The sequence below is a fragment of the Gossypium hirsutum genome, chromosome D03 (assembly GCF_007990345.1).
Source record: "Gossypium hirsutum isolate 1008001.06 chromosome D03, Gossypium_hirsutum_v2.1, whole genome shotgun sequence".
Classification (NCBI taxonomy): domain Eukaryota; kingdom Viridiplantae; phylum Streptophyta; class Magnoliopsida; order Malvales; family Malvaceae; genus Gossypium; species Gossypium hirsutum.
In genome coordinates, this window is record NC_053439.1 from 10,499,094 (window position 1) to 10,643,272 (window position 144,179).

At 31.6% G+C, this 144,179-nt stretch overlaps 3 protein-coding genes, 1 non-coding gene and 1 pseudogene across 4 annotated transcripts; 1 reads left to right on the forward strand and 4 right to left on the reverse strand.

Annotated features, from left to right (window-relative positions):
- Positions 1 to 24,497: 24,497 nt before the first annotated feature.
- Positions 24,498 to 24,578, reverse strand: TRNAL-AAG (transfer RNA leucine (anticodon AAG)). The gene has a single exon. It is a non-coding gene; the product is annotated as a tRNA-Leu (tRNA).
- Positions 24,579 to 62,957: 38,379 nt separating this feature from the next.
- Positions 62,958 to 63,314, reverse strand: LOC107950056 (uncharacterized). The gene has a single exon (XM_016884802.2). It carries the CDS (start codon positions 63,312 to 63,314, stop codon positions 62,958 to 62,960), a length of 357 nt encoding a protein of 118 aa, XP_016740291.2.
- Positions 63,315 to 93,672: 30,358 nt separating this feature from the next.
- LOC121215354 (beta-fructofuranosidase, insoluble isoenzyme CWINV1) lies at positions 93,673 to 96,372 on the forward strand. Its single transcript, XM_041089739.1, has 7 exons — positions 93,673 to 93,884; positions 94,028 to 94,036; positions 94,123 to 94,985; positions 95,063 to 95,221; positions 95,308 to 95,546; positions 95,641 to 95,731; positions 96,026 to 96,372. The coding sequence occupies exons 1-7, from the start codon at positions 93,704 to 93,706 to the stop codon at positions 96,203 to 96,205; spliced, it is 1,722 nt and encodes a 573-aa protein (XP_040945673.1). The 5' UTR covers positions 93,673 to 93,703; the 3' UTR covers positions 96,206 to 96,372.
- Positions 96,373 to 131,035: 34,663 nt separating this feature from the next.
- Positions 131,036 to 134,932, reverse strand: LOC121215355 (nucleosome assembly protein 1;4-like; annotated as a pseudogene).
- A 455-nt stretch (positions 134,933 to 135,387) lies between these two features.
- LOC121215356 (uncharacterized) lies at positions 135,388 to 139,628 on the reverse strand. The gene is made up of 7 exons (XM_041089740.1): positions 138,781 to 139,628; positions 136,894 to 136,946; positions 136,694 to 136,781; positions 136,517 to 136,615; positions 135,917 to 136,044; positions 135,738 to 135,825; positions 135,388 to 135,647 (listed from the first exon to the last, which is right to left on the reverse strand). Exons 1-6 carry the CDS (start codon positions 139,357 to 139,359, stop codon positions 135,789 to 135,791), a joined length of 984 nt encoding a protein of 327 aa, XP_040945674.1. The 5' UTR covers positions 139,360 to 139,628; the 3' UTR covers positions 135,388 to 135,647; positions 135,738 to 135,788.
- Between the last annotated feature and the right edge of the window lie 4,551 nt (positions 139,629 to 144,179).

Consider the following 144,179-nt stretch of genomic DNA (forward strand, 5'->3'; position numbering starts at 1 on the left):
TATTCATTCATGTTCCACTCATAATTCAAGTCTATTTAAGGTTATTTAATGTTCTTGTACCATCTCTAAACTTTCCTTATAACTTGGTTTCGATTGGAGGTCATTCAAGGTCTTTTTTTAAGCAAAACGAGAAAATTTCTAATCACATGTCTGTATGTCTCAAGACAAGAATCTATATGTCCCCAGACATTAATCTAGTATTGCAGCAATTTTAGTTCAAATTTGCTTGTCTCGAGACAAAAGTGCATATGTCTTGAGACATGACCCTGGGATCGTAGTATTTTAGGTTCAAAGTTGACTTGTCTCGAGACCTAGAATATGGGATCCACAAATCAAGTTATAAGCATTTATTAAACAATATCTACATATCCTTCTGTCATTTTCATACATTATTGGTCATTTTTCAAGCTTAAAATTACATTAAAGGTCATTCAAATCTTCACAAGTTCATTTTAACTTCTCTTACATATTAGTAATTTTATCACTTATAATAACTTCTTAGCATTACAACTCTTCTACTATTTTCCTTCTCCTTCTCTCCATTTCACAACCTATACGCACATGTATATATATACGAGAATATTTGAATTTTAGTTAACATGTCTATATGTAATATGAATTATTCTTTCACTAATTACACATATACTCTTAACAAGGTTGTCTTCTTAAGTAGCAGTTACTAAACTATTTTCATCTTGGACTACAATAATCGGAATTAAGATCTGCTTGTTTTTGAAACTAGACTCAGTGGACTTTTTCCATAAAAATTCCTGAATTTTTACGTAAGCTAATTAATACAGTTTTTTTCTTCATTTCTTCCCCTGTTTTGCTGTTAGGCAACTTTAACCCTTCTCTACTAAAAATTATTTATCTTTTAGTACAAAATTTGTATATGTTTTCATTTGTTTTTATTGAAAATAGACTCAATAAGCTTTTATCCATATATATTTCATCTCTTAAATATTTTTGTACAATTTTTAATGATTTTTCAAAGTCAGAACAAGGAATCCCAAAATTCATCTGACCTTGTCTTACTAAAATGCATGTATCTCATTCAATATAATCTCAATGCTTACACCATTTCTTCTATACAAAATACATTCATTAAGATCAAATTTCATACTTTTTTCATAATTTAAATCATCTACAATTTTTGATGAAATTTCAAAGTTAAGCTACTATTGCTGTCTAAAAACTGTTTTAGTGATAATATTTACTTTTCCATGGTTCTTTGCATTAAATTTCGTTTAAACATGCATAATCATTACACTTTTGATTACTATTCAATTTAGTAATTTAGATTTATATGTTGACAAAATTTTCATTTCTTTACCTTAAAACTTCTCATAATACAAATCATATTTTTGTCTTTCACTTGAAAACTTGATGTCTTTACATATCATAGTTCATCAAATAATTTCTCTCTCTAGTATGTCAATTAAAATTCACATATTGTACATTTCATTCATAAAATATTTAACTTAAATTACAGGATGTAAAGTTAATATGAAAACTTACCTCTTTTGACAAGAATTTCTTCTTTTTTGCTTCTCTTTAATTTCTTTCTTAACTTCATCACTATCTTTCTCTTTTCTTCTAGTATTTTTCACTTCCATTTACTAATTTCTGACTTTTAAATTTTTTATCATACTCTTTAGAACTTATACTTCATTTTTACTCTTGGGCGCATTTGGAAATTCTCAAGAATTTGGAGTGGAATAGGAGAATGGTATGACAAAGGACCAAATTGTAACAAAATGATAACTTCCTCTTTATATTTATAGGCTAATGTGAGAAGGGTGGAAAGATTTGAGAATTCTCTAAATTTTTACATGAAAATATCTCATTATTTTAATTAATTAAAAATATTAAAATATAATATAAAATATCTTATAATAATACAATATTCCACCCATCACATTTCAACAAAAAATATTCATCAATTATTATCATGATATTTCATGATAATTATCTTGATTGAGAAATGACCATTTTACCCTTGTAATATATCAATTTTACTTTTATTTCACTTATCATTTTTGGTAAAATTACACTTTAGTCCCTTTTATTTTTCTACTTATTCAATTTGGTCCTCATTCACCAATTTATTTTACTCTTTAGTCCTTTCCTCCTTTGAGGTATTTGCACTTTTAGTCGTTAAACTTTTCTATATATATTTTGACCTCATAAAATTTTAAATATTTACTTTAGGGCCACAATACTTTTCACATTTTTACATTCTAGTCCCTACCATAAATTAATACGTCATGTCACACTTTTTGGTTCAACCTCCTTTGGTATCCTACTACCTTCACTTTCATCATTCTTATACTTTATTTCACTAAGAATCTATAACATATTTTTCATGACCAATGGGGTTTTGGAGATGTTACAATAACTCTAAAGGAGATGGGCTCTGCAAATGAATGGTAGGCTCTGAACCACATTTCAATGCTTAAATTTTGAACCATCTTCATGAATTGATTTCAAGGCTAAAGTCAATTCTAAAAATGCATCATAATGGAAATGTAAACACCTAGAAGAAGATTCATCAGAATGAGTGTATGAGAACAAATATATCTAATGCAATAGCAACTCTAAAGCACTCCTCGCCCGTTGTTGAATCTTCATAAGAATGGAAATGTAAACACTTTCTCTAATCTTCATCAGAATCACAATTTTAGTAGAATGAGGCCTATCAAAATACTTTTTTTCCTAAAGTATCTAGTGCAAATTTGGCTGATCTTTTGAAGGATTGCATTAGACATAAGAAATGGCCTACACCAATAAGCTTGAATATTGAAAATTACATTTTATCTTAATTTTAATTTTCTTAACAAAATGATCATGTCAATCGAAGTCAGCTTCCTTGTTTCAAGTGGCACTTCCAAATACCTCACAAAAAGTTGTCATAGCTTAAAATTAGTGATACTTTATACAATTCCAATTCTTCATCAAGAACATCAGAAACAAAGATCTCACTCTTGGAAGCATTGAGCTACAAACAAAAATAAGAATAAAACTCTTTTTGTAACACCCTACACCCGACTCAGAAGTCGATTAGATGTAAGAAACCACATCCATTGTCGAAGCAAACAAACATTCAAAATAATCATTGAAGCTAGAAGTAAAACAACCGTAGTGTAACACCCAAATTTCCTTAAACCTGAAAATTTAGAACTTTAGGGGTTAAATTTAAAAAGACCAAAAGTTGGCGGTCTCTATTGGAAAATCAAGAAAAAAGTTTGAAATAGAATTTGGACAAGGTTGAAATCCAAATCTAGTTTGGTTTGGTTAGATTAGAACCAACGAATTCCTTAGTGGAAGACAAAATGGTTATGGATGAATGATTGTTATGGTTGGAAGACCACGTATGAAGGGCTATATATAGTTGGGGAATGATTTCTTAGGAGGATTCAACTCCATTATGTTTCATTTTCCTTTTTTCTTTGTCTTCCATGGTTGCTCTGAAAAAGCAATAGTATTGGAAAGCTCTACACAGAGCGATGATCGCGAGGTTTAAGTCAGAAAAGTAGAGAAACTAGTAAGCTGTTGCCAAGAGAATGGAAGCTCTGGCGTTTGGAAAAGCTAAGCCGGTGAGACAAGGGTGTACCAGGTGAGTTTTTGTACTAAAACCCAAAACTGCAAAATACGATGCATGCTTTTATGAGTATCTGCCATTTTAGTTCAGTAGGCATGATCCATGATGTTCTTTTATGATATGCATACATTACATATGGAATACTGAAAGAGGATTAACGTCGAGTTAAATGAAGTTAGGAATGAGATAAGGGGTGATCCTGTTAGATACCACTATACGGTGTTGCTATGTGCACTCATGATGTGCAAAGATTTAGGCCTTGTAGAGGGACATTACGGTGTTCCAACATCAAGGTATAGGATGGCGAAAAGAGGAATGAATGAGTTGTAATGGGAAAGTAGATAAAATATCATGGCTAGGCCATGGGACCAATTAAAGACTATATGCCTAAAATGAGTAAGACCATAGCTGAAAGATGCTATGACATTATGGTTAAAATGAGTAAGATCGTAGCTAAAAGATGCTATGGCATTATGGTTAAGATAAGTAAAACCATAACTAAAAGAAACTATGGCATCATGATAGAAATAAGTAAAACCATGGCTGAAAGATGCTATGTCATCATATGAAAGCATGCCAAAATGACTAAATAGGATTAAGACCATGGCTGAAAAATGTTATGGCATCTTTTGATAGTTCGTCGGGACAATAAACATGGGAATTATAAAGTGTAAGACTATAGTTGGACTAAGGCAACCTAGATCGTGCATTGGGCAATAAACACGGGATAGTCCGACGGGACGTTAAACACAAGTTAGTCTATTAGGACATGAAATATAGGTCCGTAAAGTGCAAGACCCTGGCTCGACCAAGATAGCACAGAAAGTTCGCTAATACACTAATTGTGGGGACATGTAAAGCAAGACTATAACTCAATTAAGGCAATGCATGACAAACCACCAGAACTATAAATACAAGGTAATCTGCCGAGATAGTAAACATGGGAATTGCGAGGAGTAAGACAATAGCTTGGCTATGGCAACCGATACAGTCCACAAGGACATCAAACATGAGACCAGAGTAATATCATAACATGACTACGACAACTTGTAGAGTCTATCGAGACACCAAACACAGAGTAGTTCGCCGAGACAATAAACACGGGTGGTCATTCAGATTGGTAATAGTGGGAAAATATTGCTAGAATAGTAGTTGTGAAAGTAGGTAGGGCATATAGGTGGTAACCCAACAAGTAGTAATGAGAGTTGGAGCATAAGTGGTGCCTGTTTTACAGGCGAACAAAAGATGGTTTAATGGAGGATCACAATAAGGATCCCGCTGTTATAAATCACTAGGAAATGCTCAGTGAAACTGGTAGAGATAAAGTGAAGTTCATAAGCACCCCGACTTGGAATAGAAAGGTTAGTTGAGGACCTATGATAGAAAAGTATTAAATGAAATGATACATGTGACAGGTATGTCTACCAAGACTATTCATTTTAAGGGGAAATTTAGCAAGGTAGTGTCTGCCAAAAAGGCTAGTTAGGTGGGAACACTGTAAGAAAGAGAACTTGGGAATCCAAATGGACACTTAATGAACTTGTTTTCGGCATAATTTAGTGCTATTTTGATTACATTTCAGCATTTAATGTTTAATTTTGGTAATAATAAGCGTTTTTACACATTTTTAGGTATTTCGAAGACCCATTAGGCCAATTCGGGCCTAGGGAATGACTAATGGGCTACTTAAGTGTGCAGGACGTCGTTTCAAGCCAAGGAACATAAAGGACGACTGCAGTGTTGTGACACCAGCATTAGGGGTGAGTATTCGATCGAGTCGAGTCGAATTGAGTAAAAAAATTTCGAGTTAGTCGAGTTGAAAAATCCTATTTTAGCAACCAAACTTAATTTGAATTTTGTTTGAATCGAATCGAATCAAGTCAAAAAATTTCGAGTCAAGTCGAGTCGAGTTAACGAATCCTATTATTTGTACTCAATGTTGCGTTTACATGGACTGATTATTTAACTAGTAGACGAAGTACAAGGTTATTTAACTAAATAAACAATATAATGATTTTGTCTTTTAACTTAATAGGTAAACATTTATCAAAACGATGTAGTTTTTCCTTTTAACTTAATGATTTTGACTTTTAACTTTAAAAAAAGTAAACATTTATCAAAACAACGTAGTTTTGCCTTTTTTTTATTTGGATTTTCGGATAACTCGAATTGTGTAATTCATATTCAAGTTAAACCAAAAAACTTAATTTTTTATTCTAGTTGATCCAAATTACTTGATTAACTCAAATAACTCAAACTATTTAATTCAAAATTTGAATTTTTTATCGAATTTTTTGAATCAAATCAGATTTTGCTCACCCCTAACCAGCATGAAGTGTCACAACACCAAACATCGAAACTACCAAGGATAAACAAAGGCAACGTCATGACGAGGGGCACATTGATGTCACGACGACACGACGAAAACTTGGATAAGGGCGGTTGCATTTTGACAGCCAATTAGGGTTTCTTTGTCCCGTCAAACCCTACGTGCTTCAAGGGTATTTTAGGCACCTAGTACCTTGAAGTTAATCTATATAAGTCACATTATAACCATATTAGAGGGTGGACCGAGACAAACAGATTTCTTTACACAGTTTTATTTAGGTTTTAGTTTAGTTTTCCTTCATATTCGCTTAATCGGAATATCCTACTTTGAAGGTAGACAATCGTGAGAAGAGGATGTTCTAGAATCGCACTATTTCATCAATTATTTAATGAGCAATCTCTTATCCTTATTCTTCTATTTATATTTTGTTCATTAAATCTTTTAATTGAATGTTTGTATGAATATTTGAATATATTTTGCGCTTCGTACTTTTCTTGCATGAACAGGTTGTTTCGTTAATTAATTAATTAAGAAAAATTAATCTGAAATTCAATATTTATTCAAGAGACTTAGTAAACTAGGATGTGACGCACTTAGTAGAAAATCTAGATAGGTGAGACGAAGAGGGTATTTGTCATATGCCTAGGTGAGACTGAAAGGGTATTCGTCATATGTCTAGGTGAGATCGAGAGGGTATTCTTATCTAAGGGTTATAAATACTTAATTAATAATTAGGGTTACAGTTGATTCTAGGCTAAAGGGGCTCGCGTAGTCGAAACGAGGAATAGGTGAAACTGATAGTTAACTTAAGGTTAATTTTAGTTTAGGTTAAATCAATTAATTAATTTTATTATTTTTATTTTAGTTTCATTTAATTAGATAATTATTATTGTTTTAGATTCGCATTACAAATTCGTAACTCGACTAGATTAATACTTATTTTCTATAATTAATTTAATAGTGAGATTTTCAAATATGCAATCCCTTGGATAAGATCCTCGGAATACTAACAAAGTGTTTTGTTGTAAACAAACTATATTACAATTTGACATGTTCGCTTGCAGATACCGCACTTAACTTTATATCTTTTATTTGTATGATTTATACTCTTGACGTTCGCACGTCGGGAGGTAGTTAGGTACTAACATGGCAACTCGCATGATAGTTCATATGTACTTTATAAAAAGTTAAAAAAAATATTATTTTTTTTTAAAAACCCAACAAATTTTAAACAAGTTCATAACATTTTTTTCATTTTGAAAAATGATCTACATTAGCAATGAAGTACATGTATACTTCCAAGAAAATTGTCACGTCAATACCGTTAAAATTTTAATTGTTTAGTCAACTTTTCCATTTAAAACAGAGCAATTTGATTAAAATTTGAAAGTCTAGAGCCAATGTAATTAAAAAAATTAAGACCAAAATAATAAAATGGGTAAACATTAGGGATAAATTTTAATCCACATGGCAAATTAACTCCTTACATGTAGAAGATAAGATATGTTTATATGATCTTAATTTAATCAGCAGTTGTGATGTATTTGACAATAAATATCCAAAGGGGGAAAAACAAAATTATATGTAATACTGATTTGTTTTTCTTTTGTTTATATTTATATTACAGTGATGAGGATATACTTTGTTTATGGTTATTTAAATCAATTTCAGTCTCTCATGCAAAAATTATATCTAAAAACTAATTTCATGAATACCCAAAAACATAAATTCTTCAAGAAATTCAACTAATATCTTTAATCCTTAAAAAAACCTATTTAACTCCTGCCTTATTAAGGGATAGATACAATCTAGACTTGATTCATCACATAAGTCAAGAATCCACCTACAAAAAAAAAAAAGATTTTGGCATACTCTCTATCATGGAGTTCCCAAATAATAATAATAATAATAATTACAGCATGAATGGGAAAAAGATTATACATTTAGTAATTTACAAAAAAAAAAAAAAAGTTCAAGCCTTCATGATCTATTATTGTCTTTTGTTAATTCATGTCCTTGAGGTTGGTCTTCCATGATACTCTCCAATGAAGGTCTCCAAGAACTATATATTTCGAGTACTTTGCTTTGCATCATTACTTTTATAAAATTTTTTAATATTTTATATATTTTTTAAATTTTTATGTATTTTTTTGTTTTAATTTATATTTTTTTGTTTTTTAGAATCATGATCAAATTAGTATAATGTGTAAATATTAATGATTAAATTTATTTTTCTTCCCAAAACCAGGATTAAATTAAAGCTTATTGGATTAAAAGGCCCTTGAACTTTTTCAAAAAAATCAATCTAGTCCCTATGACTTTTTTGCATCCAATTGAGCCCTTGAACTAACAAAATTGGCCAATAAGCCCCTTGACTAACATTGATCGTTACAATATCGATGTGGTTGTTAACGACGATGACATGACACTCCATGTCAAAAACAATTGTTAGCTGTCACGTTAACAGAAAAATTCAAATTTTTTAAAAAATAAAAAATTAAAGGAATATTTAATTTTTCTTACTGAAATGAACCTAGACAAATGGTTGTCTAGGTTCATTTGTTTCAAAGCTTAACTTCTTTTTAAAAAGTTAAAAATATTTTTTAAAATTATTATTTTTTAAAAAAATTATAAATTTTTAAAACATTATTATAATTTATAAAAAATTTTAAAAAAATTCCAAAACATAAATTTCATTTAAAAGTTAAGTCCAGAATGAATCTAGACAATAATATATCCAGATTCATTTGGATTGTTTTTCTAAATTATATAAAGTGTAAAAAATATTAAAATTAATTTTCTTTAAAAATTTGAAAAGTGTACCAATATTTTAATTCTATTGGTATCTTTTAGGATGAATAAAAAATAAAAAATATTTTATAAAATAAATATAAATAATTTTAATTTTATTAATCGTATGTTTAAAGTTTTTTTAAATGTATGAATATATTCATTTATTTAAAAAATTTAGGCTATAAAATAATTGATACAATTTATAAATTGGATATATTCATACATTTTATAAAAACTTTACATGTACGATTAATAAAATTAAAATTATGTATATTTATTTATAAAAAAAAATTATTTTTTATGCATCCTAAAAAATACCAATAGAATTAGAACATCGATACACATATTAAATTTTTTTAATATAATTTTTAATATTTTTTAAACATTAAATAACTTAAAAAATTCATCTTAAATGAATCTGGACATATGGTTGTCTAGATTCACATTAAATCTGGACAACACTATGTTTAGGTTCATTCCAATAAAAAAAATATTCCCTTTAATTTGTTTTTGTTTTTTTTTTAATTTTTATTTTTTGTTGATGTGGTAACTGACTTGACACTACCACATTAACAACTGTCTCGGACATGGAGCACCATGTCAACGCCGTTAACGGCCACGCCAGCGTTGAACAGTCAATATTAGTAAAAGGGCCTATTTGGTCAAATTTGTTGGTTCCGAGGCTCAATTGGGTGCAAAATGGTCACGAGGGCTTAATTGATTTTTTTTCAAAAAATTTTGAGGGCCTTTTAAACCATTGAGTCTTAAATTAATAAAATGGATAAGGAATAATGCCAAAAAATAGCCCTTAACATTTGACTGTTTGGTCACTTTGGCCCTTTATCTTTTTTTTTAAAGCACTTTAACCCCTAACGTTTATTTTTTTTGTCAAATTGGTCTATTTTTAATGGACATGTTGACATGGCCGTTAAATGTTTAACGGCGCTAATGTGGAAAAAAAATTTATTCCACCTAGGTACCAAAGTATTTCACATGTAATTAAAATAAAAATAATAATTCAAAAAAACTTTTATTCATTAAAAAACAATTAAAAATAAAAAAGGTAAAACACACAGACACTAAATCGTTTCAGAAATGAGAAGGTCGATCCTAAAAAAAATACTTGAATTAGAAAATCTAAAAAAAGTGCAGAAATTGAACCCTAACTCAAGAAAGTAAAAGAAAATATATGCGAAAGAAGATTACCCGAAGCTTGTTGCAGAATTGCATTTTGATTTTCAATGATATTATGTAGGATTTCTATTTTGGGGTATGTTTTTAAAAGTTTTCACATTGAAAACGTTTTATATGTTATTTCAATTTTGGTTTAGGGTTTTAAAATGTAAGGGTTTTGGTTTAGGGTTGTTAAATTTGGGGGTTTTGGTTTAAGGTTTCAGATTTTGGAGATTCTAGTTTAAGGTTTTTGATTTTTTTAGATATTGGTTTAGGGTTCTTGATTTGGCTATTAATTAAAAGAGGAATTTTGGGTATTTTAGTTTTTTTGTTTAGGCTTTTCGCTTGTGTTACTGAAAAGAAAATGACTTTTTGGTTTTGGAGTTTTTTAGTTTAGGGTTTTCGATTTCATTAGTGATAGTAGCCAACTCCAAAATTTGAAAAAATTGCATGTTTCATTATACTTTTTGGTTCAGTGCTTGATTTTTATCTGGGGGTCATAATGTTGGTTGGTGGAGGCATTAGTTCTAGGTAGAGTTCAGTAGGTGAAATTATTGAAGCGGTCCTTCCATCTTTTTTTGTTGTTCTATTATATATATAAACTTTATAAGATTTGATTATATAATTATTAAATCATCTAGAATTATATACATTTTGTATTATTTATATTATTTAATATTTTGTTTGTCTGTTAGTATGAAATCTTACTATTTTCTAACTTTTGTAATATGTTTTTTTTTTATTTTTTAAACTACATGTAACAACCTGATTTTCAGTGGTGTTGGAAATAGTGGTTCGAGACCACCAAATCTGATGAGTAAGCTCGTAAATTTTATTATTTAGTATTTACGAGTCAAATGTGATTTTAGAAAGATTTTTGCATTAGTAATTAGTATTTTATAAGGATTTATAAGGTCAAGCGGTTTAGAAAATGAGGTATCGAGACCTCGATTCTATAAACAGAGCCGTAAATATTTTTATAAATATTTACAGAGTGTCATTAAGGTAGAATTAAAATTTCGTTAGAAAATTTTAACGTTTTGATAGTTAATTAATTAAAAAGGACTAAATTAAAAAAGGTGCAAAACTTGCTAATTAAAGGAAATAGTGATTAAATGGCTTGATAAATAAATAAGGGAGGAATTAAAAAACAATTAAGCCTAAAATAAAAGAGTTGGACGGCATGCAATTGGGAAATAATAAAATAAAACAAATGGAGGGCAAAATTGTAAATTACATAAAATTAAACAAACAAATAGAAATTGAAATTTGTTGGTTCCGAGGCTCAATTGGGTGCAAAATGGTCATGAGGGCTTAATTGATTTTTTTCAAAAAATTTTGAGGGCCTTTTAAACCATTGAGTCTTAAATTAATAAAATAGATAAGGAATAATGCCAAAAAATGGCCCCTAACATTTGACTGTTTGGTCACTTTGGCCCTTTATCTTTTTTTTAAGCACTTTAGCCCCTAACGTTTATTTTTTTTGTCAAATTGGTCTATTTTTAATGGACATGTTGACGTGGCCGCTAAATGTTTAATGGCGCTAATGTGGAAAAAAAATTTATTCCACCTAGGTGTCAACGCATTTCACACGTAATTAAAATAAAAAAATAATTCAAAAAAACTTTTATTCATTAAAAAATAATTAAAAACAAAAAAGGTAAAACACGCAGACACTAAATCGTTTCAGAAATGAGAAGGTCGATCCTAAAAAAAATACTTGAATTAGAAAATCTAAAAAATATTGCAGAAATTGAACCTTAACTCAAGAAAGTAAAAAAAATATGCGAAAGAAGATTACCCGAAGCCTATTGCAGAATTGCATTTTGATTTTCAATGATATTATGTAGGATTTCTATTTTGGGGTATGTTTTTAAAAGTTTTCACATTGAAAACATTTTATATGTTATTTCAATTTTGGTTTAGGGTTTTAAAATTTAAGGGTTTTGGTTTAGGGTTGTTAAATTTGGGGGTTTTGGTTTAAGGTTTCAGATTTTGGAGATTCTAGTTTAAGGTTTTTGATTCTTTTAGATATTGGTTTAGGGTTCTTGATTTGGCTATTAATTAAAAGAGGAATTTTGGGTATTTTAGTTTTTTTGTTTAGGCTTTTCGCTTGTGTTACTGAAAAGAAAATGACTTTTTGGTTTTGGGGTTTTTTAGTTTAGGGTTCTCGATTTCGTTAGTGATAGTAGCCAACCCAAAATTTGAAAATTTTGCATGTTTTATTATACTTTTCAGTTCAGTGCATGATTTTTATTTTACTATTTTCTAACTTTTGTAATATGTTTTTTTTTTTATTTTTTAAACTACATGTAACAACCTAATTTTCAGTGGTGTTGGAAATAGTGGTTCGAGACCACCAAATCTGATGAGTAAGCTCGTAAATTTTATTATTTAGTATTTACGAGTCAAATGTGATTTTAGAAAGATTTTTGCATTAGTAATTAGTATTTTATAAGGATTTATAAGGTCAAGCGGTTTAGAAAATGAGGTATCAAGATCTCAATTATATAAACCATGTCGTAAATATTTTTATAAATATTTACAGAGTGTCATTAAGGTAGAATTAAAATTTCGTTAGAAAATTTTAATGTTTTGATAGTTAATTAATTAAAAAGGACTAAATTGAAAAAGGTGCAAAACTTGCTAATTAAAAGAAATAGTGATTAAATGGCTTGATAAATAAATAAGGGAGGACTTAAAAAACAATTAAGCCTAAAATAAAAGAGTTGGACGGCATGCAATTGTGAAATAATAAAATAAAACAAATGGAGGGCAAAATTGTAAATTATATAAAATTAAACAAACAAATAGAAATTGAAAGAGATTTCTAGACAATTTCTTCATCAATTCTAAGCTAAAAACACCATAGGAGAGCTCCTTAAGTTGGTTTTTCATATTTTAGCTTCATGTGAGTTTAATTCTTGCCTTTCTCTTGTAATTTTTGTGTTTTTAAGACTTTTAGAATTAGGTACAACTAGCTAATACCTTAGTTTTTTTATTTTATTGAGAATTTTGAAAGTTATCATTGATGAATACTGGATATTTTTGATGAAATAACATGGATTTAGAGCTTTAATTTTGTTGTATGATGATTTTATATAGTAATTTTGTTAGATGTTGATTTTAGGATCAAATTGTGAAAAGGTCAAATATTAGGGTTTGGTATTAAATTCTGTTTAGTAAGGGTTGTATGATGACCTAGAATATTTAAACAAATTATCAATTTAGAAAGATTAGTTCATTTAGTGGACTAACTAGTTAAGGGATTAAATTGTAAAAGTTGTAAAAGTTAGGGTAATTGTGTAATTTTTAAAAATTAAGGGGTATTAATTGTGAAGTGAATTAGAATTTAAATATATGCTAATGAATGAGTAATTTTATATTTTAGATCAAGAGCCAGTAGATATTCGTGAAAAAATAAAATTAGCAAAATAGTCCTTAAACTTCTACAAACATTACAATTCAACCCAGGTAAGTTCGTACGGTTAAAATCTAATGTACATATATATATTTGAATGGTATTATGTATTTATTCATACCTATTGTTGAAAAAGAAATATCGCTAAAGTTATGAAATTAAATTGAATGTTCGAAATGAGTAGAACGCGGGAATGAGTACATTCAATAATCGATGAAACGACGGCATTGGAAGAAAGTGACAGCAAATTACCCAATTAAATCGAGGTTCAACATTTGTTGCGAACTTTCGTGTTTCCTTTCCGTTTAGCTCTCACGAGCTTCTGTTTAACTCATATGAGTTTCTGTTCATCTCTTTTGAGCTCTTGTTTAACCTTTACGGGTTTCTGTTCAGCTCTTATGAGTTTCCATTTAACCCTTATGGGTTTCTGTTTAGCACTTATGTGCTTCTGTTCAGCCTTCGGGCTTTTGAAAATGATGTACTCTTATCTGTAAGCCATTCTTCGATTTGGTAAGATTTGGTAAGTGACTTATATAATTGAAATTGGAAGATTTGTTATTTAATGTTGGAATTGATTTGAAATAAGTGTATTCATCAATTGGGGTTGTGATTGGCAGGAAGTTGTAACACGCAGGTTTGTGCAAGTGTACACAGTCGTTATCAAGTAATAAGTAAGTATCAAGCTATCGTTTCCACAGGGATTGTATTTGTGCTAAGTCACTTAATATGTAAAATTGTATTAACAATTTGGTAAATAAAAACACAATATAGTTGAGAAGTGGTGATTAAAATATATTAAACTAAATGCAATGATCCCTAATGCAAATTATCCTAAGCATGCAAACTATATGAATGAAATAGATTTTAGTAAAATTAAACACAATTTGCAAAAATTATAACATAAATAAACTAGGATAATTACTTTAATCAAACTCAATTTATTATCAACATGCTTAATAACATTCGGAAAAGCATTCCAATGCAACTCGATCTTTCATGAGTTTGGAAACCACATTAGGTCCTTTCGAAATCCTTTACTTAGTAAATACGCATTTTACTGATCCTTATTTACTAAGGGTTTCTTAGCATTCGTGTGAGGTAACAAGGATGTGTCAGGTTTGAAACAATTTAATCACACAAATCTAAAAACTATGCAGATAACAGAGCGTGGTCAGAGTTGTTATGCAACCTCCAATTTAATCGAGTCAGGATCTAAATTGAGCATGCACATTTCAATTATGTGTCCATTAGCTGTCGTTTAGTCAGGATCACTCTGCTAATTCAGGTGTATTTCAATCACGTATGAGCAAAATACAGGCTTGGTTTTAATTGAAAATATGATCGATTGAGGCACAAACATTATAAGCATGAACCAAATAAATATTATTTAATCAAAGCAATCATCCTAACTTAAACAAAATTAAGCTAACATTGTTGTAAAAAAGAACAAAGAACACATAGAAAACATCTTTATATTAAATTAAAGAAAAGGAAGGTTAAACCCAATTCAGAGTGGCTGTCACCCAAGACTCTGACTGACGAAGCTCCTTCGTTCCTTTGCTTTGCTCTTTTGCTGATGGCTCTCCAAGGTGGCCAACCAAGGGTTCTTTAAGAGGCTTAATTGCTAAAATCTCTATAAAGAGATGATGCTAGGCGTGGGAATGGAAAAGGTTAAGAGAATTTGGAAAAAGAGAGAATGATGCTTGAGGGATGATGAATGAAGGAATGAGAGGGTCTTATTTATAGGTGAGGAGAGGGGGATAGTTTGCTAAAAATAGGAGTTTTCATCTTTTGAAGCATCTCCCATGGGTGGCTGGCCATAAATTGAGAAAGTTAAGCTGATTTTTCCTTGATTTTTGGTCAATTTGAGTGCCGCAACAACTCAGGACTGAGACTCGATCAAGTGCAAATCTGCAGGTAAATCTCTAATTTCTTCAACTCTTCAAGGACCTTATGCAATTAAACCAAAGAGTGGTTTATGGACAGCCATGTGCAGCCAAATTTTAAGGTTGACTTGGTCTCCAATTTGGACAGTTTTGTAATCCAACAAAGCTATCAGACCTGTCCAGAATAAATCAACAAGTTAGAGGACCAAAGAATAAAATTTATCCAATTTAATTAATTAATTAAAAACCCAAATTATTAATAAAATATTTTAAAATAAATTATTAAATATAATTTTATATTTTATTATTTAATTTAATCATGCATGGCCCATTTTATGTCTTAAAAAATATAATATATTCAAATTAATATAAAATAAGTCATTTATTACATGAAAACTATATCATAAAGCATAAAATCACATTTTAATAATTTCTATGTCTTAATTTCATATTTTCACATATTTCATTAATTTATTAAATAATTAGTTAGTTTTAACAACGGATTTAAGTAAAAATGTGATAAATTACATAGGAAAAATCCTATATATTTTTCCGTTTACAGAAGTGTACATTGAATGATTACTTAATTGATTTGTTATAGTAGGTTCGGTAAGATTTATGTTTAACCTATTGAACTTACTAAGCTTCATTAAGCTTGCTTGTGTTGTTTAATGTCTTTGTAGATTATCGTGAGGTCAGGAGATCGGATCAACACAACAAGTCACACTATCACTACACCAAAACAGGCTTTTAGAGGCGTTTTCAGTGGTGTTTGGATAAAAAACGCCGCTAAAGATCGACCATTAGCGGCGCTTTACGGAAAACGCCGCTAAAAATAATCATTAGCGGCGTTTTTGAGAAAGCGCCGCAAAAAACCTAAGCCCAACGACGTCGTTTCCCGAGCTTTCGGGGAATTAGCGGCGTTTCTGAGAAAGCGCCGCACAAAAACATAAGCCCAACGACGACGTTTTGTGAGCTTTCGGGGATTTAGCGGCGTTTTTAAGAAAGCGCCGCTAATGCTCAGGCCTTTAGTGGCGCTTTCTCAAAAGCGCCGCAAAAAAACCTAAGCCCAACGACGCCGTTTTGTGAGCTTTCAGGGATTTAGCGGCGTTTTTAAGAAAGCGCCGCAAATGCTTTGGGCTTTAGCGGCGTTTTTGGGAAAGCGCCGCAAAAAAACCTAAGCCCAACGACGTCGTTTTCTGAGCTTTCGGGTATTTAGCGGCGTTTTTAAGAAAGCGCCGCTAATGTTCAGGGCTTTAGCGACGTTTTTGAGAAAGCGCCGCAAAAATTATAAGCCCAACGACGCAGTTTTCTGAGCTTTCGGGGATTTAGCGGCCAAAAATGCTGGGGGCTTTGGCGGCGTTTTTGGAAAAGGGCCGCTAAAAATATTTTACCTTAATTGGTTTATTCATATTAAATAAAATTCAATTTATTTCTAATTGAATATTTAAAATCTTCAAAAAAAATAATGACACGTAGAAATAATTTGAAATAAAACACATGGAAAAATTAAAATACTATTATTTAAAATAATTGTAAAAGAGATAATAATAAATTTGTTTAGGGTTTTTGGTTTAGGGTATATGATTTATTTAAGATTTAAGGCCGGTTTAGGAGTTCATATTTTAAGGTTTAGGGAAGTATGGGTTTAGGGATTATGGATTAGGGGTTGGGATTTAAGGTTTAGGGGTTAGAGGGTTAGAGGTTTAGGGGTTAGACGTGTTAGGGGTTAAAAGTTAGGGATTCAGGGGTCGAGTTAGGGTTTTGGGTTTAGATTAATTATTTTTTAATTTATATTTTAAATATGTTCTTATATAATTGTAAAAGAGATAATAATAAATTTGTTTAGGGTTTTTAGTTTAGGGTATATGATTAATTTAAGATTTAAGGCTGGTTTAGGAGTTCATATTTTAAGGTTTAGGGAGTATGGATTTAGGAATTATGAATTAGGGATTATGGTTTAAGGGTTGGGATCTAAGGTTTAGGGGTTAGGAGTTTAGGGGTTAGATGTTAGGGGTTAAGAGTTAAGGATTTAAGGTTTACGAATTCAGGGGTCGAGTTAAGGTTTTGAGTTTAGATTAATTATTTTTTAATTTATATTTTAAATATGTTCTTATATAATTGTAAAATAGGTAATAATAAATCAAATATATTGATTTATAAAAAACACCGCAAAAAATAAATCAATTTATAAAAAAATAAAATAAAAAATTTTTAGCATAGCAAAACGGCGTCATTTTGTTCAAAATGAAATAGCGGCGTTTTTTATAAAAACGCTGCAAAAATAAATCAATTTATAAAAAACAAAATAAAATTTTTTTAGAATAGCAAAACGGCGTCATTTTGTTCAAAATGAAAAAAATTTGCGGCGTTTTTATGAAAAACGCCGCTAAAGGTAAGCAATAGCGGCGATTTTATAAAAAACGCCGCAAAAATAAATCAATTTATAAAAAAAATAAAATAAAAAATTTTTAGCAGAGCAAAACGGCGTCATTTTGTTCGAAAAAAATTTTGCGGCGTTTTTATGAAAAGCGCCGCTAAAGGTAAGCAATAGCGGCGTTTTTTATAAAAACGCCGCAAAAAATAAATCAATTTATAAAACAAATAAAATAAAAAATTTTAGCATAGCAAAACGGCGTCATTTTGATGAAAATGAAATAGCGGCGTTTTTTATAAAAACGCCGTAAAAATAAATTAATTTATAAAACAAATAAAATTATAAAATTTTTAAATATAAAATTATAAAAAAATCAATCATTAGCGGCGTTTATGATAAAAACGCCGTAAAAGGTGAGCAATAGCGGCGTTTGGACTATAAACGCCGCAAATATGTATTGAATTTTTTCAAAACGTGCCGTTTCATTACAAAAATTTATTTTTTAGAAAAAAAGGCCGCAAAATCCATAATCAATTGTAAAGAAAAGAGGGGAAAGATATTTCAACAAAAATAATTAAAATTAAAACAACCAAAGAAATCCCTAGAAGCCTAAAGAAAAGGGGGGAAAGAAATCCCTAGAAGCCAATGGAATTCGTGACGGACCCAGACGACCAAGGTTCAGCCATGGAAGTCGACGTTGTTGACACACCGGAGATCTTCGGCGAAGGCGTCATCGTTCCTTTGACGTTTAAAATCAATGCTTGGAATTCAACCTTTCTTTCCTGCTTCGAATTTGATATTATTAGTAAGGCAAATGAATAAATAAATAAAAAACTTTTGCTCCTAAATCGTCTCTTTTGAATCTGTGCTTCGTTTTCGTTGTTTCTCCGTCTGCTTATCCACGTCCGAGAAGTGAGCCACCTCTTCTCTTTCTACAAGATTTCAGTTCCTTTTTCTGTATATATATACATTTTTTTTTCATTTTTGCTGCCATTGAAAAATTTGGCTACCGTAAGTGTATAAATCTGTATCTGGGCTTGTCCAAGTTTCTCCTAGAACCGTTAGTTCTGTTTCAACTATTATCTGAATTTTTATTTTTTGCATTATTTTGCTCATGGGCCTTGTCATTCCCTATCTTGCTCATTCAGTTTGTTTTTCTTTACTTGTATATGTTTAAAAAGCACTATTGGCTGAATGGCGGAGACCTTTTAAGCACTATTCAGTTTGTTTCAACTATTATCTGAATTGTTTGTTCTTTTCTTTATTGCTGAAACCTTTTAAGATCTGTATACTGGAAGGAGCCAATGTCTTCCAAAATAACAGCTAACCTTGCGTATTTAATCGATTTTTGGGGGAAGAATATAACATGGATTTGTTGGCATGAAACTGTTAATAAAAGTTCTTGTGTCCATGTGCCTAGAGACAATTTGTGCATTTTGTTGGAAACCGGTCACTCTCAATTGTAGTTTGCTGTTTGTACACTTTGAAATATGAAGTTAAATGGGATAATATTTGTAGACCGAGAAATGTGGAGAGGGCATTGTAGCTGATGAAGATATCAAGCATGGAGAGTTTGTAGCTGAAGTTTTAAATCGACCCTTTACCATATAAAATGCTGAAGCCACTGGTATTCGTTCCTTTGACATTTGTAGTCTTAGTACAATCTAACAAATTTAGCCTTTGACATTTAAAATCAATGCTTGCTGATTTTATTTATTGATCTTCCACCCCTTGTACCTGGATCTGACCTGACCTGGATTGTTCCTTGTGTTCTTTTTCTGCTTTCTCAGCAGGGAGATCCCATTATGGAGACAAAGAAGAACACAAAAGATCAAAGGTAATTTTATTTCAATTTGATCCGTTTTTCTTGGTTAAATTTTCTGTGTTTTTTTATTTGTAATTTGTTATGTTTTCTGGGTTTTGCTTATAATGTCTGCATTAATATTCATTTCACATTTTTGTTTTTCCCCCTTTGTAAAGATATTTGCTTTTGTTTCTTTTTCCCATCACATTCAAAGTTCTAAACTAATTTTTCCCCTGTAATTACATTTTTAGATTCAAAGTTTCTTTTTTTTTAATTTTTTATTAACAGCATTGGCTTTTAATATTTATTTTGATAGTTTTTTTGGGGGAGGTGTTGGGGGCGGGGGGGCGGGTAAGCACATTTGCTTTTGAACATAAGATTGATTCTGCCTGTGTTATGTATTTGCCAAATTCCAATTTTGGATTCAAAGTTTGTATGTGTTTCTTACCATTTTCTACGAAATAAAAAATATGTTATTAATATTGTCTTTGTTAAGTCTTTTTCACATAATCTTCTTTGAAGTTTGAACATTGTTTTGCTCCTTTTCATTATGGAAAAACAAATCTTTTTTCCAATTTAGTCTTTGTTTTTAATTATTTTATATAATTAAATTACTCAAAGTTTATTTCCCTTTTTTTGATCCAAACTTTTCTTTTGTACAAAATTACTCTCTTTCTTAACTTTTTATATTATATATATGTTTTATAAGATTAGCTTTAGGTCTTAGTTTTCACTTTCACATTGAGTTATTTGAGCATTTTTCATATTTCTTTCTAATGTGGGACAGATTTCATTTTCGTAAAAAGAAAAAATTATATTGTTTTTATTGGCTCAATCCTCTTTATTTGTCTCTTTAACCTCATTGGATATGGAGTCTATGTTGTCTTTTCTTTTCAGTTTTTCCATTTTAGATTTATAGTTAAACTTCAAAGTGGTTCTGCTTCAAGTTAAAACAGTGGGGTTTTTTACATTGATCATCTTAAGTTTTCAGAAAATATTTTTCCTGTTGATTTGGATTTTTTAAGGTTACTTTTGTTTTTCCTTCCTAAAATGTTTTTCATCTATGGCCAGATTCTCAGTTGTGACTGATAAGGTCTCAATGGAGGTTGTTGAAGAATTCATTCTAGAACAGTTGAATCTGACAAAAGGCACAATATCTGAAATTAAGGTACCTAATTCTTTTTTTTTTCCTTCTTAGCCATTAATCATTATTGAGTGTTGACATGGGGGATCTATGCTACTATATCTATGTTACTCTTAACTCATCATTTTTTCTGAAGTGCTCATGTTTGACACTTGTGTTTGATGCATATTTGGACATGGATACATGAACATGATCCTCCAAATATATTAAAATCCTTAAAAAAGTTGAGCATACCTATGTGGGATATATACCTTATCTGAAAATAAAGGTTATGCCTTTTTAAAAACTTGTTTAATACATTATATAAATGTCTTCTTAAAAGTTTGTTAGGGCTGAAGCATGCATTAGTCTACTATAATTTGCTGCACAAATGGAAATTAGCTAGGTGTCCACTGCACAACCTTCAATTAGACTTTACATAAAAAAAATTAATTATTGAAGGCAAACTGCCTGGCTTGCTGCAAAATGATTAGTTACAAACTGCCTTCATTTCTCCCATAAAGATCTGCCGAAATATGTTTCATCTAACAAGATTTTGATTGACAGCACATTCATTTGACAGGATAATTTGGAAACCCTGTTGCAAGAGGACATCCAGGCTGATCTAGTCTGTTGCAGCATTTGTAGGTATTTTGTGTAGTTTAAGTTGTGAACATTGGGTTTTGATTTGTCATGTGAACAAATATGATGAATCTGAAATGCATTTCTATTCTTCTATTTGCAGTTAAGATTTGAAACTAAAGACAAAGCAAGGAGACTTCTAAGTAATGTGTCATTTTTGTTTAAACCAGGGGGTTATTTTTTCGGTATTACTCCTGAAAAAGTGATTGCCAAAAACTGTTGTTTCTGGATTTGTGTATTTTCCTTCTTTTTTTCTTGTGGTTACTGCTGCAACTGTTTCTGGGAGTTGATTGTGTAAACATTTTAGTGTGCTTTAGTTACTGTAAGAATATTTTTAACATTGTTAATTTTAATATTATTGTAAGAATATTTTGAATTATAATTCAGTTATCAATTTATATCATATATATTTCATTGAATTTGAAGTATCATTTAAATTTGCCCTTTTTGGTTGGATTTTATGTTGAAAGGATTTGTATATGGATGAAAATCGGATGTTACAAATTTGCTACAATTAGTGGCGTTTTTTTATAAACGCCGCTAAAGAACGTACTTTTAGCGGCGTTTGTGATAAAAGTGCCGCTAAAGGTCATATTCTTTAGCGGCATTTGCAGGTAAAGCGTCGCTAAAGTTCATGTTCTTTAGCGACGTTTGTGGGTAAAGCGCTGCTAAAGATCATGTTCTTTAGCGGCGTTTGTGGGTAAAGCGCCGCTAAAGATCATGTTCTTTAGCGGCGTTTTTCACATAAACGCCGCAAAAGTTAGCGACGTTATCAATAGCGGCATTTTTTGCGGCGCTAGTGAAAGCGCCACAAATACTTTTAACGGCGCTAAAAAGCGCCGCTAAAGGCCTAAAAAAACGCCGCTAAAAGCCTGTTTTGGTGTAGTGTATCTAGCTCATTCTGGTAGTCTTTGAAACATATGCTATGGTTTATATGACATGTATACGGTTGGTGTGTATTTGATCAAAGTTAGCTTGTATAAATGTTATGAATGATGTTTTGTTCACATAAACAACTTAAATATGTATGTGTAGTCTTATCATGCTTGATATATGGTTGGGTGTGGTTAATTGATGGATAAATTATGGGCATGTTGGTGAATGAGTTGGTAAAATATGGTTGATATAAGTAATCAAATGTGTGAATTGATTAATGTGGTAGTTAGAATGTTAGGATATATGTGATAAAATGACATTTTTAGAGCTAAGAATTGGTTGTATTAAAGGTCTTGTTATGGCCTATGAGTATGAAAATTGAGGTTCTTAGGTTTAAAACAAGAATGGGTGAGAAATGTGGCCTTAAAATGACCTATTTTTGTCCACACGGGCAAAGACACGCGTATGTATGTATGTATGTATGTATGTATGTATGTATGCTCGATTCGATTAGGAAATTACGAAAATATCTTTTTGTAATTTAAAAAAAAGTTATATCATTCGAGGGTATTTTTGTTTTTTCATTTTAACAAAAATAAATTAAAATATGCATAGGGTAGGATTTGAACCCACACCAATTAAATTATTAAAATTTTAAAATTACCACTCAACCAAAACTTCATTTTAAAATATTTAATATTTTTATTTTAATACACAAATTATTATCTACACCAATTGTATCTATACTTACTATTTATTAAGTGTTTTACTGAGTTGGTGTCACCCTCAACTAGGTCACCAACTTAGTTAGGAAAATTATAAAAATGACGTTCCGTAATTAAAATAAGTTATATTATTAGAGGGTAATCTAATCTTTTTATTTAAAAACCCAATAAAAATGTGCATGGTGGGATTTGAACTAATTAGGTTAGTGAATATTTTAATTTACCATCCAACTAAAACTTTATTTTAATAAAATTGTACATTTTAACTTTAATATGCACACTTTATTACCTCCGTCAATTGTATATCTATATTAATGTATTTGATTGAGTTGGTGTCAAAATTGATGACAACACAAAGATAAATAAATTTAATCTAATTTTTCTTCTTCCATTTTACCATTATACATATTTCATGTGTATTATTAACTAGTTTCAAACTGTACATTTCATTATTTATTATATGTTATTTTTATACATATATTTGTGTTTTAAATTTATAAATTTCATACACATACTTACGTGATAGGATTTCTAATATATATAATGTTGTTACAATTTTTTTTAAATGAAGAATTTCTTTAAATATATAACATAGAAACTGAATTTCATTTAAAAAAAACAATCAAACTGATGGGCATCAGCAGTATCATTAGAAAATCATTTTAAAGCAAAGAATTTAATTCATGGATGTTTGTTGTAATATATTTTCAAATAGAAAATACCAAATATAATAAAAAAGAGTGAGTTGAATTCTGTTATGATACTTGTTATCATCGGTTCAAAACTCAAATGGGTTTGGGTCGGATTCTATTGAGCCCGCGCAATGAGCTTGCAGACTGAGCTCACATAATAATATATGTTTGTAGGATGGATACTTATATTCTCCTACGTAGTCACACATGAGATCGCACATAAGACCATATAAACATGTGTGAAATTTAGAATAATATACGTGTTGACATGCATGAAACCTACCTAATATGTTATATCAGTAAACAGTATCTGTGCCACATAAAAAGATAAGCCTCACCATTTAAAATAGACCAAAAAAAATACTCAACAAATTTCAGTTCAACCGACAATCGAATCTTCCCAATATTTTGTTGGATGAATATATGTATGTCCTATGAGAGTGAAAGTAATAGTTTCCGGAATTTGAACCCACCATGGTACCTGCGTCATTTGAGTCATTATAACCTGTTTTTTTCCCATAGTTTTACGTGAAAAGAATATTCAAGTAGAATTGGGACGATACCAAATTATTTTTATAACATCTAAATTGGTCTTAATTTTAAGTATTTTGTGTTTTCCAAATGAATGGCGAGGGCAGTGATATCAGTTTTTAGATTTCATTTCAAATTATGTGTAGTTTCTTGTTTTGACAGTATATTATCTATAGTTCTGATCTTTAAATATATATATATATATTCGCATGTAAATTTATACGTAAAAGCACTCGTATCATATATAAAATCAGAAAGGAAAACGGATGAATTGAAGCCAAAGATTGGAATAGAGGATGACCTGTTTGATGAAATGTGTGAAGGAGTTACCTGTGAAGTTGATCTGTGTTTTCTGGGACAGCAAAATTGGAATGGAGAGGATAAAGGAAATGGGATAGATTTCATCGGCATGGTAAGAGAGAATGTGTCGAGGACAAAGCTTGCTCTCCTTCTCCGCTCCAATTACCAGTTCAAACCCATTGCTTTGGTTTTTGTTTAATGGCCCAAAAATCAATGAAAATTAATGTTGAGAGTGGGATTTGAACCCACGCCCTTTCGGACCAGAACCTTAATCTGGCGCCTTAGACCAACTCGGCCATCTCAACATCTGGTCTTGTAACCAAAAAGGTCTAAATAATTTTATACATCAAATTTGATTTTGTACAATCATATACATGAAATTTTGGTTTGATCTAATGCTCATAAATTATTATTACACTTATGGATATAACATCATTTTATGGTTATATATTGTATATAAAAATAATTATATTTATCTAATATGAAAATAAAATGATATATTTATTTCTTTAAATGTGTATAATTGAATCAAGATTAAAGTTTTATGTATATTTTTGAACCACAATCAAAGTTTCCTGCGTATAATAGCACTAAATTATAATTCATATATCAAATTACACATTAAATCAAAGTTTATATATCCTTTTTAATAATATTAAGAATGAGATTGATAAATTATCACATACTACTATACTAGTATAGTTCACCTACACTTTGCAGTAGGTTATTTATATTTTTGGTTCAAATAATGGAGTAAAATTTTAATATTAAAATATGCTTCAAATCCATGTACTTATTGTTCATTTGAAATTTGGCCTCCATACTTTTATTGTTAGAAATTTAGTCCCTCTATTTTTTGAATTCAAAAATTCAGATACAATTGTTAACACTATTAATTTTTCTTAAAAAGATATAAACCTTTTTATTAAATCAAATGACAAATGATTGTGTGAAGCATAGATTGTTATGGGTCAAATTATATTTATGATTCCACTACTATGTTTAAATTTAGGATTTAGTATGTGTACTTTAATTTGACAAAATTTAGTTTTCGTACTTTTATAATGTCATTAGTTAATTCAAATAATTGAAATCCTTAATCATTTAGGTTAAAATGTTGAGGTCAAATTTTTCTTAAAAATACCAATTCCAATTCGAATTTATCATGTTGAAATAGTTTTTTTTTGTTAAAAATGTGCTCTTGTTTTGTTGTAAAAAAAGTCACATTAGAATTTTAACTAGAACTACTAAAGATGTTAACAATTTGGACTAATAATGTTATTGTAAAAGGAAATGACTAAATTATATCATTTAAATATAAAGATTAAATCTCAAATATGAGTATAGTAAAGGAATCATAACTGTAATTTGACCATTATTTTATAATGACTAAAAAGAGATGAATTTATGTACACGTGCAATGGAGAGAAGCGTGAGGACATTATTTATTTTACATACATACATATATTTTTTCTTAAAAAATACTTTTTTAGCACAATTTTTTTTATCGATAAGTTAGAATATATATTTTTATGGAAAAATTTCGCATCAACACTTTAATTAAATATGTTATCATAATAAAGGGATCATAATTGAAATTTAGGGTTTTTTTAAAATAATAGTAAAAAATAATTAAATATAAAAATAGAGTTTTTTACAGTAACTTTGGATGTCAACTGACACATTGGCGACATCGATGAATTTAAAAAAAAAGTTTAATAGGAAAGAAGCAAGAGCTGAAAGTTGTGGTTTCAACACCAAAAAATTAATGTCTCACTTTTTCCATAGCCAATGGCAACTTGACAACACATTCTTAAAATACCACTCACTTCACTTTCCCTAAAACCACTTCTACGTTCAAGCTTTTAATGCTTTATCCTTGCATTTCCAATCATTGCTGTCATCAATTTATCAAGTGGCACTTAAAATTATTGTAAAAAACATATATATTTTTTATTATTTTTTAATAATATTTTCAGATAAAAAAACCCTCAAATTTAACAATTAGATAATGACAGAAAAAACACTTACGCGTGTCCCTAAAACCTTTTTATATTATTGGTTTAAACATTAGTATAAATGCATATTATTTCAAAGAAAAAAAGTATAAATGTATATTTAATATAGTTATTTCGAGGCCCGTAAATTATAACAGTTCTTTTTGGTATATAAACATAAGTACGAATTTGGCACAGAAAAAGGGGAGGAAAATATAACCTAAGCTTTGGTGTTTTGACTAATACGAAAATATAACCTTGCTCCTTTAGATTGTTAATCAATATATATATTTGAATCCTGGTGTTAATATCCTAACCATTAAATTTTAATATATATCAAATATATATTGATTAAATAAGGAGAGAAAAAAAACGAATTGAGATGTAATATTCAACAAGTAAGATATAGATACAAACATACACATTTAGCTCTAAACCAAAAAAGAAATGCATGCATAGCCTGAAAGGGTGATTATATATGTATATATTGTTTATGTCTATTTTACGGTTCATATTTGGGGTTTATAATTGTCCCTCTTAAAAATGTTGTTTTCAATGTTTGAACTTTATGGGTGTTGAATCCACCAATATAAACCTACGCCTAGTTTGCAATTTAAGCAGTATAGGGAGTAGGGTCGATCCCTCAGAGACTGGGTTTACTTCAAATTGTTGCTCTCTTGACCAGATTTATGTCGGAGCAGTTGTCCTGCCCAAGATATTAGGGGGAGAATAAAATCGAAAACCTGGAACCTGGAATAAATAAATAAAACGCGTAAAAAGTAAAAGTTGAAAATGAAATAATAAAATGCAGTTAAATAAGTTTGAAGAAAAATTAATTAGAATAAGCTCAGCCTTAGGCACGGATTTTTCCTCGTCTTTGAACTGATCCTCGAAATTAGATGAACTCCTCCTATCCAATAAGCTAGTTATAGCTACCAAGGACGCCTCAGACACCAACTATTCCTTGTGTAAATTAGTTATGGAACGTCCAATAACTAACCATTACCGATCAAACAACCACGAAACGTTCGTGATTTAGAACTCCATCAGCTTGGCGTTCTAGAAGAGCCTAGCTCGAACCAATGTCCTCAACCGCGTGGGACATTTAAATCCGGTTACTACTTCTCTTGACGGAACCAAACAGCTATCTCCACTTGGCACGCCAATGTGTTCATAGAAAACCGATTAGAAACGTTCCTTTCGAAATTCCAACTGTACGTCTAATCACACTAACTCAAACGACGTCTTTTTGACTTAGTGTTGATCTGACTTTATGAGCTGACAAAATCATACTCTTAATCCGGAGAAATAATAAGTACTGGAATTTAGGAGTTAAATCGCTCGGGTTCGTAACTCACGGGTTTTGACAAGGTTAAATCCGACCTAAAGCTAAAAATAGGTTTAGTTGGCTAAGGTTTGGGGCATGTTGGTATTTGATAAATTAAATAAGGTAAATGGGTGAAAAGATGCGTGACGTGATTGATTATGGGGGTTGGAAAAATATATTAAAATGGGGTGGTTCACTATTGGGAATGAAAAGAGAATTTGAAAAAGAAATTGTAAGTTATGAGTGGTAACAAGCTAAAAATTTTTAGGAATTGAAAGTAAAGGTAAATGGGTGGTTGGCTACTGGAAATTAATAATTTGAAGGAAATGAAATTAAAGAAACAATAATGCTACGTGAGAAAGGAGAGAATGAATTGAAAGATAAAAACTTAATACTTTTTGATTGATGAATAAATGAACAATACAGACTCTATTTATACTAGTGGATTTACTAAATTAGGAGCCAACTAGTCATAGGAATTTAAGGAAAAAAATATTCCATGACAAAAAATATCCCAAAATAATCTCCCACTAAGTCAACAATTTCAGCTAATTATTCTTGGAAAAATTCTGCTCTGACCCTCCTTTGCTTTTTTTTTTCAATCTAGCCCAATTGTTTCCTTTTTCTTCTATTTAGCCCCAAATTGCATTCCTGCACAAAATTCAATAAATATGGCAAAATTAGTGGTGCATTCTTATAAATTAACCAATTTAATTACATAAAATATGTAACTTTAGCATTTAATCAAATCCCCCCTACTTAGCTTATGCTAGTCCTCGAACATTTTGTATGTATCTACAAAAGGAAAAATTTTCTCCAAAATAGGACTTGACCCCCATGGTTTGCACAATTCAACAATTTAATCCTAGCACATTAACATCTCAAATAGTCTAGCCTAAGAAGTAAGTAAATATATTTTGGAATTTATTAGAGCTTGATAGGCCTACCCGTAAATTTATTTTTTATTTGTTTATTTTTGTACTTAGGACATTATCGAATTTTTTGACGCGAGACATGATGACAACCCAAGCACCATGTTCCGGTTACTCAATTCAGACATCTCTAAGCGGGTTATTTCGCCCTACTCATGATAACTTGTTAGCGGAGTGAGTGCAAAGGAATTGGGCAGCCACACGAACCTTTTTACGCGAGATGTGATGACAACCCAAGCACTACGTTCCAATTACTCAACCCGATGCACAACCCAAATTTTTCACTCTTAACATTCGTATCAAAGGAGTATTATTATTTTTTCTTCTTCTTCTTCTTTTTTTGTTCTTTTTTTTTTCATTATTATTATTATTACTATTTTATTTAATTTTTGTTTTATTTCTATTTTTGCAGAAAAACATTCCAATACAAAATTAAAATCTCATATGCCAACTCACAAATTCTTTTTATTTTTCAGCCAAGGCCCACACTACATGTCCACCATTTTAAAATCAATCTAAGCTAGCCCATAAACCCAAAATTTCCCATCCCAACCGTCCATCCATTTCCCAATTAAAAAAAACACAAAAACCTTTACACCCATCAAATCAAACTTTTCACCTAGAAAAACAAACCCCACTACCCCATATTAACTCACCAAATTTCCCCCAACAGACCACTCATTTTAAATAAAAACAAAAAACCTTACACCATCAAATCCTAGTCTTTCACCTATCACATCCTAGCTTTCTTTTCACCTTAAAATAAAAAATCATACACAATTCATTACCTCCCATTTGACCGGTCAAAGAAACATAAAAACACAAATTCAAAATCTTTTTCAAACTCTTCTTTCTTTTATTTCCCTTCACCTTCAACATTGCCACTTCTTTTACAATCTTTAAACAGACCTCCAAGAAAGCCATTGCACCACCCCACCATGGTACGCACCCGCGACCGCGCAGCACAAGAACCACCCTTAGTGGTAAACCGTCGTCAACATCATTTTTCCGCTCCAACCTTTGTCGCCATCGACTCTGACGAGTCCCCTCCATCTCTACCGCCGCAACCGCGCCGTCCTAGAAGAAACCGCAGCCCAACTCCAATCGCCATAGTCTACCCGCCCCATGAGCCACCCGTTTCGATCGATCACCCTTCGAACAGCCCTGTCGAACAACCTCACTCATCCGACAGCCAAAACCGCTCATCTCCCCGACCAAACGTCCATGCATGTCAATCATCACAACCGAGACTATCGAGAAGAACGCCGCGATCCCCAAACAATGGTGCTGAACCACATTCAACGCAAAGACAAACCCGAGGCCGCCAACAGCCACCTTTGGCTGGTTCATCAACTCCAACGGTAGACGATGCCGAAAATTACGAAAATGAAATAGAAAATCAGGACATTGAGTATCATCCATGTGAGCGAGGTTAATTTTGACAAGGAAGAAGATTCATGCCCCCGGAGAATAGATTTCATGGGAATCTAACATTTACGAATCCGGCACATCAAGCGCAATTCGAACAAATTCAACATCGCCCTCTTTTAGTATGTAAGCACGTCGACTTATTCTCATTATATTTTTTAGATATTGAAGAATCTGTTAATCAATATTTTGATGCTATTGGGTGGACTGATTTTGCTGCTATTAATGAACTTGCATATTATGAATTGGTTTTTGAATTTTATTCTACATTTTACTTCAATCGTTCTGCCAACACCATAGGTACACCTCATGCTGTCAATTTTTGCTTGCTAGGTGTACATTATAATCTGTCTATTTCTGAGTTTAATGTTGCTTTGGGATTTGTTAATGAGGACTATTTAGCAACTGATGACTATTATGACTCATTTCTCGACATACCACTTGACTTTGATGCTAATGAAGCTTTGGCATTGTTAACTGAAATGAGACAGATTTCGTACGATCCGAAATGTTGCAAAGACATAGGAATTCATAGTCTTGCACTTCGATATATACATCGATTCCTTACTTTCAATTTTTCGAGACATAATGATGCGTCTGCTTCTTTAACTAGGACTGAATTATTTTTTCTATGATGCATGCATTAGGGAAAAAAGGTGATTTAGGATATTGGTTTGCTATACAGTTTCAGCATGTTTTGCGATCGAATCGACCACTTATTTTAGGTACTTACATCAAACGTTTAGCCTCTAATTTGAATCCATCAGCTGTCAATTTTAGTTCTTTGAATTTGGCATACAAAACGGACTCTTTAGATACATACTGTTTGGATTCTATGGGGTTACATGCCGGTATCCCTTCTTCCTTTTATTTTGTTCCTCCAGGTACAAGAACAGGTCGGTCGCATAGAGTGTTCAGACGAAGACACCAGCACGGACCAGAGCCTCTAAATTCTGTCGATTCTTGGTTAACTCGAATCGAAGAAGGACTCGACTCTTTACGTACCTTAGTGACAGACGTTCTCACACATCTATGAGACCATCCTCCGCGATGTTGAAATACATGGGAAGTTTATTTTTCTTCTTTTGTCTACTTACTTTTACTTTATATCCTTTAATATTACATTGGGACAATGTAAAATAAGTAGGGGGAGGGAAACATAAATTGGTTCTAATTTGCTTATCTGTCATCGCTATTTTTGCATGTTTTTGGTAAAAGGTAAATTTTTCTTTTAATTAGGATGGTACACTTATGGTTTGACCGATTTAGCTATTTAATTCTTTACACATGAAACTTTTCAATAACCTAGACTTAGTGGGTAAGAAATTTTTGGGAATTATGAGTTTGCTTGATTGCCTACCTTTTTATCATATGTTTTATTTTTCAAAAAAAAAAAGAAGAAGAAGAAGAAGAAATAATAATACTCCTCTGATACGAATGTTAAGAGTGAAAAAATTAGACTGTGCATTGGGCTGAGTAACCGGAATGTGGTGCTTGGGTTGTCATCACATCTCGCGTAAAAAGGTTCGTGTGGCTGCCCAATTTCTTTGCACTCACTCCGCTAACAAGTTATCATGAGTAGGGCGAAATAACCCGCTTAGAGACATCCGAATTGAGTAACCGGAACATGGTGCTTGGGTTGTCATCATGTCTCGCGTCAAAAAATTCGATAATGTCCTAAGTACAAAAATAAACAAATAAAAAATAAATTAGGGGTAGGCCTATCAAGCTCTAATAAATTCTAAAATATATTTACTTACTTCTTAGGCTAGGCTATTTGAGATGTTAATGTGCTAGGATTAAATTGTTGAATTGTGCAAACCATGGGGGTCAAGTCCTATTTTGGAGAAAAATTTTCCTTTTGCAGATACATACAAAATGCTCGAGGACTAGTATAAGCAAATTAGAACCAATTTATGTTTCCCTCCCCCTACTTATTTTACATTGTCTCAATGTAACATTAAAGGATATAAAGTAAAAGTAAGTAGACAAAAGAAGAAAAATAAACTTCCCATGTATTTCAACATCGCGGAGGATGGTCTCATAGATGTGTGAGAACGTCTGTCACTAAGGTACGTAAAGAGTTGAGTCCTTCTTCGATTCGGGTTAACCAAGAATCGACAGAATTTAGAGGCTCTGGTCCGTGCTGGTGTCTTCGTCTGAACACTCTATGCGACCGACCTGTTCTTGTACCTGGAGGAACAAAATAAAAGGAAGAAGGGATACCGGCATATAACCCCATAGAATCCAAACAGTATGTATCTAAAGAGTCCGTTTTGTATGCCAAATTCAAAGAACTAAAATTGACAGCTGATGGATTCAAATTAGAGGCTAAACGTTTGATGTAAGTACCTAAAATAAGTGGTCGATTCGATCGCAAAACATGCTGAAACTGTATAGCAAACCAATATCCTAAATCACCTTTTTTCCCTAATGCATGCATCATAGAAAAAATAATTCAGTCCTAGTTAAAGAAGCAGACGCATCATTATGTCTCGAAAAATTGAAAGTAAGTAATCAATGTATATATCGAAGTGCAGGACTATGAATTCCTATGTCTTTGCAACATTTCGGATCGTACGAAATCTGTCTCATTTCAGTTAACAATGCCAAAGCTTCATTAGCATCAAAGTCAAGTGGTATGTCGAGAAATGAGTCATAATAGTCATCAGTTGCTAAATAGTCCTCATTAACAAATCCCAAAGCAACATTAAACTCAGAAATAGACAGATTATAATGTACACCTAGCAAGCAAAAATTGACAGCATGAGGTGTACCTATGGTGTTGGCAGAACGATTGAAGTAAAATGTAGAATAAAATTCAAAAACCAATTCATAATATGCAAGTTTATTAATAGCAGCAAAATCAGTCCACCCAATAGCATCAAAATATTGATTAATAGATTCTTCAATATCTAAAAAATATAATGAGAATAAGTCGACGTGCTTACATACTGGAAGAGGGCGATGTTGAATTTGTTCGAATTGCGCTTGATGTGCCGGATTCGTAAATGTTAGATTCCCGTGAAATCTATTCTCCGGGGGCATGAATCTTCTTCCTTGTCAAAATTAGCCTCGCTCACATGGATGATACTCAATGTCCTGATTTTCTATTTCATTTTCGTAATTTTCGGCATCGTCCGCCGTTGGAGTTGACGAATCGGCCAAAGGTGGCTGTTGGCGGCCTCGGGTTTGTCTTTGTGTTGAATGTGGTTCAGCACCATTGTTTAGAGATCGCAGCGTTCTTCTCGATGGTCTCGGTTGTGATGATTGACGTGCATGGACGTTTGGTCGGGGAGATGAGCGGTCTTGGCTGTCGGATGAGTGAGGTGGTTCGACAGGGCTGTTCGAAGGGTGATCGGTGGAAACGGGTGGCTCATGGGGTGGGTAGACTATGGCGATCGAAGTTGGGCTGCGGTTTCTTCTAGGGCAGCGCGGTTGCGGCGGCGGAGATGGAAGGGACTCGTCGGAGTCGATGGCGACAAAGGTTGAAGCGGAAAAACGATGTTGACGATGGTTTACCACTAAGAGTGGTTCTTGCGCTGCGCGGTCGTGGGTGCGTACTATGGTAGGGTGGTGCAATGGCTTTCTTGGAGGTCTGTTTAAGGATGGTAAAAGAAGTGGCAGTGTTGAAGGTGAAGGGAAATAAAAGAAAGAAAGAAGAGTTTGAAAAAGATTTTGAATTTGTATTTTTATGTTTCTTTGGCCGGTCAAATAGGGGGTAATGGGTTGTGTGTGATTTTTTATTTTAGGGTGAAAAGAAAGCTAGGATGTGATAGGTGAAAGGCTAGGATTTGATGGGTGTAAGGGTTTTTGTTTTTATTTGAAAGGAGTGGTCAGGGGGGAATTTGGTGAGTTAATATGGGGTAGTGGGGTTTGTTTTTCTAGGTGAAAAGTTTGATTTGATGGGTGTAAGGGTTTTTATTTTTAATTGGGAAAGGGATGGACGGTTGGGGTGGGAAATTTTGGGTTTATGGGCTAGCTTAGATTGATTTTAAAATGGTGGACATGTAGTGTGGGCCTTGGCTGAAAAATAAAAAGAATTTGTGAGTTGACATGTGGGATTTTAATTTTGTCTTAGAATGTTTCCTTGCAAAATAGAAATAAAACAAAAATTAAATAAAATAGTAAAAAATAATTATAATAGAAAAATAAAAATGTTCTTTTTTTCAAATTTATTGGCTAAGCTATAAACTCGAGAAATAAATTATTAAAAACCAAGATTACGAGATTTGGTAAAACAGTCGTGATAAATGCACCAAGTAAGTTCCCAGGAAAGAGAGGTGAGTCACAATGGACATTCTTAAGTACCAAGTCTTTCCTTAGACAGAACTAATCCTTGACATGCATTTTAATTTTCCATTTTACCAAAAATTTTATTTGCATAAAGGGAAAAATTTGGGTTACCTCCCAACAGCGCTTTGTTTAACGTCGTTAGCTCGACGACCTGTTATTCAAATTCAGGGCTCCTCGAGAACAATTGTAAGTGTTGCCAGTCCTCGAGAACGACGCCAAAACTGATGGGTGTTGAGTCCACCAATATAAACCTACGCCTAGTTTGCAATTTGAGCAGTATAGGGAGTAGGGCCGATCCCTCAGAGACTGGGTTTACTTCAAATTGTTGCTCTCTTGACCAGATTTATGTCGGGGCAGTTGTCCTGCCCAAGATATTAGGGGGAGAATAAAATCGAAAACCTGGAACCTGAAATAAATAAATAAAACGCGTAAAAAGTAAAAGTTGAAAAGGAAATAATAAAATGCAGTTAAATAAGTTTGAAGAAAAATTAATTAGAATAAGCACAGCCTTAGGCACGGATTTTTCCTCGTCTTTGAACTGATCCTCGAAATTAGATGAACTCCTCTTATCCAATAAGCTAGTTATAGCTACCAAGGACGCCTCGGACACCGACTCTTCTTTGTGTAAATTAGTTATGGAATGTCCAATAACTAACCCTTACTGATCGAACAACCACGAAACGTTCGTGATTTAGAACTCCGGCAGCTTTGCATTCTAGAAGAGCCTAGCTCGAACCAATGTCCTCAACCGCGTTGGACATTTAAATCCGGTTACTACTTCCCTTGACGGAACCAAACAACTATCTCCACTTGGCACGCCAATGTGTTTACAGAAAACCGATTAGAAACGTTCCCTTCGGAATTCCAACTGTACGTCTAATCACACTAACTCAAACAACGTCTTTTTGACTTAGTGTTGATCTGACTTTATGAGCTGACAAAATCATACTCTTAATCCGGAGAAATAATAAGTACTGGAATTTAGGAGTTAAATCGCTCGGGTTCGTAACTCACGGGTTTTGACAAGGTTAAATCCGACCTAAAGCTAAAAATGGGTTTAGTTGGCTAAGGTTTAGGGCATGTTGGTATTTGATAAATTAAATAAGGTAAATGGGTGAAAAGATGGGTGACGTGATTGATTATGGGGGTTGGGAAAATATATTAAAGTGGGGTGGTTGACTATTGGGGATGAAAAGAGGATTTGAAAAAGAAATTGTAAGTTATGAGTGGTAACAAGCTGGAAATTTTTAGGAATTGAAAGTAAAGGTAAATGGGTGGTTGGCTACTGGAAATTAATAATTTGAAGGAAAGGAAACTAAAGAAACAACAATGCTACGTGAGAAAGGAGAGAATGAATTGAAAGATGAAAACTTAATATTTTTTGATTGATGAATAAATGAACAATACATGCTCTATTTATACTAGTGGATTTACTAAATTAGGAGCCAACTAGTCATAGGAATTTAAGGAAAAAAATATTCCATGACAAAAAATATCCCAAAATAATCTCCCACTAAGTCAACAATTTCAGCTAATTATTCTTGGAAAAATTTTGCTCTAACCCTCCTTCTTTGCTTCTTTCTTCAATCTAGTCCAATTGTTTCCTTTTTCTTCTATTTAGCCCCAAATTGTATTCCTGCACGAAATTCAATAAATATGGCAAAATTAGTGGTGCATTCTCATAAATTAACCAATTTAATTACATAAAATATGTAACTTTAGCATTTAATCAGAACTACATTTTCTCCAAGATTTGAATCTATGTTCTCTTTTTGTGACTGTAACATGCTTTTCCACTGCACACAACCCTTATTGGTGATTATATATGTAAATGCCATAACATGCCAAATGCAAATCCGACATACTAGACACAGAAATAAAAATTAAGGTTACCATAAATTTATTTTAGGCCAGATATGGTTAGTCACCTATAAATTTACTCGTTTTAGAATTAACCTAAGGAAATTTAAGGAAAATCCGAAAAGAACAAGCGCGATTTATGTACCAGAGATCTAGATTTAGAAATACGATTACGCGTAGGGAAGGATCAACACCCTACCACACCTATCCTAAGATAGTACCATCTTAGCTTATGACATTTTTATTAGGGTTTTTATGCTTTCAAATTAACCAAATTATTTTACGCCTAATGACTCCCTTATTACAAATTATCAAAAATAATGATAAAATCCTAAAAATATTAAAATATTAACAATCAACCAAAATTGTAATAAAAATAAAAAAACAATAACCGCGAACCAATCAATCAAAAATAATAGGAAAAATGATACAAAATTAAAATTAAAATTAAATAAAACAATCATACAACCAAAATAATTAAAAATCCTCGTAGCAAAATTTCCTACAAAAGATAAAATAAAAAATGAATCCCAAAAATAATTAAATTAATAATAAATCACTTTGTTCTAAAAAGAAAACTTAAGAGTCTTAATTATCAAATCAAATTAAAATTAAAAAACAAATTAAATTAAAAATTAATAAAAATTTGAAATTTGAAAACAATGTGAAATCAAAGGGACTAATTGAGCAATTTCCTAGACTGAATTTCTAAAATTGAATCATATTGAAAACGCGTGTGTCCTTATGAAAACTAAACAGATTAATATTGCAATTAAAACAAGTAGAATCCCTAAAAAATAAATGGAAAACGCGTGGGTCCTTATGTTGCAAATTTCCCAATAATTCACCCTATTTAAATCCTTAAAATCCCACTTTCCTTCCAAATTTTCCAATTTCCCAAAAAAACACGTTCTCTCCTCTCTAATGTTTTTTAAATCTGACATATGATAAAACTGATCTGATTATTAATTATCAATTCGACTGATTCAATCAATTTAATTAAAAAATTATTAAAAATTATCAACGAGGACATGTGTTCGAGTTCGCTAAAGCGCATTATCCTCTTATTTATGGATTGAGGAAGGGCTATGGGTAGGTATTGTGTTAAAAAGAACAAATATCATCATAACGTATAATGAGATTGTTCAAAAAAATTATGAAAGATTAAAAAATCTCTATTTAACCGGTTTTTAACCGATCCAATTAAATTTTTAACTGGTTCAATCGGTTCTCATCAATTCTTAATTTAATCGATTCAAAGCAACTTGTCGGACCGATCCAATTGGCCAATCGGATTCGATTCAAACAACACTCTTCCTCCTTTCTTTCTCCTCCATCCTTTGCTTTTTGTTCTCTTTTCTGGCGAGCTTCTATAACTAGAGAACCCAATATTCTCTGGTTTCTAATGAGGATGCACGGTGGCCAGCAAAAATACTCTCTCTCTCTTTAAAATCTTTATTCTCTTTTCCTTAAAAACGAAAAAAATAAATAAAAATCTTCTTTTTGTTCTCTTTCAAAGGAATTTTGAAACCTAAAAAGCCAAAATTCTCTTCTTTTAGGGCTCGCCAAATCTATGAAGATAGTGGTCTCCTCACGGCTTAAGGGCTAAACCTAGGTGAGGCTGCTATCATCGGAACCTCCTTCCTTTGTCATTCAAAAATCGAGCCTAAAATCTCCCAAACCCCAAAAGCTCAACATGCATGCTTTGGAAACTCAAAAAAAGAAAAGGAAAACTCGAAATATACCTTTGGTTGTTCTAAGATTGTGTAGCTGATTGGTATTCTGATATTAGTTTCTTTTTTTTTTGTTAATTTTTCGATCAGTTCTTTTGCTCTAGTTTGCAAGTTTTTGTAATGTTTGAAAAAAATTTCAAAGAATTTATTTTAAACTTTGATTGTATCTCGAGGTTCAAGATTTTCCATAAACATGTTGTTGATCACACATAAAAAATTTCAATCTTACGTTCTTGATCAGGTAGAAGCTCTGATGATTTTCTGATGTTTTTTATTTGTATTTTTGCTTCTTTTACATTTTTAATTTTTTAAAAATATAAAATATAATAAAATATGACATAATAATAACAATAAGTGGTTTTCAATGCATTCAATGCTCCTTTTGACCTTCCCTTTACCACGTGCGGCGCCAATACCTTAAACTGAAATTTCATAAATAGTAGGCCTGTGGGCCTCCAAACCGATTGGGCTTGATGTGAACTTTGACTCACTTGAGCCCAATTTGGACTTTAAACTGAAAATTGGGCTTGAACTTAATTTGGATTTAATCTAAAACTCGGGCATAAATCCGAGCTTGAACTCTTAAATTTTAAAAACTAAAAATGGGGGCTCACCATTAAATTTACTTTACAACAAAGCATGGAATATTTTTTATTATTTTCCATCAAGTCTAAAAATAAAATCATGATTTTTTTTTAAAATTTTCATATTTTCTAAAAGCCCATTATATCCATCCCATTCCAAATTTCCAAAAACAAAAAATGAAGTTAAATTAGGATTAATTAAAATTTAATCTCAAACTAATGGAGGCCAATTTAAATAAAATTCCAACTTAATTTGATTTTTTTCTAAGAAAAACAAAATCTAATTCAAGCCCTTTAAAACTTGTGAAGGTAATTCAATCTAATCTTTGTTATAAATTCAAATTTTAATTTCAACTTCAAAGTTAACTTGACTCAACTTTAAAAATAAAAATTAATTTTGTTCAAATATATCGCATAGCCCTAGTTATGATGAATTCAAAGCTCAATAAATTTAGAATCACAAACCTGAATAAAATTAGTTGTCTATGGTTGCCCCTATTAGTGTCTTGCTTGTGTAATAAGGAACACACAAAGATGTAGACATCAAGTCACTTTCAATTCTATTTTTTGTTGAAAAAAAAAAACAAAAAGAGAAAAAAATCAAAATAATTAAATCAAATCAGCAAAAAGAATGAACAAACTTGGAGAACCTCTTAACTAGGTTTCCAAACCTAAATGGGAATAGAGCTTTCAACCTCTTTTGAACTTAAACATATCTCACTACTAGATCACTAAATCATAAAGGAACCTCAAAACTAAGCTTTTAAATCGCACATGATCCTCTTGATCTGCCATAAATTGATATGACAAATTAAACCTTTTTTATAGTTAATGAGCTTGTACTTGAGCATTTTATGACTTTATTTCATACTTTTTAGTATTTATTAGATTTTACTTTAGAATTCAACTTTATACATTTTTCAGTGTGTTTTAAAACCAAAATGGAAAAATCATGTATTTGGGAGTTTAACAATTAATTTGAGCTTGTGCAGGAGGTGACCAAGGCAAAAACTTGAAGCAGCCTTGCCATTGTGTTCCAAGTCGCAACACTAAACCTTTGGTACCGTGAGAACTTGAAGTTTAACAAAAAAAAACACTACAAGTGAACTTGTGGTGGGGTCACAACATTAAACGGCGTGAGTCACGATATTGAGCTCTACGATCACGATATTTAGCTCCTAAGGTTGTGACATCGAGGGCAGTCACCAAGGTTGAGAAATCCCAACCATCTAAGGGTTAGAGTCGTGTCACCAAGGACTAGTGTCGCGACACAGAAGCTTCAAAACATCTCTAAGAGTAAGCAGTTTGGGATGTCAAGACACCAAGGTTTGGGTGTTGCGACACCAAGGTTTAGGTGTTGTAACACCGAAGCTGTAACACCCCTATACTCTATCCAATTGCTGGTTCAAGGTATCGTAATGCTACATTTGTTGCCAGAGTAAAAAAAATCATATTCTAATAAATTGAGCCCAATATTTTGATATTACAAACATAATGTTTTAAAGACAACCTGATTTTGATTAAAAACCATTTAAATTTTCGAGTAAAGAAAAAAATTGTTTCAACCACTTTCAAGTATAAAATATGGTCAAGTATCAGTATCTTGGCTTTAGTACTGATACCTCTACCCCATATCGATACCAAATTTAAGTTCGAAGTTTTAGAAAAATTTAGCAAAAGTCAAAGTATTGATGCCCTTGTCAAAGTACCTATACTTTCCTCATAGTATCGATACTCTGTACAAGGTATCAATACCATTTTAAGGTTCAATATTGAAAGTTAAGGGAAATTTTTCTTAAGTACCAAACTTATAACACTTAAGCCCTTGCACTATAAACCTCGAAACACAACCAATCCAATTCACAATTCAGCCAAATGAACTTAATTTCAATTTCAATTTCAATAATCACATAACTTATCTCAAACTCATTTAATTAAAACTAAGTTTATAGACTAACAAAGTATTCAAGTTCTACAATTTATTCCATTAAACATTTCATTTTCTCCCAACATAACTTATGTACATGACAAAACTAAACCAAAATGTTTAAACATACTCTCTTCCAAGCTTGGATATGTGATGAGATGAGTCAACCATGACCTCTGTCCTAGCTTATCGATTCTAGCTCCTACCTACGCGTTAAAAAGAAACTTGTTAAGCTGATGACAATTTAGTAAGTAATACAATAATTTAAACCTTTATATAACAACTATAATTTCTTAATATATATATATATATATAGACATGTAAATATATATGTCATTTATCTTATTGGCTCTAATGAACAAATATTCATTTCGTGGAACTTACCACCATTTACCATATCACATTAACAGTTTCCTTGCTCATATTGCAATTTATAGCCCATTTTAGACTGAACAGAACACTTAGGATATACGAAACAAATATAGAGTGTATCACCTTATACCCTACCTGATTTATTAGATGCTAATATAGAATGCCACCAGACTTAAACATTTAACGAAAATTTAAAAAAATTGGGCGAAGGCTTTGTTGAACATATTTCTTACCTATTTGTTATCATTCTAAGTCATAGATTCTGAAGATAAATGTTTATTTCATTACAACAGATTCTCAATGATAGTGTAAGTCAATACCACTTAAAATTTATTAAATTAGACCCAAATGTGGTGTATAATACTATTCGCCATTTGAAAACATTTTCTTAAAGTGTCCCTCTACATGTATAATATCTCTCTACAATCACTACTTGGCGCATTCCTAGCTTGGTTCTCTCTGGTGAACCGGTTCAAACCTAATAACCTGTATTTCAAATAAACACCCATAAGTTCAATGAAACTTAGTGAGGTATAATCGGTATTACTTTTTTACATTACTGTCGAAATCCTTGACTTTAAGATTTTGGACTTTTTTCAACTTTGGTGGATAACCATGTGTCAATCTCTACACTTAACTACCTTATAGACACTTCACCCAATTGGTGGATCATAGACTTCACACCATATTTCGAATCCCATTACACAATTTCTTTACAGATAATAGTTGGTTATACTTTTTGGAATGATACTCAATAGATGCTACTCCTGACGGATTCCTTTACAGGATCCAGCGATTATCAAAACACTAGTTACATTGTATCTTCAAATCAATCCAGAGAAGTAGACTTACTTAAGAGAATATAAAATTTTAATTCAAGTAATAGAATCCTAAATATCTCTAATACAGGACCTAAGAAATTTCAAGTTTGGCGGACACTTGCACTACCCAATATTCCAAATATATAAAGTTTTCTATCATGGCTGATCACTATGGTATATTCCCCAGTCTATCACACTGTTTTGAGAATTCATTCAGAGAATGCTTCAAAGGCATACCATACTTCACCATACGATTGACTAATAACTTATCAGTTACGCTCGCATGCTAGAATTCAATACAAAAGTTTTCCAGATGGCTTGTCACCAAGGCTCTCCATGTAAGACCTCGCATAAGATTTACATAATTCGCCATACAAGATCTTTAGATAATTCATCACTCAAGATTTCCAGATTGTTATGCCATTAAGGCTTTCCTCGTACAACACCACAAAGGCTTTTCAGGTAATCCGTGTTTACGGTCCTAGCAAACCATCTCTGTGGATGCCATGGGGCCTCTCCCATATGGTCTTATACCTTTACACCCTCTTGGAATATTATCATATGATGCCATGGGTATGAACTTTCAACATATTTATTCCGTGATCTACCAGTTCGATCAGCATTATAGCTGCCTTACCGGAGGCTACAAGATAAATCTCTATTTTCACAATGTTCTGCTTGTCCAGTTAGCAATATATCCGCCCTACTAGAGGCTACACAATATATCTTCTCTTCACATTTAAACATATCACAAACTCGCTTGTACTAGACTCGTACCACAAGAAAGGTCTTTTTATTTAGATTTTGACCACACACACATGTAACACTTATTATTATTCCCCATGCATTTCAAAGATGATGTACCAACTCTCTAGCATCAAAGATACTCATCATGCAACTTCATATTCAAACAACTATCAATACCCTTCTTTTATGTCTATACAGATATTTTCACAAGGAGACATACTTTTCTACATAGGCATTAAACATTTATCGAAATAAAATGATGTACAAAAGTAGGTACCAGGGACTTACCCGAGACTCACGTTTACCTTGGCATAGAACTTCTATTAGAATCCCCATTATAGTTAGTTTAATAACATTTCAACTACATGCCACCCTCATACAGGGCCTTTCACTCACACCCTACTGTTCTTACACCTTTTCTCATCCCCACTTATCAACAATCATAGCATACAGAGTTGCAAGACTTAACAGAATGTTGAATCATTCATTAATTAAACGAGGTCTTAGCCCTATTTTATCGAAGAAGAAGAGAACATTTTAGCAACAAGGAAGGATCAAAACATAGAGTAGAAAGAAAAGTCATTCGAACTGCCTACTCCCTCACTAGATATATACTCCTTGCCCCATACTGTGGGCTTTGACAAGTGACGATGCTTACCTAACCCAATCTCCTAACTTTTCCACAAAAATCTAAAAGAAAGTAAAGAAAATTTGGTAAAGATATTCGTTACTATTTTGTCTAGTCACAGAGAGGGTTTAATCAATTCAACTAACTCTCAACTAATCTCGTTACGAGAACTAACATTAACAGTGCTCAATTGAACCAAATGTACTATACTTTGGCAGTAACTCGTGTATGGCATGGCCTATAAGACAAATAAGTTTCTTGTAGCATTCTCACAAACTTGGTAGGCTCTTGTGCCCAACCAAAACTATAAGGTGTACTCGTCCTTAGGCATACCCGTTCTTGAGTGAAGTCTTTCTTCACTTGAAGATACCCTAAATTTAAATCCTTAAATATCGTCATCAAGTGGATTCTTTGTTCATATACGCCAATAGTTTGACTCGCCATTAGGCCAACAGGGTGGCAGATTATACTATCACAACGCGCCAATAGTTTACATACATACTTACTCATCTTTCTGAATTCACCAATTTTTGGGGTGTGACATAGAGGTGCACTGGAGTGCATTATTAGAATAGAACAACACCAATGTGCTTAATCAGAACAGAAAAACACCATAGTGCTTATCAGAACAGAACAACACCGTAGTGCAATCAAAACAGAAAGTGCACTAATTTTTACTTAATGGCATGCCATCTATATCCTAATATTTCTTATCTCATCTACATGGGATTCAACACAATTAGTCTATAACATTTATTCAATCAGAGATAAATAAGACAACTTTTCACCTTTCTACAATTTGATCCAAATATTCTTAAATTCAATATAACTTATAGTTTCACTAATCATTCAACATTCATATCATCAATATTTAAACACTCTTTTTTATGATCTCTTTTCAACATTCAAGACTTCATGTCATATTTTTTTTACTTTACAATTTAGTCCTTTTTTACCACTACAACATACCATTTCAATTTCACAACATAGATAAAATCTAATCTATTTTTATTTATAAAAAATACCAATTCCTACTTGTAATACTAAAAAAAACACAATTAAACTAACTATTCAACATAATTTGTGTATAAATATAAGTCACAACAAGATAAAATTCTTGAAGTACTTACTGCAAAAGCTTGGATGATATGTTTTCCTTTCTTTTCACTCTTTAACCACTTCTTTTCCTTTATCTCCAATTTGATCTTCACTCCTCTTCTCTTTTTCTTAATCACTTTATATCAACACCAAATTCTTATTTTCTCTCCTCAAAGATAACTATTGGTTCTCTTTTCATGAAAATAAGGTGACTAATAGGTTTCTTTATTGATTTTACTAAGAAATCATCAAGAAAGTTTGAAGAATTGAGCTCAGAAAGGGTGGAAAGACCTATGATTGTAATAAAAGCAAAAGTTGATATGGTGGTTTGTTGAAGATAGCGTGGGAATTATGGAATATGAAAGTTGTTTCTTCATCTTTTCTACACAATTCAACCAAAATATCCATCTAATTTAATTTTTAAATATGATAATGACCAAATTACCATCACAAATTTACACAATTTAGTCCTTAATCATGACATCTTCCATAATGATCTAAATTAAGTAATTACCATTCTACCCTTCAACTTTCTGTACAATATGATGCATGATTCATACTTTATTTTGGAAAATTCTACTTCTAATCATTCCTCCTTTTCCTCCAATTCAATGTAATTATCTCAAACTTTTGATTTTCCTACTTTTGCCCTATCGCTTTCCATTCTCCTACCCTTGAATTAATTTTTCTCATCTTGAAAATATTTCTAATTTTCTATCGACTCTAACTACTTCCTACACTAATACTCAAAATTCCTATTTATTTATTTTCTAAAATTCTTTAATATTCCTAACACAACTCAGTACTGTTACTAACTCCAAGGCATAACGAGGATGTTATAAAAGCTCGACGAGACAAATTCTGCAATGGTATTTCTCAGTCAAAATAATCCAAATCAACTGTTAAATAAGGGCATATTTGTCAATATTAGGTCAAATTTTTTCATAACTATATGTATCACTTTTAAAACATTTTTTAGGGAACTTTATCATTAGGTTAATTCTTAGGTTTTAGTGGCTGCTGTGTATTTAGATTTTCTCTGCAATTTTTGTCTTTTACACTCAAAGGTACAGGGACCTTTCTGTAGATTTGAGTTTTCCATAATGCTTTAATATATTTTTAGTAGCTTTCTTAATCCAATTTGCAATTGAATAATGTAGTCATGGATTCTTGTGTTTACGCACCATTTCAACAATCAAACTAGAGACTTCATCGGAAATTTTGAACATTTCTTAACTCTATCGATTTTTGTGTGATTTAGTTATTTAAATGAATATAAAATGATTGAGAATATTTGAAATAAATTAGATTGCTTATGATCAGTATGCAATTTGGAATATTTTTTTAAGTTGTGTATATGAATTTATGATGAATTAATGAGAATAATTAAAAATAAATCTTAAGATCATGAAATAAGTTCAGATGATGCATATATGTATAAATTTTGACATCAAACACAAAAATGAATTTCAAAGGTTTAAATTGAGTCCAATTATAGTGTATTAAGAGTCTGAATGTTATAAAAAGTTTTAAAAATTTTTAATGTGATATCCCTAGATTTGTTATTAGATTGAGTAAAAAGTGTTACATACGTGATTAAATTGACATCTATAAAAACTTTATATTTCGATTATTTTGATGACCAACAAATTATATATATCACATAAACATGAACCTAAAATATTCAATTTTGGAGGATAAAAACTTGAAAGCTCATTATTCACTTTAAATTATAATAAACAATAAAATATATTAATGCCACTCACGATTAGATTCATCATGACACAATAATATGATTAAATGGTGATTTTATACCAATAATAATTCAAGTTGACATTTCTTATCCCACCATTCACAACATTAGTTTATCTACCCATCCAATTTAGAAGATGATTTTCAGGTTTGTAAGACCATATCAAAATCATAACATAATAATATATACAGGAAGAAGTACAAACACATAATCCAACATTTGCCAAAACACCCTTAGCGATGAAGGCTATAATTTTTATATGTATTTTATTTTTAATTCTAACAAGTAGAGAAAGGATCAATTTATAATGACTAACCTTTAATCTAGTACGTCCATTAAATAATCGAATGAATAGATATGATTTACCTTATACTACAATTAAAATCTTATTTCCTTTAAATTGAGCCACATCATTTTAGACTTAATTGAGTTCACATAATTAGGGCTGTGCATTATTCGGTTAAAACCGAAATTTTTTGATTAACCGACCGAGTTCGGTTAATCGGTCGGTGAACCAAAAAAATTCGATCGGGGATCGGTTAAGTTTTTTTGGTTTGTTTGGTTAACGGTTAAATCGGTTCGAAACGGACCGATTAACCGAAAAAAATTCGGGTAAACCGAAATTTTCCCAGCCCAATTTAAACCCAGCCCAATTTACCCAGCACCGAATAAGACAGCCCAATTTAAACACCGAATAACCCAGCACCGAAATGTCCAATGTCCATTTCTCACTTTCTCAGCAGCAGCCCGACTCTCTACCCTCAAATCCCACCCACACTTCACAGTCAGAATCACAACTCACAAGTAACCAAAACACCCAACCCCCCGTTGCCCTAAATCCCACCCTAATATTCTCAATCTCAGTTGACAGTCGAACCAGGAAAACAAAAAACCCACAATTTCTCTTCCGCCGGAGTCGCCGAGTCGGAGTTTCGGACCACCAGGGCCAGGTTTGCTTTCTTCTAATTTCCCTTTCTTTTTTTTTCCAATTTCTTGAATGGGTCTTTATTGAATCTGTAGTTGACTGATATAGTATTCGATTTTCTGGAGAAAATGATCCAGATTTCGTGGAGGATAAAAATAGTTTCTGGATTTTGAATTTTTTTCCCTTTAGGATTGAATTAAAGGTTGATAAACACAGGGGAGGAGGACTCTCTCGTCTCTCCACTGAATTTCTATTGACTTTAATAATGAAAGGAATTTTTTTTAATTTTTTTTCCTTTCTTTTATTTTATTTGCATACTTTTCCCTTTACTTATATGTCGTCATTAATCGTCAATGTTAAGCCTAATTCTGATGGGTTTAATCATCCTATATTCATTCATTTCCTTTTTGAAGATTTTTAATTGGTACGCATTCGGCAATTCCATTTTCTTTTTCTTTGAAACCCTAGAATTTCACCTAAATCTTTCATTAACTGTATATGTATATATATCGAGGATATTCAAGCAATCCTCTTTTGAATTTATTATAAGATAAAATACGATTTTCTTCTTTTGCTGACACCCGAAAATATAGTTTTTATTTTTGACCAAGAAGATTCCCTCACTTTTGATTCATTTTCTCTATGTGAAACATCTTGGTTAAAGAATTCAAACAAAACTTTGACTAGTGTAATTCATCATTATATGTTTATAGTTGACCATCTGATAAGTAAAAAAATAATTATAATAGAAGGTGGATTAATTTGATTAGGCCCCTAAAATAGAAGGACCTTTCAAGTATATTTACCTATCTGTATCTACTATTTTATGATTATATATGTATATGTATGCAATCTTATTTTTGTTTGAATTATTTCCTTTTGGTCATAAAAGCAGGCCATGAGATCACTGCTGAAGAATGCACCGGCGTAGACGCATAGTTTGTTTATTGTGTATTTTAGTGACGGAATCAAGTGTTGACAATTCCATGCATTTGTTATGTTTTTGGCTGTTTTAATTTTTAACTTAAGAAAACCACAGATATTGGATGTTTCAACAATACATAATAAAGTTTTGTTTCTTTCTTTCTTGCATTAATTGCATGCACCACAGCAGTCGAACTTGGTAAATTTATGATATAAAAATACTGTAGCAGTCTAATATTATAGATTCGTATGCATTGTAAATTTGTAATAGAGAAATCAGGATATGGTTTTGTCTTTTTTCTTACAAATTACTCTTGAAAATTTGGGCCCTTCCAAGTTGAAATAATTGCTTATTCATTTCATAATACTATTCTCCTTTTTCGTTGGCCATATGTAATTCACTGCTGGGCACCTTTCTTGAAGTTTAACTAATCTTTTACTTGTCCCGTGGGATCATTATATTACCAAATTATAATCAAACTCTCGAATATAATTCATTTTGGACTTAATCATTAACTTCATTTAAAAAAAACTTTATATCATTTTGGACTTAATCATTTAAATATTTTTTTTATTTTGCATCAATTTAATTAAGTGTTGAGTATAGTACGTGGATGAAAATCAAAATTCGAAAGTATTCCTCCTATTTACTTCTAATGGAATACCAATTCTTAACTGATGATGCTAGGTTTTCGACAAGTTATTAGACCAAACTCTTGATATTTATTTATTTATACATACGTATGTATTTATTCAATCCCACAGCACCACTTAACTAAGACTAAGAGAGATAAAGTTTTTTTTTAAAGTCTTGATATAAATGATCTAAATAATATTGCATCAATTTAATTAAGTTTTTGGATTTTGTAAATAATATTGTCCTTGACAGTTGACCCCAAGTTTGTCGTATTATTTTAATTTATTATATACTTTTTTTTCTTGCAGAATGTCAACCGAACCAACATCTATTGAGGGTAGTGTTACACCTCCTACTTCGATAGATTCTGAAAATTCGGGGGTTGGAGCTTCAATCCAAACAAAGGAGACTACGCCCGGGAAAAGAAAAGCCCCTCCTCAAAGGTCAGAAGTTTGGTCTCACTTCACTAAGTTTATTAATAGTGAGGGTGAAAGTAAGGCTAAATGTAATTATTGTGATAAGAAATTTTGTTGTGATATGAAAAAAAAAAATGGCATAGGTTCATTGAAATTTCATAGTGGTTCATGTAAGAAAAATCCTAGTAATGTTTTTGACACTAGTCAAGGACAACTAGTTTTACCTAGAAAGGGAGTTGAAGGGGGGGGGAAGGGAATCTTTCAACTTGGAGATTTGATCAAGAAGCATGTAGGAAAGGATTAGCACAAATGATTCTGATTGATGAATTACCTTTCAAGTTTGTTGAAATTGAAGGTTTTAAGAAATTTATGTTTGTGGCATGTCCTAGGTTTCATATTCCTTCACGAACTACTATGACTAGGGATGTTTATCAATTGCATTTAGATGAAAGGGTCAAGATAAAACAACTTTTGAGAAGTTCTTGTTCTAGAGTTTGCTTAACTACTGACACATGGACTTCTTTGCAAAGAGTTAATTATTTGTGTATCACTGCTCACTTTATTGATAACGATTGGAAATTGAATAAAAAGATTTTAAACTTTTGTCCAATTTCTAGTCATAAGGGTGAGTCTATTGGGATGGTGATTGAGAAATGCTTGTTGAATTGGGGGATTGATAAGTTGTTTACTGTTACTGTTGATAATGCAAGTTCAAATGATGTTGCTATTGGTTATTTGAGAAAGAAATTTAACCCTCGAGGGGGTTTAGTTCAAAATGGTAAATATCTTCATATGAGATGCATGACACACATTGTGAATTTGATTGTTGTTGAAGGCTTAAAGGAAATGAATAAATCTGTTGAACGTGTTAGGGGGGCTGTTAGATATGTGAGACAATCTCCAGCTAGATTACAAAAGTTTAAGGAGTGTGTTGTGGTGGAAAAGATAGAGTGCAAGAAGATGTTGTGTCTTGATGTTTGTACTAGGTGGAACTCGACCTACTTAATGTTAGACACTGCTCAGAACTTTGAGAGAGCTTTTGAGAGATTTGAGGAGCAAGGTACAAACTTTAGGGCTGAACTTGAAAGGGGAGAGGGTTGGCCTAGTGTGGATGATTGGGATAATGTTAGAAACTTGAGGGATTTCTTGGAACACTTTTATGAAGTCACTTTGCGTATATCTGGCACTTCATATGCCACGTCCAATAATTTTTTTGATGAGCTTTCCGAAATTGATATTCTTTTACGAGATGCTCAGTTAAATAGTAATATTGATTTCAATGTTATGGCCATCAAGATGAAAGAGAAGTATGATAAGTATTGAGGTGATATTGATAAGATGAATTTGCTTATGTTTGTTGCTTGTATTTTAGATCCTAGACAAAAACTAAAGTATCTTGAATTTGCACTTAGTGAAATGTCTAGTTCTGAAAAAGCTTGTGAAATGATGCAAAAGTTGAAGAAATCTTTGTATGAATTGTTTGATGAGTATAAGCCTCCACTTCATAGTAGTCGTAGCCAATCGAGTGTGTCAACACATGTTTCTATTGGTGAACCACAACAAAAAATGAAAAGGCAAATGCAAGCTTTGTATAAAAAGCGTGAGTTGGAAATTTGTGGCGAGGATAAAACATCTGAGTTGGATAAATATCTAGCCGAGGCTAATGAAGAATTTGTTGAAGATTTTGATATTTTATTGTGGTGGAAAGTGAACAGCCCTAGATTTCCCACTCTTTCAAAAATTACCAGAGATGTGTTAGCTATACCGGTTTCTAATGTTGCTTCAGAGTCTGCGTTTAGCATCGGGGGACGTGTGCTTGATCAATATAGGAGTTCTTTAACTCCTAAAATTATACAAGCTCTTGTGTGTACTCAAGATTGGATTCGAAGATCATCATCACAAGAAGACATAAAAAAGATTGAAGAACAAATCCAAGAGCTTGACAAGATTGAAAATGGTATGTTTATTGTTTTATTTTAATAGTTTCAATTTTTTTTACCATATCACTCTTACTTATTTAATTAATTCAATGTTTAGACATTTCTTGGAATGCATTAGAGCCTACCCTAGATTCATGAGCTTTTGTGAGTTGAAGGGTATGCTTACTACTATCTTATTCTTGTTAATTTATAATCTGTTCGTTTGTTTATATTATTTGTTTTTTTTAAATGCGTATATTTCTATTATATGCTAAATTTTTGCTCATTTTTTTTAGGTTTAATGCAAATGGAGATATTTTGGAGAGATGAAATAGATATAAATGGAGAATATTAAAAACTTACATGTCAATTATGTGTTAATTCAAGACTTATGTAATGTTTTTAATTATGTAGTGACTCAAAGACTTATGTAATATTTTTAATTATGTAGTGATTTAAAGATTTATGTAATGCTTTTAATTATGTAGTGATTTAATTCGGGTAATTCGGGTAATTTTTAACCAAAAATGAACAACACATATTTTTCGGTTAATTCGGTTAACCGACCTTATTAACCGAAAAAAATTTCGGTTCGGTTAATTATTTCAAAAAAAATTCGGTTCAGTTAACGGTTAAAAAATTTGGGAGGTCGGTTAATTCGGTTTTAACAATTTCGGGTCGGTTAACCGATTGAACACCCCTACACATAATTGGGCTAAAAATCTTATAATTTTATTTCCCATAATATATATATATAGGGAATGATTCACTTATACCGATGTAAACCTATTGTGTAAAACTAAAGTAGTTTTACACCATTTCATATATTTTTGTACGATTAATATTTTAACGATCTAACCTCATATTTCATATTCAATTCATATAGATTATGCATGTCAAATTTGACATAAATTAAAATTCTCTAGCTATTTGATTTATATAAAAAAACTTTCAATGGTTCAATTAATATATACAATATTTTAAATTAATATGATAAATATATCAGGTCAGATCGAAATTTTACATGTATGATAAGTACAATTATATTGATAAATTTACATATAAAAAACTTTTAACTATTCAATAAATATTAATATATTCAATATTTTAAATTGATATAATAGAGTTATCAGAACGATTTAAAATTTTACATGTATGATAAGTAGAATTATATTGATAGGTTCAATAGGTCGTTAAAACATTAATTGTACAAAAATATACAAAAATAGTATATAACTACATTAGTTTTACATCAATAAAACTAATTCCTCCCCATATAGTGTACAAGTGCGAGTAGGGGTGAGCAAAATTCAATTCGACTAGAAAAAATCTAAAAAAAATTCGAATTTCGAGTTAAACGAATCAAGTTATTCGAGTTAATCGAGTTATTCGAATCAACTCGAATTTTTTTTTTCAAATTTCGAGTTCTAATCGAGTTGAATTTTCGAATTCGAATAACTCGAATAATTCAAATATCAAACTATAATATTTTACATTTTTACCCCAAACTCCCAAACCTTTTTACTTTTCCCCAATCTACCCAAAATTCATTTCCCACCAAAATTTTACCCTTCCATTTACTTTTTCTCAAAATTTTGCTCCCAAAAACCCTCAAAACTTTTTATTTTTCCCCAAAATTTTTACTCCCTCCCACTTTTTCCCTAAAACTTTTACTCCCTTCCCATCCCACCTCTCATCTACCCCAAACCCTCCCCCTCCAATTTTTTTTAATATTTTCCCTCCAAAATTTTACCCCCTATTTACTTTCCCTCAAACTTTTATTCCCCAAAACTTTTTATTTTCCCCCTAAACTTTTACTTCTCACCCTTTACTCTCAAATAAAAAATCAAAATTATCCAAAAAATTTCACATTTTATATTATTTATATTATTGAATTGTTTAGTCATATTGAATATTTATATTAAAATTGAATTATTAATTATGCCATAAAATATTCGTGTTAAAATTTTATATTGGTATCAATTTCACATTTTATTTTTAAAATAACTTTTATTAAAAAAAATCATATTTTTACATTTAATATATTTTTTAATTCCAAAATACATAGTGACAAGAATCTGAAGATAATTAAAACAACTAAGCAAGCAAAGAAGCTAACCAGTATATAAAAAATTAATAGATAAATTATGAGGTGATGAAAGTTAATAAAAAATTTGATTAAGGTGGACAAATTTTTATTACGAAGGGTGACAGTGGTTATAAGGACCCAAAATTATTTTTTAAAATTTAACTCGAACAAATATATTTGATTCGATTCGATTCGAATTCCATCTCACTCGACTCGATTCGAGAAAACTTCAAATAAAGTTAGGATGATAAAATGAGATTCGAAAACTCGATTAACTCGAAAATTTTCGATTCGATTCGATTCAATCGAATGCTCACCCCTACGTGCGAGTGTGGGTGTATGTGCGTGGGTGTGATAATTATGTTACAAATTTTATATAATATATATGAAATGCACACCAATTTTAAGATAATAATTTATATAATTTTCATATTTTTTTTAGGGAATAAATTTCATATAGTCAACTTGCAAAATTATATGTTGCCAGATGTCAAGATTCTAGACCCTTCATATAAGAATTTTTTAGAGACTTTAATTTTAAAATATAATAAATATTTTTCTCATATTATAAAATTATCTTTCACATCTGAAATGAAAAAAAATATATTTATTAAATACCCATTCGGTCCCATCCTTTAATTTAATATTGTATAAAGATCTAAAGAAGTTCATTGTTACTTATTTATTGAAAATCACTCATTTAATTTATTCACTGCTTATTACATGTTTTAAAAATTAAGTTATTTATCGATCCAAATCTTTCTTTTCCTTATTGATATTTTTTGGTGAATTACAATAATAAGGGTAAAGCCCGAACAACAAACGCGACTAACATGACTCAAACCCAGGTTACATCTGAGGTGATGAATACCCTTGACCATATGGCCATCACATGGGGTTCTTCCTCATCAATTTTTAATCCCATAACTTTCATTAAAGATGAATAAAATTTTAAAAGGTTGGTTAATTTATAAAAAAAATTGGTAAATTATACTTAAGGTCACTAAAATACTAGTAAGTTTATATTTTGAATACTTTAACTGTAAAAGGTTACAAAAGTTAGAACTGTAAATAATATCTAATATAAAATTAGAACTGTAAACCAAGATTTGTCATGTCAAATCATCAAGAATAAATCAAGAACAAAATTAGATGCGGAAATGTACCTGAATTCATCGATTTCTTGAAAATCTTCCAAATTAGCACACAAGTAATCTAGAGAAGGTGACTCTCTCTCTTCTAAAGATGGGATATTAGAAAAGTTAGCTTGTGTGTAATTTGGGGACTATAACCCTATTATATATAACTTTGGCACATTAGCCCTAATTTCTAATCAGCCTATCATCAATTGGAAATTAGTTACCAGAGTATCTATACATATTTGACCCATACTTTATTTAATAATTAAAGCCCAATAAATCATAACCAAATTATATCACTTTTAATTTGGGCTAACCTGTAACACCCCTAACCCATATCCGTCGCTGGAATAGGGTTTCAGAGTATTACCGAAGTTTACCGATCAAATAGACATAAATTTCAAATATTTCATAACATATAATATTAAGGTCAGAAATTAATTAAACTCATACATACTGTCCCTTATTCGAGCCCTCGAGGCCTAAAATACACGTTAGAAATAAATTGGGACTAATTCGGAAACTCAAAAATTTTTTCAAAGTTGTAGGGTTCACACAGCTGTGTGGCCAGGCCGTATGACTCACACGGCCAAGAGATACATCTATGTCGTAGATCGTGTGGACATTCGAAATAGGGTCACATGGCCGTGCGGCCAGCCCGTGTCCGTGCTTATGTAACTTTCTGACTTGGGTCACACAGCCAATCCACACTTCCGTATGCCAGGCAGTGTATCCATTCGAAATGGCCTCGCACGCCCGTGTGCTAGCCATGTGTCTCACACGGCCTAGTCACACGCCCGTGTGTCTGGCAGTGTGGACTTAGAATGTACCTTAAACAACAAGTTTACCATTCCCTGCAAGCTTGGATACTAAGCAATTCAGAAATCATTCATTTAACTAGTTCAAAACACAATCAAACACATTCAAATCACGTCAAAACAAATCATCCTAGGTGCCTAACAAATGTACCCTCATTGGTACCACAATTATATCATCATATTATATTATCAAAACACCATTCAATTCCAAATTATAAACATACCTAATTTAATCTATTTTGCCTAGTTTATGAACACTTAAACATCAACGTAACATGCCATAATAAAGCTTCAAAAACAAACACATGTTTATATGTATATACTATACCAATATTAAATTTATAACCTCACTTACATTTAATCCAAAAACTAACTATTATTTAGATACCCTATGTAACAACCTGATTTTTAGTGGTGTCAGAAATGTGGTTCGAGACCACTAAATCTGATGAGTGAGTTCATAAATTTTATTATTTAGTACTTACAAACCAAATGTGATTTTAGGAGAATTTTTGAAACAGTACTTAGTGTGTTATAAGAAATTATTAAGTTAAGTGATTTAGAAAATGAGGTATCGAGACCTCGATTTTATAAACAGAGCCGTAAATATTTATAAAAATATTTACAGAGTGTCATTAAGGTAGTATTAAAGTTTTGTTAGAAAATTTTAACGTTTTGATAGTTAATTAAATGAAAAGGACTAAATTGAAAAAGGTGCAAAACTTATTAATTAAAGAAATAGTGATCAAATGGATTACATGTTAAATAGGGAGGACTTAATGAGTAATTAGGCCCAAGTGAAGAAGCTGAAACGACATAAGCACAAAAAAATGACAAAATGATGTGATTAAAAGGGCAAAATTGGAAATAAGGAAATTTAAAATATCAAACAGAAAAATCTAAAGGTTTCTAGGCAATTCTTCTTCAATTTTCAGCCAAAAACAGCCATAGGAGAGCTCCCTAAGCTGGTTTTTCATATTTTTACTTCAAGTGAGTTCAATTCTTGCTTATTTCTTGTAAATTTTATGTCAATTATCTATTTCATTAGTTTTTGAGTAATCTTGAAAGTTACCCTTGATGAATATTGGATTTTTTTTAATGAATTAACATGAATTTAGAGTTTTAATTTTGTTGTATGATGATTTTATCAAGTGATTTTGATAGATATTGATTTTAGGACCAAATTGTGAAAAGATTAAATATTAGGATTTGGTATTAAATTCTATTGATCAAGGGTTGTATTATAGCTTAGAAAATTTAGATAAATTTAAAATTGAGAAAAAATAGTTCATTTGATGGACTAATTAGTAAAGGACTAAAATGAAAAAGTTGTAAAAATTAGGGCAATTGTGTAATTTCAAAAATTAAGGGGTATTAATTGTGAAGTAAATTGAAATTTAAATATGTTCTAATGAATGGATAATTTTATAATTTAGATCAAGAGCTCGTAGACAATTGTGAAAAAGGGAAATTAACAGAATAGTCCCTGAACTACTACAAATTTTACAATTTAACCCAGGTAAGTTTGTATGGTTAAACTTTAATATTTATATTAAATTCATGAATGATATTATGTATTTAATATATTGTTGAAAAATGGAGTGTTGTTAAATTGATTATGTATTTAGCATATTGTTGAAAAATGAAATGTAGTTAAATTATTAATTGAAATGAATATCCGGTTAAAGTAGAACATGGGATTGAGTTGTAAGAGCCTGATTTTAGTGAAATCAGAATAGTGGTTTCGGGACCACAAGTCCGAGTCAGAAAGAAATTTATTTTAATATTATTGTATGGTCTGCATTATGATAGGAATGACATATGAAAATTTCGTTAAGAAAATTTTACCGATTTCATGTTTAATTATAGAGAAGACGAAATTGCATAAAATGGAAAAGTTGAGTTCTAGTAGCTATAGGTAGTAAATAGCTATGAAATTCAAACTTGAGGTCCTTATATGGTAATTAGACCATTAAATGGAGTTAGTAGATATTTATGATGAATCATCCATGGCAAATTAAAAAAAGAAAATGACTAAATTGGAAATTGAAATAATTAAAGATGATAATAAATGAATGTCATCTATTTCATCTTCATCCCAAAATTAAAAATACATGGAAACCCTAGCTAAGAGAAAAGAGTTCAAGGAAACTAAATTGGCTTAATTGGGTAAGGATTCTTGTCTCGTTTTTAGTAATTTTTATATTTCCGAGATCGTAGTAACATAATCTACCTATTTTGGGGATTAATTTGTAAAGTTATCAAAGTATTAAAATTTTTCCATGGATGAGTATACTGAAATTTTGAAATTTATGGTAGAAAATGAAAGGTTGTTGATAAATAAACAACTTTTGTAAATGAAATTTTCATGAAATTATAATTTAGGGACTAAATTGTGAATATGTAAAATTCATGGAAAATTTCTAAATTTTATGAATTTCATGGGTTGTAAATGTTATATGAAAAATTCGGTTAGGCTTGGAATAAGGATTAAATTGTATGAATTTTATTTTCCGAGCCTAGGGACGAAATTAAAATTAATTAAAAGTATAAGGGCAAAATGGTAATTTTTCCTAGGATGTGAATTGGATGGAATTGAATGTGAATTGTATTAAATTGATTTAAAGTTACTCGTATAGATCCAGATAGATCTAGTTCAGAATTGGATCGAGGAAAAAAAAGTATCGGATTAGTAACCAACGAACACGAACAATTATCGAGGTGAGCTCGTGTGACTAAATTGTGTACATTTATTATATGTTTGAATTAAATGTTGTATATGTGAAATGTGTAATTGTTATGTATATGAAATTGATTGAATATCCGATAAAGCCCGATAAATATTAAGTCTCGTTTGAATGGATGAAATTCGATTGGATACAGGGTTCTCGTATTAGTTGTGGTCATGCATATGTTGCGGACACATCATAGCTCGAAAGATCGTCCCATTATAAGCCCTCTCGAGCTTCCCGTTACATGGTTCCTGCGAGCATCCTGATCGGTATTGATCCTGCATGTGTTGCGGATAAATCGCAGCTCTTTGTAAGCGTTCTGTTATATGATCGGTATAGATCCTGCATATAATGCAGACATACCGCAACTCTTTATGAGCGTCCTGATATAGGCTTTTTTTGAGCTTCCTGATTTGGCTCGCTTGAACTTCCTGTTATATGGCTATCCGGAGCTCCCTAATAATAACTTTTCGGAGTTACCTGTTAAGCTCAATGAGCGTCCTATTTTAAACTCTTATGAGTTTCCTGTTATATCCCAAATAAGCTTCCTGTTACATGGCTCACATGAGCATCCTGTTAAATGGCTCGAGAGAGTGCTTCCTAATTATGTGCCCGAATGGGTACCCCTGAATATGAGTTGACGGATTACAGTTTTGTACACTTCGAGTGTACTACATGTGTATCCATCGATATTTCAAATAAATTCAACTGATAAAGTTCTGACATGGTTAAACTGAACTTAAGATGATTTGTTATGGAAATGCACATGTTATATGAAAATATGATATGAAAAGCATATGTTTATGAAAGTTATTACATGATGAGCTCATCCTTGATTCTTGATGTTTATATGTAATATCTGACTAATAAGTTTCTTGAGATTATATGTGTTTAGGCAAATTGCCAAATTTCTTTGGATAAATTTTGTATGCTTATCTTAAATATAAATGATTGGTAAGTTGATTTTCCGTTATATGAACTTACTAAGCATAATATGCTTACTCTGTTTCATTTCCTCTATTTTATAGTACTCGGAAGCTCGTAAAGGTTAGAAGCGGGTCGGAGCAAGATCACACTATCCTTCATCTTATTTTGGTATAATTAGTAAAATTTCTCTTTGTATAATGGCATGTATAGGTTAAATGACCAAATGATGGCATATTAATATTTGGTTGTAATTAGCCATTAGAATGACTAGTGATGATATGTTTTGATGTATATGTGTATGAGACCATATTATGTTGATATATGTTGTGTACTTGAATTGATATACATATTAGGTATAAATATGCTTAAATGAATATTTGACCAATTTGTTAAGTTGGTCACTTGAAAATATGTGATGATATGTCATGCATAAGAATTGGTTTTAGCTTGATTTAAATGTTTTGAACTGGTTTGGGAATGTGTTAAAATGTTAATGTAGGTGCAAGGAAAATTTGGGTGAGAAATAAGGCTTGGAAATGACCTTATTTTGTCCATACGAGCAGAGACACGGGCGTGTGTCTCAGCCGTGTGTGACACGCGGCCATGCGCATGGGCATGTGGTTTGGCCGTGTTTCCTTTGCATCTTAAATTTTAAGAAACAGAATACTTTGAATTGCTCACATGGGCAGAGACACGGGCGTGTGTCTCAGTCCTGTCTATTACACAGTGTAGCACAAGGGCGTGTGACTTGGCTGTGTGACCCCTACACCTAATTTTTGAAAATTAAATTATCCACACGGCCTAGAACACGAGCATATGGCTGGCTGGGTGACCTAAGTGAAAGAGTTACGCAAGTATGGACACGGGCTGGGACACGGCTGTGTGCCTTACATCGAATGCACACACGGTCTTAGACACAGGTATGTCACTTGGCCACACGAGTGTGTGTCCCCTGCTCCAAAGAAAAATTTTGAAATTTTGCGAAAAATTCTCTAAGTTCCTGATTTAGTCCCGATTTGTTTCAAATGCATAAATTGGCTTCGAGGGTCCATTTAAGGGACAATATGATTAAATATGATTGGTTTCTGATATGAATAGTAATTGACATGAATTAAATGTAATTATTCTGTAGACTCCGGTAATGCTTTTTAACCCTGTTTTGGCGACAGATATGGCTTAGAGGTGTTACATGAGTACCATCATTGTGTGTCGAATAGCAAAGGATGAATTGACGGCAATTTACCTAAGTAAATCGAGGTTCAGCCTTTGTTGTGAACTTTCGTGTGAACTTTCCATTTAGCTCACGCAAGCTTGTGTTAACTCATATGAGTTTCCGTTTAACCCTAATAGGTTTCCATTCAGCTCTTTTGAGCTTCAGTTTAACCCTTATGGGTTTTCGTTTAGCTCCTATGAGCTTTCGTTCAACCCTTAAAGGTTTCTGTTTAGCACTTATGTGCTTTTGTGCAGTCTTCGGGCTTCCGAATACAAGATACTCATATCCGTAAGCCATTTTCTGATTTGGTAAGGGTTGGTAAGTGAAATTGTGAAATTAATATTGGAAGAATTATTGTTATTGTTGGTATTGATCTGAAATAAGTGTATTCATCGATGGAAGTTGTGATTGACAGGGAAAGTACATCGAATGAATTTATTTTAGTTGATGTGTTATAGTAATTTCGGTAAGATTTATATTTAAAACCATCAAACTTACTAAGCTTCATTAAGCTTACTTGTGTAGTTTAATGTTCTTGTAGATTAACATGAGGCCGGGAGATCGGATCAACACATCAAGCCACACTATCCAACTTAATTCGGTAGCTTTTGTAATGAATACTTTGGTTTATATGGCATGTATAGGATTGGTGTGGACATAATGTACTTAGAAATATGGTTATGAATGATATATGCTTGTATGTATGTAAATAGTAGTAGATGTTGATAAATCAATGAGATGGATTAAATAGGTAAGTTTAAGTAATTGATTATTTGTGATATTATGTCATGATTAAAACATGATTTTGGCTTGTATTGATTACTTGATTGGGAAGCATTGATGTATTGAAATGTTGTTATAGGTTGATATCAAAATGGGTGAGAAAAGTGGCCTTAAAATTACCTATTTTCGTTCACACGAGCAGAGACACGGGCGTATGGCCTGGATGTGTGTCCCCTACATCATAAAATTTGGATACAGAATGCCCATGTTTTTGCACACGGCCTAGCACACGGGCGTGTGGCTTGGCCATGTGACCCCTGCACCTTACACACGGCCTAGCACACGAGCGTGTAGCTTGACTGTGTGACCCAAGTCAAAAAGTTACATAGGCATGGACACGAGCTGGGACACGGCCGTGTGCCTTACATCTTATGCCCACACGGCCTAAAACGCGGGTGTCTCACATGGCCTGACCACATGGGCATGTGTCCCCTGCACTTAAGGAAATTATTGAAATTTTGCGAAATATTCTTTGAGTTTCCGGTTTAGTCTCGATTTATTTCTAACTCATATTTCGGGCCTCGAGGGCTCATACAAGGGACACTATGAGTGTTTTGTGAATGGTTCCTAATATGTATATTAAATGTTGTGAAATGTTCATATTTAATCCGTAAAGTCTGGTAATGCTCTGTAACCCTATTTCGATGATGGATAAGGGTTAAGGGTGTTACACCCTAAGTACATGCCGACACAAAAGGTAAACATTACCACATTTGAGTACAGGATCGTTGTTGGGTGCTGAATCAGCGATCAAAAGTTAAGTACCTAACCTGCGTATGGAAAACAAAACTGTACGCTGAGTGAAACTCAGTGGTATTTCTATAATCTGAATATTTAAAGACAAAACAATATAATAGACACAATTGAATATTTAAAATCACATTTATTTATACAATAACATTAATCATTCAATACTCAAAACATAAATACATCATTTTATAACATATTCTTATTCAATTCTCATCACTTTCTATATAATAGCTTTTCACAATTTGATCCACATATCATTTGAAACAATAACAATATCCAATTCATGAATACATAATTCATGCATCTCATTTTCACTTTACAATTCACTATCCCATTTTCAATTCATGTACAATATCATCCAATATCAATTATAGTAACATTTTAATTAATTACCCCTATTAACATGACTCGGACTCGGACGGATACACGGATCCAACCAACACACCAGTTTGGCACCCTGTGCTTCATCGGATAAATCCGAAGTAATAACTACGCCTTGCGCTATATAAATTTGACACCCATTGCCTCATCGGTTAAACCAAAGTAAATTGGCACCTAGTGCCTCATCGAGTCAAAGTCGAAGAAATCCCTAAACTCTTCCAATCCTATGACATGCCATCTATATCCGACTCAGCCCGATACAATTAATAGGGTTTAATTTCAGTTTCCAAATACAACCAATATTCAATTATCATATTTGCACATATATATTCATTTCAATTCAAATAATCAATATATTCATAATATATATATCAATTCAATCCATTCAATCAACTTTTAATTCAATTCAATGTCAAAGTGCCAAATACTCACCTCAACACTTACCATATGCATTAAATAAAAAATACAAGAATTAATAACTAGTCTTGGATTATAGAAATACAAACCAGAAATTTCGAGCTATTCGATGTCGACTTTATCTTTCCCTTTTTTAGTCGAGGATTCCGGTACGACGTTAGCTACGGAATTAAAACAATTAAAATACAACACAATTCAATTTCATATTGAATATTTCAATTTTTACTTAATATTTGTTGAAATTCTAATTTAGTCCCTAAATTGAGACTAATTTTTATTCTTCACATTTAATTCTTTATTTTCATGCAAATTCCACTTTAAACCTAAATTTAACTCCCTATTTTCACTTAAATCCCTAAATTTCAAAATTTTCACAATTTAGTCCCTATTACTCAAAATTTTCAATTTATTCTACAATTTAATCCTTTTTCATTTCTAACTTAAAAATCTATCAATTTAATCCCTAATACTAAAATTATTCAACATTAACAACACTTAAAAACTCAATAATTGCTAAAATTTTGACATAGGTCGGGCAGTATTTAATACCGAGATTCCAAAAACATAAAAATTACAAGAAAAATAGACTAAATTGATTAATCAAATAAACTTGGAAAATTTGAAGCCCCTAAGGCCGTGAGTTCTTCTTTCTTTCTTTCTCTCTTTTTTATTTTATTTTCTTTCTTTCCTTTCTATTTCATTTTGCTTTCTCTCTTTCTTTATTTCATTTTGTTTTATTATATTTACTTTATTATTATATTATATATATTTACTTAAATATTAAGTAAAACATATTATAATATATATTAACTTTAATTTATTAATAATAATAAATATAATAATTTTATACTTATGCCGCCTCATTAAAGAGAGTTGACATAATTGCTTCTTTAGTCCCTTTAATTTTTCTTTAATCTATAATTCAACATTCACCCTATATGCAATTTAGTCATTATACCTATTTACTCTTAATTCATGCAAATTCACTTAACCAAAACCTAATTAACTACACAACTAGCTTCGTAAATATTTTTAATAAATATTTACGAGTCCGATTTACGGGAACAGAGTCTCGGGAATGCACTTTCCGACACCCCTGACTATCGGGTCGTTATAATTCTCCCCTAATTAAATTTCGTCCTCGAAATTTCCCTGAAAAGAGGTAGGGGTACTGAGATCTCATAGCCTCTTCTGGTTCCCAAGTCGCTTCTTCAACACTATGACTATGCCACAATATTTTCACTAATGGAACTCGCTTATTACGCAATTCTTTCATCTCACGTGCCAAAATCTCAACCAGTTCTTCTTCACATGACATATCAGGTTGAATTTCAATATCTTCCATTGAAATAACATGAGATGGATCCGATTGATATATTCTAAGCATTGAAACATGAAAAACATCATGAATTTTTTGTAGTTCCGTAGGCAAAGCTAAATGATACGCAACTGGTCCCACTCTTTCCATGATCTCATACGGTCCAATAAAACGAAGACTCAGTTTCCCTTTTCGGCCAAATCTCAAAATTTTCTTCTAAGGCGAAACCTTAAGAAATACTTTATCACCAACAGAATATTCAATATCTCGATGTTTCAAATCTGCATATGATTTTTGTCTGTCAAAATTTTTCTTCAATCTATCTCAAATTTTCTTAACAATGTCTTCTGTTTCTTGAATTAATTTTGGCTCGATCATTCTTCTTTCACTCAATTTCAGCCAACAAACAGGTGATCGACACCTACGACAATATAAGGCTTCATATGGATCCATTTGAATACTCGATTGAAAACCATTGTTGTATACAAATTCGACCAAAGGTAAGTAATGGTCCCAACCTGATTCAAAATCAATAACACAAGTACGAAGCATGTCTTCCAAAATCTGAATAACACGCTTAGATTGTCTGTCAGTCTGCGGGTGAAAAGTTGTGTTAAAATTAAGTCTCGTACCAAGAGATTCGTGCAACTGTTTCCAAAATCTCAAAGTGAACCGTGAATCTCGATCAGAAATTATCGACATAGGGACACTGTGCAATCTCACGATTTCTTGAATATAAACTTCAGCAAGCTTTTGAAGTGACCAATCAGTCCTGATAGTAATGAAATGAGCCGATTTCGTAAGTCGATCAAAAATCACCCAAATAGCATTTTTCTTACTTGCTGATAAAGGTAACCCCGTTACAAAATCTATCGTGATACAATCCCATTTCCATTCAGGAATAGAAATAGGCTGAATTTTGCCTTAACTCGCTGACAAGTTAAACATTTAGCCACATATTCAACCACATATCTTTTCATTCCTGGCCACTAATAAGATTCTCGCAGATCGCGATACATTTTTGTTCCTCTAGATGCAAAGCAAAAGGACTATCATGAGCTTCACGAAGTATCAACTCTTTTAATTCAAAAACATCCGGAACACAAATTCAGCTATGAAATCTCAAGCAACCACAATCATCAATGCTGAAATTTTTTAATATACCATTCTAAACCATTTCTCTTTTCTTTTTCAACTTGTTATCATCTAACTGCGCTGATTTGATCTGATCAAACATCACCAGTTTAATATTTAATTCAGCCAATAGGTTTCCATCGTCATTGATACTGAGCTGAGCAAATATTGCTCGCAATTCAATTGCTGCTTTCCTACTCAACGCATCAACTACAACATTAGCTTTACCAGGGTGGTAATTAATAACACAATCAAAATCTTTCAGAAGCTCTACCCAACGACGCTGTCTCAAATTCAACTCCTTTTGAGATAAAAGGTATTTGAGACTTTTATGATTGGTATAAATATAACATTTTTCACTGTACAGATACTGTCTTCATATCTTTAGAGCAAAACCCACAACAACTAGCTCTAAATCATGCGTCAGATAATTGCGTTCATGCATTTTTAGCTAACGACACCCCTTACTATCGGGTCGTTACATAACCTATTATGATAGTAAATAATAACATGTAATTACCCTTATTATATATGTGATGTTCATATTTTCCAACAATCTCCCACTTGGACCACATATATATACTAATTACTCTATCATTACATGTTATTATATAACCTTATGAGATCAAAATTTTACTATCATATCCAAAATGTATTCTGAACAATCTTGTCTATTAATTATGCTAACACAGAACCAAGGTGACTTTCGTTACATATATCGTAACTAAATCCATCCCTGATTATGTATATTAAAACAACCAAATGACATAGATCAAGTATGAATGTGTAGCATGAAAATTACATGCAATATGATCTAAACACGTCTATTTCCAACTGGTCCTCCTTAAACCTTAGTGAGATCAAACCTTACCAAAACCAAAGTGTGAATAAACCAAATGAACTTTATTTTTGCAGAAAATAAACTTAATATCCATAAACTGAAATAACTGAAAATGTGTCTGTACAGCCCAATTTCGCTCGGCCCATACCAGCAAAACCAAAATAGCACATTTACAAAATTTTAACCCAATACCTAAACAGACCCAACCCAAACTCCCAATACCCAAACCATTCCCAAATAACCCACATGCCCAATAACCTAACCCAAGCCCAAACACCGAATACCCATTTTTAGAAAAAACAAAAGAAAACTCTAGCCCCCTAAGCCTAACCGCCGCACCTAGCCCACTTGCCCTGCCACCGCCGCCTTTGACTAGCACCACTACGGTCACGTCGCCGGATCGCCACTTGCGCCTGCAAAATCAGAAAGAAGCGACAGAAAGAAAAAAAAAGAGAATAAAAAATATGTAAAAAAATGGCTATATAAAAGCCATTCGAAAATGTAAAAAGGAGGGGGATCTCTTTTTGTAACCTTTTTTACAAGATTTGAAGAAAAAGAAATAAAAACAAAGAAAGGTGGTTGCATATTTTTTTCTTTTTTATTTATTTTTGATTTTATTTTCTTATTTTTGAAACAAAATAAAGTAAAAAATGAGGTCTTTTCTTACCTTTTCACCGTCGTCGGAGTGCTCGGGGTCAGAAGGTTGCATCAGATCGAAAATGGGGAAACTTTTGGTCTCCTTGCCGTCGTGCACGGCGGCGCCGGCGCTGGCGACCGGCGGCCGGTACGGTGGCTCTTGGTCGGACCGCTGGCCGGATTCTGGGGAGAAGAAGAGGAGAAGAGAGAGCATTTCCAGATTTTTTCTGAAAAGAGGGTGAAGAATGAAAATTTTGAAAAAAAAAATTAGCTTAAATAGGCTTCCAAAACGATGTCGTTTTGGGCAGCCTTCTCAGGCACCAAAACGGCGCCATTTTGACCTGACCCGTTGGCCGACCCGACCAGTTCCAGGGGGATCCGCGTTTTCAAGGGATGGGCTAATTGCACTTTTAGCCCTTCCACTTTTTAATGGTTTTATAATCAAGTCTTTTAGTTTTTTGAATTTTTCCCTATGATTTTTTTCTTTTTTCAATTTAATCCCTACTGGAACTCTACGCTTTGCAAGAATGGGATCATTTCCCATTTGCCCCCTCCTAGTTTTTCAGCGCGTTCAATTTGGTCCTTTCTCTTTTATTTATTTGTGATTTAACCCCGAATTTCGTTTTAAATTTTTAATTTAGTCCTTTTGTTATTTTGTTTATTTTCTTAATAAATTTCATATTATTACTATTATTATTATTGATCATTATTAGTTTTATTTTTCTTTTATTTATTCATTATTATTGTGATAATATATTAACTAGTTTTATATTATTTTTAGTTTTATTTTTATTTCATATATATATGCATACATATGCATTATGCCCGTACATATATATATTTTTAATATTTACACATACCTACATATATGTTATATATATATATATATATTTCATTTTCATAAATATACATATATATATACACTTACGTAAACTTTATATTTAATAACTTTAAAACATATATATATTTTTCATATTTTTATAATTTTATGTATATACATACATATATATTTCCCTTATATGTACAAACATATTTTCATATTTTATGATTTTTTTCTATTTTCCTTTATTGTTATTATTATTATTATTATTATTTTACTTTATGTTCATTTATTTATTTATTTATTTATTTATTTATATGTCCATTTTTTTATGTTTTAGTTTATTTATTTATTTATTTGTTATTGTATACACATGATTGATTTGTTCTTTTTTTTTGCTCATATTATTTTCATTCATATTATCATATTTATTATTCCATTATGCATATTAACACCATACTTCAAAAAGGAAAATTTTTCAAAGTAAGGCAATATTTTACGTTTGGAAATTTGAGAAAACGTGTCCTAATGTGCTGGGTTTCGATTTTTTTCGTTCGACTAAATAGCTAAATATCCTTTTAAATTTTCAAAGTAAGGTAATATTTTACGTTTGGAGATTTGAGAAAACGTGCCCTAATGTGCTGGGTTTCGATTTTTTTCGTTCGACCAAATAGCTAAATATCCTTTTAAAATTTCAAAGGTAATATTTTGCGTTTGGAGATTCGAGGAAACGTGCCATAATGTGCTGGGTTTCGATTTTCTCGCTCGACAAATAGCCGAATATCCTTTTAAAAATTTCAAAATAAGGCAATGTTTTGCGTTTGGTAATTCGAGGAAACGTGCTCTAATGTACTGGGTTTCGATTTCTCGTTGGACCAAATAGCCAAATATCCTTTTATATCTTAATCCATGTCTTTCGAGTTTTTTAAGGTTCGTACTTTAAATTTCTTTAAAGTTTTCAATTTTTGACATTAAGACATTAACTAATCAACTAGGTACCAATTTTTGGGCGTTACGAGGGTGCTAATCCTTCCTCGTACATAACCGACTCCTGAACCTACTTTTCTGAATTTCGTGGACCAAAATCGTTGTTTTAATAAAATCAAATTGTTTATTAAAAACAACCACTTTTCGAGGTGATCCAATCACACCTTATTAAAAAGGATTGGTGGCGACTCCCATTTTTTGTTTTCGTTTTAAAATCCAAGTCGACCCCGTTTTATTCAAAAAATGGTGTCAACAGTGTCTATAACATAAAAGCATTTAAAAGTACAAACTCTCACTAAAACCAAATATCCTTAAATGATATTACACCCATATGAGCAATGTGCTCATAAAAAAACCTTTGGTGTAATCCCTTAGTAAGTGGATCCACAATTATGGAGTTTGTCCCAATTATGGAGTTTGTCCCAAATGCATGAATTACAAAAACATATAATTATCTTAATATTTTAAATAAACTAATCTACACAAAAGAGGTCACTTTGGTGGCATTTTGTTTCAATTAATCTATTTAAAATATTAGACATCCTTAATGAAAACCTAAAGCCTTACTCACATGTAAAACCGAATAATCATCACATTTTTGTTACCATAGTTGCACATGTAATATTATTAACCTTCATTTAGGCCGATCAATATTAACATAACTTAAGTTACATGTGGACGACCTTTTATATTTTAAAACAAAATAATTTATACAAAAAGATCACTTTGGCTACTTATTGCTTCAATTAAGTTATTTAAAAAAATATATAATTATACCAATATTCAAATTTAAAATTTACCCAATAGTCAAAGGTCAAAACTAAAATTTCTGATTGTACTACAGTTTCCGAAATAACCCAAAATAAGGTTGTCTAAATAGCACAATAAAAAATCGAAAACCTTAATCTTTAACTCATTTTTTTTCTTAAAATCATATATGTCAAAACCAAACAAAAATAATGTAGTGGTTCAAGGTCAAATAATTAACAAGCACATATATTCATAATTTTGGCATAGACAAAAACACCAAATCAATTCACACATATATGTGTATTCAAAATCAAATAGAAAAACTTACCTTGCATATGCCATGTAAATCCGAAATAGTATTAATGATTAAACAGATATTTGCATAAATACTTGAAAAATACATTCAAGCTAATAAATCTCAAAAACAAAATCATAATAGTTAGCATATCCCACAACTCATACAATAAGCCATATCATAATAATTTAACCAAAGATTTGGAACCATAAGATACCAAAACCTATATTATAGAGCCAAATTTAAAACCAAATTCTTTAAAATTGACATAAATTTGCAACAAGCACCCAAAAAAACAAATCCTGTAAAATTTTCTAATAAATTTAATATTACTTGTAATCTATTAAAAACAATGAAATGTCACTAGAAACTCATGCCTTTCGTGTGAGCAGACAAAAGTAAATCAAAGAGACAAACACTATAACCTTTTGAAAAGAAAACAAATAATAATGCCTTCAATACAATTACACAAGCTTCATCTCAATGCACAAAATCAACATAAATCAAACATGAAAACTTTTGGATTCAAAAGTTAAAGAAAACTTTATTTTGCTTTACATAAATTCAAAAGATTTAACATGTATGATTAAAAACATTTAGTTCATGTACCAAATCTATAAAATATTCATAACGAATTAATCCAAAAATAATAGAAAATCAATTTTTTTCAATGATTTGATATGACGAGGTTTGGATGCTACTTGTTAGAACTGTAAATAATATCTAATATAAAATTAGAACTATAAACCAGGATCTGTCAAGTCAAAACATAAAGAATAAATCAAGAACAAAATTAGATGCGGAAGCATACCTGAATTCATCGATTTCTTGAAATCTATGGATCTTGGAATTTTGATCTTCCAAATTAGCACACAAGTAATCTAGAGAAGGTGAGAGCTCTTTTCTAAAGTTAGCTTGTGTGTAATTTGGGCTAACCTATTATGATAGTAAATAATAACATGTAATTACCCTTATTATATATGTGATGTCCATATTTTCCAACAACAAAATGATTACTGAATCATTCTGAAGCTTTCATTTAAGTCGTTGAGCTGTCAAAAATCGTTATTTTATGGCTTTCTCTGTTCACACTGCTTATACCAATTGAATACTCTTCTTCTCCTTTTCTACAATTCAATTTTTTCTAACGAATTAGTTTTAAATGTCACGAATCTGTGAACCAAAATTCAAACAGTTTCCTTCTTTGATCTCTAACACTAACCGTCAGATCAACTTGGATCTAAGGTATGTTCTTATACTTGTTGAAGGGTACCGATCCACCATTCTGATTTTCGAATCATCACTTGGAGCTTGCTAGCCAGACTTTAAAAAAAAACTTAATAGCCCAATGACTTAAATAAAAAAACTCGAATAGTTCAATGATTATTTTGTAACTTTTGAAGTTGTTTAACTAAAGCGTAAACTTACTAATAATTCAATGAAATTGTATATAATATCAATTTATTAAAAACTCTATGGAAAGATTATATGCTAATTAGACCTTATCATGGGTCGGGTCACCCGCTTAGGCCCGAAGGCCCGTCCGAAAAGTAAGAGGATTTGGGTAAAATTATAGGGCCGAAAAAAGGGTTTGGACAAAAAATAAGGTCCGTTTTCTAAAAGGGTTGGAACGGATAGGATTTTTTGGCTCACTCGGCCCGAATTAGTCTAATCTTTCTTTTTTGTTGCCATTTGTTGTTGTTTGCTACTATTTTGTTGTTATTGTTTGGATATTGTATAACTCTTGTTTTATTGTTAATTTTACTATTATTTTAGAAGCATTTTCTTTATAAGTTGTAGTTATCTTAATATTATTTAACTATAAATACTTTTTTAATGTATTTGAAATTTGTTGGGAAACATTTATTTTAATATTATTAGTTTTTTTGATATATTATATTTTTTAAATTTATTTTTATATAAAAAATAATCTAAAAAATATTGATACGGTTGGGTCGAGATCGAGTTAAACATTTGTAATCTAGATCGAGCTTGGATAAAATTTTAAACTTATTTTCCGAGCCGAGCTAGGCTTAAGCTTAAAAAACATGCTGAAATTTTTACATCGACCCGACTCGAACCCGATCCATGATTAATTCTAATGCTAATATATACAATTAAACGAAAAGGAATTGAGATGTAAGATTGAACACGTAAGATGTAGATACAACCACACGCATAGCACGAAAAGGTAGTTTAATATATATTTATATATTAAAGAAAATATTTTATACAAAATTGGAATGGATTTGGCTGACCTTTATGGGTTCATAGATTAGAAATTATGCAAGACATTTGACTTGTTGGTAAAGGAAACAAAAGTCAACTTTTTAAATATAGATATGGATATGTTGAAATCCAGTCGTATCTCCTTTTTTGCTGCATTCTCATCCCTTTTCACCTTTTCTTTAATTAAATGCCCAACACGTGAGTGAAATTATTCAATAAGCTTAAATTATTTTATTTTCAAATTTATATTATAACCCTATCTGAAATCTTCGTCAACATTTTTTTAATAATATAATATTTACTCACATTACCTACAATAATTTATATCCATAAATAAAAGAATAATGCACTTAAGCGCACTCGAACCCACGTCCTTATGCATTGGCAACAATGCGAGTTAAGACCCAATCAAGATGAAAGTTTTATTTTTAAAAAATATGGGATTTGTTGATGAATTTGGATGCTATTGAATTATGAAAGTAATTATTATAAATTTTTATTTTATTTAAAATTTTTAACATTTAATTTTTATATGTGTACGATAATTTTACTAATTTTTAATGAATATGAAATCTTCACCGTGGAGTAAGATAAATAAATAGATAACTACTTATCAATTAGGAGTTGAAAAGTTCAAATAAAAGATTTGATAAACAAGCTACTTTTCAAATCAAACATTGGGTTCAAGTTTGGGTTTTAGCACAAGTCAAAAAAAACCAAAATTTCTAATTTTGGCTCCTAGAAAAGTATTTTTCAATTAAATTATCTTTTTATCCCCAATTAAATTTTCTACTTCACAATATTTTATCTAAAATAGATCTTTTATATTTTTAAAAGTATTTTTTGACAGTAATAGTAAATCGTATTAAACTTTTCAAAAGTAATTTTCAACCTTGATGGTAAATTAACTAATATTTAATGTTGAAAATGTTAAGTTAATTTTATTTTTTTAATTATTTATTTTACAATTTTTTAATATAAATTCAATACATTTAAAATTTAGCACTGAAAATTCAAAAATTAACTACTCAATACTTAATTTTTTCAATTTACCAAACAAGAACTAAATTAAAACTAGTGCTTCAAGAGATTCTTCAATGATGAATTGAGTCTTAGATCTTTGTAATGGAGATAGGTATGCATGGGTGAATTTAGGAGGGCTATCCCTTTGAGCTTTCATAAAATTTTATTTAAATCTTATAATTAAAATCTAAAAATATGATAATTTATATCTGCCCCACCAAATTGTTTTCTAGCTTGGTTTTTCTATAGAATTTATAGAGTTTAACTTGGTAAATTAATATAAAGTAGTATCTAAAAATTAATTTAGTAAAGAAAATAAGGTTAAATAATTGTAGTATCTAAGTATAATTTTGATAAAAAATAAACTTAAATAATTGCAATATCTTATATAAATTAAATATTTAATTTATTTTGTTTTTCATTATATTTTTTAAGGGAGTCAAAATGTCATTATCATTGTATTAGCTTATATTTTTATAGTTTTTAAAAAACCAAATTAAAAACTTTTTATCAAATTTAAAGGTTTATCATAAGTTAATTTATAATTTTATAAAATTTAAGAGATCCAAAACATAATTTTCTCAATTTAGAGGGATTAGGGCCCTGCCTATTCCTTCTTTCACCTTCGCTCATTTCTAGCTTCGCCCCTAAAAGTATAAATAATGAAGATAATATGAAAAATATGAGATGAGATATCCTTTGGGGGATTAATATTTAATTAGTACCTCCATTGGTGACCAAAGTATTTCCTTTATTGGCCGGTTGCAAGGTGGCTTGATCATTTTGAAACCATCGAATTGATAACCACGTTACTTATGTGAATCATCAAATCTCCTCATACCCATACTAATCACTTCAGAGATGAATTTAGAATAAATTAGTTAATTATTATATGTTTTGATACGTGTAAATTAATTTATTCGTTAATTTATTTATTAAATAATAATATGGAATATGCTAAAAATTAATTTTATGGGTAAATTATAAAAATGGTCATCTAATTATACTTTTTGTTCTATTTTGGTTATCCAATTAGTTTTTCGGTTTAGTCACTAAAATTTTCGAAATTAAATATTTTAGTCACTCTGAACGGATGTGGGCTTTTTTTATTGGTCATGTAACAAAATTAGCTCTCTAATGTTTAACCTGTCTATAAATTTTATCCTAAATATAAGAAATTTAACAAATTTAGCCCTCAATGTTCACAAAATTTGTCATTTTCGTTCTAATTCTAAAAAATAATAAATTTAGCCCTCAATATTTACAAAATCTATCAATTTAGTCCTAACTCTAACCTTTTATAACTCATTGACTAATTCATATGAGATATTAAAATAAAAAAAATTACCCAATTTCAAATCACTTGCAACAATTTTTTTTACTATAATTTAGGCTTCACAATGGATCAAACCAATTGACTTAGAACCTATGTGGAATAATCGGCTGCATTACTACCCAATTAGATAACATTGATTTTAATTTTTTTTGTGTGTTTTATCCTAACTTTTTAGAGTTCTTTTTGCAAGTGAATTGAAAGAGAGTTTTTTTCTTATTTTAATATCTTACATGGGTTAACAGTGGGGATGGCAAAAAACCTAGAACCTAATGGGTTCTAAGCCAATCCAACCCCATAGGGTTGATATTTTTTTTATTAAAGTTGAGGGACAAGGCGGGTTAATTTTTAAAAATAGTCGGGTTCAGAATAAAATTGCCCCACCCTGTCCTAAGATATTTACAAAGTTACTCTTTATGCATATTTAATATTAATTAAATTAAAAAATCCTTAAAATTTATCACTACTAGTCTCATTTTACCGCCTCTATACTAATCCCCTTTCACCCCTGTAAGGTTATATTTCCCATTTTCTATCTTCCTAATTTAATAATTTATTATAGGAACCTTTGCTCTTTTTTTTCTTCTTCTTTGTTGTAATCACAACAATGTGTGTAAATATACATTAGCACACAACTCTACAGATAAATCATTAAGAAATCCTAATAAGCAATGGTGCCAAAACCTTTCATTTAAAAAAATTAATTAATCACAATTTTACAAAAAAAATTAAACTCAAGTTGGGTCGAGTCGGATCAGAGTCGAGTATATTATAAATATTCAGGTTTGGTTTGGAGTGGGTTGAACTTTTTTAAAGTCAGGGTCGAGACGGGCTCGAGGCATGGCGATAGAGCATTTGATCGGGGTTGGGGCGAGCAAAAAATCGTCCAGCTCCATTGCCATCACTAGTTAGTCGATGGTTTATAAAGGGCTAATATTTTTTTAAAATTTAGAATTAGGACTAAATTGACAAATTTTGTAAATATTGAGAACCAAGTTTATTGACTTTTTTGGAATTAGAACTAAAATGACAAATTTTGTAAACATGAGGGTTACATTTGTTGAACTTTTTATATTTAAGATCAAATTAATAGAATGTGTACCCATTAGAGGGCTAATTTTGTTACCAGACCAATAAAAAAGGCCTACATCAATTGAGAGCGACTAAAATATTTAATTTTGAAAAGTTTAATGACTAAATCGAAAAAATTAATAATTGAATGACCAAAATAGAATAAAAGGCATAGTCGGATGTACCCATAAAGAAAACAATTTTCAGCATGATAGAAGTGATTATTTAAGAGAAAGACTAATTTGTTGGATTTTAGAATAGAAAAGTAAAACAACAAGAGTGACAGTTTTAGCGACAATACATTTCAATATCAAAATCTGGAGGCGTTGAATTCCTTTCAAAAGCCCTTAGATTTAGACTTTCTTTAAATTTAATTAATCCTACGAAACCCAAATTCTTTACCATTTTTTATTATCTGATGGCACCTTCGATTGATAATAAATATAATAATAAAAATTCACTAGCCACCATTAAAGAAATCAACTAACTTTTTCTTGCCAGGAAAAAGATTAAATAATTTTTTAAAATTTAAAGTTTAATTACCACAAAAGAAACTCAAGTAACATTTAGGTGAGTTTGGTTTAAAGAATATAAATTTGTATTAAGATTTATCCATTATTGGTATATATGATTATTTAATACGTTATTTTTATTTGGTTAGAATGTAAAATTTTAGTGTTTAGTTAACGAAAAATAAGATTACTTAGAGAATTTTACTAAATTATTTTTATTATAGAATTTTACTTTAACAAATTTCATTATTTTAATATTTTTAGTTTCCATTTTCCATAAAATTATAATAATTCTTGTCTTTTTCTACAATTTATATACTAATAAGTAAATATATGATGTTTAAAATGAATTTATAAATTATAATTATAATTATAATTGTAACCTCCTAAACTCGGCCCAGACGTCACGGTCGAATTTAGAAGTTTACATTGAGGATCGGGGTGGCCGCAAAGTCCAAATGGGCAAAAAGCCGCTATACATATTGTTTTGGAAAGACTTTGGGGGAAAAGAGTTGTAATTTGTAAAACTTCGTTTTTAGTTCAAATAATTAATTATGCTAGGTTACGCATTTGTAGCGTCGCTTTGAAAACGTTGAGTTTAGTTTTGAAGGCTCATGTGCGCAGCAGAAAATGGAACACTGTATATATTTACTAAACTTATCGTATTGTATTTTAAGCTAAGTTTACATTTAATCCAGTTGCATGCATATTGGGCACATTAACAATTTCAGAAAAATTCATGTTTATAACATAGTGCAAAACCAAATAAGAGGTCCGAGTTTAAAACAATTTTAATGGTTCAAGTTTAGAAATATATAAAACAAACTAACACATCAATTAGAAGTTAAACCAAGTAAAACACACTAACCCGAAACGCCTCAAGTTGAACCCAACCCTAGGTCCGCGAGTTACCTGAAAATGACATCAAGAGGGTGAGTTTATAAAGCCTAGTGTAAGACTAAAGCAAACACACCGTGACAATAAAACAAACATATAGCACATTATAGATGCAATTAAATATGATGCCTGTCATGATTAGGTAGATGATGCAAGTCCTACCCATACCATCCGTTACACACCACGAGTTTCCATATCTCGTCCACCAAAAACCAAAACAGTGAAAATATATAAGCCGCAGTCGAGCTGCCAAATATTGCGGTTTAACCGCCATTAATAAATCATAAAGCAGACAAGCTGCCAATATTGTGGACAAGCCGTCAGAACTCCAATAGAACTTCAGGGTGTAGTATCACTACCAGAACTTCAGAATTTATAATGCGGATAGAGTCGCGAGAACTTCGTGAAACTCCTCCGACAACCAAAAATAACCCAACCCCATGAACATGCAAATGTCATACATACAAAGTAACATATCATGCTATACATTCGTGCTTTCAAAATACTGGGATGAAAAGCCCGGGAAGTACTCGTAATTGAACCTGATATGAGAGAGACCCAAAATCTCCTGATGGAATATGAAAGGGTGGCAACCCTAGTAGGAATACTAAGGGCGTGCTGTCCACCCTAATCCTACTCTAAGTAGGAAGTGTTTTTCTATTTGAAATAAACTTCTCTAATTCAACAATGGTTCTACCTTCTTTCCCCATAAATAGATGGCAGCGATAGGTCTATTTACACACAACTTTTAGATATCATTATTCTTTCCGAAAATAAAGACTTTTATTCTCTAAGAATTAAATATATTTTCCTAAATAACGATTTTTCCAGTTTTTATTTGAATAGAGAATTTTTGTTTTCATGCCAAAAGAAAAAGAAACTATTTCTAGTTTCTATGTTTGATTCGTTTTATTTGAGCCCACACTCGAAGCAATTCGTTGTATGAAAATAGCAGAGAAGATTGTTTGGTTGAAAGCCAAGAACGACAATGACTCGTCTATCCCAAAAAACAAGTACGGTTTCAGTCTGAGGTTTATTGCTATAGATATCACAAAATGAATAAAAAAGATCCTTTTATTTTTCGCTGTTCAAGAAAATTTTCTAACTAAAATTTTCCAACAGCAACATCGGTATCATCAGTGGGCAGAAAAAAGAGAGAATCATCAACAAATAGTAAGTGTGATAAAATAGGGCATTTTGGACCTAATTTGATCCCACAGAGATCCTTTGACTCAATTGCACACTTAACTAATCTAGAAAACACATTAGCAATGAACAAAAACATGTAGGGAGATAAAAGAATTCCTTGTCTAAAACCTTTAGAAGGAAAAATTGGATTAGAAAAATTACCATTGACTATTAACTATAGATGACAGAAGGAACACACTCCATTGTCCATAGAACCCATTTTGAATCAAAATCCATTTTCTCCATTACTGGTTTTAAAAAAAAAAAGTCCTATTTCACACAGTCATAAGCTTTGTTCATATCCATCTTCAACACTATAAGATATATTTTTTCCTTTACTTCCTTACTCGCAAGTGGCAGAACACCTCATTTGTCATTATAGTATTGTCCTGGATCTGTCTTTTTTCAATGAATACATTTTGCTTTTAGGTAATTAGCCTCTCCAAAATTTTGTTTAGCCTATTAGTCATAATTTTGGATATGATTTTATATCTAAAATTCCAGCAATTAATCGGTCTAAAATGAGAAACCTCCTCTTGGTTTTTACCCTTGGTTACCCAAACAATATTGATACAATTGAGTTCTCTCTCCAAATACCCCTTTTGGAAAAACTCTCTAATAGTATCCATCACTCCATCCCTACTGATCTCCCTAAATTTTTGGTAAAAGAATCCACAATGCCCTTCATATCCTAGAGCTTTTAAAACTTCCAAATGATTAACAAGTTAAATGATTTCACTATCCTTCACTTCATTAACAAGTGTTTTCTTCATATAATCACTTATAACTCTAAGATCAACTTTCAAAATCCCTTGCTAGTCCGCACTACCAACTGTTTTAAACAAGTCACGGTAAAAAAACTATGAAAATTTCCCATAATAATGTTTTCATCCTCAATCCACTAACCATTCACATCATTGATTCTGAAAATCTTATTTCTCCTTTTTTTTTGCATAGTAGACAAGTGAAAACATTTAGTGTTTTATCACCTCATTTTAGCCAGTTTACCCGAGATCTTTGCATTCAATACTTATCTTTTAAATCATTTATCAATATATTAACCTTATCAATTCCTTCCCGCCCAACATTATCCCCTGCTCGCAATTCTTCTATTTTCTACATTAAGTTGTTAATAATCTTTCTATTATTAGGGAACACTTTTTTACTCTAACTCAGAAGTTTCCTGCTATAAACCTTGAACTTTTGCACCATTTAAAACCCATTTGATCCATTAAATCTAGCATCCCATCCCTCCTTAATCACCTATTTACATTCCTCATTTTCAACCCAAACTGTAACACCTCTAACCAGCATTACCGAACAAACAGAACAATAAATCATTCAATCCAAACATTAATGCAATCATAATCTAATTCTATTCAAGTACATTCATAATGTTCCTTAACTGGGCCCTCGAGGCCCTAAAAATACTATAGAAACAATTCGAGACTAAATTGAAAAAATTTGGAAAGTTTAAGAAAACATTGAAAAATTTAAACTATAGGGGTCACACAGTTGAGACACACGCTCATGTCTCAGGCCATGTGACTTTTGAAATAGGGACACACATCTATCTCTTGAAATACCCGTGTCTCAGGTCGTGTGGACCTAAAATGATTTTTAAAACACAAGTTTACCATTTCAAGTTTGCTTGAACCTTAAGAAACTCAAATACCAACCAAAATACCTATTCAAAATGACCTTGATCAAGCTAAAAGCGCACCAAAATCAACCTATTAAGTGCCTAACCAATTTACCCTCATTGGTACCACAAGTATATATAATTATGCACCAAAATAATCCTCAATTCATTCAAGCTAATACCTATCCAATATACCTATCTAAGGTACCTCAATCACAACATTTCCTTAATACATATCATTCATATTAGCATAGAAACTATACTTCATTCTCATGTATTATATAAGTTGACCATTTACACAAAAGATCATCCATAATATTTACATAAACCAAAACATTAAAGATAGCCATACAAGAGCCTATACATGCCATATAATCTGAAATAAACGTTCCAAAAACTACCGAATTGAGTTGGATAGTGTGACTTGAGTGCCAATCCGATCGTCCAACCTTTCGAGTATCTATAATGACATTTAACAACACATGTAAGCTTAATGAAGCTTAATAAGTTTGACGCATTAAACCATAAATCTTATCAAAGTAAATACAACAATTCAAACAATAATAATCAACCATGAAAATTCTCTGTCATCCACAATTTCAACTGATGAATTCATCTTTGTTCAGATCAATATTCAATAAATAACAAATCTTTAAAAATTCATTAAACAAATTACCTTACCGAGATTTTTCATTCGAAGAACGACTTACGGATAAGAGTACATCGTCAGATCAACCGAACACATTAGACAGAAGCTCATAAGAGCTAATCCAACCGAAACACACCAGACAGAGAGTATAACACGAGAGTTTGCAACAAATGCTGAACTTTAATTTATCGGGTGATATACAGATATCTCCCTCCAATACCATCTCCACTTCAAACCCCCATAACACACTGATACGAGCCAAGGAGGTGACACTCAAGGGGTTATTTTTCCTAGTGGTTCAATCACTCGAAGCAAGGCACGACAATTAAAATCAAAGATGAATGCTTTTGTCCAAGACTTTGTTGCTACAAATTTAAGTCATCATGTTCGTGACATTGACAAATACGGGAATGCAATTCACTAGACCAATCTTGGAATAGTGAAAGCACATGAATTGGTGGATTAATCTTTTATGTATCTTATTATTATTTACTTAATTCTCATTGGTTGGACACATCACTTATGAGTTAAGAAATTTTATTGGATAGTTTATTATTTATTTATTTTCTTAGATAATTTTAAAGAGTTTTATTAGGATTCAATTACTCTTGAAAGAGTTTTATTAGGATTCAATTACTCTTGTAATTTGCCTATAAATAGGCTTGCTTTCTACACATTGGGGGTGGATAAAAAAGAGAGTATTTTGTTTTCTTCCAAATTTATGTGAGGCAAATTTTTTAGAGTAGAGTGATTCTTCTCTTGCTATTTAGTTTGGAGTTTGTTACTTTCGAGGGTATTTCGGAGTTACAAATATTCAAATTTCTTTCCCGTTCATCGGTGTTTCTAGAGGTTCTTCTTCTAGGGGTTTCGTAGGGAGCTGTTCAATCATTGGCGTTTTTTGGTTACAAGTTAACCAAGGGTTCCATAGGGCAAATCTATCATTTTATTATTATTATTATTATTATTATTATTATTTAACTAATTTTATTTATTCTCATTTTATTTCTAATTTGTGTTTCTCTTGTGTCTAGATCCGAGATTTCTGCATCAGTTGGTATCAGTTTCAGGCCATTCAGTGTTATTTTTGAAGCTAAAATCATACCCGAAACGAGTTAAAATACCAAAAACACTTCTAATCGGTTTCGTCAATTTTTTTCTCCTCTTATTCTTTAAAAAAAGCAAAAAGCGCAAAAAAAACCGTAAAAAAAAAGAAAAAAGAAAAAGCAAAAAGTGCAAAAAAATCGCAAAAAAAAAGTTGTCTACCTTTCATACGTAGGTTTCTTCTTTTCCTATTATTGTTATTATTTTTATTTTATTTTTCCCAAAATTGAATTTCTTTTCCTTCTTCTTTTCTTGACTCAAGTATAATTAAAGCTTCAATTTTTTAAAATCTTAAGACACCAAACGTTTCCGATTTTTTTTTTTAAAAATTTGGGTTGAGTTTTCTTAAGTGTTCTTCTTATTAAAGCTTTTCTTTGACTCTAGAGTTAGGGATCGTTGCGGGTCTATGTTTTTTGTTTTTCTTACGCTTTCTAACACTTTGTTTCTTCTTGTGTTAGCAGATATTAAAGGCACGCACAATTCGTTCATCCGTGTAGCCTCCATTACAAATTGCCTCGTCAAGTTTATTGGCCTCTTAGAGCAATTAGGGTCTTCATTGTTTCTTTGAAGTTTGCACCTCCGTTATTTGATCTTGATTAGTAACCCTCTCCAAACATATTTACAAGTTTTGAATCATTCAGAGAATTATTCTTTTGAGAGCTAACGAGTGAGGTTATTATTATTTTTTCTTTCTTGTTCCTGTTTGTTTGATCTTTCACAGATACCATGCCACTCACTAGATCCCAAACTAGTAAAAATGAAGAGGATGAGCAAAAAAGAGAGAACGATCCTTTGGTCGAGTTGTTACAAAAAGAGATGAAAAAGTTGCAAACTCAATTCGAACATCGCATGACCCAGATGTTACAAGAGCAAAGGGAGTATCTTGATAAAAAACTTACAACTCAAGAGAGATACATTGCCGATAATTACAAGAAGTTGAACGAAGCCTTTATAAGCCGATCAAATTCGCGAGATCGAAATTTTAAACGAAGGGAGGACCATGTTTTTGATGATGATTTTGAGTCCGAGTATGTACCTAGAGAAAGGTTGGAACGAAACAATGACACCCCCAAACCAAAATTTCCTTCTTTCTCAGGGAAGAATGATCCTGATGCTTACCTTGACTGGGAGGAAAAGATGGAAGCAATCTTTGCTTGTTACAATTACTCTGATGAGAAAAAGGTAACATACACTGTCGCTGAGTTCATTAATTATGCACTAACATGGTGGAATCAATTATGTAAAAGCAGGATTCTTTATAGAGAGCAACCTGTTACTACTTGGGTTGAAATGAAGCGCATCTTGCTAAAACGGTTTGTTCCACCATACTATTATCGAGAACTCCATCAAAGACTCCAACATCTTGTTCAAGGAGATAGATCTGTGGATGACTACTACAAAGAGATGGAAACTATTCAGATTAGAGCCAATCTTGTTGAAGAGGCTGAGGTGACTATGGCTAGATTCCTTGCCGGCCTAAAGCCCGAGATTGCAAATCGAGTTGAGTTACAACACTACATAGATGTTGAAGAGATGCTTCAAACAGCACTCACCATTGAAAACCAATTACGAAAGAAAGGGACAACGAGGGGTGTTAGTTCAGTTTCTAATCTTGCTTGGAGAGGAAATTGGCAAAAACAAGATGATAGATTGTGGAATGGGAGAGATGCACAGTTCAAGCCAAATGAGCCTAGAACTTACTCCAAAGATAGATGTATGCCTAATTCACTTAAAGGTTCTACTTCTACTAATCGAGCTCCATCTTCTTCTTCTACTTCTCCTAGTGCCATTAAGCAGCCAAAAGATATTACCTGCTTCAAATGCCAAGGAAGGGGTCACTATGCTCAAGAATGCCCTAATAAAAAGTCATTGGTGATTCGAGAAGATGGCGAGGTTGATTTTGAGTCTGATAACGAAGATGAGATGCCTCCTTTGGAAGATGCTGATGATGTGCATACTCATGATGAGTATGAAGAATACTTGGAGTATGGTGAGAAAGCACTTGTTGCTCGAAGGGCTTTAAATGTCCAGTTTAAAGAGGAAGGGCGCGAACAAAGAGATAACATTTTCCACACGAGATGTTTGATTAGTGGACAACCTAGTTCATTGATCATCGATAGTGGAAGTTGCACCAATGTGGTAAGTTCTTCCCTTGTTGAGAAACTTGGCCTACCTTGTGTAAAGCATCCAAGGCCATACCGCTTGTAATGGCTGAATGATAGTGGGGAGGTAAAAGTATCTAAATAATGCTTAGTTTAATTTTCCATTGGTAGATACTCTGATAAAGTTTTGTGTGATGTTGTTCCAATGCAAGCTGGGCACATATTACTTGGACGACCATGGCAGTTTGATCGATGAGTAAATCATGATGGTTTCCTTAACCAATATACCTTTGTGTTCCTTGGAAAGAAGTTTACTTTGGCTCCACTTCCTCCTCAAGAAGTCTACAATGATCAACTCAAACTTACTAGTGAGATGGGTAAGCGAAGTGAGGTAAAATCATTAAAAAAGGCTGAGAGTAAAGAGGCCCTTAGTGTTAAAAGCCAACTTAAAGGCCCAACATTGGTGAGTGATTGCACACACAAGTCACGAGACGAGAAAGTGAGTTTATTCGCTAGGTTTCGAGATATCAAATTTGCTCTTTGTACAAAACAAACATTTGTAATTATTAGGTTTAGGGAAAACTTTGTTTTGACTAACCCTAATACACATTTACCTAGTTGTTTTGTTGATCTTTTGCAGGATTTTGAGGATGTATTTCCTTCTGAAATGCCTAAGGGATTACCTCATTTACGAGGGATTGAACATCAAATTGACTTTGTGCTTGGTTCGAGTATTTCGAATCGACCAGTCTATCGAAGCAATCCTGAAGAAACTAAGGAGTTGCAAAGGCAAGTTGAAGATCTCTTAGAGAAAGGGTTGATTCGTGAGAGTCTAAGCCCTTGTGCGGTCCCTGCACTTCTCGTCCCAAAAAAAGATGGTTCTTGGAGAATGTGTGTTGATTGTCGTGCTGTCAACAAGATTACGGTAAAGTATCGATATCCAATTCCTCGATTAGATGATATATTGGATGAGCTTAATGGTGCATGCATTTTCTCTAAAATTGACTTAAAAAGTGGTTACCATCAAATAAGAATGAAACAAGGTGATGAATGGAAAACTGCTTTTAAAACTAAGTATGGTCTGTATGAGTGGTTAGTCATGCTATTTGGCTTAACTAATGCTCCTAGCACATTCATGAGATTAATGAACCACATACTTAGACCTTTTTTAGGAAAATTTGTCGTTGTGCATTTTGATGACATACTGATTTATAGCAAAACTTTGAATGATCATGTTGGGCATGTTAAATTAGTATTGGATGTGTTAAGGCATGAACGACTCTTTGCTAATCTTGAAAAATGCACCTTTTGTATGGATAAGCTTGTTTTTTTGGGTTTTGTGATAAGTTCTACAAGAATCCATGTGGATGAGGAGAAGGTAAAGGGAATTAAAGAATGGCCTATCCCTAAAACTGTTTCTGAGGTAAGGTCTTTCCTTGGGTTAGCCGGTTTCTACCGCAGGTTTGTTCGTAACTTTTCCACAATTGCTTCGCCTTTGACTGCACTTATTAAAAAGTATGTATCTTTTCATTAGACAGATAAGCAAGAATTAACATTTAATGAACTTAAAGATAAATTGTGTAATGCTCCTATTCTTGTTTTACCTAATTTTGAAAAGACCTTTGAGATTGAATGTGATGCTTCTGGTGTAGGTATAGGTGCCGTCCTCATGCAAGATAGTAAACCACTAGCCTACTTTAGTGAGAAACTTGGTGGAGCACATTTGAACTATTCGACCTATGATAAAGAGTTGTATGCCTTGGTAAGGGCATTAGAATTTTGGCAACATTACCTTTTACCAAAGGAGTTTGTGATTCACACTGACGATGAATCACTTAAGCACTTAAAGGGACAAGGTAAGTTGAACAAGTGACATGCGAGGTGGGTTGAATTCATTGAATCTTTTCCTTATGTTATAAGGTATAAGAAAGGTAAAGATAATATTGTGGCTGATGCTCTATCAAGGAGGTACACTTTACTTAGTAATTTGCATACTAAGTTATTAGGTTTTGAGTATCTCAAAGATTTATATGCCACTGATTCTGATTTTGCAAGCATTTATGACGCATGTGAACATGGTGCATTTCACAAATGTTATAAGCATGATGGCTATCTTTTTCGAAATAATAGACTATGCTTACCAAAGTGTTCAATGCGAGAATTGTTGGTTCGAGAGGCTCATAGTGGTGGTTTATGGGTCATTTTGGAGTCACTAAGACTTATGATGTTTTACATGAGCATTTTTATTGGCCTAACATGCGAAAACTTGTTGAGAAAATTTGCTCTACTTACATTACTTGTAAACAAGCTAAATCCACTGTGATGCCTCATGGTCTATATACTCCTCTTTCTGTTCCTAGTTCACATTGGACTGACATTTTAATGGATTTTGTAATAGGTTTACCAAGGACAAAGCGTGGACGAGATAGCATCTTTGTGGTTGTGGATCGATTTTCTAAAATGGCTCATTTCATTCCATGCCATAAGACTGATGATGCAACCCATGTTGCCGATCTCGAAGTTGTGAGATTACATGGAATCCCAAGGACTATCGTTTCCGATAGAGATGCAAAATTTCTTAGTCACTTTTGGAAGGTGTTATGGGGTAAGTTAGGTACAAAACTACTTTACTCTACTACATGCCACCCTCAAACTGATGGTCAAACCGAGGTGGTAAATCGAGTTTTGGGATATTTGCTTAGAGCCATAATAGGTAAGAATGTTAAATCTTGGGAAGAATGGATACCCTATGTTGAGTTTGCTTATAATCGTTCTGTTCATTCTTCCACAGGTTTTACTCCTTTTGAGATTGTATATGGCTTTAATCCACTTACTGTTTTAGATTTGCTTCCTTTACCTTTGAATGAGATTGCTAATTTAGATGGTGAAAGGAAAACTGATTTAGTGAAAGAGATCCATGAGAAGGTTAGTAAAGCCATTGAGAAAAAGAATGAGTCCAATGCACATCGAGCTAATAAAGGGCGAAAGCAAGTCTTGTTTGAACCTGGAGATTGGGTATCGGTACATATGAGGAAGGAACGATTTCCTTCTAAGAGAAAGAATAAACTTGATGCACGAGGGGATGGACCATTCCAAGTACTCGAGAAAATAAATGACAATGCTTATCGCATTGATCTTCCTGGTTAGTATAGTGTTAGTGCTACTTTCAATGTTTTTGATCTTTCTCCTTTTGAATTTGATGTAGGTTCAGATTCGAGGATGAATCTTCTTGAAGAGGGGGAGAATGATACGAGCCAAGGAGGTGACACTCAAGGGGTTGTTTTTCCTAGTGGTCCAATCACTCGAAGCAAGGCACGACAATTAAAATCAAAGATGAATGCTTTTGTCCAAGACTTTGTTGCTACAAATTTAAGTCATCATGTTTGTGACATTGACAAATACAGGAATGCAATTCACTAGACCAATCTTGGAATAGTGAAAGCCCATGAATTGGTGGATTAATCTTTTATGTATCTTATTGTTATTATTTACTTAATTCTCATTGGTTGGACACATCACTTATGAGTTAAGTAATTTTATTGGTTAGTTTATTATTTATTTATTTTCTTAGATAATTTTAAAGAGTTTTATTAGGATTCAATTACTCTTGAAAGAGTTTTATTAGGATTCAATTACTCTTGTAATTTGCCTATAAATAGGCTTGCTTTTTACACATTGGGGGTGGATAAAAAAGAGAGTATTTTGTTTTCTTCCAAATTTGTGTGAGGCAAATTTTTTAGAGTAGAGTGATTCTTCTCTTGCTATTTAGTTTGAAGTTTGTTACTTTCGAGGGTATTTCGGAGTTACAAATATTCAAATTTCTTTCCCGTTCATCGGTGTTTCTAGAGGTTCTTCTTCTAGGGGTTTCGTAAGGAGCCGCTCAATCATTGGCGTTTTTTGGTTACAAGTTAACCAAGGGTTCCATAGGACAAATCTATCCTTTTATTATTATTATTATTATTATTTAACTAATTTTATTTATTTTCGTTTTATTTCTAATTTGTGTTTCTTTTGTGTCTAGATCCGGGATTTCCGCATCACACACCAAATCACGATTGTACTCTATCCTGCGTTCAATCCAAATCGAACATCAAATTCAATATTATATCTCAAATTACCATTCATTATCAACAATTAATAATAAATATAAGTTGTAAATGTTAATCTACTCAACAATTCATATTGATGTTAAATTCTAAACTGTACGAACTTACCTGGGCTGAATTGTAGTAGTTACAGAAGTTCAGGGACTATTCCGCTATTTTTCCTTTTCCACGAGTATCTACAGGATCTTGATCTAAAAATATAAAATTTGTTATTATCAGCTTTGTAACACCCCTAACCCACGTCCGTCACCGGAATAGAGTTCCGGAGTATTACCGATCAAACAGACATAATTTCAAAACATTTCATATCATTATAATATTCAAGTCAAAATCAATCAAACTCATACATATTGTCCTTTATTGGAGCCTACGAGGTCCAAAATACGTGACAGAAACATGTTGGGATTAATTCAGAAACTCAAAAAAATTTTCGCAAAATATTAAAAATTTTAAAGCTGCAGGGTTCACACGGGTAAGAGACATACCCGTGTGGGCATTCGAAATAGGGACACACGGCCGTGTCCCAGCCCGTGTCTATACTCGTGTAACTCTCTGACTTGGGTCACATGGCCAAGCCACATGCCCGTGTGCTAGACCATGCGCCCTTTCGAAATGGCCTCGCACGCCTGTGTGCTAGCCGTGTCTCTCACACGGTCCAGTCACACGCCCGTGTGTCTAGCCGTGTGGACTCAAAATTCACCTTAAATAACAAGTTTACCATCCCTGCAAGCTTGGACAATAAGCAACTCAAAATTCATTCATTTAACCAATTCAAAACAAGATCAAATACATCCAAAACATGTCAAAACAATCTTCCTATGTGTCTAACCAATGTACCCTTATTGGTACAATAATTATATCATCAAAACATATCATCAAAATATCATTCAAGTCCAATTTATAAACATACCTAATTTAATTCATTTTACTTAGCTTATGAACACTTAAACATCCAATTAACATGCCAAAATAAAACTTCAAACACAAACACATGTATATATATATCAAATCAATATTAACCTTATTTACATTCAATCCATAAAATAACTATTAATTAGACAACCTAGGTACATGCCGATACATTTCAAAAGGATAAACATCACCACGTTTGAGTTCAGGATCGTTGTTGGATGCTGAACCGGCAATCAAAATTATTACCTAACCTGCACACGGAAAACAAAACCGTACGTTGAGTAAAAACTCAGTGGTATTTCTATAATCCGAATATCAAAAGATATGAAATCACAAATATACAATCTAAATATTACAATAATCACATCACATTTCATTTGTTTCATAACATCTCAATTCTCATACTTGCTATATAAATAGCCTTTCCATATTCATTTCATGAGTATATAACTCATATATTCCATATATTTGTAATATATTTCACATTATATTTTCAATTCACTATTTCACTTCCATTTCTCATATCATACTATTTCAGAATCAATCATAAAACCTTATTATTCATTTACCCCTATTAACACAACTCGGGCTCGGACGGATACACAGATAATTCATCACATACTAAATCAAATTATTTCAATTGCAAAACACAATAATTCTCACCTCAACACTTACTATATACATTAAATTAAATTATAACAATTAACAACTAAATTTGGATTATAGAAATACAAACTAGAAATTTCGAGCTATTCCTCATCGACTTTATCTTTCCCCTTTTTAGTCAAGGGTTCCAGTACGATGTTAGCTACGGAATTAAAATAATTAAAAATTATCAATATAACACAATACAATTTCATATTAAATATTTCAATTTTTACTCAATATTTACCTAAATTTCAATTTAATCTCTAAACCGAGACTAACTTTATTTCTTCACAGTTAATCTTATATTTTCATGCAAATTCCAATTTAGACTAATTTCAACTGCTTATTTTCACATAAATTCCTAAATTTTGAATTTTTCACAATTTAGTCCCTATTACACAAAATTTACTATTTTTTCTACAATTTAATCCCTAATACTAAAATTATTCAACATAAACAACACATAAAAAATCAATAATTTCTAAAATTTTGACATGGGTCGGGTAGTATTTAACACTAAGATTCCAAAAAGAATGAAATTACAAGAAAAAGGGACTAAATTGACTAACCAATTGAACTTGGAACTTTGTAACCCTAGTCCTTTCTCCTTCTTCCTTTCCTTTCTTTCCTTTCTTTCTCTTTTTCCTTGTGTTTCGTTTCTATCTTTGTTCTTTTTCTTTCATTTATTTGTTTTATTATAATATAATATAATATAATATAATATAATATAATATAATATAATATAATATATATACTTAAATCTTAAGGTAATACATTATAATATATATTTTAACTTAAAATTTAGGATGTTTCATCCTTATGCCGCCTCATTTAAGAAAATGGTATAATTGCTTATTTAGTCCCTTTAATTTTTCTTTAATCTATAATTCAACTTTCACCCTTTATGCAATTTAGTATTTATACCTAATTACTCTTAATTCATGCAAATTCACCTAACCATAACCTAATTAACCACACAACTAACTTCGTAAATATTTTACGAGTCTAATTTTTAGAAACGGAGTCTCGAAAATGCATTTTTCGACACCCGTGACCATTGGGTCGTTACAAGTTTACATTTCACATTACAATCCATTTTACAATTAATACCCTTTCATTTTTTGAATTTACATGATTACCCAAAACTTTTACAATTTCTGCAATTTAGTCCATTAACTCGAAATTCATCAAATTGACCATTTTTCTCAAATAAATATTCCATCTAAATATACTAGGCCCTAAAAAGTCCCTAATAATTATTAAATTCACTATCAAACCCTAATATTTTTACATTTTCACAATTTAATCCTAAATCAAAATTTAACAAAAATCTCTTTACAAAATCATCAAACAAAAAAATCAAAACTAAAAATACATGATATTCATAAAAAAAACTAATATTCAACAATGGAAACTTCCAAAATTTTTAACAGAATAAAAAATGAAGGTACGGGATAGTTGGACCTAGTTGTAACGATTTCAAAAACATAAAAATTACAAGAAACGATTAAGAGAATCACTCACATGCAAGGAGATTGGTTTGGCCGATCTTCCTAGCTTAGAAAACCATAGACATTCGGTTAACAAGAAGAAAAATGAAGAACACTAATTAATTCTATTTGTTTTATTTTAATTTTAACCTAATCACAATTTTGCCGTTAAAATCACATTAATTTATCATTTTAATTCCTTTTTGTAGTCCAACACTATCCGTTAGGGACTAATTGTTATATTTGTCCCTCCTCATGTAGTTAATAAGCTATTTAATCATTTAATTGAACTAATTACTAACTTTTTCACCTTTTTCAATTTAATCCTTTTATTTAATTAACTATCAAAACGTTAATATTTCCGAACCAAATATTAATACGACTCTAATGACATCATAAATACTCTAAAAACAATATTTACGAGTCTACACGACGAAAATTTGTGGCTCGAACCACTGTCCCGTCACTACTGAAAATCAGGCTGTTACATAAACAATATCTAATGTAAACAATTTAGGACTCCTTTTATCCCTAACTTCAATATCAACCAGGATAAGGGAGTGATTAGGCCCAACCATAGGTAAATTTTGAACTAAAGAACTAGGAAAACTCTCGATCCATTGTAAGTTCAATAAATGACTGTCAATTCTTTCTTTAATAATCCCATCATCCCCTTTATTAAACTAGGAAAATCTTAATCCTTTATACCCCAAATAAAAAAAATTAAACCTCTTCATCATCTCCCTAAAACACCTAATATTCTTATCATCCCTAATTTTTCTACCTTTTTTCATGATGATATAGTATATCATTGAAGTCACCCACACATATCCAAGGACCCATAATACCATGAGATTGCTCTTCTATTAGCCTCCAAACAACACTCATTTCTCCAAAATCAGTTGGCCCATAAATCCAAAGCACTCTAAACCCATACCCTTGTTCTCTATCCACATATTTATCAAAATTTTATCCATTCCCAAGCACTTGACCAGAAAATCTCTCTACCACCACACAACCAATCCACCACTCAAACACACAAGATTAACATATTCAACATTCTTTATATGACATTGTTTCCTAACCTCTTCTAACTTCTTATTTTTTGTCTCCATCAGAAAAATAAAATAGGGATCATACTTCCTACACATCTCCTTTAAGCTCTAAACTACCAAGGGCGACGTCATCCCTTGATAATTCCAAGATAAGAGCTTCATAACTCCCTAGTGACTATTAAAGACACTCACTAAAACCATCAAAATGCATTGTAACAACGATCTCCCACAACCAAATATTAGAATTTAGCATTTTAAGCTTGTTTCTCCTAATATTCCCTTTCTTTTTAACCCTTTTTACATGTTTGCAAACCATACTACCATCCTCAATTCCCCTAGTAAACTCTGACTTAATTATAGCCCCACAATTTTCTTTATTATCTTCATAGTTAACCCAATTTCTAGCTTCAATTTTTCTCAATTTCTTCAAAGGCAACTCCTCATTACCCACTATTTTAGAAACATCTCTCTTCAAATATGTCTCCCAAAGCCCCTTAGCTAACACTTCATCAGCCACTCTTATCTCTTCCCCTCAAAGAACCTCATAATTTTCTTTAATTCCCATTTCCTTACAAGAATCATCTGAAGGTAGTTCCACATGATATTCTTTACCATTTTGCACACCCACTCCTTCCACAACTGTATGTTTCCATAGAAATTTCTCCTTTACACAAAAAGCAATATCAATACTTATCTCCTGAACATAAATGTCATAGACATTAATAACCATCACACTCCCCTTGGTTAAGATACTATCCAATCCACCACTTTCCTTTCCTACAACCTACCCCCCATCCTTCAACCCATCAATATAGTTACTAGACATACTTGTCCCAAACTTACCCCTAAAACCCATGAATTCATCACTACTCATCCTCCTTTTACCCCCACATACCTATACTCTCCTATTTGTTTTTATCCCTAAACAAAACCCTTCTTTGAATCTCACTTCCCTCCCCTAAACCTAATTACCCCATCAAACCATCCTTACTATCCTTATTACCCATCATATCCTCCCAATCCTCACCAATATTACCCACCCTTCCACTCTCCCTACTAACCCTAATACTAGAAAAGTTGTCTCCCTTTAGTGGAGTCATTTTCAACTAAGGACCAAACGTCCTTACATGACCTTCCTCTCTATTTTTATCCTTGTCATCTTCACAAAACTTTTGAATATGTCCCAACCTTTCGCAATCAAAGCAAAAATAAACAATATCATACTTTATAGTCGCCAAACCTTTGCCATCCCATCTCTTGGAACCAAAAACCCAAGCACCAATGGATCATTCACATTCAACTCAACCTTGAAACAAAGAAAACTTCTACCTAACCTTTTTTTCCCACATATTATCAGAGTCAATCTTAATAACCGAACTAATTTTACTTTTAAAAGTATTAGCATTGCCCATAGTCAACATTTCTAAGGGAAGAGCGTGTAGTTGTACCCAAATATTAACCTTAGAGAAATCAATCTCCTGAATCACCTTTTCAACCTCCCATTTTCGAAGAATCAAGTAGTACGCCATAACAGTCCAAGGGCCATTCTCAATAGTCGCCTCCATGACTCGTTGATTTGTGATTTGAGAAAAAAAAACTTACAAATTGCCCATTTCATCCCTAAAAACTCTAGAAAACAATAAAAACCCCAAGAAAAAAAAAACTTACACAGTGACCATTTCTCTATAAACGAGAAACAAAGACTCAAGAAAAAAGGAGAGAAAACAACATGCAAAAAAAATGGAGAAACTTTTAAATTACAGATTTCAGCGACAAAACTGAATTGAGAAAGTAAATTTATCCAAAATTTCAAATTGGATTTAGATTTTGGAATTAGCCTGTATTTTGATATCTTAATACTACTTGAAAATGTGAGATTATAAAATAACATAACTGTTTGAAATCCAAAGAATATAATTTTAGTTTAAAATATGAAATTACGGGAAACTCAAGCCCAATTAAAAATTATGCAGTCGTGTTTTCCATGCACCAAGGCAAAGATATCAAATTTAAGAAAAGAAAGAAAGACAAATATAAAAAGTATTTATGTTAATTGGAAAGTTGATGGGTTGTCGATGTTATTTATCACGTGGAATACCCAGGCACCAAGGCAAGTGGCATTTATTTCATACACAATCACGAGAAATAAATAGCCTTATCCCATAGAATTTTATGCAACCAAAAAAGCTGAAATTAAACAAACATTAACATAGTTTTATACTTCAATTCTATATTTACTTTTTAGATTGGAATTCTTTTCTTATTTGGGGTTAAGTTAATGTAAGAAATAAAATGAAAATAATAGGGAGTGCTATTCTTCTCTATATAAATCTTTTTTAGAAATTCTATCCGTAAAATTTTTAAAAATAACGTCCAATAAATAATGAATATATAGTATAGCTTGAAACTAATTAATCATAATAATACATGAAATATTTACAATATTAAAATTTAAAAAATAGATTAAATTGTGAGTAAACCAGATTAATAATACAAAATGTACTACAATTATTTATCATGGTGTTGTCATGAATCGTGAGTTAGTGTCACGATATGGGTGAACGAAAATATTTTATATTTACAATTGAGTTAGATTTGTAAATCTTGTAATAGAATAAACTTGTCTCAATACTTTAAGGTATGCACCTCTTATTGTAGGAAGATTTGAAATGTGGGGTTTTGGCATTGGTATTTTTCTCAGCTGACCAAGACCAAAGATTGAACTAAATCTCCCACCATTGGTTTAGAGTTTAGACTTACACAAATTGATAATGTAATTGATTTTTTATCAAAATATGGATGCAATCTTTGAATCATATAGTCAACCGATGAAACAGTGAGTAGTGTAGAATGAGAATATTAAACGGAAATAAATTTCCACAATAATATTAGTCACAACTTGATGTCCTTTTTCTTATTTCCACATGAAATATAGTGTGGAAATGTCAGCAACTTCTTTCTTATTTCTCCCAACAAACCTTTTTGATGGAAGCTTTGAATTTTCTTTCTTTTATTATATTAAAAAAATATTAAAACTTATCCAAATTATGCATTTTCTCCTTCTATAAATATACCTTTGATAATTGAAGGCTTTAGTTCTCATCCACTTTTGTACAACATGGCTAACTCTTGTGTTGGGTTGTTTTTGTTCTTTGCTCTCTTTCTTAGCCATGGGATTGTGGAACTTGAAGCTTCACATCATGTTTACAGAAACCTTCAAACTGTTCAATCTGCCGCATCTACAGATCAACCTTACAGAACTGGCTTTCATTTTCAACCTCCCAAGAACTGGATAAATGGTATATACATACATGTCTAACTTTATTATATCATGTTCAAGTTTTGTCTTCTTTTTTTTTTCTTTTTTTTTTATAAATTGTATGTCTAACTTTGTGTCTTCCGGTTCCATGTCATTTGGAAATGGCTGCCTCTTGATGAACAGATCCTAATGGTTAGTGCCTTATTCCTAGATTCATATGATATTTTTAGATAATATATTAAAAATGCCTAAATTACTGCTCTGCTAATTTTTTACAGGGGTTATGGTTTACAAGGGACTTTATCATCTATTCTACCAATACAATCCAAAAGGTGCAGTGTGGGGCAACATTGTCTGGGCTCACTCTACATCAAAAGATCTTGTGAATTGGACCCCTCATGAGCCAGCTATCTTTCCCTCCCAACCATCTGATATTAATGGTTGTTGGTCCGGTTCATCCACAATCCTCCCCGGGGGCAAACCAGCCATGCTTTACACCGGAATTGACACCAAAAACAGCCAAGTCCAGAATCTTGCCGTCCCCAAGAATCTATCCGATCCTTACCTCAGAGAATGGGTGAAGTCACCAAAGAACCCTTTGATGCAACCCACTGCCCAAAACCAGATTAATGCAAGTTCTTTCAGAGATCCCACCACTGCTTGGTTAGGCCCTGACAAGAAATGGAGGGTAATCATTGGAAGCAAGATTGACCGCCAGGGCTTAGCCATCCTTTACAAAAGCAAAGACTTTGTGAATTGGGTCCAAGCCCCTATGCCTTTGCATTCAGCTAAAGACACCGGGATGTGGGAATGCCCTGACTTTTACCCCGTTCCTGTCAGTGGCAAAAACGGTGTCGACACTTCTCTTAATGGTCCATATGTCAAGCATGTCCTTAAGATCAGCTTAGATGACACAAAGCATGATCTTTACACTATTGGCTCATATGATAGCTTGAAGGACATCTATATACCAGACAAGGGATCCGTAGAGAATGATTCAGGCTTGAGATATGATTATGGAAAATATTATGCTTCCAAGACATTCTTAGACAGTATCAAAAACAGGAGAATCTTATGCGGTTGGTTGAACGAATCATCCAGCGTCGCTGATGATATCAAGAAAGGATGGGCGGGAGTTCACGTAAGTTTTTTTTTTTTTCTTTAACTTGATTTGCTGATAAATCTTGTATAAGATGTGATGAGACGTTGACTTTGCAGGCAATTCCTAGGCAAGTTTGGCTGGATAAATCTGGAAAACAATTGATACAGTGGCCGGTAGTAGAAATACAAAAGCTACGTACAAACCACGTAAGCTTACCCAGCAGATTGCTCAAGGGAGGATCGGTTGTTGAAGTTTCTGGGGTTACTGCTTCACAGGTAAAAGATATAAATGCTAAAGTCAACATGTAAATTTCCTCCACAAACCCAATGTTTAATACTCTTTGAATTTCGTGTTGATACAGGCAGATGTTGACATTTCATTCAAGATATCTGACTTTGAGAAAGCTGAAGTGTTAAACCCAAGCTGGACCAACCCACAGCTACTATGCAGCCAAAAGGGTGCATCAGTGAAAGGCGGTGTTGGTCCATTTGGGTTGCTAGTTTTAGCTTCAAAAGGCTTAACTGAGAACACGGCGGTCTTCTTTAGAATATTCAAAGGCCAAAACAAATACGTGGTGCTCATGTGCAGTGACCAAAGCAGGTCGGTCCCACCTACACACTCAACCATTTTCAAACCTTTTCAAATTGCACCCATGCTTGCCAAAACCTCAACTTCTCTGTTTTTGTGTCGACAGATCCTCCCTAAACCAAGCCAATGACAAGACCACCTATGGGGCTTTCTTGGATGTGGACCCTCTTCATCAAAGCTTGTCATTGAGGAGTTTGGTGAGTTCATTTATATTACTTATGTATATAGCAAACACTAAAGTACTTGAGCACTTTGTACTCTATCCGTAATTACACTTGTTCATGTCTGTTTCATTTAACAAATATGTATACGGCTATGGTGAAAGAGGTATGACAAATATGGCACTAGGCCCCCTATCATCATCAAGTGGAAAACTTGGGGACACCATTGTTGAAAAAAGGGATTGGACTTTTGCAGAACCCCAAACTTTCCGGGTTTGGAAAATGGGATCAGTTTTAGAAAATCAAATCACTTTTTTTTTTTTTTTACAGATTGATCATTCAATAGTGGAGAGCTTTGGTGGGGGTGGCAAAGCATGTATGTCAGCTAGAGTTTATCCCACATTGGCAATTAATAACGCAGCCCACCTGTATGTTTTCAACAATGGAAGTGAAGCCGTGGAGATTTCAAAGTTGAACGCTTGGAGCATGAAGAAAGCCATAATCAATTGAATTTCTTGGTTCCAGAAACTTATAGAGAGGATGATTTTATCTGAGACTACCCATCTATCACTTTTTTATGGATTTATTATTACAATAATTTCATATGCAGAAACTCATTCATGTTAACCCAAATCATTTTTACTTCAATTCTATATGCTTTTCTTTTTTCTTTACAATCATTGTTTTGAGTATGTTTATGAAACAAAAACCAACATGAAATAAATTTAAAAAAAAATAAACGATTACATATTATTTTTTTATATTTATGAGGTGTAATTTACATATTTTACCATAATGGACCTTTCAAAAAAAAAAAGAAAAACATAATGCAACATTAAAAAAAGCCTTAATTCAGATGTATTGGTCGATTATTCAATTGCCAAACAAATTTTTGTCGGGTTATTCATGTCAATTTAAATTATTCAATTCAAACTAGGCCCTCCAAAGATTCTTAAATCATAAAAATAACAAATTAATCCTAATCCATCTTCTTCAAATGAGGGCTAATTAACCTTTTCAAGGACCCATCTAAGAAATAAAAATATTTATACATTAATAATTTAAACCTATAATCACTCAACTTGGTCACCTAATTATGAAAAATTATAATTTAATCACTTAATTATTAGAAATTGATTTTTTAAGTTACTCGTCTATTAACTTATTAAGGAAACATCAATGTAGGCCGTTAAGTTACTATTTCTCAAATATATTTGAGTAAATTATAACACTGCTCACTCAATTATTACTAAATTTTCATTTTGGACATCCATCTATTAGAAGTTACAAAATCACTAACGGACCGATGACATGACACATTAACTCATTGGCTTAATAGCTATTCAGTCCCTAAACTTTAACTAAAATATCATTTTTGGTGCTATTAGATTTTTAACAGTAAATCAAAAAAATTTAAGAAATTATCAAAAAATTCTAAAAACAAATGTAAAAATATTCATCATTTATTTATTTTTTGAAATTATAAAAATATTTTTAAAAATATAATTTTGTGAAAATAATTTTAAATTTTGACAAAATTCTAAAAAGTTCTTTTCTTATTCTTTTTTTTTTAAATGCCTCACATTGTCTTGCTGCACAACTTTATATTATATTATTATCATTTCTTTTTCTTTTCTTGATTTTCTACTCTTTTTTTGTTGTTGTTGGTTCTCATTTTTTTCAAGATATTTAATCTAAAATGAATAATTAATCTAAAATTGTAAAATATTTTAATTATATTATTTAATTATCGATGTAATATTTATAAGGTCTTTTTATTATTAAAATTGTTAATTTAACTGTTAATTGAGACACCACATCTTATATGATATAATTTAAAATGAAAATTTTAAAGAAAAAATATTGTAAAAACGAATATTATATTTTAAAAAAAACTTGATTTTGATATTTTTGAAACTTTTACAGAAACTATCATTCACTCTCTCTTCTTCTTCTTTTTTTTACTTTATTTTTAGTTTTTAATTTTAAAAGTTATGCGATAGTATTTTTTTATTTTCGTTTTAAATCATATGACATAAGGGTTTAAGTGTCATTTCATGGTTAAATTAAGGGTTCCAATAATGGAAGGAATTAGAATATTTTAAGGTTAAAGGGATCAATTTAGGGATGTATAGTGCAATTAACTCACTTTAATATATATTCTTTAGTCATTAGTGAAGAAATGATAGGCGATTGAATAGGAAAATGATTGATGTCATTAGTCAATTTAGAATTATATTTACCTTCGCATGAGAACATTTCAAGTTCCAGCATCTTCTGAATTTAATAAACTTGTAATTGTAACTCATGTCCAAAGATTTAAAAAAATATTATTAATTTTTAAAATAAAAATTTTAAATTATAATCTAAATAAATACATTGAAAATTAGCTTATGAAATAATATTTAGTAGATTCCACACAAGCACAGTGTAGAGATTGACAAGTGTCCTATAAATATATTCAATCAAATAATATATGAGAAAATTACCGGGGAAAATGGAACTTGTTAGCAATAATAAGTTAAAATTATAGAGCATTAAAGAAAAGATTTTGGAATAATAATGGTTATAAAAAGAGATAAAATATTATTCTAATTAATGATGAGTTACTGAATTGAGAAAAGTGTGTGTGAAATCAACTTGTTTCTTTTTCTTTAGAAACTTTTATAAATGAACTAATTAATTTAAATTTCTATTTTATATGAATTTTGTAAAAATAATAATAATTAGAAATATAATATAAAGTTGATTAATAAACAATTCATACGTTGCATTTTTAATAAAAAAAATTTCCAAATTCATATTCAATTTTATTATTTGCAAATTGTTATTTTGGTTTTAAATTTACATAAGCAATATTTAGAGGTAATTTACAAGTATAAAATATATTTTTTATCTTATGTCATCTTTTATTAATAAAGTAAAATTTTGTTTGGATTCTAAAATTCCCATTTTTTTTATGAAGTTTTATAATAAAATAACTAACATTAATAAATAATTAATCTTAAATATCTAATCTTTTCCCAACCGTCTTTAAAACTATATGCCACGATTGAAGTTGGGGTAAAACCCAAATTTAACTATTAATACTTAATTCATTTTTAATCAATTTATTTGTTTATTAAAATTAAATGTGTAAAATCAATTGCAAGATATGTAAAATTTAAAAAATTAATATATGTGTATATATATAAAAGCATAATATGGAAAAAAAATTTAAAACTGATATGGATACCTTTTTTTTCATCGTATTATTAAATTTACATTTAAAAATAACTATATTATTTAATTTAGAATTGTTAGTTAAAAAACTGAAATAAAGTAGAAGTTGTGATAATTACACGTTAACAATAATTAGAATGTAAATCACAAATATTAGATAGAAAAAATTCTACTAATTTTACAATAGAGTTATTGTTTGAATAAAACTTTAAGCATAAAATATAGGTGAAAGCACTAAAAAGTAAACAATAGATGAAAGCAAAAGAGAACTTTCTCGTATCATTTAATGCAATACAAATAAATGAAGCTTACTTATGTGCTTCATTAACAAATATATTGCATATTTATTTTCATAAATAAATGGAGGTTTTATCTCATAAATAAAAAAAAAGGGTTAAAGTATGGACATCTACATTCATAGATTTGTAACACTCCCCTTAGATGTCCATTAAAGAAAAATGTAGCTCATTAAAACCTTTATTAGGAAAAAAAATATGTGGGATAAAAACCTGATGAAGAAAAAAAAGTACACAATCTTCTATTGCAAGTTGCCTCATTAAAAATCTTTAGTAGGAAAACTCAATGGGACAAAACCTTGGTTAAAGGAAAAGAGTACACCATGTCTTGAACTTCTCTTGATGACAATGCCACTTAACATCTTTCAACTTCTCTTCACATTTTTTTGTTTGAGGATCTAAATGAGATAATAATTGATCATCCCATGGAATTTCTTTTACCAGCTGTTTATTTTCTTCCAGTAATGTTGAGAACATTGTTTCATCAAAATAACAATCAACAAATCATGCTACAAAGAAATTCCGCGTCATTGGTTCAAGATAATTATAGAAGGAGATTCGTACCTAACATATACTCCCAACCATTTTTGAGGACCCATTTTTGTTCGTTGTAGTGGACCAATTAGAATATATATCGCACAACAAAAAATTCCAACATGAGAAATATTTTACTCCTAACCAAAAGCCAATTGTAATGGGGAGTATTTATGATAACTTGTTGACATAATGCGTGTAAGTGCTACAGTATATAAAACAACACATCCCTATGTTGAAACAAGAAGCTTTGTTCCCATTAGTAACAGTCTAGCAATTAATAGGAGGCATTTAATAAATGATTTTACTAAATCATTTTGTTTATGAACATGAGCAACAAGACATTCAATTGTTATTCCAATATAATACAATAGTCATTGAAAGCTTGAAATCTAAACTCACCAACATTATCAAAACAAATTATCTTAATTGCATAATTTGAATATTGTGCCCTGAATTTAATTACTTGCGCAAGTAATCTTGACAACTTTAGGTTACGAGTTGACAATAAGCACACACGAGACCGTTTTGTAGATACATCTAAATGGTCTACATGGTGGGTGAATGAGCTTGTATATATCACCTTGAATACATTCCAAAAATGCAAGGGGTTCTATCCCAATCTTAACTGGTGATGCTCTCGTAATGAATTTTTCTTGGAAACAAGCAACACATGAGAACTCATTAAATTAAAGAATCTTCTATTTTTTCAATAGATGACCATGTGAATTCTCAATTATTTTTTGCATTGTCGACAACCTAGGATAGTCTAACTGGTCATGTCAAATAGTAAATATATTTGGATCTGTAAACTTTTGGTTTACTAAAACATGTGTATCAATTGTACTAATAATCATATAGTACAATCTTGAAGACAAGGCAAATAAATTTTCTAAAACACATTTCTTTTCAAATACAACTTTTGTGATCTACATATGCTCAATATTTTTCTCATTTGTAGTCTCGATATGATATCCATTTTGACGAATATCTTTAAAGCTTGATAAATTTCTTTGAGACTTTGATAAAACTAGTGCATCATCTACAATAAAATTTGTCCCTTGGGGTAATAATATTGTAGCTTTTCCGGAGCCTTCAATGGGTTTTGCACTACCATATATGGTGTTGAAATTTTTGTCATTTCCAATCAAATGAGAAAATATTTTCTATCTTTAAGTATAGTATGTTTGGTGGCAATGTCTACGAGACATGTGTCTTCATTCTTAATCTTTGATTCAACTAAGGAAATTCATATTCTTCAACTAAAGAAAACATATAATAAGAGATATTGTAAATACTAAAAAAATAACAAAACATGCTAGAAGCATACTAAAGTAACACAAACATGAATAAAAAGAACTATAAAATCATCAGAGAAATATGACATTAACTATATATTTTTAAAATTCTCGATTTCTAGCCTCAAATAAATCATCTATATCAAGATGTGTTATATTAGCAAGGTCTTTAAAATCATCATTCTAAGAAAAAGTAGCTTGTACATTATCATTTTGGCAAGCCAAATTTGTTTCAATATGCTTCCATTTCCTTTTCATATAGAGGCTTGAAAATGCTTTACAAAATGTTTAGGCGTACGATAGGCACGAGACCAATGCCCACTCATACCACATCGATGGCACAAACTTTTAGTGTCTTTTGAAGGATTGATTGTATCATCATCTTTTTTTTATTTCTTTTCTCTTTTATTTTTCTTTTGGTGGTAATAATAATTGTTACCACCATAATAGCAGTAATTATAATGTCCTTGACCACATCCATAACCATGACCATGGTCACGACTGTGACCATAATTTCTTTCATTTCTATTATTATTATGTATTGTTGCATTCACTTATGGGAGTTAAGTAGAACCAATAGGAATACTTTCATAATAATTTTTCATTAATAGCTCATTATTTTGCTCAACCACCAAAAGGCATGAGATTATTCGGAGTATTTCTTAAAACCCTTGTATGATATTGTTGATACATGAGCACATTATATGCGTGAAAAGTTTAGAAAGTTTTCTCCAATAAGTTCTCATCATTTAGTTTTTTCTCCACATAATTTTAATTGAGAATCATTTTAAAAATTGCAAAATCATACCCACTATTTAATAATCTTGCAATCTCAAGCGCATCCAATCATAACCATTTTTTTTATAGAATTGTCGTTTTTCGATGGTCGTATCTTTCTTTTAGACTATTCCGCAATTCAACTGGATCTTTTATAGTTAAATATTATTTTTTAAATCTTTATGAAGATGATGACGGAGGAAAATCATATCTTAAGCTTTATCCTATTAGATGCCTCAGAAGCTTGCATTCCCAAAACCTTCAGTGTCTAGGTGGATTTCGACATCTAACACCCATAACAAACAATTCTTGCTCGATATATCAAGGGCAATCAAATTCAAGTTTTACAAGGTTTGATACAATGATGACCATTAGGTTATAAAATGAATCGATAGTAAAAAAAAAATCTAAAGTAGCAAATATATCATTTTTTTATTTATATAAGATTTCATGAATGGGTACTATTAGATAACTTTTTTTATTCAAAAAAAGATTACAAATGTAATGAATTCATTATATAATGTTATCAAATTTGTTAGGTTACTCGCATTCTATTAGTATATATTTAATTAATTAATCTTTTTTAAACCATTTGATTAATTGCTTTAATAGTGTATACTTTAATTACCAACATTGTTAATATCATATTAATGATGTGTAGGTTACATGAAATTAAAACATAAAGATGAGAAATTATTAAGCATGTATTTCAATTATATTTATGATATTCACATAAAAAATAATTGGAACCTTTAATTAATCATCCAAAAAAAATAAATGAAAATATGTAGAATAAGGACAAGTAACAACCAAATATTAATTTTATGTTTTTACAAGAAACATGTACTTTTACCTTAGAGTTGCTTTTTCAACAAAGATGTTGCACGATTGAACTATTCTACCTTCAACAAGACGAATTATTATTGAGAAAATCATGTTGATAACATATTACAAAATTATCAAATAAAAGGAACATTAAAAAGCAAACAATAGATGAAAGCAAAGAGACTTTTTGTTTTCCCGGTATCTCTTTTTTTTTGGTGAAAAAAAAACAAATACAACCAATTTAAACTAATATAAAAGGGTTTTTTGTAAACAAATGCAACCCTTCTCCCCTATTAAAGGCTATTTTAGCCATTCGATCAGCTTCTTCGTTATCTTCTTTAGAGATATACTGAATTGCCCATCTTTCGACGTTTTTCAGAAAGTGGTGTATGCGCCTGATTATCGTCGAATTCGAAGACGCTGACTTCAAAATTTGGATAGCTTTAATAGCCTCCAAGCTGTCTGTTTGAATCCACACTTCTTTTCCTTGTTTTTCCTACAGTAGTGACAGACCATCCAAAATACCCCATAACTTAGCATCAAGAATTCATCATTTCCCCAACTGCCGACAAAAGCCAATAATCCAATCCCCATGGTAATTTCTTAAGACCCCCCCGACAACAGCATAGCTTGAATCTATTTTTATTGAACCATCAGATCTTAGTCTCAGACATCCATCTATCAAACTTGATTCTACTCTCGTCTTTTGTCTCGCAATAGGGTTTCTTATAGAAAGGGATACATACTATTTTGCCCAGTTGTATGATGTTTTGATGATCTCCTCTACACTTCATGCTAGTCGCTGAAAAATAAAAAGATTCTTACTTTTCCAAATGCGCCACATGAAAAGTCCAAAAAGAGTTGGCCAAGCGACCTCCCCAAAAGTGAAGCTCCGGTTATTATGCAAATTAGATAAGAGTTACTCCTATAAATTCTCGATAAAAAAACTAGGTTTGCTTTTCTACCGGAACAATCTGCGACCAAACCTCTTTTGCTACCCTACAATCTCTGGTGGCATGGATAACTTCCTCGAAAGCTACTCCACAGATCATACAATGGTCACCTTTTGCAATACCACGCTTTAATCTCTTCACTTGCGTAAGTAATCGCTGTTTGAAAGCTAACTAAAAGAGCATACGAACCCTCTAAGGCTCTTGATAAACATTTCAAATTTCATCTTTCAAGTTCCATGAGCTTTCTTTGATCATCTTATACGTACTTTTGATAGTGAAAGAGTTGGTTGAAGTGCCCATCTAAGTAACTTTATCCACTCCAACATATGTACTAGGGGGAGGAATGCTAACAATCCGATTTAACACCTCATTCGACAACCAGACACGGAATAGTTCTAAATTCCACGAGCCTTTTTCAGCTATCATGTCCCGAATGAGACATTCTTCATCAAGGTTATTTCAGGATGTGATATGATTTAACAAAGGTCCGATTCCAAGAATCCAATTTTCCTTCAAAAACTTTATGGTATTACCAGTACCTACTAACTAGATAATATTCTCATAGAGGAGAGGCCAAATCTTCGAAAGAACTCTCCAAAGAAAGAAACAGTTACCTCCATTAATATTAGCGGGTAAGCCTTCCCTCGCCATATTCTTAGACTTGAGAAATCAGTTCCATAAAGCATCAGCATTAGTCAAAATGTTATACCCCAGTTTTAACATATCAATTGTCGAATCCCCAACCCTCTAGATGTCTTGGATTAACAAACATACTAACAATTAACAAGGGCCATCTTCCTATTGCCCTTAACATTCCCCGAGATGAACTGTCTAACAGTACGTTCAATATCCTCACATATACCTTGTGGGTTCCTCATGGTCTGCATAAAATTGTTGGGCATTATGAGGAAAATTGATTGAGGTAACATGAATCTACCAGCAAGAGACAGCTTCCTTGCATCCCATTGCTGAAGTCTAGTTTTAACCTTTCTATCACAAATCTCAAAGAGCTGTTGGTGATTCTCTCGTGAAAGAGTGGAACTCCTAGGTAAGGTTCCATATTATGTACCTTCCAGAAGTTGAGAGTATCACATAAAAGCCTCACATAGTCTTCGTCAAATCTTTTTGAAAAATAAATTGTCGTCTTATTCACATTAAACCAGTGTCCGAAGAAACCACATAAATTATCTAGAATCTCCCTGATTAAAGACGACTATTCCATGTCAACTTTGTCAAAAATCACCAGGTCATCTACAAAAAACAAATGTGAGAGTGCAGGTTTTGTCTTAGATAGACGAATGGACTTCCACTTATCTATATTCATTGAGGTATGAATGTACTAACCAAGACATTCCATGCACAGGACAAAAAGATAAGGTGATCAGGGACAACCTTGTCTGATACCCCTAGTCAAATTGAATTTCTGAGTCAGGACTCCATTCCTCAATATCTACATAGATGTATTTGTGGTAGTCGACATAATAACCTTCTTAAGGAATTCAGGAATACCTACCGCTCAAATTGATGCTTCAATAAAATCCCAACAAACTCTATGATAAGTCTTCTCCAAGTCTATCTTGATTGTTACCCATCTCTTATCTTGTGTTTACTCCTCAAGGAATATATTACTTCCTAAACCAAAATGATGTTATCCATGATATTCCTCCCAGCAATGAAACCAGCTTGCTCCTGTCCAATAATTTTAGGAAAATCACTTTGAAACAGTTAGCAATAACTTTCATGACAAATTTATAAAGAACCAAACAAAAACTAATAGGGCGAAAATGTGCAAAATGTTCAGGATTTGGAATCTTAAGGACTGGAATGTCCAAGGTATTCTTAAGTTCCTATTCTATAGATTGACCAAGAAAGATGATGCGTCATGAAACTAACTAAAGTTTTTACTATGGCAAGTGCACCTATCAATTAATTGTATAGCTATGGTGAGCAAAGATATTGTTCCCATGAAGACTAAAAGTACTAACAATTTCTATCTTTATATTATTTAACCAAATAAATCGAGTGATTGATTAAAAACTAAAATTAACTAGATTAATTAACTGACGAACATGACAAATAACAAAACTTGAAAATAATTGAGTAACAATCAAAAAGTGAAACAATACCTAGGAAAAAAATGTACCTAGATTTCATTTGTCACTATCAATCGAAATTACGCAATTTCTTTACTTAGTATCTTGATTTGTGGAAATTCCTAAATTATGATAATATCTCTTTTGAGATTAAGAACAATTGACACTAGGTTGATTAATTGAAATTTCTTTCTAATTAAAACCCATATTATCGCATTAACTCGTGCTATGGATTCCCCTATTAGATTTGACTCTAATCTGGTAGATTTATGTCGTCCTATTTCTAGGATTGCATGCAACTCCACTCAATTACGTAAGACCTACTCTTAAAAAAAGTCTATTCCTCCTCTGATTTAAGCACATCAAACATGGATCAATAATCTAGAAATATAAAATCAAGAATTAAGCACACATAATTGAGAATAAGATCTAAGTATTTATTGGGTAAAATAAAAATCAAATGACATAATTCATCATAGGGATTATCTCCCCTAAGTATTTAGAAAATTAGTTCATACTTGAGAATAAAAACATCCTAAATACAGTATAACCGAAAGGAATAAAGAAACTCATGATAATCTCCTAAGAAATCAACTGGGAATCTTCAATCTTGACCGAAATCTACATCAGAATCGGTTTCAATGGTGTTTTTCGAGTTTTTTTTAATATTCTATAACAGCTCACTCTTGTCTTCTTATTTTTGTCATATATACGTCTTAGAATGCCCGAAAAACCTAAGAATCATGTTTTTCTGCTGTTTAGTGTGCAAATTCGCTCAATCGACATGGCCTTTTGCACACACAATTGTGTGGAATGGGTCAATCCGTGTGGCTCTTGTAGTTTACTCCTATTTTTTTATTTTCACTCCTTTTGCTCCCAAATGCTCTATTGAGCATAAGAACTTAAATTTAAAGGATTGAGAGCATAAAATTCAGAATTAACATTGAATAATCACCCAAAAACGCATTAAGAATGAGATTATAATATATTACTTTTAGCACTTTTCAATAGACTTTCTAGAACCAATCACATATGGCTCCCCTAATTTGATCCCACTGACTTTGGAAAAAGAGAGCATGAAAACCATCACTCCTTAGGCTTTCAAAGGCACCATATCGAAAAGAATATCCTTAATTTCTTCCATTGGAACCTCTTTAATAAAGATTAGGAAAAGAGTTAGTAGGGAGCTTTAGCAAGTTAACATGTTGACCACTATACAAATTCTGAAAAAAATCAAGAGCCTTAAATCGAAGTTTCTCATCGTCATAAATCCATTCACCTCTATCATTTTTTAGGGTAGAAAACTAGTTATGTTTCCCTCTCTAAATCGTGCTATAATGAACTAATTTAGTATTTCAGTCCCTAAACTGCAACCAATCACAACGAGCTTTCTGTTCCCAAAGCAGCTAGTCATGGTGTAAAATATTTTCCGACTTTTCCCTAACTTTTAATTCAAACTGGCTTAAGGCGTTGGAACCTGATCTATCCATTTCCTTTTGAATCTTCACAAGTTTCTTCATCAACTACCTCTTATGGGTGCCAATATTACTATAAACAAATTTATTCCACTCATTTATATTTTAAGTAGACTACTGGATAGCCTCTGCCATATTACCCTTGAAAACCCAATTTTCTTTGACAAAATTTGAAAAGTTAGGGTGTTCCACCTAACCAATCAAGAATCTGAAGGGTCGTCCTTTAGGTAAGTTGACTTCTGAATTGAAAGAAAAGAGCAATGGTCTATGGTCAGAGTTGATCCTAGGAAGATAGGTGACTGAGCAACTAGGGAAAGTATTAATCCAAATATCATTTCTGATCGCTTTATCCAACCTCTTAAATATTCCTCCTCAATACCATGTGAATTGTGGTCCCTTAAATCCTAAATCCTGCAAATTATTCACATTAAGAAAATCTCCAAAAAGAGAACATCCAATTCCATCTCTTTTACCCCCTCTTTTATTTCTAGATGAAAGTAAAGCATTAAAATCACTGATAGCAGCCCAATGCACTCCTCTAGGATGTATAACCATACTAAGACCCTCCCAAATTTTCCTCATTTTTTGTTTGTCAGGACTCCCATAAACAAAAACAATACTAATAGCTTAGGATTGATCTCTCTTTAAAATCTGAACAACAATAAATTAAGGGTGATTACGAATTACCTCAACTGAAATATCATCTTTCCAGCCAAGCTAGATACCCCTCGAATAACTAGTAGCCTTTACTCTGTGAATTCTAAAAACCCAAATTGGCAATGATTTGATATGCTTTGTATCCACTTACTCTTGTCTCAATGAGACTAACAATATCGGGTTTATATTCCCTACTGTATTCTCAAACACGAGAAGATCTTTTGTCGGCACATCCTTGGCAATTCCAAGAAAACACAGATTAATCCATTAAAATTAATTTAAAGAAGTAAAAAAACAATCTTACTGCTTAGGAGGCCCCAGATCCTCCTCTTTATCAGAGGTTGAGTCTCTATCAACCTCCTTGCTAGATTGAGCATTAATTAGCTCAATTATAAAGCTCATCGAATCTATCAAGGATACACAAGCGATTCCAGTTTGTTTAAAATGGTCCTCACGATCTTTGATGGTTCAGTTAAGCTTGCGACTAATGCGAACAGAAGTATCTTTATCCCTCACGATTTTTAATACCCACATTACCTTTACTTCTTTCTGTATTATCATTTATTCACGAAAGTGGGATTTTATTTAGGTCAGAATTTTTTATGAAAATAACCACCGAGTGCTTCTCCAAATCAAGGACAGTTTTATTCAATAAATTATTTGCACCACTCATTTCTTCAAAAGTAAGTTTAAATTTTGTGACAGTTATAGAAGATTTAGTTGGAAAAATTGAAAGATTTAAATAATTTAATTCCATAACTCCCTTGTGTAAATCGGCCTCTTGAGCTTCCTTTCGTAAAATTAGCGTTTAGTGGTCAAAACATCTTGAATCGAACCTACACAATTATTTAAAAAATTATCACTTGCGGTGGCATTAAATGTGCCTGCACTTACCTTATTAATTTTATCAAACTCAAATTCCTACACAAGCCTTTTGCCTTTTTTTTTTTTGCTAAAGCCCCACTGGAAAAATGACCCAAGTTTATTGCCTTATTGCTACCCATTATGCCTTGACTATCGGGCTCCAAATAAGACCCAAATCCCTCTTTTCCCCTACGGCCTGTATTTACGCCAAGGGCTCACACTTCTTTTTTCTTCTCATTAAACCTAGCCCTATTCCCTTTTATTTTTCCACTGAACTCCTCAGTAGTCATTTTTCCATCAAATTTATCACCGATTCCTTTAACATTTCCCCAATTTCTCCTACCGCGTTCCATTTTTCTGCTTGATGTTTTTCCTGTGAATCCCTCTATCCTCATATCGTGATTTTCTTTCCACTATCATCTACGGCCCGTACGCCATTCCAGTTGCTCCCTCAACTCCGATTCCGGTCTCACCTGGATTTACTAATGCTGAATATTTCCCATTATCTTGGGTCAGATCTACAACCACTGATGGACATAATTCCTTCACGTATCCATATTGTTGGGAAATGTGCCCATATTGTAGTAAACATGTAATTGTTTTCTATTTATTTAAACGATAAATAAATAAATAAAGTTAATTTCACATTTCACTGTTATGTCTTTTGTATTTATGTCTTTTTATATTTTTCATGCATAGCAAAATTATGACAAGAAAATATTAGCTCATTGATCGTGTAAAGTTCAAACTGAAGCTAAGTAGATAATCTAAATGAGAAAGATAACTTACTTCAATAGATAATCTAAATGAGTCCTTAATCCCGTAAAAGAATCAAAGTAAGCATTTGATTTAAATACTGAGAAGGATTATTATATCGTCTACAATTCCAATTGGGGAAATGGCTAGTCTTGGTTATCAGAGCAGTTGACTCCATAAGATGAATTAATTCTGAATTCGTTTGTGAATTAATTCACTTGTGACATTCATGGTGTGATTTACCTAAATCCTGAGTTAGTCACTGACCATGCATATGCAACTCATGTGCTTTGATATAAGTGGAGGCTTATGCTCTAAATATGATCGAGCCCATAGTCGATATGTTGGGTACATGACTTGTGTATGGCATGTCTTTACTAGTAATAGTGGAATTCATAACTCAATTAAAGAGTAAATCATATCCTCTCATTGGCATTGTGTAGATTGATAAATATGGAATGTGACCACGGGTTACATGTTCTTGAATGAGCAATTTATCACAGTCATTTTCTTACAGTGAAAATATTAATAATTAAGAATACACAATGGTAACAATGAGTTTAAATAGGATTGTATTGAGTGAACGGATTTAACTCAAAGGAATCAATGATATCATATGAGGGTAACACACACATGACGAGGTCATTGGACAAAGTAGTTGGATGAATTACTTTCGTAAAGAGTATACAATAAAGATTTTTCAATCATGGTACTTCTTGTGGACTGACTCTATGATTAAGTAATTCCGAATTATCGGAACGATGCTTCTAGACATAATTGCAATCACTAAAGCCTAATTGTATATATTGAATTGGTCCCTTCGCTAGCTCAACAAAATCTCGATCGAGTTGCATTTGAATCAGAAGAAAATTTTACGACTTTGGGAATAATTTAATTAAGTCTATTTATTCGATGTGGAATTAAATTAGGTAGTCGTATGAATTGTTCAACTAAAGAATTTGATTAAATAATTTTTTTGAAAAAATAATTTGGAAAATCTAGGTGATTTTTGGAAAAATTAATTTTGATCAAGTAAAATTAAATTAATCTAATTAATTAACATTAATAAGATATTTTTGGAAGTTACTTTTCAAGTTAGAAAAGTGGCTCAATGGGTAATTGAACTTGAAAGTTGGACCTAAGATCGTAAATTCGACTCGGGAGCTCAAAATCAAGACCAATACACAAAAATTGGTCTTATCGAACTCAGTATGTTAAAGTGGGTCGACGGTCCAACCGATGGCCTGACCAGACCAGTTAGGTCATCACTGACCCGGACCAAACCGGCTTAAGGTGTCGTAAGGGTGTCGCACCTGCATCACTGGACACAGCGGTGCCGGAGGCTACGATGGCGACGTTCTAGTGGTCTACGACGGTTGGTCATCGGTGGTTGAGTTGTGGAAAAGCTACACTTCTACTGGGACTTTACCAAAGAATTTGATTTCAGATTAATTATTCCAAAAATTAAATAATATTATTTTAATATTTTAATATTAAATTTAATTTAATAATTATCTTAATAGTATTTTATTAATTTAATATTAAAGTGATTAAGTTTAATCATAGTTAAACTCTCTAAATTCTCCCTATATAAAGAGAGCCTTGGGTCATTATTTACACATACTTGAATTCAAGAGAAAGTTGTAGAGAGAAAATTCTCTAAAGAGATTATTCCAGAAAATTTCTATAAATATTTTTTATTTACAACTTGACTCAAATGTTTAGAGAAATTGCAAAGTTATCCCACTAGTAATTTTTGTGAATTTTTTTTATTCGAAGTGAGCCCGCACTCAGCAAACTTGAGCTTGAGGATAGCAGAGAAGACTACTCGGTCAAACTGTTCATCCTAGATGAATCGAAGAGGTACAATTTTGATTAAGTGTTTATTACTTTAGATATCACCACCAAGATCCTATTTTGGAAAAAAATTAACACTCTGGTTTTTCCCTAAATTTATTTTTCGCTGCATTTTCCAAACTCGTTTTTCCAACAAATATTTTCCATAGGAGAAACAAATCATCGAGAGGGCTTCATATTCTACATTTTGTACTTCACCGTTTACCATTACCTGAGAAATCAACGGTTTGTCGAGGTTGACAAACACAACCATTCGGGCAAAACGGCCTCTATTTTCGCTATATGTCTAATAATCCAGTTTTGCCACTTTTCTAATCATACCCCCAATAGGCTCAATTATTTCCTTTTGTACATAAACCACGATAGACCCGGTAGTCTTATCCAAGCCATCACGATGCTTGGGTATGATTGTGACGGGCTAAAATCCTTAGTCCATGGTTGTACAGTCAAATATTGACCATAGATTATCCAAGGACCCCGAGTCGACACCCGGTTATAATCCTCAATGGCATGGAACTTCAATAAAAAATACTCGTTTTCTATATCCATAAGATGGAAAGGTTTGACCAATCTCCATAGGTTGTTGATCAAGTTATGGAGAGTAGCATAGCCAAAGCTCCTTCCCAAAATCTTCAGAACAACTATTGTCTCTATCTCTTTGAATAGTATTTGTTTAATATGGTATGAAAATTCTATTGTTGGAACCCCATTTACCACAGATTTTTTCACATCCCCTTCCAATAGTTTGAAATCCGCTTCACTCTCACTATTAGATCCATCAGAGGTGGATGAGTTCCCCCCAATTATTTTTCCTTCCAAGATACAGTAGGAGGCTAATCTAGATCTATAGTCATATTCATGCCTGCATCACCAGATCCTTCATTAAACCTCACTTTCTTCGTAATACGATCTTCAGAATACCGAGATTCGTCTTCGCCACCATCACAGATGTATTGCATTTCAACAGAAAGAAATGTCATTTTCTAATTTAAGTCTGTATCTCTTTTTTTTTTACACTCAAAAGGGTTCTATTTATAAGCCCCTAACATTCAATGCAATACAAATAAATGAAGCATAGTTAATTGCTTTATTAACACATACATTATAGGTCTATTTAGATAGCACAGAGTAATTGAATGAAATGTAAATATTAGGATAGTAATTACACTCTCTTGTAATTACAAAGAATTATAATTCCTTAGATGTGTTTGCTAATAAATTATAATTACATCTTAGTTATCTATGTTATGTTTAATAGTACAAATTGTAATTACATATTTACATAATTTATATTATTAAAAAATATTAATTACCATAAAAAATTATCAATACAATAAAAAATTTCTAAATGGGTAATAAAAATTAAAATAAAATCATCGTATGTAACATGTTAGTCCTATAAATTAGTCGATATTATGATTACTAATAAAAACAACAAGAAAAATAACTATCATATGCAATTTTATCTATCTGCTTTAGCATTCCATATTTGTTAACTTATTCCCTCTTTAAATTTTTACATATACTCTTTATCATCATTCGTTGGTCTCTTACCAAGTTTGCAAACTACTTAGGTCTATATATGGATTTAAGCAAGCATCCCGCTAATGGGATTAAAGATTTGATCAAATGATCAAGACTTTTGGATTTTAGCAAAACGTTGATGAACCTTATGTTCATAAACTTATTATGGATTGAAGTGTGGTTTTTCTATTTCTATATGTCGATGACATTCTACCTATAAGGAAAGAGGTCATTATCATCGGTTAAATTATGGTTAACACAACTTAGCATGAAGGACTTGGGAGAAGCTAACTATGTTCTAAGTATTCGAATCCTAAGGGATCAAAAGAAAAAACTGGTAGCTTTATCACAAGCTTCATACATAGACAACAAAAGAAAGAGAGATATGAGGAATGTTCCTTATACCTTGACAGTATGAAGTCTTACGTATGTCATGTTATACACACGTCTAGATATCTGTTTCACAGTAGGACTAGTGAGGCGATCTTAGGCGAATATCGGTTCAAGATACTAGCCAAAAATTAAGCATATACTCAAATATTTACAGAGAATTAGGGTTATATGTTTGTATATTCTAAAAGGGATCTAACTCCTATAGGATATACAGATTCCAACTTCCAAACGTGTTGGGATTCGAGGAAATTGACATTTGATTATGGCTTTGTTATAGGTGACGAAGCAATAGTTTGGAGAAGTGTCAAACAGAGTTGCACTACCAACTCCACTACGAAAGCCAAATATGTAGCTACTTCTAAAGCAACAAAAGAAACAATATGGCATCGAAAGTTCCTTACGGATCTCAAAGTCATTCATAGTATGAAAAAGTTATCATATTACATTGTGACAACAGTGTGACAATAACTAACACCAAATAAACCAAAAACCACAAACAGACAAAATAAATTGATAGAAAATATCACATCATATCGGAGGCGGTAGTAGATGGGATAGTGGATGTAGTCAAAGCCGCATCAGAAGACAACCTTACGAATTCATTTACCAAGATTAGTGGCTAGGAGTTTCGAGAAACATGTAGAGGCTTTGGGAATGTGAAATATTACTCATCTACTCCACTAGGGAGAATGGGACATTATTGAGATCTAATGTCTTTAGTGTAGTGATTATGTAACAACCCGATTTTCGGCCTAGTCAGAACAGTGGTTTCGAGACCACAAATCCAACGAGAAAAAATTTATTCTTATTATATTTTTATGGTTTACAATTTGACGAATAATTTTGTGAAAATTTTGTTTGAAAATTTTGACGTTTGAGCACTCAATTTAGTAAAAAGGACTAAATTGTAAAAAGTGCAAAATTTGAGTTCTCCATGTTAGAAATGTCCAATTGTGATGAAATTTTAAATTGAAGATCCTTATATGGTAATTAGACCATTGGTTAAGTTGGTGGACAAAAATGGACATGGTTAGGCATGTTTTCAAAGTTTTTCATTAAGGGTATTTTAGTCATTTAGTAATTAAAATGAATTAAAAAAAAATTAAAAGTAAATTTTTGTCCATCTTCAAGCTAGGGGCCGAAATTTTCATGGAGAAACCATGGCTAGGGTTTTTTCAAGCTTCCAAGCTCGATTGTAAGTCCATTCTAGCCCCGTTTTTAATGATTTTCACGTTTTTGAAATCCTTGTAACATGATTTATTTATTTCTACCATTTATTTGAGATATGATGAAGGTCTAGGTTTTGACCCATGTTATAAATTTGTGTATTTTGATGGTTAATTGTAGATTATGCATGTTTATGGTTAGAGAAACAACTTTTACTAAGTGATTTTCGGTGAAAATGCATAAAAGGACTAGTTTGTAAAAAGATTGAAAAAAGTGTGTAAGTGTGTGAATAAGTGAAAATTGTGGACTGCCATAGTTATGAAAATGGTTCGGCTAGGCCTAAAATGCAAGGAAATTGAATAAAAATTATTTTACGAGCCTAGGGGTAAAATAGTAATTTTGTGAAATTTTAAGGGCAAAAATGTAATTTTGCCAAAGTATTATTTTTGGACTAAATTGAATAATGTGAGTGTTAAATAAGTTTGTATGTGAATAATGCATTGTTTTAATTTTATTTAATATATTGTTGAGATACGATTGAATATAGAATAAATATTTGATGTAGATTACAAAAATGTGGTTAATTTTGAAAAAGTTGGTAAAATGTTGTAAAATAAGGTTCCTGATTGAACACTCGGATTAGACCGGGATTCATTGAATGTAAGGGGTTGCTAAGTGCATATTCCCTGGATCACTGATCAAAAAGGGTTTGCTAAGTGCAGATTCCCTAAGGGGTTGCTAAGTGTTGATTTCACTGTATCCTTGATTGTGAAAGGGGTTGCTATGTGCTAATTCCCCGTATCACTGAATATAAGTTGGTTGCTAAGTGCTGATTCTACCGAGTAACGGTTAATATTTCGAAGTGTTCATCAGGGAAATTGGACAAGTGAAACTACATGTGATATGAATAAGATTACGTGATGAATATTGGGTTTGATATTTAATCGACCCTTGAGTAAGATGATATGAAGTAATGAAACTATTAAAAAGTAAATTTAGAAATAAAACAGTTTTGAACAACAGTAGTTGTGTGAATTTGAAAAATCACCAAAAATGGTGGAAATTGAATTAGAGGCTAAATAATATATGAAATTAAATCTTAATGAGTCTATTTTCACATAAAAGAGACAGAGAAAGTAAAAGAGTTTTATATTATGATATATTTTAATTTTAGTGAGACAGGACCAGAATGATTTCGAAATCCCCTGTTCTGAATTTGAAAAATCATTAAAAATTGTAAAAAAAATAATTATGAGCTAAAATTTATATTTTTAGAATACTGAATGAGTTTATTTTCAAAATAAACAAACGAGAACATTATCCAAATTCTGTACAATGAGATAATTAATTTTTAGTAAAGAGGGGTCGGAACTGTCGAGCAGTGAAATAGAGGAAACTTTAAAGAATAAAATGTACTTATTGGCTAAGCTAAAAATTCTAAAAATTTTATGGTAAAAATATATGAGTCTAGTTTTGGGGAAAATTAACAGATCTTAATTTGGAGTTCTGTAGCTCGAGATATAAATAAATTAGTCACTCTGACTCAGATAGACAGCTTGAATTTACATACAGGAAAGTGAAAGTATGGATAATGTGGTTTAAGTGTGGTATACACATTAAGGATGTGGAATGGAGAGGAGGAGGAGGAGGAAAATTGGAAAATATATGAATTATTTGGGTATAATTAGTCATATGTTCGATTATAATTGATAAACGATGAAATAGAAATGACGCTTATATTTGTGCATTATTGGTCATGGTTTAAGCTCATATGGGAAAATAAAGTTTCATAGTATGTGTGTATGGTATATTGGGTATATGATTTGGCATGAAGTAATGTCATGAATGGTTTATGAATTAACTCGTGTTGGTAAGTTTGATGCATTAACAAATGTTGTGCTCATCCATGCTTATATTTTTTTGCTATATGTTTATTTGGCTAACATATTTGGTGTATATGCTTAGGCTTTGGCCAAGTTGTGGCTGGATTATGCCACGTTAAACTTATAAGTTATGCATTGAAATGGTAAGTGTCTAAATGGAAATATGCGTGTGATCAAGAAAGGGGTGATAAGATTTAAATTATGTAATCTCTAGTGAAATGGTTTATCATGTGGTTAGTTCCAAAAAGAATTATGTTTAAATGCACTAGCTTGTGACTATGGTTGAATGATATGTTTATGTCTTGTGTGATATGCATAGGAAATGGGTATAGAAATGTAATGAAATAGTAAGTTCATACTTGAAGTGTAAAATGACGAAAAAGGGGATAATGAGTTGAATTGATGTTGTTATTTAAGCTAAAGTGATATTTTCATTGCAAAATTGAGAATTTCATAGATGTGTTAATGAATGGTATAATCAATAAATATTGAGTTAAATGGTAAATACGTACTAGTATTGATCTTAATGATATTGAATTGTAAGTGAATTAAAAGGAAATTGCTAGTGATATGATTTGAATTGTAAGCATGAGAAATTATGAAATGAATGAAAAGGAAATGAAGCATTGAATTGCATGAGTATGTATCGGGTCTAGTAGGCCCTATTTATTATGAATATAATATTTTGAGGATATATAGTGAAGAATTATAAAAGTATGTTAATAATTTGAAATTTTTAATTTAGATGAAATTTTATAACGCGGTTTAATACATTTACAAGTGTATGTGTTCTGGTAATGCCTCGTACCCTATTCTGGTGTCGAATACGGGCAAGGGGTGTTATAGATTACATCTGTGTACTTGTAATTTTTCAAACATTTTGGTTTAATAAAAACTCCATCATTATCACTAGTATCTTTTGTATATTGTCCTCAATGGTTTTTGCACACAAAGCAAAATGAAAGCAAAATAAAAACTATACTAAGTTGCTTTATGTGGTTAGATCATAATGCGGGAAGACAACTTGTATTAGTAGATAATCTAAACAAGTCCTTAGTCTAATCGAAATTGAGCAAGTTGATTAAAAGATTAAATTTGTCGACTATCAAGTCCAAATAGGGAGATACCTTGTCTTGGGTATTGGCGCGGATGACTCCTAAAATTAAAAACATAGAAATGACTATCTAGACTAACAATACATTGGACAAGACCCAAGTAGATAAGGGGCTATATGTGCGCAACTCGTATGTTTTGATGTATTGATAGTCTGAGTTCAATTGGTAATAGAGCTGAAAGTTAGTACATTGGGTATACGACTTTTGCCTAACATAGTTTCACTTACAATAGTGGAATTCATAACCCAATAAAGGGTAATGATATCCCCTTATCAGTATTACATGGTAGATGAAAAATAACGTGGCCGGAGGTCATTTGTCATAAGACGAATGATTTAATTACTATTTGTTAGTAGTTGACTTTTCATGAAAAAATATGTAATAGTTACCATGATATAAAATAGGATCAAATTGGGAGAACGATTTTTTTTCAAATAGATTAAGGATATCCTATGAGGGTAACACAAATATGATAAGGTTATTGGAGGAGCACTTGATAAAGTAGCTTTTGTAATGGTATATAATAGGGAAAACTCAATCATGGTACTTTAGTGAAATGACTTCATGACAAAATAATGTTGTGATTAATGACGAAAAGTCAAAACTTAATTACAAATTATTTGAGTCATAATTATATATGTTCAATTAGTCCCTCCGCTAGCTCGAGATAATCTTGATGGTTTGCAGTAATTGATGAAATAAAAAAATATGAAATGAGGAAATAAGAAAAATAGGCCGCATGTATCACTATCTACGGTGAATGCATTTTCTTGCTATAAAAATGAGATAACTTGGGAAGTAATTAATTTCTTAGAATTATTATTTAATTAAATCTATAAGTAAATAACTGAAGTTCAAAGTAAAAATTATATTAATTAAGTCACCATAGTTTCATAAGAATAAGTTAATTAAATTAATTTACTTATTGATTCTAATACAGTTATGTCATCTTAATTTTAACGGAATTAGAATTTGGTTGAGGAAATAATTTAATTAATTAAATGAATAAATAATATTTTGGGAATAGGAAATATGTTTATTAAGATTGGATAAATCAAGATAGGCCCGATTTAAAAAGAGGGGGTAAACCCTAAGTCCCATACGGAATTGCCACCACCCCTTGTAGCACACTCCAATTAAGAGTCATGTTTTCCTATAGAAATATTTCTATTCGGCTATTTCTTATTCTATTGAAACTCTTGTTGTTTTCTCTATAAATAAAGGTTACGGGCTAGGTCAAACATACACCTCTATTACATCGATATTCTGTCAAATAGAAAAGTTATTTTTTCAAATAATTTCTATATTTTGATGGAGTTCGTCTTTCGATTCATCGCCCTTAAAGTTTCACTAATGTTTTCACCGATTTGTGAATAGAGCCCACACTCTAGCAAACCGAGGTCAAGGATAGTGAAGAAGATCGAGTGGTTGAAAGCCAAGAACGACTTAGTCTGCCCCATTCGAAAACACATGTACAATCCAAGTAACAAGTTTATTGCTATAAACATCACAACCAATAGATTTTAAGAAAACTTTTAAATTTTCCACTATCTTCAAACCTATTTTTTCAATAGTATATGTAACCATTTATTGTTTCTTTCTTATTTACCAAAAATAAAAATAAAAAATAACAAACTTTACCATAAATTTTAAATAATAATTTTACAAGAAAATTAAGATAACTAAAACATAATTTTACCATAAATTTAAATATTTAAGGGGAGAAAGCAAAAGTTTACCATCTCTTTAAGCATTGATGAATTATAAATAAGATTTTAACAATTAGGGGGCCGGTGACCCCCTAGAGGTGATCATGGGTCAGGCCAGGCTGGGTTTGGGCCGGGCCCAAAAAAATTTTCGGCCCATATCCTAGGCCCGGGCCGGCCCAAAATATGGGCCTGAAATTTTGTCCAGGCCCGGCCCGTGAAAAAATTCCTAAGCCTGAGCCCGACCCTTTTTTTTTAGTAAACACCAAAATTGTATAAAAAACCTGCAAAATATAATCAACCAACCAGAATATCCATACATTAACCAATCAACATATTTAATTTTATAACAAAATATAAATTGTAAGCTAAATTAAATTTTCAACAATTATAAAGGAAGTATCCTAAAAAGCAACCGAAGAAACATCATCCTCATTGTCCTCATCGTCCTTTTTGCAACCAATTTATTATATTCAGAAATGTATTTTAAAAATAAAAAAATAAAAAAAAAAGTATTTTAAAAATACTTTAAAATAAAAAATATATTTATTATATATATTTATTATATAAATACTAAATGTCTAATGGTAAATGGGGAAATGGGAAATGTATTTTAAAAATAAAAATATATATTTATTATATATTCGGGCCGGGCCCGGGCCAAAAAAATTTTACCCGAGGCTCAAAAACGGGCCTCATTTTTTACCCAAACCCATATTTCGGGCCTATATTTTTACCCGAACCCTTCTATATTTTAGGCGAGCCATAGGGCCAGGCTGGGCCGCCCAACCCATTATCACCTCTATGACCCCCCGAGTAGCTTTTTAGTTTTGTCTAGTGGTGGAACGTGAGGGGTCTAATTAAAATTTTCAAAATTTTGAGAGGCCTAATAAGAATTTTAAAATTTTATGAAGGATCTAATTATAATTTTTAAAATTTTGAAAGAATTGATGAGAATTTTTAAAATTTTAAAAGGAACTAATTAAAATTTTCAGAACTTTTGGGGAGCTTAATGAGAATTTTCAAAAAAAATTGGGGCTTACTACGTTGTTGTCTTTATCTGGACAATGCCTTTCCCTATGCTTGATAAAATAAATATATATGTTGTGTTAATTTGTTTAAATATTGTATTATGCTATTGTTGTATTCAGGCTTAAATCATAAAATGATAGTTAATTTATACTCATTTTCTCAAGTTGGTGTCTAAAATTTTGTGGGTCACAAGTGGTACTTAAATTGTACTCTATTATCCAAATTATCCTATCATTAAAAAAAATGTAGCCAATCATTTTATGACATTTGACAATTTTTAACAAAAGATCCAAAAAAAAAAGTTAAATATTATTTCCTTAATATTTTTAAATAATAAAAAAACTTATAAACATATTTTCTCTTTTGTTCCTCACTATAGAACTCTAGTCACGAAAATTTCAAGAACTCAGCAAAAAAACTCATCTAAACCTAATTTTTTGCGATAAAATTCAAATTTCGACGAGCTTCTTTTCTTTTTTAAAATTTTAATATACCATACAAGACACATGTAACACCTCCAATTTGCTTATAGAATCTAAAAAACTTCATAAACAATGTACGAGATCAATTTTCTTTAATTAAATTAAAACTTTTTCATTTTTTTAGACTCTCTCCCTCCCCAAGATTCTTTTTTTTTTCTTTTTTAGTGCATTTATATATATATATATATATTTTGCAATCCTCTTACCATTTTTTTACTTAGCTTCTTCCCTATATTTGAATTTCATACTTTATCTGGGCTTTTTTCATTATAGAAATTCACCCAATATTAACTATTTTATGCAAAGTATGTAGAAAAGAATCTAAAAAGTTACTTTTAAGAAAAATAATACATATATTTTGAATTGGGGTGAGAAAGGAATAGAAATCGAGGTTTAAAAAAGGAAAATAAGCTTGCCAAAATCTGTACTTTGTTGCTGAAAACTAGGTTTGGATGAGTTTTTTTTACGGGTTCTTGAATCTTATCATCGAAGTTCTTGGGTGAAGAATAAAAGAGATGAACATGTTTATAAGGAAAATAATATTTAATCTTTTTATTGGATTTTTTAGTTAAAAATTTACACGTATTACAAAATGATTAGCTAAGAGATTTTTTAACAGGTGGAGTAATTCAGGTAACAAGGTATAGTTTAGGTACCATTTTAGGTAACAAAATATGGTTTAGGTACCGACGTAGAAAAATGGGTATAGTTTAAATACTATTTTGTTGTTTAAGCGTTGTACTTATTAAATGTTTTGTGTCAAGTTGTTTTTTATAGTATTCAAATTATCAAATTTAATTATATGCCACAATAGTCCACTAAGTCTTAAACCGGTTAAGTAATTAAAAACTGAGTAACTCGCCAATAATCTCTTGGTTTTGTGACAATAATATTAATTGGGTTCAATCGCAAGCAACCTCATTCCCTACCCTTAATCATCAAAAAAGAAAAATTGAGTTATCTAACCACTCTTCACCTCGAGTTCATGGGTTTTTCCAATTATATCTGTTAAGTATGACTCCTATTTTCAGTAAAATTTGAGAAATAATCTTTTAGTTAAACTCTGTTTATTTGTTTCAGTCAAACACTGATTAGTTTAGATTATTTTATTATTATTTGACATATGAATTTAGCCTATAAATAGGCTCTTTTACAACCTTAGTAAAAAACACCCATTAGAGATTAGAACTCATAACACATTTAGAAAATTTTGTGTTTACGTTTTGAGGGTTCTTTGTTTTCGGGTTTTTGGGGTTTAGTTTTATCTCCATCTTTTGTACTTTTCGTTCTTTTGCCATTATAGTAAAATTATCTTTACCCGTGGGTTTTTATCCTCTTTGGAGGGGTTTTTCCACGTTAAATTTGTGTGTTCAATTTCTCAGTTTATTCTGCTTTTTTGTTACTTGTTACTTAATCGGGTCGATCCCTAACAAGTGGTATCAGAGCTAGTTCAATTTTCATAGATAAGCCCATTCAGATATGGCAACAACAAGGTTTGAAATTGAGAAGTTTGATGGTGAGACAAATTTCAATCTGTGGCAAGTTAGGATGATGGCAATTCTAGTTCAATCCGGTTTGAAAAAGGTTGTTACCAGGAAAAAGCCTGAGAATCTAAATAAAACAGAATGAGAAGAGCTTGATGAAAAGACCTTGTCTGCAATCCAATTGTGCCTTGCGAATACGGTATTGCAGGAGGTATTGATGGAGAAGACTTCATCCTCCTTGTGGAAAAGGTTAGAAACTCTTTATGCGACTAAGTCTCTGGTGTATAAGCCCAAATATGTCCGGCCCAAATAAATATACATCAGGCCCAACTAAACCTAAAATGGCCCAAACATTAACCCAAACAAAAAATCTCAGAAAACCCTAAGCGGCCACCAGCAATCTGGCGCCGCAACTGCTGCCTCTTCGCGCTCCTCTACGCACGCCACACCTCCGCAAATGCCGCTCCTCAAGCACGTACCTGCAACAAGTGAAAGAGAAGAGCAAAAATAGGGCCAACAAACAACCGAATAGATTTATTTGGATGTATTTTTATTTTCCATTTTCGGCTATAAAAGGCCAATATTTTCAGTGTAAAAGGGGGATGGAGTGTAAATGAGACAAATATAGAGAGAAAAATATACTAAGACAAAGATATTTTTGAAGGCGAGTCTATTTTTTTATTTTTGTCTATTCTTTTTTGTTTTATTTTTTTATCTTTATTTATTTTTCCTTTAAAGTATAAAGAAAGGGGGAGAGACTTACTTGGTCGCCGGAGTCGTCTGGTCGGTGTTTTCTCCGGCGAAATCAGGGCGTGGAGGTGCAAGCCGAGCGGCGGCGCGAAGCTAGGTTAAGAAAAACCTAGCAGAGCAACCTTTCCCCCATTTTTCCTTCTGTTGTTTTGAGAAAAGAAAAAATGAAACAGAATTGGGGTTTTTTTTTGAAAGAAATTTTAGTTTTTATATTGAAGACAAAACGGCGCCGTTTAGGTGGCTAAACCCGCGCGGTGACCCGACTCGGAGGGGAGGATCCGCGCGTTCTGGCCTTAAAGGGTAAATTTGCGCTATTGGTCCCTCCAATTTGTGAGGCTTTTCAATTAAGCCCATCTTATTTCTTTTAAATCGTGCTGCATGATTTGCTTCTGTTTCAATTTGGCCCGTGATGCTGCGCAACGTTTTGAGAGAACGGATTAATTTCTATTTGGGTCCTTTTGTTGTGCGCGCTTTGATTAGGTCCATTCGCGTGTTTTCTAATGCTAAATGCGGCCCTTAAATTTTGTTTAGTTTTCAATTTGATCCTTAATCGGCTTTTTTTAATTTCTTTTATATTATTTGACATTGTATTATTATTATTATTATTATTATTATTATTATTATAATATTCATATGCATGGTTCTTATACAATATATATATGTATTTTTATATATAGTATACACGCATGGTTTCTTTTAATATATATATAGGTACATTTTTTTATAGTATACGGATATTTTATATATTTTATTCACATGTTTTATTTCTATTTTATTTCCTAATTTCTATATATATATATATACTTTTATAGTTTTAGTTTCAAATATTTTTTACTTTTGTAAATATGAATATACGTTTTTTACATTATCCTTCATAGATTTTTTTACAAACGTAGGTATATATGCATACCTACATATTTTAATACATATGTATTTTCCCATATTCTATAACTCAAAATACATTCATTTTTATAGTATAAGTATTTTTTTAAAATTATTATAAACATTTTTTTATTTTATATATGCTCCATTATTTTATATACATATTGTACATATTTTTATATTTTTACTTTATTTTCACAATTCTCATGTACATATATACATGCATTTTTATTAGTTTTTGATTGATATATTTCGCCCCATCCTTTTATCCTTGTGTATGTGTGTTAAATATGTGCGTACACATATATTTCAAATTTACTTGTATATTATACTTGTATATATATATATATTGTAAATACATATACACATGTAATTCATTATTAAAGTATTGGTTTTGATATTATACATCCACTTTTCAACATGCCCTTTAGAAAATATATTTTGGTTTTGACAATACATCAAAGCTATTTTCTTGATTCAAAGGTTTTTTTTTGAATAAAAGTAATATTCGAAGTTTGGGATTTTCGAGGGAAATTGAGCCCTAACGTATTGGGTTCTGATTTTCTTTATTAATCTTAAATAACCGAGGATATTCTTTATTCAAAATGCATGAGCATAAAAATCATTTTCGGGAACTTAACTTGTTGTGTTCTAATGTATTGGGCATGATATATTGCTTTCTCAAAATGAAGATTTTCGCATAAAATAAAAGTGATATTCAAAGTTCATGGATTTTAAGATATTGTACCCTAACGTATTGGGACTCGATTTCTTTACATGACTTGAACAATTGATTATCCTTTTTAGATTTCATCATTTGAGTTGTTTTTAAAAATCTTTTTCAGCCCTCAACACTAAGACATTAAATAATCAATTTGGTACCAATTTTGGGCGTTACGAGGGTGCTAACCCTTCCTCGTGCGTAACTGACTCCTGAACTCGTTTTCTCAAAATTCGTAGACCAAAATAATTTTTAAGGTGAGCCGATCACACCTTAATGAAGGATCGGTGGCGACTCCAGTTTTATCTTTAAAGTCGACAACTGAATTTTTGCTTTACAAAAAAACAGTTTCGACAGCTGGCTAACCGTTTAGTGTTAAAACAACGTCTATTTACATTTCGCATGAACGAAGGTGAGCTTCTTAGAGATCACATCAGTCAATTCATTACTCTTTTAAATGATTTAAAGAACGTTGAGGTTCATATTGATGATGAAGATCAAGCTATGCTATTATTATGTTCTTTACCCCCCTTCATACAAGTCTTCAGGGAGACCCTGATTTATGGCAGAGACAAAATCTCGTTCGAAGATGTGAAGGGTCATTTTTTGAGTAGAGACAAACTCGACAATGGGCTTCATTTGGATAGCAAGGCAGATAGGCAAGCTTTCGTTTTAGTAGCATCAAAGAAACGAGACAAAAGGTGTCGCTATTGTAAAAAGTTAGGTCATGTCAAAGTAGATTGTTATAAACTGCGAAATAAAAGAGCTGCTGAGAGTAACGAGGAAGATGTAGCTGGTGCTAATTTGGCCGATGAAAGCGGTGATGATTTCTTGTTAGTGTCAACGAGCGATAACTCTAAGCTCACGTCCAAGTGGATCCTAGATTCGGGATGTTCTTTCCACATGTGTCCCAATAGAAAATGGTTCTTTACATACAGTTCGGTTGAAGGTGGAGTTGTGCGCATGGGAAACGATTCATCTAGTAAGGTAGTTGGTATTGGAACTGTTAAAATCAGGACACACGATGGGACAATTAGGACACTCTCAGATGTTAGGTATGTACCTGATTTACAAAAGAATCTCATCTCCTTGAGTATTTTAGACTTGAAAGGATGCAAAATCAACATCGAGTCGAGCAGTATTAAAGTATCTCGTGGAGCTCTCGTTTTGTTAAAAGGTAAAAGAACTGGTAGTCTTTATATTCTGGAAGGTTCTATAATGACCGGTGAAATCGGACGTCCCTCATCCATTACAAATTCGAAGTCAATTCGTTTGGAGCAGAGGCAACTTGGTCATAGGAAGGAAAAATGTATGACCGTTTCGTTGAAGAAAGGTTCTCTTTTGGATGCAGGTTTTGAAAAGTTAGGGCACTGTGTTCGTGAAAATCAGATCCGGGTTAGTTTTGATTTGGCAGTGTACAAGTCAAAGGCTAGAAGTCTTCCAGTTTCTATGCACAGATTCGACTCAGTTAATTCCAAGCATAGTTCAAGATAGGCTCGTGGCGGGCTTTGGCAAAGATGGCATTGTGGAAATATGAGTCAATGTGGAGATTTATTAAGTATGACTCCTATTTTCAGTCAAATTTGAGAAATAATCTTTTAGTTAAACTCTGTTTATTTGTTTCAGTCAAACACTGATTAATTTAGATTATTTTATTATTTGACATATGAATTTAGCCTATAAATAGGCTCTTTTACAACCTTAGTAAAAAACACCCATTAGAGATTATAACTCATAACACATTTAGAGAATTTTGTGTTTATGTTTTGAGGGTTCTTTATTTTCGGGTTTTTGAGGTTTAGTTTTATCTCCATCTTTTGTACTCTTCGTTCTTTTGCCATTATAGTAAAATTATCTTTGCCCGTAGTTTTTTATCCTCTTTGGAGGGGTTTTTCCACGTTAAATTTGTGTGTTCAATTTCTCAATTTATTCCACTTTTTTGTTACTTGTTGCTTAATCGGGTCGATCCCTAACAATATCAATACTAGTAATTTATCTAGAATTGGAACTTTTCATATTGATATCAAATTTTCCCAAAAAATTATAATTTTTTATTTATATATTTTTTTGAATATTTGAAATCAAGATCGAATTAATAAAATATATAAATATTAAGATTTAAATTTTTAAAATTTTTGAAAATCAAAATTAAATTAATGAAATAAGTAAATATTAAGTGCTAAATTTATTATTCTACGTGTTACGTAAACACCAAGTAAATATGCTTTAATAATGGTGTGACTAAAATAAAATAAAAAAAATTTTGGTGACTAAAATAAAAACATTGAGTGATTAGGTGAAGAGAGTGGAATGTTACAGCTATTAATGATGACGAGCATGGATAGTATCTCAAATCTCCATGACCTAATAAAACATCTTGACTTCACCCTAACAGTAACTTTTTTCATCATTAAAAAAGACTGCTTTCTATTTGACATATTTGGCACTAGGTGGAGAATCTAGGCACCATTGTTGAAAAATGGGATTGCTTTTGTGGATCCCAAACTTTCAAGATTTAGGAAATGAGAGCATTTACTTTCTTTTTTTCTTTTACAAATTGATTATTCCATGGTGGAGAATGGTAAACCTTTCATCTAAGCAATCAACATGCTACTCACTTGTACGTTTTCAACAACGGAAGTTGAAAGATGAATGTGAGTTAAGTTTCGACAACCTCCCCAATATTTAAGAAAGAAAATCATTTTTTTATGGAAATTACCCGTGAATCCTTTTGATCTAAAAGTCACCATCATTTGTACCAATTAAGTTGGCTTAACTTTATATTCACCGTTGACTTAAGTATTTCCGTATAACATATTAATAAATATATAATGAGATTTTATGGGATTATTATTGCAATTAAAAAGATGTTATTATATTACAAAAGGATGGTAGCTTGAAAATAAGGTGGACATAAATTTGAGTTTCAAACCTGCTTGGCATCACTAATAAAAGTGACTTCATGAACTGAATGGTGTTGGAAAAATTATATTTTATGAGAACTTTGAGGCATATTCTCAATAGGTAAAGGTAAAGAGTTGAATCATAAAATTATGGTTTCATATTCTACTCCATTAGACCTTTACAACGGTATATCATATGCTCAAAATGGTTGAGTGGTGAATGAGAAATTGATGTTCAAAGTAAGCTACTTGGAAATATTTGTTGAGGAAAAGTAAAAGCTTAGATCCTACATTGGTTAAATACCAAGTGTGAGATGTGTATATATATGGGTACCCTCTTTGAAGTTAATTGAATAACTAAGTTTGGAATCTTGCCTCAAGTGTAGGGGGCATAGGTCCAAACTCAACAAGGTTGGGGTGTACCTACACGACGTATTTGACAATTTAAATATTTATTGGTTTACGTATTTGACAATTTTAATATAAATTATTCTATTTATACTTTATTTCATATATAAATATGTGTTTATTTATATTTAAATATTTTATTCGCTAACATATTTTGTCCAACAAATAATTTCTTGGATTGTTTTAATTCTCCATGTAAATTTTAGTGTTACCTTATAGGATAATTATGCTTCACATTTCATCTTTTAAGTAGCATGAAATGACATTAAGAATTTGTTGGATTAAGGATATATCTTCTTATTTGATTTCCATATTATAGGCGAAAAAATATTATCTTTTATTGATTGTATAAATATTGGGTCTTCCCTTTCAGTTGCAGTGTATCTCAGTACCCCAAGGATGCTAGTCAGTAGCGAATCTAGGGGATGGCAAGTGCCTCGATCCTCCTAAAATGTAAAATTACACTTTGGCCCCTCTTAAAATTATAAAAATTCAATTTAATCCTTTAAAAATTATAAAGATATAGACTATAAAAAATTAAAATTTCATCCGGCCCCCCTAAAAAATTGTTCTAGCTTCACCCCTGATGCTAGTCATGGTGTTTGAGTCATTTCATATCCACATTCTTTATTTTCATTAATTTATTTAGATTGTGCAGCTATTAGCGTGGTGCATGGAATAGCCAGTTAGTGTTTGTTGTTAAAATAAGGGTTGTTTAAATGGCTCAACACTCAGGGTGATGGTTATGTTAAATCCTACATGACTTTAATTAAGGAATTCCTCCAGTTAGGGGCATGGAGGGTTATGCGTTATGACAGTGATAAGGAATGTCTCTATGATGCTTGTGACCCAAATATCTCTAACCTTTGGGTTATTAAAGCTGTCAAACTAAGTAAGAGTACAAATGATGGAGATAAAACTAAATCCCGAAACTTGAAATAAGAACCCTCAAAATGTAAACACAAAATTCTTTTAAAGCTTGTAAAAGTTAATACCTAAATGTGTAATGGGTTATTTTTCTATGGTGGAAATATGGTCTATTTATAGACTAAATTTGTAGGTCAAATACTGTTAAAATAATCAGAGTTGAAGTGGGAAACTAAAAAAATAGAATTTAACTGGGAGAAGAAAAGACGAAAAACATGAGGCATAACTCCATAGCTACTACCTCTTCAAATCATGTAAAAGTAATGTAATGTATGAGGTAAGCTAAAAGTATGTTAAGCTAAGGTTGTTGATCCAAAATATCTAAAAGATATTCAGTTTACCTTTATAGGAAAAGATGTCAACTATATTATAAAATGATAATGCGACATGTATAGCTCAATTGAAGGGCGATTACATCAAAAATCATTGCAAAGTAAAACATTTGAAAGATTAGCGTACAAGATTGAAATGTGTTAACCAAGAGATGTAATGTGATGTATCCAATAAGAGGAGTCTAAAACATTGTTGAAATCTTTTTATTTAACCAAGGCTTTGTCTCACTGAATTTTCTTGATAAAAGTTTTTAACGAATCAACTTGTAATGAATGATTGTATATTTTTTTCCTTCATCAGGTTCTTATCCCATAAAGTTTTTTCTAATAAAGTTTTAATCAAACATATTTTCATTTGATTGACATCTAAGGGAGTTGTTGTAAGTATTTCATAAGTGGTTGTCTTTTCAATTGTAACATATGGTGGTTAAAACCCTATCCGCATTATAAGCATATGACATCCAAGTTAAAAGAAAAAATTATCTCATACAGAAAAAAAATTTTGTGTTTTATTATTCTCTCATCTTTGTTTTTACTATTCTTTTGTTTTTTGTTTTTTGTTATTGCTACAATACCTCTTTTGCTTTCATAATATTTTTTCTCGAATTTTGTTTCATAATTCTAAGTATTTTAAGATATTATTAATTTTTAAAAAATAATTTAAACATTAAAATGATTTTAATGTAATATTCTAGTAGTTAAATAACTTTAAATAAATTTTCTTTTTTTAAATAAAATATTTTTTTGAAATATTTGAAAAGGATAATAGTGATTTTAAAATTTTTTATATTTAAATTATTTAAAATTCTTATATTTTAAAATTAATTTATATTTATATTTTACATTTTAATTATTTTTACTTGTTTTTTAAAATATCAAAATCAGGGTTCATTTTAGGTTAAAAAATGATATTAGTCCATGTATTTTCGAAAATTTGAAATTTAGTTCATATACTTTAAAATTTAAAAATGCAATCCTCCTACTTCAATTTAAAAATTCTAGTTTAATCATTATCATAGTTTGTATTTTCTATCAAAACTTGTGAATTTAAACATGTTTATTTTTTTTCAAGAATGTGCAACATCATATGAGGACAATCTAATTAACATGCTAAGTTGGCAGATTTTGACAAAAAAATTTAAATAATGTTAATAATTGTACTAAGATTTTTAAATTAAAAAAATAAAAAATTTTAATTTTTAAGATTTGAAGTAAAATAACTAAATTTCAAATTAATCTTTATTTTAAAAGCTGGAATTGTATATTTCCACGTTCCAATTTTATTTTTGAAATCAATATTAAATTTCAGCTTATTTAGTTCCTACATCTAAAATCATTATTGTTCCATCACGTGGCATCATTGAATATTCTAAATGTCAATTTATTATAGGTAAAGTGTACCAACACATTTAAAGTGCAATTTCCACATTGAAAATTTGATATTTTAAGGACTCCTTGTGACATTATCCTAAAAATAAATATCATGCAATATATACATAAGAAGACAAAGACAACGGATTAAAAGCGAAGTTGTAAATAAAATTGTTAATTTAACTCCCCAAAAAAACATAGTTTTCCATTCCATCCACCATTCGTACCAAACATTTTAAAAGAACCTTCTTGCTTCCGCACTTGTACCCCTAAATCCCAATGGGTAGGGGGATCATTCTCTATTATCAAGCAAATGAGATTATAAAACTTGAAAATACAAAGAAAACCAACGTTTTCAGAATTTCACTGATGATCAAACCGGTCATATCATCGGTTCCCAAGTCAACCAATCCAACTAATTTGTCCAGTTCAATCAAATAAATTTTTAAAAAAAATAGATTAAAAAAGTAAAGAGACGGTTCACTGCCAGTTTAACCAGTATTTAGCCCGATTCAACTTGCTCCGTGCGGTTCACAAGTTAATCAATCCAACCCCTCTCTCCAGGCTGGTACCCTAACTGGTCCAGTCTAGTTCTAACAACATTAAAGAAAACTTAAAAATATTCCGTAACCTAAAAAAAATGTAGACAACAATGATGGAACAGTTTTACTATATGTTGCATGAAACTATATCAACAGACCATTTACGATTTAGAAACTAGAAACATTACGTAGGTTTAGAGTTCCACTGCCACATAACATTAATAGGCAACACCAATCCTCCATTAAAAAACAAAAAGTAAAAAAAAAAGTTGAATGAGATACTCACAATTAGGGAATATATATTACTCAAAATTTTAAGCAACCAAGACGGTATCCAAATGCTACTGTTGCTTACACTCTGGAGGGCGTTCAACATGCTGATTTAGGCCGGCATTTGCACTTGCGCGCTGCATCTTAAACAAAACCCAGGTTTAAACAAATCACAACAAATAAGCCATTGAATGATAGCAAACATACGGTACACCATTCCATCATACACCCTATAACTCTCTTGGCCATTATAATAACTCGATGCAGGAAATTTTCAACAAATAAAATAATAAATAAAATGAATTTTTCAAAATATAAATGATATTATAGGCTCACCTTTTTGCCCTTTCTTTCTTCTCTCTCATCTTCTTCATCCCCATCTTCATCCTCATCACCATCTTGGTCATCACTGTCATAATCACTTTCTAATCCATCATACTCATTCCCCTGAACAGCTTCCCCCGTAAACCATGATACTGCATGAGGAATCAGTTTGTCTCGAATTGCCGAACTACACAAACAATCCAACATTTCATTTGAGAAACAAAAAAATGTGAAGATTACAAGAAAACATAAACAAAACAATGATGTTTCACTTGCAGTATACTTTTCTTCACACTTCAAGAAGGTAGAAACAAGAATTCTCACCAACACTTTCCCCCATTTATCTCTTACATAGCATCAATGACAGTTCTTTCCAGAGAAAAAGGATTTAATTCTCAAAATAGCAATAAATGAAAAGCATTTAATATGCCACACTGACCTTAGACTGACAACACTAATCCAACGAAAACAACAAGCACCTGGGTAAGGTACTAACCAAAGAAATGCATCTTCAAAATAGCTCTCACAAAAAGAGACACCATAGACTCACCCAATGTTATAGTCATGTTCCATTCGATCCTGAAGTTCCTCAGCCTGTTGATAGATATATCAATGAAACTAAGAAGAACACACCATAAAATTATTGAGTTAGCCTTCCTGTTCCAAAAGAAAATGTCAAACTTACAAGCTCATCATCAATATCATCATCTTCGGGGATTTGAGGAGGGTTGAAGAAGTTGAAGAAACTTTCACAATTTTCAGTTTTGTAATGGGCTTAGCATTCTTCGATCCTTTCTTGGGCTTCTTTTTTAGGACCTTCTGTGTCAGGCATTTCCCAGGATACCATTCAATCTTCGTTCTACAAATTACCCTAAGTTTTATGATATGTATAGAAGGATAACCCAAAAATTTCTTAGTATAAAAGCATATTTTAACTCACCCAATTGCTTTCTCCAAGATGGGCTCATTTTCATCATCAACCATGTGATATGTTTTTGTCAGGACGGTATTCTTAAAATAAGGGTTAGAATCAAAGAAAAATTCTAGCTTGAAACCCTTAGGATCATCGTTTCTGCTCCACTTGATATCTTTAAGATACTTGAGGGCCCCTTCATCCCGCTCTGAAATCTATATCAGCAAAGATTAAATCATAACATACATTTTCAAATCAACAAATAGAACTCATCAGATAAGGAACTACACATTTCACGTACCTCCTCGGCCAAAATTTCATTCATTTTCATCGCAGTTTGCCAAAAGTCAGGCACTCCTTTTTCTGCATTTAAGGTTATGTCAACCCATCTCAGGATTAATGCATTGATACAATTTCAGAAACTTTACATGAGTCAACCAAGATTCAATACCTTCTACACATTTATCCCCTTCTTCGTCCATCACAGCTTCATTTGTTTCTCCTTCAACCTTCACTATACCATTCACAATTTCATACCTCTGCATTTTTTAGTTATTAGAAGAAAGAATCAAGATAAAGGGGAATGCTCAAATAATCTTCCAAGAAATGCGAGAAATATGCATGTGAATCAAGCAAAACTCATGAAACAATAAATATCACAATATACAAAGGCTTATATATGACATAATGAAGCATTAATGTCCAAAAGAACCCCACAGACCTTAGTATAAAGTGGTTCATAAAGTTTCTGATACTTGGCCTCCAATGCAGCTCTCTCCTCAAAAAACTTCTTCTCCAGTTCATCATGTTCACTCTGCAAAATGAATATGTAAGAAAGTATTCTTCTTTTAAAACCAAACAAAGTTGTAGTCCAATACTCCAATCAATTGTAGGAAGGTGTCAACCTTCCAATTTTATTACATCAGCATTTTTCAATCAAATCCCATCATCACAAGTGTTAGTAAAGTGAAAATTTATATTAAATCCAACCATAAGTAAAATTTCAATAAGTAACTTAAAACCTATAGTAAGTAGAAAAGTTAGACAAGGAAATATGGTCTCAAAGTCAAGAAAAGTTGATAGTAAAAGTACAAAAGAAAACAGGAGAGCAAAGCTTGAATATAGAATGAGACAGTTCTACATGGTATGCATGAGTTGCACTTCCTATCAGGAGTTCAGGAATTAGTTCGATATCTTAGGAGATATAAATGAGTTCTCCTATGAAACTCAGCATATTAACTAGGACAACAAGAGCATAATATTAAAAAAAAAACCCCACCATAGAAACAAACATGTATGCTAGAATATCAACCGGTCAAGACTTATGAGTCACCATTTAAGACAACATTACTGAAAAGCAATCCGTATAACAAATTCAAACACCAATCAACATGCCAATAATAATTCTCTAACAAGCACAACATTCTCATTGACATAAGTTACCTTCCAAAGCAAGAAATCATTTCCAAGACAATAAATTGAAAATGAAAAAATGCGTAACTCCTACTCCCCAAAAAAAATCCACAGGTCAAAGAAACAGTGTGAAGGCAAAAGAAGGAAAACGTCTCTCAAGTAATAACAAAATATAACAACTTTGAGAATCCAAACAATCCAGACTGAGCTATAGCATGTTCCAGGATGTATAATCACATCAATGAAATTGGCAACAAAGAGCATGCCTTGGGTATGACAAAGATTAGATGTGGAATCAGACATAGAGAGAACATAAGTTTAAAATCAGATGTACGACCTGAATCTCCCTGAGAACCTCAACACGTTTTCTGACATTTGGTGATAGTGTTTCTAACACATCAGCATGTTGTCCCGCTAAATTTTGAAGCTTATTCTGCAAAAAGCAGCCAAAAGGGGCTAAGCACACTATTGTAAATAACAAATAGAAATAAGACAACTTCACAGTTCACACACCATCAACAGAAACAATGTATCAAATGGTGAGCCATCAGGGTTAATTCTCATTTGTTAGTTTCTATTCTACAACATATTTGATATTTCTATTCCATTTTAACATTTTACAATAAAAAAAAACAAAAGCATTATAAATAAAAAATGAATCACTTACCTTAAGCTCATTAACCAGGCCGGCGCGTTCCTCAGCACTCAAAGCTGCGGACAAAAGAATCACATTAAAAAACTTACGTAATCTCTGATAATGATAACGAAATCACAACCGAAAAATAGATTTAAAAAATTTATCAATGGATAATCACATGCCATTTAAAAGAAAAAAAAAAGTGAGATGGGAAGAGAACAATTAAGTAGGTATACCGGCAGCGGCGGCGGGGAGGGCGACGCCGAGATCGGATGCGTCATCGTTACTCATTTTTTCTGGCGTTGAAATGAGTATTTGGGAAGCAAGAAAAGGAAAATACAGTGGGAAAGAGAAAGACAGAACCCTCGGAAACGTGACGTGATGAAGGGCCAAGTTATTTATTAGAGTGCTAAAAGTGAGATTATACCACTTAAGCTATAGGCCAACGAATGAGATACCATGTAAATAAGATTTTGTATGGCTAAATAAACCAAAATCAGATATGGTGGTTAATGCTGCCATGTAAAAGAAATTATAATGTGAAGTAATTTAGTTGGTTTCGAAGGTGTATTAGTATGAGTATTATTATTAATGTATAGTTTAAGTGTCTTAAAGCACATTATCTTCCTATTTATAAGTATTTACCTTATTTTTTTAATTAAACCATATATCAGGTACACTTCTTAGATGCAACTTCAACCATATTTGGATGGTTGTGTAACTTTGATTAGGATAAAAGATGATCCTATTGCTTATTTCAACTCCAATTGGTGGAAAACCAATCATCTTTGTTTCTAGCCCAATCAGCATTAGAGAATGCATGGACGGGAATTTAAGAAAATCAACCCAATGTGCTTAACAATCTACGATGTTACTGATCAAGATGATATCATCAACATTCACTAGTAGATATAAGATTTATTACGTACTAATCTTCTTCATAATCAACAGTAATATATTTTCAAAAAATAAAATAAAATCTACAATAACACCTTCCCTTCTATTCATAGCCTTTCAATCTCTCTAAGCACAAACTCAACTTCCTAACAAAGATCATGTATAAAGATTACAAAGCGCATAGCCTCTGAAGTTGGTGTATGCACTCAGTTCTAGCAGAGGGCTGACAGTTCATCTAAACATTGTTCAAGCATCAGAGCTGCGTCATTCTGTAGGGTTATAAAATGGAAAAGTTATGACAACGATTTTGCTATAAAAACTATGGAACATTTTTAGTATTAGGAATTGATGATTCATACTGCAAAAAGTGGATTGGTTCCGTAGTAGGGTTAGCTGAACAAGTATTGTCATCAATTTGAGATTAGTCTCGAATTCCCATTTTTCTGCCTGCATGGAGCATCAAAAGCAAAAAGGGTGTTTCGTAAGTGGTCAACACAAAAGTTCGAAAGCAGGATTTGAACAATGATAAGCGACTCACCAAAATGAATCCTTCTTTTCCTGAGCTAACAGCTCCTCAAAGGAAATGTCAGAAATTTCGGTATCTGCACCTTCCATCTGCTCACCAGACTTGGCCTTTAACTCCATGCAAGCACCAATTTCAAGCATCTGTGAGAGAAAGAAAGAAAGAGAGATCAGAATCATGATAGTAACTCCTTTAATTGTAATGAGACAAAATAAACATGGAAATTCCCAACACATTCTAACTTCATAAACACAATTTTAAGGTTGAGAAAACATGTTAAGTTTACTGTCGTAACAAACTGCAACCTAAAGAGTTGAAGCCAAACCCGAAAGGTTGTTTATATTCCAAATTCAACCACATGATAATAGCTGTTAAGTTGCACGTACAGATAGGTAATAACAAAATAAAGTTCCATGCATAGAGTTTCAAGGTTAACAAGAAGCCACTAAGAATAAAAGCCAAAAGAAGAGTGATGGGAGACAAATAAGCTTTACTTTGCAATAATTTGGGAAATTATGTTCAGTTATCCTTCCTTGAAAACTAAACAGACAACAGAATTAACAAAATTTTACAATAAGCTTTACTTTGCTATTAGAATATAGGTATGAGCTGTACCTTCTTGTATGCTGGTGATAGTTTAAGTTGCTCTTGCAGCCAATTATAGACAAATGCATCCTCTTCTAATCTCTTCTGTTCCATTTCAAGCTTGTATATCTAAACATGCAAATTCATTGACCAATTAACAACTAATTAATGCCATAAGCTTAAGTTTTATCTCATATGGTTGCTCACCTGCTGCCTCAGGCGATCAAATGAAGATCGATCCGCTTTAAATAGCAGAGCCTTTGTTATTGTAAACTTACGTTTGATGACCTCAGACCTGTGGCAAGACCATAGCAAGGAAACTAATCAAGCAAATGCTCAGAGCTAGAAGGAAATGTTTGAAAAGAAAAGCTAAGGATCTGGATTTCTAAAACGTGACGATGACTTACTTGTGTTGCAGATCATTTCTGGCCTCAATCAAGCAATTAGCAAATTCTCCAACCTGTATAAGGGAGGATAGTATGTTACAGTTGTTGCATATTCAACCCCACCAAAGATTACAACAAATATACCAGAATTAAAAAGGGCAGGGAACCATCTAAGTATCAAATAGCTTACCAATGCAACTATTAACTAATTTAGAGGTAACTTTATAGGGAAATTCATAATCTTATTCTGAAATTCTGATATCTGGAAGCATTCAATATGAAGCAGAGGGCATGAATTAAACTAACACTGGTTCAAGTTTTCAAGTATAACTATACCAAAAAAGGGCACAAACAGGAGAGTATAAGTTTAATATTTTCCTCAATAAAGAGGAGAGATAGAATTTAATAAAATATTGGATCAAGTTAACATACTTTATGACTGTCAGAGTATAAAAACACAGGATTCGGAGCACTAACAGATATTTGAAACTTTAACTATGCAGTACAGTGAACCTAGCATCTGTCTGGCAGTCAACCTTATTCAAGCACAAAAACTCATCTAAAAGATAATGTTGGATTTTGGGAATCCCAGCAAGATATCAGCTTAAATCAGGCCTAAGTTTGAGAGCCTTGAGTTGGTGTCAAGTTTTAAGCTTTACTATTCCTTATTAACATTGGTACAATTGAATCTCGTTCTCAGCATAAAATGTGCCAGACAAACTCAATACAAAATTGAAATAGCCTATATTCCTACCTTATGCCAACTTTACGTTTCAGATCGATTTCCAAGTAACAGAAACAATATAATTACTTTCTTATGTAGCTGAAAAATTTCTACCAAATACTTATGTAGTTAGCTCATCTAAGTCTCTAGAACAATAATATCCATTTTGCCAATTGATTTGAAGTCCTTAGATGCTTCCAGCACATTGTCTACAGAGAAGCAAGCGCCAGAATCTACCAGTAAAAACTTGAAACTAGCCCCGCCAAACTTTACCAAAATCCTCAAGTCCCTCAATTAAATACTATTCTATGATACCTTAAACTAGCCTCATCCTTTATATCATACAAGAAAAGATGAAAATTTCACCATGATCTTCTTGTACTAGCAACTTTATATGAGGCCCAGCTTCTTTAAAGAATACTTGTAGAATTGACTCTCCGTATACATATAAGTATATTATGATTATAGCACCAGAAAGATGAGAACACAAGCATTTCTGACTATCTCAAATGCAGGTAAACAAGACTGCCTTCAATCTAGTTCTTTTTTTCGGAAATACACAGATTTAGTTCATCTAACCTGCAATTTAATTTAGAGCGTCATCTAATCCATTTGAAATGACAAAACTTCAATAAATGATGAGCTCTACAGAGCAGATCCCCATGAAGAGGCCATCCACATGGTTTAAGGGGTCATCTTAACTAAACAGCCAAAGAAAAACCTTGTTTCCAAGTCATGTCCAAATATGTCCTATTACCTCAATTGATTATTCTGTGTCCTAATTCAGGCTAAAAGTATCAGATTCGCTTCATACATCTTGTTGAACAAAAAAAAACACAAACTCAAAGAATTTCAAATTGGATAAGTCTTAACCTCGATGGAAATCAAAGAATACAAACTTAAACTATTGCTTGAAATGAGAAAGGACTTGATTACACTATTCTTTAGATAGTCAAAAGGTAGTTAAAGAACTAAAAAGCACTTAAAGATATCTTACAATAAGAAGCAACAATGGGACTTTCTTTACTATCAAGATAACCCATACAATAAAGCAACATTCAAAAGCAAAAATCTTAAACTACAATAATTCAATACAAATTATAAAAAGGGTATCCTTTATTAGTACTTGTCAAGTTAATCAATAGATTAAAGAACATCAAGAAAAAAGTGGAACTTCAACAAACCTGAGCTAATGTCAATCCTTTGTTTCCATGACACTTAACAAGCTGATCGTATTGCTGCTTGATCTTCCTTTGCGTTGCACTACTCGTTGATGTAAAAGGGTACAAACAAACCAGCTGGGGCTTGACCCGAGAACCCGAACAACTCTGACCTGGTTCTTCCCTTTTCTTTCTGTCTTCCTCATTTTCTTCTTCGCCTTTGGAATCCAATCTCTTCTTCTTTCCTCTTTTCTTTTTCTTCTTCGCGCTTTGAGATTCAAACAGGTCCCCTTCTCCAACCGACCCAACTTGCCTCGTTTCTTCCCTGGGATGGCTTTCACCTGTAAACAAATCAGCCCATTGTGTAGAATCAGGAGGCAAGATCTCTAGCAGAAGCGAATGGGGAAAATGGGTGGAATCGTTTTCCCGAGTTTGGCCATTTTTATGGGAGAGAGAAGGGTTGGAAAGGGCCGGTTCATTCTGGGATTTTCCTTGTTCGTCTTGTGGATGTTGTTGCTTATGGAGCCTTTTCTTATAGTAGAAAGAAAATAAAAAGAACAGGAAAGAGAGAGCGAAAGAGAAGAGAAAGCAGATGAAAAACATTTGTAGGGATTATTGGTTTGAAGTTTATGAAACAAAACCAAACATAAAAAAAACAAAACAAAAAAAAAGGAAAAGGAAAAGGAATGAATGAATGAATGAAAAACTAAAGAGGCATAATATTTCAAGGTTCAGCCGCCATTAAAACGCGTCATCAGGACTGGCAAAAAAAAAAAACAGGAACAAAGAGAAAGATATAAAAGTGTTGGATGTTCTGTTGTACGTTGTTCCTAATGATTCAAAACGAGAGGGGCGAAGGCAGTGTTTGTAATTGTGTAATACGTTAATGGTTTTGGGATAATATAATCATAATAAATTGGGTAAATTACCAAAATATCACTTTTATTTAGCTCATATTACATTTTAGTCACTTATGTTTGAAATGTTACGTTTTAGTTACATGTTAACGTGTTGTAACATTTTAGTCACTGAGCCGTTAATGACACGATAAGCTAACGTGGCATGTTAAAACTAGCCCCTATACTTTTATTTTTTTAAAATAATTTACTTTTTTTCTTTTTATTTCTTTATTTTCCTTTTCTTCTTCGCCTCTAATTTTAACAAATAGAAAATATAGAAAAACTACTTTCAAAGAAATGGAGAAGGGAGGAAAACAAAAGAAGAAGCAAAAGAGAATAAAAAATAAAGAGAGAAAAAGTTAAAAGAACATAAAAGAAAAAAATTAAATTACTCAAAACGAAAAAATATAGAGACCAATTGTATTATTTAACCTAAATTTTTTGTTTGAAATGATGATTTAACGTATCGCGTCAGCTTACTGTTACACTTTTAACAATAATTAATGGCTTAATGACTAAAATATAATGTGAGATAAACAAAAATGACTATTTTAATAGTTTACGCTACTAAATTTTAGCTAAGTAGTTTTAATTTTTAAAGCCGTTGATTAAGGAAAATGATCAAAGTGGTACTGCCCACCCAATATGATAGTCAATGGGATTGTGTTTCGGTTTTGGTCATTAAATATAATAGGTTAAAATATGCATACTTACCTTACTTTTGTATATATATATTTTTAAGAATTTAATATTTCAATATTAACTATGTTTTTATTCTTTTCTTAAATTTGCTAGTTTAACATTTTAAAATAATAAAAAATACTTACTTGATCATCTACAAAAAATAATGTAATATACTTAAATTAAAAAATTTTAATAATATTAACAATTAAATTTGTATTTTTAAATTTGAAAAGTAAAGAGATTTACACTAGAAATATCGTTGACTTTTCTATTGACTCCATCTAAAACTATGTATTGCTTGACTATTCATTCTTAACACCCTATGGTGAGATCATCCGTTCTCAACACACTATAAGAGGTCTAGTTGGACATAACAATCTTGTACTAATTGAATGAATAACATAACAGGCCCCACGATGTACATCTTTCACACATTGGATGAGGATAATCTTTTTCATGGCAAGCAATTGTCCTCTTGTCCTAGTTCTGGTTCTCGACCTTTTCACATGAATCGCCTTCCTTAAAACTACTACTTACTCCTCCTTACTTTTCTTTCTTCCTATACTTTGTATCAACAATTGTCAAAGTCTCATTAGCAAAAATATAGCTTAAATTTTGCATGGCTTGATATCGGCATAAATTAGAAACTAAAAAATAATAATGTTACTTTATCATTAGTGTAATGATAAATGGTGTATGTTGTTTTAAGTACTTGTTGACACCAAGGTGTTATTTGATAAATTGAAAAATTAAGTACTGAATTTAAGTTATAAATTTATTTAATATATTACTTAAAATTAATTGTAGAATATAACTAGATTGTTTGAAAAATATATTTTTAAATTATAAAAATTATATTCTACATTTTATCCTTAATTTTTAAATATTCACCTTATTTTAAATAAAAAAATTAATGTAAATTTTTTATATTATAATATAATATTAAAATAAATAATATAAAATTAAATTTTTTATAAAACAATTCTATCAAATTTTTTTATTTTGATTTACCAAACATGTGTAAAAAATCATTAAAAATATTAATTTTTAACTATATTATTTCAATAATCCATCAAACAATGCCCAAATGTTACGGTCAAATTTGGATAGCCTAAGTGTTACGCTCAAATTCGGAGAATATAATGTTTAGACTTCTACGGAGAAATTAAATTTTTCAGCTTCTCAAAAAAGTACTTTTGAGCTACTTTTTTGGGGTGTGAGAAACATTTTTCTCTAAAAAAATAGTTTGCTTAAGAATGATTCTCAAAAGTGTTTCAAAGTAATACTAAAGTAAGAAAATCCAAAAAGAAAAAAAAAAGTAGCATTTAATTTGATTATTACTTAAATGTATCCGGTGATCTAATTAATGTGATCCCGTTTGCAAATTAAAAATTATAATTATTTTAATTAAATTTTAATTTTAATTTTTTATAATATAAAAGTAAACATTTTATTTTATGTTTAAGTTAGCAAAAAGAACTTGAAATAAAAAATTTAAATAAAATTAAAAATCCGATGAAATTTGATTCGATTTTGGTTGGAATTTTGAGAAACTAATGTAATCACAACTTTTGCAGGAAACTAATATTTTGGTACCATGCATATATATTTATGCACATGTTAATTCCCCATTCAATGGGATTTAGTGGTTAATTGTCACTTTAGTCCCTTTATTTAATTCTAACCATAATTCTTTTATGAATTGCACTTTTACCACTTATATAATTTAGCTCATGTACTTAAATTAAGCACTAATTCAATGAAATTATCTAGTCGAAATTCAATTCACTTATGATATAATTCTGTAAATATTTAATAAAAATATTATGGGTCCGGTTCATGAAAATGAGGTCCCGATACCTCAATTCCCAAAACCACTGACTTTAGAACCAATGCACGATACTTTTACTAATTGTCCAATTAGCAAATTTATCAGATCAAAATTTAATATAAAATTATAATTAACTCATGAATATTATTTAATAATATTTACTGACTTAGTTTATGGAAATGAGATCTCGGAATCATAATTTTTAACTCCCACTAACTTTGGTATCATTACACTTGTACCTTAATTTACTATTAATTAAGAAAAAAATACTAGACTAACTTAATATAATTTTATACTAATCTCATAAATATTAAATATTAATGTCTATGAACACATTTTATGAAAATGACATTTCAGAACCGATTTTTTTGACACAACTGGAAACCGGGTCGTTACATGCCATCTCTGAATGGGTTACTTGCGGAAGTCGAACTAGCTCTAATACCAGTTTGTAAGGGATATATCCAATTATACAACAAACAAGTTGAAGAAAATAAGAATAAAAAAGGTCGAACACACAAATTTTACGTGAAAAAACTCCTCAAAAGAGGATAAAAAATCACAGGCAGAAAGAGATTTCACTATAATAAAGGGGTGTACAAAAGATGAAGGGAATTAAAAGAAAAACCCGAAGCCCCACAATAAAAACAACCCTTCGAAACAAAGAATAAAATTTTCTCAATCTAAATATTTTTGTTGTGTAAAATCTAGAGTAACTAAGACTCTGAAATTCGTAGTATATATTACTACAACAACTCTAGGTTAATCAGAGTTTAATTGGGAGAAGAAAACTCAAAATAAACTTAGGTAAATATAAGAGGTATTCTCCCACACCAATGTTTTAGGACTTAATTTGACTTATTATTACATTACTATTCTTATGACATGTTAGGTGAAAATTTTGTAGAGAGTTTTTTGGTAGAGAGGAAACGTTGTAAACAAGTAAATGAGGTGTATCGAAAGAAGGCAGAAAGAAAGATTGGAGTAGATCCCATAATATTGAATGCAATGGTTGGTGGTAAGGTGGAAAAAGACAAATGTGACTAACACCAAAACTAAGCGAAGAAACAAGTTGAGAGAGTTTAAAAGAGACCTTTGGAAGTCAAAATGTAAAAAGTTAATGATTTTGTAAACTAGTTGTGAATAATTCTTATTTATAAAGTTAAGAAAATGATTACAAAACTAAATAATTAATAGGAGTAATAAATGATATTGTAAGTGAATAAGTGAATGATTTTGTTATTGTTTGTGATTATAAATAGAATAAGAGTTTATTATATTTTTGAAAAAAGAAAGAAACATTTAGTGTTACAAGAAAATGTAAAGAGAAAACTTCTTAACTACTTTTATTTATGATTCATCAAGTTAAGCTCTCGGAACATCCAAAGAGTGAAGACAACTTAAGAACTTTGTCATATTTTGGATGTTTTTCCACTTCTACTTTGGCGGAGTAATACCCTATGACACATCTTTTACGAAACATCTCTTAGATAGCAAGTTATTTTTAAAGAAGACTTGTTCCTGAATAAGGGTTATTCTGACCTATTCTAAACATGAGTTGTTCTTAGTAGAGGTTGTTCTGAACATAAGTTGTTTTACGGTAATGCTTTTTTTGAAAGAGTCTGTCCCGAATGATGGCTCTTCTAAAAAAAATAACCAATTGTTCTAAACATAAGTTGCTCTAAATAACAACTATTCTGAATATGGTTGTTCTTGAAACACAATTATTTTAAATAAGAGCAGTTACGAACAGTTCTCAATTAGAGTTGTTCTCAAATGACAGGTACATCAATAACGGTTCTAAACTAGAACATTGCTTTGAACATAGTTGTCCCAAACATAGCTATTCGCAAATAATAGTTGTTCTGTACAACAACTATTCTAAACAAGAATTGATCTTTCGAAAGAGAAATTAATTGAAACAACGCTGCTAATTGTTTCGAATTAACTTTGCTATTAATCTTGTAAGCGTAATTTCTTGAAACATAATTTTATTTATCTTAGAGAAA

Bases quoted from the DNA above. Each gene is read 5' to 3' on its own strand.
- LOC107950056 (XM_016884802.2), bottom strand. From the start codon at position 63,314: ATGGAAAGAGTGGGACCAGTTGCGTATCATTTAGCTTTGCCTACGGAA.
- LOC121215354 (XM_041089739.1), top strand. From the start codon at position 93,704: ATGGCTAACTCTTGTGTTGGGTTGTTTTTGTTCTTTGCTCTCTTTCTT. The intron at 94,986-95,062 runs GTAAGTTTTTTT...TTGACTTTGCAG, and splicing joins AAGGATGGGCGGGAGTTCAC to GCAATTCCTAGGCAAGTTTG. The intron at 95,547-95,640 runs GTCGGTCCCACC...TTGTGTCGACAG, and splicing joins ATGTGCAGTGACCAAAGCAG to ATCCTCCCTAAACCAAGCCA.
- LOC121215356 (XM_041089740.1), bottom strand. From the start codon at position 139,359: ATGTTTTTCATCTGCTTTCTCTTCTCTTTCGCTCTCTCTTTCCTGTTC. The intron at 136,947-138,780 runs GTTTGTTGAAGT...TCCCTTATACAG, and splicing joins AAGGATTGACATTAGCTCAG to GTTGGAGAATTTGCTAATTG. The intron at 136,782-136,893 runs GTAAGTCATCGT...GTCTTGCCACAG, and splicing joins AGAAATGATCTGCAACACAA to GTCTGAGGTCATCAAACGTA.